This window comes from Haliotis asinina, chromosome 9, assembly GCF_037392515.1.
Source record: "Haliotis asinina isolate JCU_RB_2024 chromosome 9, JCU_Hal_asi_v2, whole genome shotgun sequence".
Taxonomy (NCBI): domain Eukaryota; kingdom Metazoa; phylum Mollusca; class Gastropoda; order Lepetellida; family Haliotidae; genus Haliotis; species Haliotis asinina.
Window position 1 is genome coordinate 5328667 of NC_090288.1, and position 102011 is coordinate 5430677.

General features: G+C 40.0%; 5 protein-coding genes across 7 annotated transcripts; 3 read left to right on the forward strand and 2 right to left on the reverse strand.

Annotated features, from left to right (window-relative positions):
• Window positions 1–658: 658 nt before the first annotated feature.
• LOC137295806 (sodium- and chloride-dependent GABA transporter 1-like) lies at window positions 659–40888 on the forward strand. The gene is made up of 13 exons (XM_067827360.1): window positions 659–1284; window positions 27298–27429; window positions 28078–28405; window positions 29172–29304; window positions 30226–30360; window positions 31107–31210; window positions 31851–31975; window positions 32246–32358; window positions 32867–32998; window positions 33551–33653; window positions 34108–34208; window positions 36467–36634; window positions 37640–40888. Exons 1-13 carry the CDS (start codon window positions 1029–1031, stop codon window positions 37745–37747), a joined length of 1938 nt encoding a protein of 645 aa, XP_067683461.1. The 5' UTR covers window positions 659–1028; the 3' UTR covers window positions 37748–40888.
• Window positions 40889–41963: 1075 nt separating this feature from the next.
• Window positions 41964–58018, reverse strand: LOC137296608 (vacuolar fusion protein MON1 homolog A-like). Its single transcript, XM_067828419.1, has 7 exons — window positions 57745–58018; window positions 57072–57241; window positions 54617–55055; window positions 53329–53504; window positions 52504–52624; window positions 50791–51072; window positions 41964–50352 (listed from the first exon to the last, which is right to left on the reverse strand). Exons 1-7 carry the CDS (start codon window positions 58012–58014, stop codon window positions 50212–50214), a joined length of 1599 nt encoding a protein of 532 aa, XP_067684520.1. The 5' UTR covers window positions 58015–58018; the 3' UTR covers window positions 41964–50211.
• A 4451-nt stretch (window positions 58019–62469) lies between these two features.
• On the forward strand, window positions 62470–65561 carry LOC137296518 (uncharacterized). Its single transcript, XM_067828319.1, has 9 exons — window positions 62470–62681; window positions 62907–63034; window positions 63186–63318; window positions 63440–63557; window positions 63684–63920; window positions 64237–64352; window positions 64614–64960; window positions 65107–65205; window positions 65431–65561. The coding sequence occupies exons 1-9, from the start codon at window positions 62629–62631 to the stop codon at window positions 65559–65561; spliced, it is 1362 nt and encodes a 453-aa protein (XP_067684420.1). The 5' UTR covers window positions 62470–62628.
• A 3167-nt stretch (window positions 65562–68728) lies between these two features.
• Window positions 68729–76072, reverse strand: LOC137295829 (26S proteasome non-ATPase regulatory subunit 10-like). Of its 3 annotated transcripts, none has more exons than XM_067827383.1 (6): window positions 75971–76072; window positions 75028–75142; window positions 74567–74670; window positions 72681–72789; window positions 71096–71218; window positions 68729–69691 (listed from the first exon to the last, which is right to left on the reverse strand). In XM_067827383.1, exons 2-6 carry the CDS (start codon window positions 75098–75100, stop codon window positions 69216–69218), a joined length of 885 nt encoding a protein of 294 aa, XP_067683484.1. In that variant the 5' UTR covers window positions 75101–75142; window positions 75971–76072; the 3' UTR covers window positions 68729–69215. The 3 variants fall into 3 exon arrangements, with proteins under 3 accessions (XP_067683484.1, XP_067683485.1, XP_067683486.1); XM_067827384.1 differs by having other exon boundaries at window positions 69066–69691; window positions 75028–75137; window positions 75971–76008; XM_067827385.1 differs by lacking the exon at window positions 75971–76072 and having other exon boundaries at window positions 69066–69691; window positions 75028–75177.
• A 277-nt stretch (window positions 76073–76349) lies between these two features.
• Window positions 76350–99300, forward strand: LOC137295864 (optineurin-like). Its single transcript, XM_067827421.1, has 12 exons — window positions 76350–76485; window positions 80420–80709; window positions 83247–83446; window positions 84230–84364; window positions 85576–86046; window positions 87667–87819; window positions 88739–88869; window positions 89374–89526; window positions 89761–89854; window positions 90100–90291; window positions 92398–92724; window positions 93687–99300. The coding sequence occupies exons 2-12, from the start codon at window positions 80460–80462 to the stop codon at window positions 93840–93842; spliced, it is 2262 nt and encodes a 753-aa protein (XP_067683522.1). The 5' UTR covers window positions 76350–76485; window positions 80420–80459; the 3' UTR covers window positions 93843–99300.
• The last annotated feature ends 2711 nt before the right edge of the window (window positions 99301–102011 follow it).

The window sequence follows — 102011 nt, forward strand, 5'->3', positions numbered from 1 at the left end:
GCTGATGTAAAATATCACGGTGGTGACAATTTAAAAACGCAGTCTCTCGCTTCATCGTTTCACAGTACCCAGAACAATTCGTCAGCTTACTTTATCGACGAGCAGTTTATTTTTTTAGCGATTTGGGCTCGGGCTCAGTCCAACCCGACCGAGCTCACTGGATACAGGGATCATGCAGGACCGTGTCTCCCATTGACATTAATAAGGGGATAAATGATAGGTTTCCAACTCATCGACTTCCGATTGCAATCCCCTAGCCGTTACAGCGCTTGGGTCAATTTTTCAATAATCTAAGGCCGATGGCCCCTTATATTGCGAAAAAGCATCCCCACCGTCGCACGTGAGCTCGATCGACCCAAAGACTCCGTTGAACTTTCTGTCAAATGTGAATTTCCCGAAGGCTCATTTCAGCGTCGTCATGCGGTTTGGTGGCTCATTCTATTTCATTTTGACAGAATAACTGTTTCTTGATAAGCGTCCACTTGGCGTGATACACCGACAGGGAGGCACATGCGTTGTTCCTGTTGGAGACGTGCTTAAAGCTGAAGTGGGCTCACGCAGTTAGCAGTCAACGTCGGAACTGTCGTCAAATCGGAACCCGCGGTGTTAAGAGTTACCGAGCTGTCCCTGTTTGGAGTATTCAATGCGACTCATTACTGAAATGAAAGGTCACGTGAGACAATGGGTACACACGCTATGTTAGCTATACCAGCAGGGACTCTTTTTTAAATCTCATGACAGTTTGTCATAGCGAAGATTGCCAGTAATTTCTGAATGGTCATTCGGGAACATTCAGGAAACGTTCGGATTTTAATTCCCGAGTCTCTCCGAAGGATGGCAACTCGGTGGGTCGTGTGAATCTGTTCTGGTCATCAGCGGTCACTGGAATTCGTTTTTGGACATCTACCTGTTTGCAACACAGGAACTTCGCAAGATGGACTATTCATGCTCCTAAGGTTGAGACCCAAGGAATATTCAAACCACATATCTTAGCAGCAGGAAATATTTAAGAGAACTGGCTTTGTTTTATGTGGATCTGGTCCACGACCATGGAGAAACCGCTTAAAGAATCTATGGAGCTCAATGACTTCAGAGGTCCTGCCCGGCCGAACTGCGGGGGTGAGCCTGTCCCGACCCCCCGGGCTGTGGAGGCGAAACTGGACGCTGTCCCTGAGCGGGAATATTGGAGTGGAAAGATAGAGTTTGTGTTGTCATGTGTGGGACAGTGCGTGGGCCTCGGAAACGTATGGAGGTTTCCCTACCTTTGTTACCGGAACGGCGGAGGTAAGTTAAAAATTATAGATAAAAAATATTCTTTAAAAAATACAGCTGCGCCCATTTTCAAAATACATTTACATGAACAAATATCGCATCTACAAAAACCGCTTGGAAGAAAACATTTAAGAGAATTTAATTTGGTTTCGATACAATGTACACAGAAATAACTAAAAATACATCGTTTTACATAAATGAAAATTACGCCGATATTTACAGAATGTAGTTAGTAAGAGATATTGATATAAGTACATTCTTTTTTTCATTTCATTTAAAGTTATACGGTGACTAAGCAAATTTTCAAAATCAACTATAGCAATGTCATACGTTCAGAAAAAGATTGAATTGAGTTGGTTTCTGTTATTGTGAAGTAGAAAAGAAATTCCTTCCAAAGTTGCGTCCTGCAATAGAGCTATATAAAGAACTCATCCCACTCGGCTGCAGCCGGTACACTATAAGAACAATATCGTCCATTTACACTATCCGCATTTATTACTTTGGCTGTCGTGGGAAAGATGGTCGTTATTAGAGCATACTGGTATTAACTTCCCTCCAACCCCTGCCCCTGACTTTTGGGGTCATTTACACTGTGATCACATAATGCTGGGGGCCACTTCTACAGCCATCATTTCTTGGGAAAAGGATTTCATATTGCCAGAATTTAACTTGTTCCACGTTGAGGAAGTCAATGCGGCTTGCTTGGTTATATAAGAGTTATGGCATGATATAACGGATATCTATAATTACATTTCTGTCACCTTATACATGTTATGGCTGTTGTTCATAAGTTCATGTGAAGGTGTCCTCCCATTTGTGAGAACTCCCACTTGTGAGACACATTAATTAATGGTTCGGTGCACATAGGTAGTGCTGCCACATCCCTACAATGAAAGTGGAAACAGCCCAGTTGCAGAAGAAAACCCACAACAGACACAGTTCATTAATAACTAAACTTAACGCAGAAGACATTGTTCGTTAAAGAGCTTTTATTGTTTTCAATAGAGAACATCGATAGATACAGAAATAACGAAATAGATTATCAAAGGTATGGAGCGAACAAGCCGACATCGGTACTTGCGGAAGGTCTGGAATAAAATGGTGATCGAAAAGAGCAGTCTACTGTTAATAAATATATTATATTAATTATAATTAAAACAATCACTCATATTTAATGATTTACGTCGAATTAGGTAGATACCCCATCAGAATATCCATAACCATAGGACTTATACTAAATTGGACAAAAAGTATGTTATGTTGTAATGGCAAATTTAATACCATTTTTTTATAATGTTATGCACAATACATATTCTTTAAAGGCTCATTTTTAGAACCTTATTGGTTACTATTACGTTAATACTATAAGCTCCGGTTAACTAAATTTAGAACTTCAAACCACTGGTTGTCCATTGAAACATGACATTGTCATGGCATTAAAATATGTAAAAGAATCCGCCAATTTTATACATCATCTGTCAGAGATGAACTCCACATTATATTTTACTGTCCAGCACTAAATGACATGAGACAACAATTTCTTTCCAAATATTTTAATATGTATCAATATGCTTTATATTCTCTGTGTCACTATATTTGATTTTTATAGAATAAAATGTGTGTTTTGTTCTGTTCACAAAGTTCAGTTACATAGCTTATTAGCTACAGTTAACCCATTCTATCACATAGGAAGTGTGGTGTTTTCCTTGTTAATTTCCTACACCACAGTCTCACAACTGGGAGTTCTCACAAATGGGATTAGACCCATGTGAACACCATGATAATTCGATCAATTATGGTTCACAATTATCATTTTTTATGGAGGTTCAGAATTTTTAAAAAAGTCATTTGCAAATGTACTTATATATGAGACGTGTAACTGTTTTCATTCTTGGAAAAACGGCGAGCCGAAGAAATTAGTTTTCCAATGCAGGTTATGGAAGAATATAGAATTTATTCTATTCTAATTCATTTTTATAAACCATTATCACACACCTTTTCCGTATCAACATGCATATTATAGTCGACTATACAGAATATTTAGTGCACGCCAAGAACTGAAAATAACCAGTGTCCGTTATCTACTGAACGTATCACCGAAAGCAAACGCTAACACCGGGTGGTCGTGTAAAGTTTAAACATGTCTACACATCGGTGGTCATGTAAAGCCTTAGCATGTCCTGACAGCGGGTGGTCATGTAAGTCTAAGCATGTCCTGACACCGGGTGGCCATGAAGAGTCTAGGCACGTGCTGCCCTATTGGCAGTAGGACGCTGTCTACGGAATCGCCGCCGGTTCAGACAATCCGGTGATAGTACCTTGGCGAAGCTAGGGACACGACAACGCTTTTATGCATTTCGCTGAAATCTGTTCATATTTATTAACGCTAATGAAATACTTAACAGCGAGGGTGTGTTTGCATGACATATTTTCATGTAACATATGTTTAATGCCTGATATTTGATGATTTAATTATTAATATTATTATCAAGATCAAGTTTATTTCTTTATTTTAAGTATTAACTAACTAGTGAACTAACTCCTTTATGCTTGTACTCGATGCCATGATGCACGTTGCTTAGTTGCATTTAACAGTAACATTTTTCTGTGTTCCAAATGTTTCTAGTTGATTTGCAAGTGCGTGACTCCTTACGTAAAGTATGAATGAATTTAAAATAATACCTCGCTGAGCTGGAATTGCTTTCAATATAGTTGTACGTTTCTTAATTTCTTTAACTTTGTTCATAAAATTCTAAAATGCCAGACACACACATACATGTCAGTCTGTGGCGCACCATGTTGCTTGGCAACACTCATTTTCACGTTTCAATTCTATGTTGAAGAGAAACTTTTGTGTTTCACTCTAAAACTTAAAATATGAGGTTATACATGGGAGACAGCCTTCGGAACGACACTGTCCACGTCTACATGGAGATTTAATAAGCTAAAAAAAAAATTTCCTACTACAACTGAAAGTCTGACTTCTCACAAGTTCTATCTACACCATCTGGGCTGATGTACGTTTGAACAGGACCCCATACCAGTATATATCCGTGCATTTTAAGAACAAATCGGTGCCGATGACCGCAGCTATGCCCTGTCTGTCTGGTGAATACTATAATTTTCTTAGACGCTGCGAATTGTGATAAGCTCCTTTCCTTTTTAAGAGAGTAATTCCTTAGAGAGAAAACAGTTTTCAAAATTTGCCAATCCAAATGCACTGAAATTTTTAATCAATATTTTGACTACCGAAATTGATAGGCTGAAAACAAAGCGAAGTGTCAGTTTGAATGAGCGTAGAAAAAAGCATTTTAATTTGATTCAGTACTTTTTCTTTCTTTAGTTCAGAGAATAAGGTCAAACGTACAAACAGTTCGAAAGCATCCGGAAGTTTGAAATAAAAATATTTCAATTATCCCAGGAATTGGTTAAAACGTGACAGGATGAGGAAAGAAATAAACAGTAAAAAGGGGGAACCTCATTTATGTCAATACTGGCATTGTAGGATCTGTTGAAGGAAAATATTCGCTTGAATAAAGGTTCCAAATCCGATGGAAATAACAAAAAGGCACAGCTAATTAGGGCTTAACTTTGTGTGAAGTCATCGATCATAATACGGGGAACTTTCTCTGCCATTAATGGTACTAATTCTCTGAGAGGCATGTCGCCGATGCCAGCCATGGAACTCAGACAATTGTCGAGGACAGCCGACAGGCGAATATTTTCGCCGCATGGCTGAATATATTTCAATATGGCAATATGGCAATCTCATCGCTAAATATTGGTCCTGATTAACTTGGATCTTATTTAGTGTCTTCGTGTAATCACAGCGACAAGCTGTTCACACATCTAGGGAGTCCCATCAATATACTCGGAGAAAATCACCCTCCCATAATCCAACTAAACTGTCACGTGACCACAAATTAGAAAACTCCGTTAAGCGAGATTGCATCTGAAGAGGAAACATGGCGATAAAAGGAGGGAAAATACGAAGCAATGAGTTATAAATCTACCATACCAAATCTGACACAGCTTGAACTTTCCGAACTTCAAAGATTCTCAAAGTGGAATGCATTGGTCACCATCTTTCCTCCATCAGCAACATTAAGCTTATGTCAAAAATGCTAAAAAAAAGCATTCATTTGTCAACTTATGTTACAGTAATTCTACCTGAGAAAACCTTATAGGTTGGTGACTGTTACTTGGGGCTAATTTCCTGGGGAAGGCTTCAGAACATGAGACAACGCATGCGTATTTCATCAGTTCCTGTTTTATCGTGGTCGGGGTAGCCGGAAGTGACACTGCAGTATTTACTAGTCATCCGTCTTCCCATACTGGCATTCGCAATGGGACACGCTAATTGTACAGCTACTCCCAAGCAATTAAAACGGGAAACTGGCGTAATTTGAATTGTCTGAAATCGTACTCTTCCAGAGCTTTAATGTAAACATGTTTCAGAACAAGAAAGCCACCGTGTTCATGTTTCCAGGAATAATTGAACATTTAGAAACGGCTTCCGTTGATTTATCGTATTAAAATGAACATCAATGACAGACCAAGCTATTCCTAGTATTTCAGGAATTCTCTGTTGCATTTGGGATCTGCGAATGCCTCCGAGCTGGTGATTAATATATCTACTGAGAACACAATCGGGTAATACAATTTTTAAAGACAGTTGAAATTCCTTGCGAGTATATATACTGGAAATTTGTTGTGAAAAACAATCCCCTGTATACTGGAACCTCGCTATAACAAACTCTTTTCCATATACTCAAACATCGCTATTACAAACACTCCCCATATACTGGAACCTCGTTAAGGCAAACGCTCCACGTATACTGGAACCTCGCTAAGGCAAACGCTCCACGTATACTGGAACTTCGCTAAGGCAAACGCTCCACGTTCCACGTATACTGGAACCTAGCTATGACACTTTCCGCAAACTGGAATCTGTGACAAGCACCCCCAGAAGAATTAAGCTGACTGACTTATATTCCCCAAATATACTCACAATACACTCATCAGATACACAAGAGCAAATATGTGGCATAATGTTTCTGTACCATATATTTAAGTTAGGAATTCTATTCAAAAATATTTTGTTCGGGTCAGTTTTGTGTTATCCAGAGTTAGATGGGTTTGAGGAAAGCTCCGTGAGGCCAGAATGGTTATCATGCGCATCAATCTACGTGTTTGAGAGACGATGACATGTGTCAGCCAAGTCAGCGAGCCAGACAACCAGACGTCATGCGCATCGTATGGGTTGCTGAAAACCAGTTCTAACCCGAATATTCGCGGGTGTAATCTCAGGTAGCGGGGTACACTGAACATATTAGAAGAGCGCTCAGTCAATCAGAAAGCAATATTTTGTGTGAGGTAAGATAATTGGCAGCGTTTCTCGATCCATCACACAAACGTGTGCATGTTTCTGAATTATTAAGATAGAACGAATGCAGAACAGTAAGATGATCAATGATAGCACCTGTCAAATACACTACAGGCTCCTCTCCATCACGACCCTATAGTAGTACGTCATGGTTGTACTTGAAGCATTAACCCTTCTCAGATACCCCATCATTTAGGTGATGAACCATTTATACCGAATACTAGTCCTATATAAAGTCATCGTTCTTCATATTTAGCTGGGGAAAGTTACGAACACACGCGTGCCCCACTTTGCTTTAATTACATGGGCGAGAGGGAGGCTTGAAAGACGGTGATGGTTATATGACGGGGAATAGTAGTTGCCGTATCGTGCCCGTTATTATAAACTGTGGAATGGTCAGTTCTGGGGTCAAGCAGAGAACAGTACAAGAAAGTGACCAACTGCGATACGAAATGTACAATGAGTAAATCCGGTAGTGCGTAAAGCATGCTGAATCCAAAACACTGAATCCGGGGCACACCGGAATGGACCTGACACATTGTACACATGTTGGGAATTCTCCCGGAGTGACGAGTGAACGCTTTAACCACAAGGCAGCCAAACCTCCACTTGCAACAGTTTAATAATATAGAGATATATCGATATTCAGGCACAAGTGTTATGATATGAGCACAAATATGATATTCTGTTCATACCGAAGTTTTCAAACTGAGGAAAATAAACCCAAATCTACTTTCAAACATAGGTTGGCTACCCGCAGTCTCCGCAAGAAAAATGCAACGGCAAATAACAAATGTGACGTCATAGCATTGTTTATGTCACGTCTACAATGACATGGACGATATGATGTGAGCGTCCATGTCATTAACAGAGGATACTAATCGACCTTCCGTGTAATACCATTTTTATTAAACGAGTTAATGATTTGGTATCAAACGAGCGAAAGTTTGATACCAAATCTTTAACGAGATTAATAGAAATGATATTTCACGGAAGCGAGTTTAGTATTCTGTTTATTACTCGCCAACATAAATTGATAGAAACTGCCGCGAAATTCTCTGCAGTGTGAGGACTCTCAGCTTTCCGCGAGTCAAGCAAGGTCTAGTAAAATTGCGACATCGGCATTAGCATTGTGACGTCACAACTTCGAACCATTTTGACGTCATACGTTAAGCGGTATTACATTAGCGCAATATTGCCGTAAAAATATTGCACTGCAGTATCTTCAACGGGCTTGAATGCCTAAATGTTGGTATTTCCCGAGCAAGCTCGAGAGATATACCGATATTTAGGCACAAGTGTCGTAAACATTGTATGATATGGACAGTCACGAATATAATATTCTGTTTATTACGCAAATCATCAAATTGAGGAAAATTTACCTAACTCTTCTTTCAAACAAATGCTGGCTACCCACCTCATGTATAACGCAACGTCACAGAAAAAACGCGACGTCATAGCATTGTTTATGGCGTCACGTCACCATGACAAAGTGGTATTTTGCCTTATCATCGTATGAAAATGATTAAGTCCTTTATGTTCGCCCCCGTAGGTAATAAATAGTGATATTTTGTCCTGGGGCGTCGTATGAAAAATATGAACCACAGTATGCTCACCCTCTTCAGTAATAAATGAAAGTATACACTTGAAAACGTGATTTCATTTAAAGAGTTGCGAAAGTTATGAAAACGTTACAAGGATATAAACGACGACACAAAGAGTCCACACTCTGCCTCTGTTTTATGCACAGGGCTTACAGGCACCCCATCCCTCTGTTTTAGATGTGTTGGTACAGCAAATGTACCTCATTGGGTAGTGACCTTCTCGCACCAACACGTTCATATGGCCCGTACATCACACATTTATAATACGGTTAACCACTATATTCTTATATGAACGTGAGGTGAAGTGAGGTTAAATGAAGGGAGGTGAGATGAGGTCATGTGAGATGAAACGGGGTTTAACTTCGCGTTCATTTCATTCATATCGCGCTGTCTGACATATGGAGACAGATGTGGGATTTATTCATTGGCTTTTTATTCATACTAACCTAGATAATCTTGAATCAAATGTCAGCACGGTGCATAATGTTGCAGTTTCCATTGACTGGGGTCGAGGCTTGGAGCAGTACGTCTCGGTGCGTGTGTTTGGAAGCAACCTTTTGATTCCTTGTTCAGAGCGGTGGTGGGTTTTTCATAAATAGGTCAGGGTTTAGCAATAAAACCTAATTGAAACGTCTCCCACTGAAGGAAAAAAGCGATGTGCCATTTTTTTCACGCGGTGTACCAAGAATTATATCAACGTGTAAAAAATACTTACCGTTGTTCCATGTCTATTAAAGTGCTCTTTAAGGTCACACCAAGTTGCATTTACCTACCTTTGAGTATAAATGACCCCATCACTATTAGATTTGTATATGACTTTCAAATTTTAGAGTGTTTCCCTACTTTTTGTGTGTAGTGTTTATATAAAAACACACAATGAAAAATAAGTTGCCATGACCTTTAATGATATAGTCTGGTTCATAATTATTGAGAATTTTTCTTCTTACTTTGAGCTATCCTAACACCTCAACTGATTCACTGATACTTAAAACTAAGTAATGGTATAAGGGAGGTAACTCATCTTGGCCTACTGAGTATAGTACAATTAGAGTTACCTCCCCTGAATTTGTAGCAGACGTCATTTTCCTCAGCACTGTCAACAATGTCTGCTGAAGATAAAAGAAGGTTGATTTTTGAGTTGTGTAATCAAGGAATTGATGATGTAAATACATTGGCAGAGAGAACAGGAACTCCTCTTTCTACTGTGTATAGGATTAGGAAGAATTTTAAAGAGGGAAAGGATTTTGGACACCAGAAAGGAGCAGGGAGACCCAGAAAATTGGACTTCTCAGATCGCGTCCGGCTGGGAATTTTAGCGTCTAAAAAGCAAAGGGCAAGCATCTCCAACATCAGGTATGAAATGATAGAAAGGGGATCAACAGTTGTATCAAAATCTACAGTTAGAAGAAATTTGATTGATCTTGGATGGGAGAAAAAGACTGGAATTCCTTCTCCTCCCATGAAACAAGAACATAAAGACAGGCGTGTTGAGTGGTGTTTGGCACATGAAAACTTTGACTGGAAAAATGTGATTTTTACTGATGAAAGCTCAATATGGGTATATCCCAATAATGTGAAAATATGGACAAAGTCTGCGTCAGCACCGTTGTATCGACGACCTAAATACAGCCCAAAGTTTCATGTATGGGGAGGGATATCCTTATTAGGAACGACCCCGCTGTGTGTGTTTGAGGGAAATCTGACAAGTCAACGCTACACTAACATATTAGATAATTTTCTCCTTCCAAGTGCACATGTGTTTTATGGAAATGACTGGATTTTGCAGCAAGATAATGATCCTAAACACACCGCAAAACATGCCAAGCAGTGGTTTCAGGAGAAAAATGTGACTGCATTACCATTTCCTGCATATAGTCCTGACTTAAATCGCATTGAGAACATTTGGGGGATGATGAAGGAATGTGTGAATCAAAAGGGGTTGACAAAAATTGAAGACATGAAGAGAGAAGTGGTCCGATACTGGGACAGCATAACTCACGAGACACTAACCTCTCTGATAGGAAGTATGCCTACCCGTCTTAGACTGTGCCGTGAAGCTCAAGGAGACTTGATAAAATATTAAATTGTTACCTACACAACATGAAAAGGTCAGTTCACTTTCACAATACATTCAATTTTATCTGATTTGTTCTCGTTTAATAATATGAAATGCTTTAGCTATTCTCAATAATTTTGAACCATACTGTATTTCTATGTATTGTGGTTAAGCAGTCATACGTCTCAATTACCGACTCAGTTTTCTGTTTTGTACACTAAATCCTTCTCTTTCACTGTACTAATTGGGGTAATTGTGAAACTAATTATGATGTATGTAACACTATTAGTGTGTAAACATATCTTATGGCGCGAACATGTGGTTAGTGGCCTTAGCCTATCTGAATATTACTTAACCGTTTTCACTGATTACCGTTGTACATATTAAAGCGCTGTCTTGTGTCAGCGAACAGCTGAAACTACGGTCTAGCCGTCTGTGGTTTGTACTTTGTACACCACCGGCCATTACGTACTTTGGACACCACAGGCTGTTACATACCTTGAACACAATCGGCTATTGCGTTCCTTGAACATTCAAGGCAATACATAAATTTGTACGAGTTGCGTATAAGTGATATGACGTCCTTCCAGGAGTGTAATAATTTTCCCATTATCTCTTTTATCGTCATGTACATTTGTGCAGTTAAACACGGCAAGCGAGAGTGGATTTCCTTTTCGTTAAATTCAAGTTCCGTCGTTTCTGTCGTTCACAAACGACCAAATATAGAAATAATGGTAGATTGTGAGTGCAATACTTTCGGGGAGCTATATAATCAGGTATCAGTGTGGTTTTGAGACTGGTGTTGAGAATATATTTTTCCTTTCATTCCGTTACTAAAAATCTACATGGATGCAGTATGCACGTAAACATATGATCTGAATAGGATTCCAGTGAGTGCCCATGTACAAATATCGGTGTCAAGTCACGGCCGTAAAGGTCTTGGTTAGAATATTGGCCTCCAGTTACCCGTGCTTGTCGAAAGAGGCGACTAACGGGATCGGGTGGTCAGGCCCGTTGACTTGGTTGCCACATGTCATCGGGTCCCAGTTGTGCAGATCGATGCTCGTGACAATGGATTGTCTCGACCAGATTCGATCACTTACAGGCCACCGCCATATAGCTGGAATATTGCTAAGTGCATCTGTCTGAGGTTTGGTACCACCATAAAACCGACATTACTGGGATCATTAAAGACAGGTTCTCTCAACATTATCTTTATTTCCCATCACCTGCCCGTTAAGCAAAGTGTCCGGATTACTCAGGATACAGCTGTTAGTCGTCATAACAAGAAACATTTATATCCTAGGCTGTCGAGAAAGGTCAAGCGTCAGGACAGTTGATTACAAAGATTCATTAACAAGACTGTCCGTATCACCAAGGTCCACAGATTGTTCATCAACCGCCGAACTTTATACATATTACCGAACAGTTCCACCAACTCCACCTCGATCCAAAACGCAGACTGCATTGACTGCCGTGACGGAGACAGCGCCTAATCTCCCTGTAACTTGGCCCATGATCAGAAACCGTCGCTGACAATCTTTGTGGACGGAGGGACAGATCTGGCAGCTCTGCTGTCGACTGAAGCCTCCCGTGATCGAGTTACCATGTCGAAGTCTGGGTTGCTTGGATCCCCTTTACTTGCAATAAAGCACGTACAGAGGGCTGGGCGACTGGGTGTTAAATAGAAATCAAAACGAAATCATGTCACCCTGATGACCTTCTGAACATAATCTTCTCCAGTAATGAATGCGAGTCACAGTTCGCGAGGACAGGTCGGCGAGGCCGAAGCGCCGCCATTCTGAAGGATATAAAGGGGACATTTTTCTCCGATATTGTCTTTATTTAAACACTGTGTGGATGTAAAAGTGCAATTCTTCATCGCATTTTATCTCGCTGCGAGTTAATGCCGTTTCGACAACATTATATACTTTGGTGTTAAAATGAAACACGGCTCCTATAAGAAGGGGAGTATTTAGAATCGAGAATGGTTAGCTTGAGTTAGTATGGTGGAGCGATTTACAAAATATAGCAGTAGTTTTAGAATTATAAGGTAAAATTTATTCATAGTATTGATTTCTCAATACTTAGCAGTATTTTATCTGCGTGACATCAGAATGCAATGGGAATGATGGGAATCGAACACAACAACCAATATGGCGAGTGAACGCTTTAACCACTGGGCTATCCAGCGTCCGTTTTTTTTTTCATATTCATTGAAAACCCTTTATTCGGGACGGACACTCTCACAGTGAACTGACAAGATAAACATCCAGAAGAACGTAATTTACTGTGAATGGACGGGCGCGTGACAGTGTGGTATCTACCTCACCCATATGTAGTGGTATTCTTCATTTTTCCTCATATATTACATGTACGTGAGTGAGTGAGTTTAGTTTTGCGCCGCAAGCAGCAATATTCCAGTTTTATTGCGGCGGTCTGTACATAATCGAGTCTGGGCCAGACAATCCAGTAACCAACAACATGAGCATCGATCTGCGCAATTGGGAACCGATGACATGTGTCAACCAAGTCAGCGAGCCTGACCACCCGATCCCGTTAGTCGCCTCTTACGACAAGCATAGTCACCTTTTATAGCAAGCATGAGTTGCTGAAGGCCTATGCTACCCCGGACCTGCGGGGGTCATTTACCATTGTTAAGCATCAGCCCTGTGTACGGAACCAAGTGTGCATCAGTGTCATTTACCAATCAACTTCCAAAAGTGCTTAACATATTTTGCAGTGTTTACGAATGGTGTTTCAAAGTAACAGGACATGGAGTCCTGTAAGTTTCAGATGTCTGACACACTGAAAATTCACAGGACCCACAGAATAAAATTAAACACACATTTCAGATTTAACATTTCTCATAATGGGCATTGAAATTATTAACATTATGTAATGACAAACATTGTAAACATAAATTTATAAAGAGTGAACAAGTGTGACATGCCACAAATATCAAGTTCAGACAAAGTCAGTGTAATATATTCAGTCAGACACTGGGGCCAGCAGGTTGGGGACGTCTGTCCTGACCATTGGCAAATCTGCCAGATTTGTCAGAGGGTCAGACACTATTCGTGAACACTGTATTTTGACACTTTGATTCTCCCCACATGGCCATTGTGGTGTATGTTAATGTGGTGTACGATTATCATATTGTCTTGGGGAAACATCGATTTATCCCATACTTTTAACTGAAATCTCATGAACTCACGATACAGGCCTTTTATTCTGTAGAAAAATCAGCACGTTTACTTTTATGCCCCAAAGAGGCTAAGTGTGTTCGAGATTGTGTGATATATTAACAGCATGTAATGTGGGGCATCGTATGAAAAATATGAAACTCAATATGTTTGCTTTCGTTGTATTAAACTCCATCATGGCCCATTTGGCATTTTGTAGGTGATGAAAATCACAGATATTTTATTGACTGTTGCATCAGGCGTACGTGTAATGTTTAAAAATCGTATTCTTTCTAATTGTTCGGGACACCAGCAGGTCGATTGTAGACAGGTGGACCGGTGTTATAAAATATGCGTTTTCAAGTTTTAAAAATCGGAAAAATACTTTATGAAATAATGATAAATAACAACTCCAGGTCTAACCGAGTTTTCTGGACTGGTGGAGCTAACATCACCACCGACCGTACCTACTAACAGTCTCGTCGTTGGCTGAACAGTGCGTACCTACGTACTGCGCGATTACACTTGAATTATGGAACACCCGCCATGCTAAAGAACCCTATGGACACCTGCAGGTCGCCTTGCCGCTTCTAACGTGCACCTCCAGCTGTCGTGTGACCTTGTTCCTAAGTAGTTATGGCATTAACAGTATATCAGACCGTACCAGACCGCCAGAGTATTCTAGCGGCAGAGCCTCGTTTTGAGATTTCCACTATTTCCAGAGGCGTTTTCAGAACCGCGAGCGCTCGCATGGTTCCTGAACGGATGCGAGCGCTTGCTTACATCAAACCATTTCATTCGTAACTACTCGTGTCATTCCGCCAAGCCGGATGGCGTCTCGTACCCCTCTCGTGGCCATATTTACGACTGGGTCCTGTCTAAGCGCAAACGGGCATGAAGATGAAAATAGCCTAGTACTATTATCAACGAAAGCTAACTTTGAATTTCCAAATATGGCTCTTAGAATATCTACATCCCGTGGGCAAAACAGCAATACGGTCATTCCCTTTGCAAATATGTTTCAGTGTTGAAAGTTGTTCATCTTTTAGCTCAAAGTTTAAGTTTAAATTGTGCTTTGTATAACGTAGCGAAGTTTCATGTTTTGAAATGCGTTTTACTACGTGCGATTTGATTGGTTTGCCACGATTCTTGGCAATAATGGCGTACGAGAAGGGTACGAGTCTTCTTGTAGATCACAGAAAGAGTAGTTACGAATGCAAACCATCTTCTTGTTGGAGGTAACGTAAAGGGGCGAGTGGTGAGGAATGGCATTAAACATGTATAAGACAAAATGATATGGATGTCAACTTCTTCCGTATGCTTTACACAACGTGTCTTGGCTATTCCTTCCCCATTCGTCAGGTGGATGCTAACTAATGACAATGATTTGAATGGGTTTTTTTCTATTTACCATGGTCGCTATCTTTGTTCGTCGCTTGGCGAGGCAGCTGGAGGGATAGTTCGCGGGCGCTCGTCCGGGCACAGACGTTCAGGATCGGGCGCTCGCGATTGTGAACACACCTCAGGTTTCCGTTTGTTAGAACTCGTTGTACGCAAGGCTCTTTGAAAGGATGAGAAGGAGCGTAGTGTTCGAATATACCAGTCCATAGACGTATCACGTCATACCGATTATTATTTATGTAACCACTTAAATGAGTGGACTGGTTATCGCACTAAATTGCGGAACCCAGCAGAGAGGAAATGAGACTGTTCTGTAATGAATGTTGTGACTTGGTATATGTTCGGCATAAGTGGCCTAATTTATCGCCTCCATGTGTTTCTGTTCAAATAATGTAGAACCTGTGCAAAAAGTGGGGTTGCTATTACATCTCTCCGCCCGGTACAGAGAATCAAACCGAAATATTTCGACTTTAACCGCTAGGCTACTGGATTCAGTTTCTGTCTCTAACCCACTCCATTATAACAACAGTTCAGAGGAAAACCCGAGCAAACCAGCTGGGAGACGCTAACGCATCGACGGGAACACAAACGGCTCCAGCTGAATCCGTATTTAATTTTTACAGGAAGTTCAAAGCCCCCGTGGTCCCCTCATCCTCCCTGTCCCCTTCCCCGACCCCAACAAGTAACGTAACACCATGTTTACATGAATTTTATATCCCAACAGTGGAAACATCAAACGGGTCAGGGCGTTTAGCTGTGTAAAACGGTCCAATTTCTTCTTATTATAGTGATCCATTTAAGTTCCGTTCTGTCATGAATTTTAACGCGCATCAGATGAGGGAAGTGACTCGGTGCGCGGGATATATATATACATACATATACTAGTTTGTGACGGTCTGATTCCAGGGAACCACAGATGTTCACCTTAGGCCAGGACAAATCTGACATTTATCAAAAACCGTTTTCACCCCAATAAATATGCGAAATAAAGGATTCATGTTTTTGTCTTGAAATGAGGATCAGACACTCCCACAAGTATCTCTCAACAAGAGCATCTTAGCGCTAGGACCATCTGAAGACTATATCAAGGTATGGGAACTTCCATCTCTTATCACTAAGATCCCTTTATGGAAAGATTTGAATCGATTCTACTTTTTAAAAAAATATTTCTGAAATTGTATGCATTAGGGGAATCGAACCCGTGTATTGGGTGAAAGGAGCGAACGCTTTAACCACTATGCCACCCAACCGTCTCATAACAGGAACCATACGTCAACAGGAACCATACTTCAACAGGAACCGTGCGTCAACAGAAACCATACTTCGATTGGAACCGTGCGTCAACAGGAACCATACGTCAACAGGAACCATACTTCAACAGGAACCGTGGGTCAACAGGAACCATACGTCAACAGAAACCATACTTCAACAGGATCCATACGTCAACAGGAACCATACGTCAACAGAAACCATACTTCAACAGGAACCATACGTCAACAGGAAGCATACGTCAACAGAGTCCATCCTTCAGCAGGAACCATACGTCAACAGGATCCATCCTTCAACAGGAACCATACGTGAACAGGAACCATACGTCAACAGGAACCATACGTCAACAGAAACCATACTTCAATAGGAACCGTGCGTCAATAGGAACCATACGTCAACAGGAACAACACGTCAACAGAAACCATACTTCAACAGGAACCGTGCGTCAACAGGAACCATACGTCAACAGAAACCATACAACAGGAACCATACGTCAACAGGATCCATCCTTCAACAGGAACCATACATCAACAGGAACCGTGCGTCAACAGAAACCATACGTCAACAGAAACCATACGTCAACAGGAACCATACGTCAACAGAAACCATACTTCAACAGGAACCATACGTCAACAGGAACCATACGTCAACAGGATCCATCCTTCAACAGGAACCATACGTGAACAGGAACCATACGTCAACAGGATCCATACGTCAACAGGAACCGTGCGTCAACAGAAACCATACTTCAATTGGAACCGTCCGTCAACAGGAACCATACGTCAACAGGAACCATACTTCAACAGGAACCGTGCGTCAACAGGAACCATACGTCAACAGAAACCATACTTCAACAGGAACCATACGTCAACAGAAACCATACTTCAACAGGAACCATACGTCAACAGGAACCATACGTCAACAGAGTCCATCCTTCAACAGGAACCATACGTCAACAGGATCCATCCTTCAACAGGAACCATACGTCAACAGGATCCATACGTCAAAAGGAACCATACGTCAACAGAAACCATACTTCAATAGGAACCGTGCGTCAACAGGAACCATACGTCAACAAAAACCATACAACAGGAACCATACGTCAACAGGATCCATCCTTCAACAGGAACCATACGTCAACAGGAACCATACGTCAACAGGATCCATACGTCAACAGGAACCATACTTCAACAGGAACCGCGCGTCAACAGGAACCATACGTCAACAGAAACCATACTTCAACAGGAGCCATACGTCAACAGGAACCATACGTCAACAGAAACCTTACTTCAACAGGAACCATACGTCAACAGGAACCATACGTCAACAGGATCCATCCTTCAACAGGAACCATACGTGAACAGGAACCAAACGTCAACAGGATCCATACGTCAACAGGAACCATACGTCAACAGGAACCGTGTGTCAAGAGGAACTGTGCGTCAACAGGAACCATACGTCAACAGGAACCATACGTCAACAGGAGCCACACGTCAACAGGAACCATACGTCAACAGGATCCATCCTTCAACAGGAACCACACGTCAACAGGAACCATACGTCAACAGGAACCATACGTCAACAGGAACCGTGTGTCAAGAGGAACTGTGCGTCAACAGGAACCATACGTCAACAGGAACCACACGTCAACAGGAGCCACACGTCAACAGGAGCCACACGTCAACAGGAGCCACACGTCAAACAGATGTATGATATAAAACAACATTTAACTATTTTTGTACAGTCAGCTGCGGGAAAGTAACGCCAGTCTGTTTGAGGGATATTTTTATCTTTTAGAAGTTATCATTTAAACTGTAAAGTTATTGAGGGATATTTTTATTTCTTAGAAACGATCATTTGAACTCCGTTGAAAGGAGAGGTGCGCGAACGAAACTGCATTAATTTTCTTTACGATCGAAACAAACTGTTTGCCATCAGATTACATTTTAAAAATATTAATGGGACATTCTTATTTTCGACAAAAACAAAAAGATGTACTGTAGGTAACCGAATCATTTAGCCTTTTCAATAAAAATTTGAAGCTCTGATCAAAATACGATCTGTCTTAATTAAAGTCGCGCCTGTCACACCCGGGCTGGTGCATCTGTACCAGTCGAGTCAAGTCAGTTCACAGGATCATGCTTTGAATGGCACACTGTGTGTCGGCACGACTGTAGTGATTGCACGCGCTGCACGAAATCAACGTTCAAACTTGGCAGGACTCGCATGGAGAAACAGTTTGGCAGCGCTATTGTGTATGTCTGTGACAGACATCCCGGTAGTAGAAATATTTACTATTACAGTGCTAACATCGATTCCTGGATTTGTTTCTGACATTTCAGTGTACAGCGTAGAGCGAAAACATTCCATGTCGTCAATTATTGGAAAGTTATTGTTTACTGATAAGTCTGTCAGGGGCGTCGCAAGCTGCATTTACAATGTGAAGGATGTACATATAAAAAGTTTGAAACAAGAACATCACACGGGTACGATAAAACAACTGTCAATAATTGTCTTAAGCACATTGTGTAATACTTCTCCCAGACACGAGAATACAGTGAACTGACCTTGCGGCGAGGACCTTCCATCAGTTCCCCGGATGTCCAGCTGGGGTCAAAGGTTACGACAGAACCATGTACTCTGAATGGCATAGTAGATGCCAAGTTATTTTCCTGACTCACATTTTAGTAAGATCTGAAAAAAATGTACACACACGTCGAATAATAGATTTACTATTCGATGGTGCAAACTCAAGTGCTAAAGTACTGTCGGAAATAGAAAAAAACGGTTTATTTGTACAATGTATGTAGGTGATATCCTAAAGTGTGAAATATCTGATAAAATAAGTTCGACTTAACTACAGTTCCAGTGGTACGGAGACAGTAAATGTGAAAAAAGGACTTAACTGAGGCGATATTAGTGCGGAATGCGGATTTTTATTAAGTCCAAAGCGAGTTATCTGGAACAGACCATGGCTTTATGCAAATTGGTGTGCAATGATATTTTATTACAAAGGGCAATTCTAAATGCCCATTTAAAAATTAGACTTAGCTTTTTTTTTATAAACGATAGATGAAGTCAAAAGTAATAACTTTTATGTTGAAACTATTAAAGATGTAGGTAGCTACCGCGGAGTGTCACTATCACTGTAAAAAGAAACCGGTAGGAGGGGCAAGCATGGGTTGCTGAAGGCCTATTCTACCCCGGGACCTTCACGGGTCTGATATCAGCTAAGATATGATAACCCCACAGTGGAATTAAAGTAGTGAAGCACACAGCATGTCCTAACATATATAACAATATCTAGTCTTGTCGGTTATGGAGTGGTCATGGCAACCTATGTACTCTGAGACATTTAATGCAATGTTTTTCTGTAGATACAAGGTATCATACTCTTTTACATATATTAACATAAACTTCATGAAAGAAAGGCACGAAAGATGTTTATCAATAAATGACACATATTCAACTCACACGAAGAAGCACAAAATATCTTGAGGTGACCCCTTGCGTCATACCTTGCTACCCGAACAAACTGCCACCAATAGTCTGATCTATTGTTTTCAGCACCTAGTCACATTTTTCTGTTTTGCCCGAGTTTACAAGTAAACATGTTTCTCTGGATATCCCCTTACGCAATTCGCGTAAGAGTTAGGCCGAAGTGAGTTATTTCGACATATCCTATTTGCAGTTGTGTATATTTGAGGAATTCAGACTAATTTTCTATTTCCGACAGCACTTTACTACTAAGACACGTTGAAAACTAGACGCAGATGAGTCCCACAGATATAAATATGAAGGGCCATAACTCCGCTATGTTTGACACGGGGAAATTTAACTCCGGTCACTTTGAATGCTATATTTTCGTAAAGTTCTGTTCACGGTGAACCAAACTTTTCCAATACAAAGATCCCTACTGTGACCGCATTCGTTTAGGTAGTATAACAATTTATAAGAAATGATCACATAGTCCTACATGAGAAAGCACGTAATAATTGGATATTCAAATATATATCGTAATGATTCAAAACATTGCAACATTTATGGTGTCTAAGACCATAGACCAGTCTAAAACGTAAGTTTCATCTTTCTACTGACAGTAGGTTTATAATATAATAATGGATGGTACCGAAATTTTTTTGAAATTATCGTGCAGTGGTAAACGTTTCGAATTTTATTGGACTTCAAAGTGAGGGTTGAGGAGGAAAAATATATACGTGTTTCTGGTATCAAGGGAAATAATATGTATCCCGGATGTCGATATTTTAATGTTGAAATGTATTTTTGGTCTGGCAAGAGTGGGAAATCAATCAAATACATAACCCTAAGCTAATAAACACACATGGTAAAACATTCTACACGAACATCACAGTCAAATTTTCTATTTGTTTAAGAGTCACTTAAAAATACTAAACGGTTTTTGGGAAGTAATGAAAAAAATTAAAATCCAACTTTATAGAAAATAAAGTCAAGTCATGAGTGGTACGATCACTTCAAAAGTTCATTTAATGTTTGAGACCCTGAGAAGCAAGATAAGGGTAACACGTTCAGGCCTTTCCTTGTATTATGAACGGTCATGTTGAAGATGAAATAACAACTGATGTTCTAGATGCACCAATTTCAGAGTTTGATGTAAGTGAATGTACAAGGCATCTGAAGAATGACAAATCTGTAGGATTAGATCATAGTGTGAGCGAGTTCTTCAAGAACGCGGATGAAGTGCCTACGCCTTACCTAGTACATGAAATAAATATAACAATATGCTCGAACATTCAGCCTTCCCAGAAGCATGGGATACCGGTATTATCATTCCACTGCCAAAGTGTAGGGATCCAAAATTAGCAAATAATTACCGCGGTATTACATTACTTTGCATTTTTAGTAACGTTCCCTTGCCTATCATCAGTAAAAGACTCGTTTCCTGGGCTGATTCGAAAGATATAATTCATAAATCCCAGGGGGCATTTAGAGACTTTTACTCCACCACTGATATGTTAATTCTCACAGGTCTTGTACAGCGTTATATCTCCCGTAAAGGTGGTAGATTTTACGTTTTATTTATAGATTTTGCCAAGATATTCAATCAGTTGATAGGAACAAATTATGGAAACTACTCACCCAGCACGGCTTGAGTAGCAAAATGGGAAAACTATATGTACTGGTGTTATGTTATCAACATTCGATTTCAATGTCGGTGTACGGCAAGGCTGTATACTATACCCATATCTGTTCATTTTCTTCATGAATGGATTAGTGTCCGTTGTGTATCATAATTGTAGAGGTGGTATTCACTTGCAACCGGATATTGTTAAGGTATTTTTGTGAAAGTTTGCTGATGATGTCATCATGTCCTCAAGTAAGTGAAGAGTCTACAAAAACAAATTACCTTTTTTAAAAGCCGTTGCCTGCAATTCAATCTTAATGTTAATGCAGGATGTTCATTTTGTCAATACGTTATCATGGTATCAGTGTAGAAAAGGTGCCGCGTCACAGGGACGAAATGTTTTTATGGGCATTTACAGTAATTTAAGGAAATTGGGCAATGAAAATTTCAAAACATATTTCAAAATATTTGATACAAAAAAATTTTAAAAAATTGTTATACGTTGCAGAGGTTTGGGGATTTTCTCGTCCGGAAGCATTGGGAGTCTGAGGAGTTAACTTGAATACCTGAAACGTGATGATCTATGGTGAATGCGATCACTTACCACTTAATTTAGAGGCACAGATAAAGGCTAATAAACAATGGGTAAAGCTCTTGAATATGTCTGTATCAAGATTTCCCATGAGATGTTATAACATGATATATTTATTTGACACTAACGGTAAATCAAATTGGGTAACGAATTTTTAAAATTTACTAAATCATTGTGGCTTTAGTGATGCATTTTTGTCACAAAAGATTGCCTGCATCATTAACACTGCAAAACCACTTATTTACAGTACTTTTAAATCTGCCTTAACTACAGAGCAATACCTCCACAATATTTATCTCAGAAACTTCCTCTGAAACTGCAATGTATTGTGGATGAGTTTCACTTGTTGCTGGTATGTCCTTTCTACACTGATTTAAGGACAAACTATCTACCGCAATAATTTGCTAATGAACTCCAGTAATACAAGTTATATTGGCAAACTTGGCGTGTATATCCACAATGCTTTTGGACACAGAGAACAACCTTTGCAAACATTGTGATTGTATGCCATAATTGTTATCCTACTTTTCACTATAGGCCCGTGGCCTCTTCAGCACTGGAATAAAGAGAGATTGATTCTCTGGACCTAATCCTAAAAGGGAATTACTCCAAGGCCCCGAAAAGTTCCCCAAGTGTGCAAAAACTAACCCCCAGGCTACGACCCCTGTAGGTCCACAATCCCAGGTGTTGGGTTATGGTAGACCTTCTACCTCCCTATATAGTAATCGCGATCAAAGTTCAGAGCTATTCTCATCCTCGACCAAGCAGCACCGTGACTCATGTTTTGCATCCCCAACCCTGAACCACTTGACGATAACCCCTCCCGACGACAAGACTCCATGGCATATGGTGAAAATTGATATGGCGATGAAAAATTGGCGAAATGAGTGTGATTAAGTACTGGTAGCTTTAGGCTATACCGCTAAGTTAATCGATAGATGTATTGAGTTTACTGTCAAGGGAAGGGGATACGATGTTTGATAGGAAAATTAGCCAAATATTTGAAAACCTCAGTTATATTGATATTTGATGACATCCTCTCTCATCGTTTGTCTGGACTTGGCCACAAATTAGCTTTGGGGGGATGTTGAGGTTCTGCAACAGTGGGTCTGTTGTTAAAGATCACCAACAAACAAGTCCCCGAGCTCGCCATGTCGATTTCAATGCTCCCTCATTGAGATACATTCATGTTATCTATTACAGCTTGTCGATTGCTCTCGTGTCATGCCTGTCACTTGGAGTAATTAATTTGGGGAGGTCTAGACGAGGATTCATGTTTTTTGTTTTGGAAGTTAAGAAAATGAAATTTTAAATATTCCTGGTCGTGAGTGATCGGATGAATCTGAGCTAAAAACAGATTGTATGCATTCTTTAATTATAACTTTAATTCTTACAAATGACATCGGATATGTTTCTCCGTAAACAGACACCTCGTAGATGGTGGTCAGTAAGTGGGAGAGTGGGTGACATCGCCAACACTATCGAGGTAGATAACATGGTTTCACTTTTCCAGGTCTCAATACCCATGAAGATCTGGGTTGGGAGTGATCTTCAGCAATCCATGCGCCTCTTAAAAGGCGACGGAAGGGATCGGGTGGGAAGGTTCGTTTCGGTTGATACATGCCATCGTATCCTAGTTGAGTAGAACGATGCAATCACTGGATTGCCTGGTCCAGACTCAGTTGCTTACAAAACGCCACCGTATACTTGGAAACCTGCCAAGTGCGACCTTAAACAACAGACAAAAGTGTTAATGGGGAATCGAACCCGGAACACACGAGGCTATACAACTACTCAATAAGATTGTTTGGAAAGGGTTTCGAGTTACTGAGCAGGGCGGGATCGGAAAGGCCTTCAAAGAAGTAACGGAAAAATAGCATCAGACCCGTTCAGATATTTGATAATTATAGTTATTCTTTCTAAATCTTTTGATTTGTACTTCCTGTCACAATCTGTAGTAAAGGAAGGGTTGCGGTGATAACAAGGGTATTTTTTCAAACTTCAACTGAACACCTATTTTGCATATGCAAGTCCATGGATCCTGGTGCTGGTTCTTTCATGTACACAGTCGTTATCGGTATGTCCTCGCAAAATGGTTTTGTAATTAGTCATATCTTTAGAAAACGCTCATTGAAATCCTCCAAAATGATATATAACGCCCATACTATAATTGCTTAAATGTCTTTCTAACATCCTTTAGACTATTTACTTTGGTGGCATAAAGGCAACATTTTCATAAACCTGTGAGTTAAATGTATACTGGTTCAGACTCGCATTAATATTGCTTTGTGAAGGGTTGAGCAACTGACGAAGTCTTACATTTTGTACAAATTGTGTTGTGCTGTTGATATGCGTTCTTACACTTCTGCGAACACCTGGTGTCATAGGTATTTTTCAGGGATCTACTGATCACGAACGATCCCGTTCGTCAGATAATCGAGACTTTCGAGATAATCGAGATAAATGGTTACTTTCCGGCTTTGACTTGTATTTACTAACTCTACTAATGGTTCTTGATGTGCTTGCTATGCAAGTGGGAAATATGAAGACACACAAACAGTGTCGGCATCAGGCTATGTCCTGCAAGAGGGGCTACTTTAATAATAACTATAATTTAATGATCTGTTTGACTGGCATTTTAGAAGTTGATGAATACATAATCAAGACGTTGCCATCCACAAAGTATACCTTCCTTATAATTTATTGATGTACTAGATCAACACTTCAGTGAACATAGTTATTATTGTTATCAGTATTGTTATTTGCTGCAAGCCGTGAAAATCTGGGTCAGAACTGATTTTCTGTTAGGCAACAAACAGGATCGGGTTGTCAGACTCGCTGGCTTGGTTGACATGGCGTGCCAGTTGAGCAGATCGACGCTCATGCTGTTGATCAGTGGATTGTCTGGGCCAGGCTCGATGCATTTATAGACCGCCATATAACTGGAATATGGCTGAGTGCGGCGTAAGCTAAACACCCTCACTGACTCATTCTTAGCAGCAGTAGTGGCAGTGATAGTATTCAGCTCAGATCCTCCGGGACATGCCAGAGGACATGGTACTGACACCTAACGCAGGAGGTGTTATCCAGGCGATAAGCCAGTCCGATACGTAGGCTGTGGTACCACGAGCCCATAAATATGTAGATGGGTCCATCAGAAACTACTTCAGTAAGTTGCATAAATCGATCCGATACCGACTCGATAAAAAAACCTTAGCTTAACTATATACCAAACAGTACAGAGGTTTCTTTGTGTGAGTGCTTATAACAAATATCTCTACAATGTATTTGCAGATATGTAATACAGTTGCAGTGTGTAGTATAAGTATTCATACTCAATTTCTAGTGTGAATTAGTGAGTGAAATTATGTCTTCAGTTTGTGATGGCATTATTTGACAAAGAGATTTTTACCCTGTGATTTTTCGATAAGGTACTAGCGTTAGGACAGCTGTACAAGCGATCCCACGTCACACCGAAGACACGGGTTTGATTCCCCACATGGATACAATATGTGATGACCATTTCTGTCCCCCGCCGTGATATTGCTGGAATATTGTTAAAAGTGGCATAAAACCATACTCACTACCCCCACGTGGTAAATATCATATATCACTTTTTCCCGGAAAACAGGGCTGTCATTTATTGAAAACCTAACTTCTCACACCAGTAGTCTGGGATTTCCTCAGGCTAGTGGTAGAAATCTGTCTGCTGGCGACAAAGTTAAGACGAAATCTGATTTAACAAAACCATGAATTGCTTTTGGCTCACTTAGCATCAGAGTAGGTGAACTGTTTGAGGTAGTTCCCTCAGTGAACAAGGTGATGAAAGAGCAGGCCCTAACCATGGATTCAAAAACTCCTCATAAACCCTATTGTTGTAAATTGCATCTATCCCCGTAAAGAGAATATAAAATTAGCCAAAACGGATTTTAAATCCCATAAAATAACCACGGCGGATTTGTGGAACAACTGTTTCCTGGAGTGTAAAATATCTCTTGTTGTAATAACGGGATAATATATCGGGGTCCTGGTGCTTGACAGCCGAGATTGAAAGGTCCCCTCTTCTAAGGTGATGGCGTTATAATGGTATAATCGAACTATTAACCCAATCAGCGGGTTCTAATTTTCACAGCACTTAACATCTATTGACTTTTCAATCATAACACACCTTAATGAAGTAAAACCTCAGTCAATTAACCCCAAATCAATCGATTCAGGACACGGGCTTGGTGGGAGATATGAATATGGAGGCTATCTAAAATCTGGGGCACTTAAGTGTGCTGTCATCGTGCGAATGGAGTTCAGATTTGAAGGAGAAAAAAGGAGGATTCGATTAGATATTTGAATTAACGAAGTCTGCCATCTCCAGTGGTTACTGCCTGGTATCGTATCCCCCGGGGGCAAGTAGTGTTATGGTACTTAATATTGTCATCAGTTAAGGACCTGTCTAGAAAGATGTTGCAGGTTATGAGACGGAGGAGGCCGGCTGTGGCTTACACATTTAACTGGTATGAGATACATGTATTCGGTTCAGACTATACGTGCTGTTCTGCATATAAGTCTGTTTTTCTTGTTCACATCGTTTGTAATATCTCCCTTTGTATCAAAATGCTACTAACATATGGTTTATGACTAACTGAATCTTTCACTTTGCTGTAATCGTTGAAATAAAAAATACTGATAGTGTTAAATAAGTATATTCAAGCTTTTGCCTTCATTGGACATTAGGGGCTGCGGGGTAGCCAAGTGGATAAAGCGTCACGTCGACGGCCCTGGTTCAATTCCCCACATGGGTACAATGTGTGAAGCACATTTCTGGCATCCTCAAGCATGATACTGCTGGAATATTGCTAAACGATTCGTTAAAGCATGCTTACTCACTGTGCGTATTTGGTCAGAAGAGATAACAAGCAGTATTTCACTTCATTGTGCACAAGATGTTTGGTGAGAAAAGGTGGCATGTCTTGTTTAGTACATTGTACACAACAGGTTTCCTGAGAAAAGGTGACAAGCCATATTTTTTTCAGTACAGCAAGACATACCTTCTTTGTTCAGAGCAGTGTGCTTAACATATTTCGTGTGTAAGGTTGACAGACTAGCAACAATCATAAGGTGAACTGTGTGCAGCCTCTGGACATACTCATGGAAACATACTCATGGAAACATACTCATGGAAACATACTCATGGAAACAATGTTGCTTTCGCGAGGCCCTTACGGCAGTTTGATTTGTTTATTTCCTATGACATTAAAACCGTGACCTTTGACATGACCTTGTCAACTGTTTAAGCTGACATCTGACATGACCTTGATAGTCGTGTCTCCTATTTGACCTTTCGCATGGCCTTGATTCCGCGTATTCTCCATGATGTGACCTTTGACATACTCTTTGCTCTCACCTTTGACATGGCCTCGGTACTTCGTTTCAGGGGCCTTTTTCATTCCTTTCTTCCTGACGGCGTTCTTGGCTGGTATCCCTATGTACTTCATGGAACTTGCCCTGGGTCAGTACTTCAGTGTCGGGGGACTGGGCATCTGGAAGATCAGTCCAATATTCAAAGGTGAGATACTGACAATGACCTTGTCGCGATTGTGTCAGTAGACTGTCACTGAATGAACTGGTGATAGTAACAGTGGACTTAACCTGATTATAATGATCGTCAGTGTGGATCATATTGTGGAAATCAAAATAACCTTCGCGACGGGATCTAAATTCACTTCCTTATAAGATATCCTCGTTATCCGGCCACTCACTCACCCCAGCACTCACTCAGTTACTGGGACACTCACTCATCCAGCCACTGCGACGTCACTGGGACACTCACTCATCCAGTCACTGGGTCACATACTCATCCAGTCACCAGGTCACTCACTCATCCAATCACCGGCTCACTCACTCATCCGATCACCGAGTCACGCACTCATCCAATCACCGGGTCTCTCACTCATCCAGTCACCAGGTAAGTCACTCATCCAGACACCAGGTAACTCACTCATCCAGACACCGGGTCACTCACTCATCAAGTCACCGGGTCTCTCTCTCATCCAGTCACCAGGTAACTCACCCATCCAGTCACCCATCCAGTCACCAGGTCACTCACTCATCCAGACACCGGGTAACTCACTCATCCAAGCACTAAGTGTTTCGATCACACACCAATTCCAAAACACCAAAATACGACCAAGTTACAGACTGCTGCCCTTTGCAGGTGTGGGATACGCGGCGGCCGTCATGGCGGCGTGGCTGAACGCCTACTACATCGTCATCCTTGCGTGGGGCCTGTTCTACCTGTGTTGTTCCTTCACGTCCCAGCTGTACTGGTCACACTGTGGAAACTGGTGGAACACCCAACAGTGTCTGTCAGAGTACGACTTCCACAAACTCCCCTTCAACTGCACAAACGAGACAACCTGGTTTGAGGTCAACATAACGTCAACTCTCAACTCCTCCACAGTCATCAGCATGTACTCCGACTACAACTGCACACAGACGTACGACGCGGATCGTTTCAACTCGCCGGTGGAAGAGTTCTGGTTGTGAGTAGTAAATAGATGACCAGCTAAGTACTCATACCTACAGGCGGATACTAATCATGCAAGATGGTATTGATACCTATATGTGAAGTCAGTCGGGTGAGATGGTATTGATACCTACAGACAGGTATAATCGAGCGACCCGTGAAGATCAGGGTTAGAATTGATCTTCAGTGACTTGTTGTAAGAGACGAATCCCGAGATGGGGAGGTCAGACGCGTTGACACATTCCATTGGTTCTCAGTGCGTAGATAGATGCTCATGCTGTTAACCACCATATTGTCTGGTCCAGACTTGATCATTTACAAACCGCTGCCATATAGCTGGAATACTACAGAGTGTAGCGTAAAACTAAAGGTGCTGGTTCCAATCATTTCACTTGGTATTAATATCTACAGGTGAATCTAATCGTCCGAGATGGCATTGCTATCAACAAGTTGGTCTACGCGTTCGGTTTTAAATCAGTTTTGGAGCTATTATAATTTCGTTATATATCTCTGATTTTCCAACACATTACGTTCTACCATTCTACCATAACGGCATTATTCAGAGCTTAAATAAATACATTATGTGCTGGAAAATCAAAGGTATATAACGTGATTCTATACCTCTGAATGACTTTCATTAACCAATCACAATCCTGTATTTACTGAAGTCGTGCCAGAATGACGAAAGGTAGATAAGTTATCACGAACTGATGAACAACAGGTATTTATCACTATTCCTCTTCCGATGATTCTACGTGATATCATTTGTCATACTGTTCCAGTCGGTACGCTCTGCAGATTACAGATGGCATATCGTCTCCCGGTCGGCTGAGATGGCAACTGGCTTTGACTCTGCTGACGATGTGGGTGCTCTGCTACTTCTGTATATGGAAAGGGGTCAAGTGGACAGGCAAGGTAAGCCAATAACATTCACAATGAGCATTCACTGCGGGACTTCAATAGTACTTTCAGCCAATGAGATATGTTCGACATCTTCACTGCGAACACATATGATTGCACCAACGGAGTTAATTTCCGCAGTCTTTTCATTGGCTTGTTCTTTGAGGAGATCATTAAAGTTAATTACAATACGCGCGTGTGTGCCTTGGTCCTGGGGTACACACTGATGGTAATCACAATAAACCACGAGGTGCAAACATTGCATTCTGTATCAGGCAATAGAATTCCGATTTACTGTCATTATTGATAGTTAAATCGTTGAAATATTTTTAAGCACAGCTGCACGGTACAGATGCTAATACCTTGGCCACGGAAAGCGATGGGCCATTTTCGTTGTTTACTGTAAACATAACGTGGAGTCAACGGCCAACCGAGTGCTAATATTCAATTCAGCTGTTCCATATATAGGTTTGGCTTGGTATTTTCCATCCTAACCCGTGAAGAATTGGAATCGGTCTTCGGGGAAATGGATGGCCATGTGGTTAAAGTGTCTACTCACTCGTGGACGTGGTTCGATTCTCCATATGGGTACAATGTTTGAAGCCCATTCATGGTGCCCCCCGCCGTGAATCTGCTGGGATATTGCTAAGCTAAAAACTTAACTCACTAGAATCAGTCAGACTCTTGGCTGACGTGGTTGACTCATATCATCGTATCCCAGTTACGTAGATCGATGCTCTAGGTGTCAGTCACCGGATTGTTGGGTCCAGATTCTGTTGTTACAGACCTGTCATGTAGTTGGAATGTCGAATACGGCGTTAAATATCAAGCATACAAACAAAATCCTTGCGACACACACTTATCCCATCGACCACACTGATCTACCCACCCACTTTCCCGACCTCCCACCCAGCCACTCACCGCCTGCTGTTTCAGGTGGTGTACTTCACAGCGTTGTTCCCGTACATTGTACTGTTCAGTCTCCTCATCCGGGGGCTCACCCTGCCCGGCGCCATGGATGGGATCAGGTTCTACATCTTCCCGGACATGGCCAGACTTCAGGAGTCGCAGGTAGGTCACCTTGTGGCAGCAGCAGCACAATCATCACCATCATCATCATCATCATCATCATCATCATCATCGTTAGATTTGTTTGGATATCACGAAAATGGGAAGTTTTAAATACTTATATAACAGAGCTTTTTCCGGCATGTGGGCTGGTTGGGGTAGCCTAGTGTGAAAGCGTTCGCTCATCACGCTGAAGATCTGGTTTCGATTCCCCATATAGGCATGTATGGATCTGGTGATAAAGACCCGCTCACTTAATTGACACATGTCAGCGTATCCCAGTTGCGTAGATGCCCATGGTGTTGATCACTAGACTGTCTGGACCAGATTCTATTATTTACAGACCACCGCCATGTAGGTAGAAAATATTGTTACACAACAATCAAAAACAGGCAAAATCAGGAGGAGCAACAGTAGTAACAGCTGAACAAGCTGAGAAATGAGAGAGATAACAGAACCCAGTGTCAGGATACACAGAATCTTGGTTCGAATCCCCCACGTATCACCATTATGGATATAACGAACCCTTCATAACTTGTCCGGGTCACCTGCTTTGTATTTAAGTCGAATGCAAACAACTTCGGTTATAACGAACTAAAATCAGTTGCCTTTGAGATTACTGCAACCGTCATTTACTGTTGAGACGTTGTAGCGAGTGCTGCCTCAGCGGAAGTTTGAACTGGAGTAGCCGCCGCAGCATCATCGTCAGCAAGTGACGTCAGCCATTACTACTGTACTCGATGTTACAGGTGTGGATAGATGCGGCGTCCCAGATCCTCTTCTCCTACGGTCTGGGACTTGGCACCATGATAGCCCTTGGGAGCTACAACAAATTCCACAACAACGTGTACAAGTAAGTACAACTTAGCGTACAGGTCAGTACAGCATAGTGTTCATGTAAGTACTATATAGTATACAAATAAGTAAAACTTGCTGTGTAAGTAAGTACAACAACTTGTACAAGTCAGTACAAGAACTTGTTCAAATAAACACAGCATATTGTACAAGTAGGTACAACAAAGTGTACAAGTAAATTCAATACTGTGTACAAGTAAGCACAACAGTGTAAAAGTAAGTACAGCATATTGTACAAGTAGGTACAACAAAGTGTGCAAGTAAACACAACACTGTGTACAAGTAAGCAGTGTAAAAGTAAGTACAACTTGGCGTACAAGTAAGAAGAACATTGTGGACAGGTAAGTACAAATTAGTGTTCAAGTAAGTACAACTTAATGTACGATTAAGTACAACACATACACGTAAGCACAATAACGTGTTGACTTAAATACAATAACTTGTTCTTATGAGTACAAAGTGTACAAGTCAGTACAGCCGGACCATGGAATTACAGGAACGTTAATCACTGCCCTTCAAAGAACCCATCGATTCCAGAATGTTCAGTACAGCGAATACGTTAACACATGAAAAACGCACGTTGAATATAATATGCATCATGGGAAGCGCGGAACGCACCGTGTCTACTTCCTCTTCAGGGACGCGGTGCTCATCTCCTGCCTCAACAGCTCCACCAGCGTCTTCGCCGGCTTCGTCATCTTCTCTGTCGTCGGTTTCATGGCGCATGAGCAGAAAAAGCCCGTCAGCAAAGTGGCCGCCGGAGGTAAAATACGTGCTTGTGTCGTGACAACTAATGACGGTGATCCCAAAATTATAATGAACATAACCAAAAGCAAACACAAAACAACAATCTGCATTACCATAAGAATTGACATTGTAACGACAGCCCATAGTACTACTACTGCTGCTACTACTACTACTACTACTAACAGTACTACTACTATGGCTACTACTCCTCCTGCTTCTACTACTCTTACTGCTGCGGTTGCTGCTGCTACTACTGCTACTGCTAATGTCGATGATATTTGCCTAGGTCCAGGTCTGGCGTTCCTTGCCTACCCATCAGCGGTGACTCAGCTCCCCATCTCGCCACTCTGGTCCATCCTGTTCTTCTCTATGTTGATCATGCTGGGCATGGACAGTCAGGTCAGTTGACAATGTCAGTCGATGTATACTCCTCGGGGAGTTGAGATTGACATTAGAGAACTCATTGATCCATATACCTCGGCTATATCAGTGTCGGCTGGACAACATTCATTGGTCCTTGGTATCGACCGAAACAAATAGCAGACTATATGATCTTTCTTTATGAAACAAAATAAACATCACCAATGTAGTATAATATAATATGTATCGCCCCAAACAACCTGTCGAGGTTATCTACCCATCAGTTAAATATGGAAGCGAAAAAAATAGACTAGATATGGTACTGTCCTGTACTAAGCTTAGGCTTACATTTCCGTCCCAGTAGGAATCTATATTTAGTGTAAAAATAACTACAATATCCTCTATTTCGTTTGTATACAGTGTTTTGGAACATGACACGTGATTCCTGTGTTACTAGGAATCAACCGACAACCGACAACCGACGGCATCATAGAACCTGTATTGTCACAAGCCTAAATAAACTCGGGCTAATGTTTCTACATTTCAGTTCTGTACCATGGAAGGGTTCTTCACGGCTCTGATTGACGAGTTCCCTCACAAGCTACGCAAACACCGAGAGCTATTTATAGGATCCGTGTGCTTTGCGTCGTATTTAATTGGACTTTCTATGGTGACGGAGGTTCGTAATATGTTTATGTTTATATGCCTTTATACTGTGACATGGTTCGTGCACCGCGCAGTTAAAATGTGAGTAATACTGAGTGAAGGGAGCCACGAGGGGAGGCAACTCTCGGTAGCACCTGCTTGTCGCGTGTCACTGGAGGAAAGTGGATCGCAGACTCGAACACTGGTTTATGTGGTCCAGGTTCGGATGACTAGCACAGCATCATGGACGGTTAATCGTAGACGGATCTCATGAATAGTCCCTCTGTATAGCATGGTGCAGGATGCGATACCTGTCGTGAAGATCGGGTCTATAGTGTGTCACTCGTCGCGCCGAAAGTCCGGGTTCAACTCCCCACCTGGGTACAATGTCTGAAGCCCATTTCTGGTGCTCCCCGCCATGACATTGCTGATATATTGCAAAGAAACGGCAGAAAACAATACTCACTCGCTGAAAATCTGAGGACGCCCTGTTCTTTCTATATGAGGGTGGGATGTACGTGGGTATAGGTTCTATTGGTCGTCAGTATACTACTGTCTTCATGGTTCTACTGCATGTCTGTTTCAGGGAGGCATGTACGTGTTTACAATCTTCGATACCTACGCTGCCAGCGGGATGGGGCTCCTCATCCTGATATTCTTCGAGTGTATAGCTGTGTCGTGGGCCTACGGTATAGTATATTGTCTTCAGACTGCCAGCAATGCACAGGAAGCACGGAGTAGAATACTGACTAACTCTTTCGCTGTAGTTTGAGTTTCTAAACGGTATAACGTCAGTAGCCTCTTCTGGTTTCCCAGGAATCCTGCCGGAAAGGGCGAGAAAAAGTTATGATTTGTCCTAGTTGGTAAAAACGTATACCAATATTCGTTACATTGCAAAATTTTGATCATTCGCAGACTTGGGCCACTTCCTTGTTACCAGTCAGTGATGTAAACAACCAAGTGTCACGCCTCGGCGATCTCGGCGGAAAACGTATTTACCGCGAGAATAGGAGACGGTCCTTTACTAAAAGCAGCACAAAATAACACTCATTTATTTAAGAGTAAGAGTTTGGATTGGGCGACCAGCGATCATGTTTTGTTTTGATTTGATGTTGATTGCGTTCGTTAATGGCTGTCTTCCAGGTATAAACAACTTCTACGAGAATCTGAGAGAAATGCTGGGATTCTACCCCAGCGTGTTTTGGAAGGTGGCTTGGTGTGTTACCACTCCCGCCATTACGTTGGTGAGTCGCCCCAACCCGCCATTCCATTGGCTAGTTGTACACTCTTTCCCCAGCCGGTCCTATTCGTAGGTCCCGCATCGTGTCTGGATACTGAATAACTATCCCCTCACTCAAAACACACATACGCCAAAACTGTGTGTCGCCCTCTTCCACCCTATATATACATATGGAAATTAATTAAGCAACACCAAATTCAAAGACACATAAAAACTTAACAAAGTTTAACGAAGTAATTTTGATGATTGATTATTCAATTTTGATGTATTGACATACAGCATGAGCTTTTCATGGGTTGATATGACGCGCGTGAAGCTTGCACAGCGCACGTGCATTGCTTTAACCTCAACTTTCGAAAAATGCACTTTTTCCCTGGGGTGTTTACAAGCGCAGGTTGTCGATTGCATTCGGTTTTTCATTCATTTCAATGTCATGGCACGTAGGAAATTATCAGAGGCCACTCGTTGGCAAATAATCGGCATGAGGAATGCTGGTATGTCTCTAAGACAAATCGGGACTCAAATCGGACGACATCATTCCATAATTTCAAAACTTTTGAAAAAATACCGGGCCACTAATGAAGTTAAAGACCTGCCTAGACCAGGAAGACCCAGGAAGACCACAGTCCGGGAGGACAGAGCTTTACTGAGACTTGTACGGCGCAGGTCCTTCGACTCGAGCTCTCGGTTGAGACAGGAGTGGCTTCCAGGGAGACCCATCTCGAACAGGACTGTTCGGAATCGTCTGAAAGCTGCAGGATACCGGGCAAGGAGGCCAATCAAGCGACCCAGACTGTCTCCAGCCCATAAGGCAGCCCGACTGGCCTGGTGTAATGACCGTTTGCACTGGAACATTGCCTCTTGGAGGAAGGTCCATTTCTCAGATGAGAGCCGGTTCTTGCTGCACATGGTGGACGGTCGTACTCGGGTCTGGAGGCAGAGGAACACAGCAATGGCTCCACGGAACATCCAGGAGACTGTGGCCTTTGGGGGAGGTTCCGTTATGGTATGGGGGTGCATTTCCATGAACTGCAAGTTGGATATCATTACCATCCGTGGCAACCTTAACGGTGTTCGTTACCAACAGGAGGTTCTTGACAGGGTTGTGGTACCTCATTTTGAGAACCATCCTCTGGCAACGAGACCCATATTTATGGACGACAATGCTAGACCTCACAGGGCGCATGCTGTAAATGATTTTTTGCGGCAAAATGCAATTGACAGAATTCCATGGCCTGCCATGAGCCCTGACCTCAACCCCATTGAACATTTGTGGGACTTTATTGGCCGTCGTGTGAGGCAGAGAGACCCACCAGTCCATAATCTCAACGAATTGACGGCTGCCCTGCATGAGGAGTGGAACAGGATCCCCCAGAATCAGATCCGGAGACTCATCCAAGGAATGAGGAGGCGTCTGGAATCGGTGGTGCGTGCGCAGGGAGGACACACTAGATATTGATGAAAGTCGGTGTGCAGACTCTCAGATGACTGTTCTTTCTTTCCATGTGACATTTGTGTTAATACACCTGACAACAACGTCTGTGGATGAATAGTAAATTGTGTCCATTTTTTCATGAATTTAAGACAGTTTTAAGAATTTGGATTTCGTTGCAATAAAGCAAAGTCTTGATACTTTTTCCCTTTAAGTTGTTTGTCAGAGATCGTCTGTTGAATAAAAAAGTGTCAAACTATATCAACCCGGCATATTTTGATTGTCAGAACACTTCAAAGTTGCTCCAATAGAAAAAATTGGGGTGTTGCTTGATTAATTTCCAGGTGTATATTTGCAAAGTCTCTCCGTTGTCACCCTCCCATTCGTGTGTCGGAAAGCCCACCCTTCTCCTAACGCTATATAAATTTTCAGTATTATTATTATCGTATCCCCCATGCTTTAACAAAGACTTACGATCACCAAATCACCAGGATCGATGGCCCAGGACCCCTTTCCTCTACGCTTTCTCTACGCTAAGGTGATCGTAACTTGCATACTATAAAGTTAGCCTACGATGATCTTAGTCCTTTGTGCAAGTAGGCCCAAGGTTCTGTTCAGCTAAGCAATCTCAGCACTAAAGTGATCGTAATTCTCATACATAAACATTAGTCAACGATAAAAGTAATGCTTAAAATGCCTTGTTGGGAACAAGACCCCGTGTCTCGCGTTACAAAAAGAGAACGGCACCGAATGTTTTAGAACATCCAAAACTGACAACAATACCCTCACGCCTCGTCAATCGTTTAATAACTCTTACTTTTTTTTACCAGGGTGTTACAATATTCACCATGTCATCCTTTAAACCAGTGAAGTACATTGAATACGAATTCCCCACGTGGGCACACGCAATCGGGGCCCTGTTGGCGTTGTCGTCTATAGGAATCATCCCTGTGTATGCCGTGTTTAAGCTCATCGCCACCCCCGGGCCATTACGGCAGGTAAGAACACCATCAATGCACAATAAGAAAAGAATATATGTGAGGATATTTGTGCTGTTATTTACTGAACACTGCGCACACAATTTCATACTCAAAATCCATAATATTCATCATCCTGAACAATTTGTTTTAGTGTATATAGATAAACTCAAACATAATTTAATACTGGATATTCAAGTTTTCTTAAGAATCGGACTTCACTTTGGACAGTTGCTTCCCTTGGCCGCATCAGGATCTGCTGATCGTATGTTCATGTCGATTATGGCATCACGTGGAGGTTGCTTTCCATCAGTACATGGCATGACATTATCACAGACCAAAACGTAAAACTCTTTACGCAATCGAACCACAGACTTTCCGATCTTCAGTCAAATGCTCCGTTTGACGACGCGGTTTTCTTACATTGTGGTTGCCATAGGTAAGGGAGAACCTTGAACAAAGTCAGCTGATAAAGATAATGGTTGTGTGAATCAGTGAGTGAGTGAGTGAGTTGGATTTAACGCCTCTTATAACAGTAGTCCATTTACGTCACGGCAATGTCAGCTTATTGCGTAATGGAGGTAGCAGACAGTTATCACTTTGTTGAAGTCCATAAGCACGGGTAGTTTGCACACATGGAGGAAACCACGGGCTTGTATCGCATGAACACAGTGTTAGAAAGACATGCAGGTGTACAGACCGTATCCAAGTACACGGGCGTGTATCGCTTAGAAACAGTGTTAGAAAGATATACAGGTGTATAGACCCTACCCTAGTAGTACATAGTACTTCTATAAAGTACTAGGGTTGGGTCTGTACACCTTCATGTCCTTCTAACATACTTTCTAAGCGATACAAGCCCCAGCGGAGGGAACCAGGACTCGGACTAACGACCATGTCGTAACAAGGGGCGTAACTCTGAACAGACTAATGCATTCTCCACTGGAATATTTCAGAGGCAGAAAAGAAAATAGTTTAGTGCCTATTGACGCAAACCGTATAACACTTACAACGTAAATGTTTCAGAGACTGAAGAAGCTGTTTCGCCCCGGCATCACCTCGACACGCCCCGACGCCCCTCCCCCGTACTCCTCCATCCCGTTGGGCACAACCGACGGCGTCGCTCGTCTTTGATGAATGGCTAGTGTAGTAAACACTGCATCGATGACGATACATTACGTCACAGGTCACGTGTCTGTATCCACCAATCATGTGTCGTCTGAGAAAGTATGGCCCGGCATGGTCAGTGCTCAAGTCACTTTTTTGCTCGACTAGGGTTTGAAATTATGAAATCGATGGGTTCCAGCGCCGATATTGGCATGTACGGAGAGTCTCGCGTTTGTGTCAAAAGGTTCTTGGATTGTGGATATGCATGAAAACGCAGACAGACGTCAAAAGATGCAGTGTCGTGCCAAATGTCCAGCTTTCTTCAAGCGTCGGGATTCCGTGGATCTGTGGAAATGGGCAAACCTAGTAATTTCTTCCTTTGGTGAACCTAAATGCTCTATGTTGGGGGAGAAAGTCCTATTTCTGTCCACACCGACACAAGGGAGGCATGACGACGTGTTGTCAAGGTCTTGATCTCAAGGTCACATGGAACGCAAGCAATGAAGCCTGTGATTGGTCAACCTCTAGATTAAAGTAGAACCTCATCAGTATAACTACTGTGATTTTGCTGACAAGAGACGAACTGCTTGTAGGCTATATAATTATATATTACGGTAACATGATCTGTTTTCTTCGTAGTTCCCAGCTGTTGACACCAAAGTTGAAAATATCGTCTTTCAAATGAATCTAGAAACTCACGTTTTAGTTTTAGCCCAAGTGACTATGGATTGTTGTGTTTGAAAAGGTAGGACAGACCAATCTGTGTTTACATATTCCGTATAAATTAATTATTCCTTCTATTGATATAGCAATACACGATGCGATATCCAACATGTATTCCATGTCGGAGAGCTAATATGCATCATTGCATATAGCAGTTAGGTTCATGTTTGACACTTCTTGGCGGTTTGTTTACATTTCGAAGATTTTTTTTTTACAATTCCGTTGTGTACTTTTATACCTTGTTGCCTCGTGGTTGTATTATTGTCAACTACGAAATATTCCATGTTTCTATGACAACTCGTTTTTCACTATTGTCAGTGTGATATTGATTTTTATCAACATATTGTGAGAGATAGCCAGATGGCTTTGGATATGTGGTTGTGATGACGCCAAGTGCCCTGTGTAATATGATCGTAGTGGATTTCTAAATGTTTAAATTTAACTAAGTTCTCGATGTATCATGTTGAAAGCCCATGCATTTATTGATTGCAGTCGGGGTATTTTCACATACGAGCGAATTACATGACAGCAGATGCCAATTAGTGGATATTAGTTTTTGATTAGTACGGTACTTTGGACTCCTGCCGGCGTGCAAACTTCTTCCACTTCGGTGGTTACGTGATGCACGTAGTCATGTGATCTATCATGTGATTGCTAACGTTATATTATAGCATTCTTTCTCCTTTTAAGGTTGTCGACTGAATGAAAGTTGTTACAATTTTTTTATTCAATCTTCATGAATCCTTTAGAATGATCAGACAAAATCTTCAAATATAATGATGATGACAATATTAATATACCAGGATCACACATCCTGTTGCATTTTATTATAATCCGCAAAAGATAATGATAATCATAATGAATATTAAATATTGATAATAAATGACATATTAATAACAGTGCATCTTTTTAATCTTTACTTGTAATGTTGACAGTAGGTATAAAAGAAACAGAAAGACGTACAGATACGTTAGTAGTTTTATGACGTGTAACACCTTTCCTTAGCGGAGGGATAGCCCAATGGTTAAAGAGTTCCCTTGTCACTTCGATGGTCCTGGTTTGATTCCCCACATATTTACAACGTTGACATGTTAGGTCTATTTCTGGTGTTTTCATTACGTTCCCTAAAAATTGCAACATGTGGCGTTAGACTACCTTCATTTACTTCTTTCAACACATGCCATCTTTCAGCCGTACCTGTTGGTAGACGTGATGTACAACAAATCGGGATGCATTTCCAACTAAACGACATGGTAAATAATAGCATCGATAACCCTCGAACGAGAACCTCTGCGTGCAACTGATCATACCACGCGCTACATTTTATTGTTTCGTATTCCTCGGTATTTTGGAATATTGTGCTCCTAGCACTGAAAAGCCACATCACCCATGACTGGACGGTGAAATCTGTTTATTCATATTTTGGTAAGAACATTGTACGTCAGAAGACCATTTTGACGAGATATTTCAATAATTTTGAATTAATGATACATAATCTGCTTTATAAATGTGGGGAAGTACGTGAAGGTTGTTTTGAAGAGGTCCTATCATGGTCACTGAACGACGTTTTCTGGGTTTCATGAAAGTAGTGATACATATATTTGCAGTAGATCGCCGGAAGCCCCTCACTATATGCGCGAAAACTATAAACGCGAGGTAGATATATAACAAACCCTTCCAGTGGTTTATATCACGAGAACACATGTGTAGATTATTACGCCAGGACGAGTTTTTTTTATATCTTTGAGAAAGACATCAGTGTCGTGTCACATGACAGAAATAGTTCCAACATCTGGTAGCTTTTCGAAAACACCGTGTTCGTAAAATAAAGCCATGTTGTATTTCCGGGGAATGGACCGTATACTCAACAGTCAGTTTAACTATTGGCAGATCATTTTGATACAGTTCATCAGTTTGAATGTAACTGGCGGCGTAAAACAACACTCATTCACATGGAACGAATTGTTTTTTTCAGGATGGTTCTGATTGTTGACATGACACTGTCGAGATACTAATTATTAATATTTTAGGCCACAACATTGTGAGTATTTGTTCGTCGGTGGTATTTTAAGAGTAATATTACAAGATGTCTATCACATATGCCCAAGTGCGTTAAAGGCAACAATTCGAGAACCCGTTTGGTTATTCAATGTAATGCACTGAAAAATACACAATATGTATACTGTACGCAATGTATTGGCTGAACTTTTCGCCAACAGATCCTCACTTCGGACAAACAAGTACTCCGTGTCGTGAGTCTCACCATCTGCTCGTTTTGCACTGATGTTATGATAATGTTTCTAGAGTACACATTAGCCTGTTGGCGTTCAGTGTTGTGATAATCATATACAGACGGTACGTGTAGCAAGGATATTAGGTTTGAATTCCCAACACCAATAAAGGGACGTAGAATTTAAACATTCGTAATAAAATATTCAAAATTCAGATTCTTTTGTTTTGTCTTAAATCCACATAGCCTACACTTCGTTGTGCCTACAACGAAACAACCACCTCGCTCGCGGGACAGAAGCTCACATATATTCAGCGCATTTAAATAATCGAATCTGGACCAGATAACCCAGTGATCAACAACATGAGCATCGACCTGCGGAACTTGGAACTAATAACATGTGTACCAGGTCAGAGAGCCTAACCTCCCGATCTTCTTAATCGCCTGTTAGAAGTTTGGGTTACTGAATGTCAATTCTAAACCGCATCTTCATGGGTTTTCAACCATTTAACATTTAACTTGAAAGGATGTGACGAGCATTCCATGTTGAAATGACTTGCCGTTATCTGGACAGATACGCATTTTTAAAACAGATATTGTAAGTCTTTAGCAGAGGTTATGAGACCGGTTTTGAACGGCTTCATGTTTTTGTTTTCCGCCAGGTGACATTCCAAACATGTCTTGAAATGTACCGACCCGTCTTGTTCCGAATGCCTTGGAACTATACCAGCTACAGCTGTCAACAAGACATTGGTATATCTTGGACGGAAAGTCTGTAGTCGCTTTGATTCGTCTCAGAGATTGTTGATGCAAATACGCGATGGAATATTAGTTTTCGGGAGTGTGTTTTGTATGCTTGTGAAATGTTCTTCACATTGTATTAGATACAGACCACGATTACTGGAAAGGTTGCCTGGGTGAAGAATATGGCACCATGCGTTGCTTTAAATTAGGCAATGTGGTATTTCTTTTTTATTTCTGCTCCGTTCATCCGGAAGCTGGCAGGGGTAATGGAGGCGAAGAACGAGTGGCGCTCAAAATGTTAAATAAAACATTCTTCACGTGAATAATTATTAAACATGGGGTAGGTGATCGAAGAGTACGACCAAGTAGGAAATAGGAGTGTATTTTTGATGATGGCGATGTTTTATTTTGACATGAAAAAAATCTTTCGAACCGAAGCGAGGGAAGAACATTGCCAACTTTTGCACATTCTCTATGCTGCGCAACCCTATTTGCGCTACATTTTACCTGTGGTTCGTCATAAACAAAATCACAGAAACCTGAAACATTTAGATTTTATTTCAATTTCGTGTAGATATTTTTAAAAACAATTTACAAATAATTCCCATTTGTTTATTTATATATATACACAGAGAGGTTTCTGAATACACAACTCCAGTCAAAACACTATCCAATGAATGAAGCAGCTGAATGCACACAATCAACTAATCACAAGAAAAGTATGTTCAAATAGTGTACGTTTAAATCTACCATACTCTGAACCACTGACAGTCACATTTAGCATATCAATCTGGACTGACTGAAAACAAGAGTATGTTTTGTCATGTGTATTTTGCATAACATATTTGTTGCACTTCCATTTTAAGAAAAGCAGTAACTTCAAATGACACATCTCAATTTCCCCTGTTTTGTCTTAAGTCCTCAAACATATAAACTTTACACTGTTGGTAAAATATTCTCTTTATCACACAAGGTTTATACTGTGGATGTTTAGTAGGTATCAGCAAGGTCTTTATTGCTTTACATTACCTGGCTTGTTGGAAGACATTCAAAACTGGACTCTGAGGCTAAGAGGGGTTTCCAGCAAGTAACACCACAGACATTTCTTATTATGATCAGTATCTCACAGGATTTGTTACACATGAGACACCACAAACTTGTATGATATTAAATACCGAATGGCAGTGTACAAGGATTAGCTTTATGTTCCACATGGGTGCAATAGCCCAGTTTTGACTCGCTTGTGATACAGCTTGACAGTCTAAGCAAACTTAGGCTCAATATTATTCATCACATTGCTTAGCTGGGTTAACTCTATAAGCCAGGTCAAACCAAGCCACTTTTCAATGAGGGCAATTCTGAATTAATCAATGCAAAGATTTTAGATTTCTTCTGGATCTGTTCATATCCAGCAAAATCACAACATACAAAAATTGTTTTCGGTCACCCCATTTGCTGTAAGTAACTCTTATGACAAGTAGGGGTGCATACAATCTGTTTTAACCTAGCATCAGGAAGAAGCAGCCGGGTGTTTGGTTTCAGCAAGAGACAATTGCACATGCAACATCTTTGTGCATTGGTTACAGGGATGCAGCTACCATTGTTTCTACAAAGGTTCAGCAAGAGTCCAATACAATCTAAGTACAGTTTTGCAACCTACTGAGCTTAGATGAAAAAATAAATGCCTATCTTGCTACATACATGGCTGAGTTAGGAAGAATACCATGCTGTTCAGGCCTTTGAGATTAGCTTACTGGATTGTGCCATTTAGATTGTGGGAAAACAGGTTAGTTACCTGCCTTTGATTACAAAACCAGAAAAATTTATATTAATTCCAAAGCTGCTGGGAACAAAAGAACACAATTGCTTTACTAAGACTTGATACCATGTGCAACTGAACCGATGCACTGCTAAAATTCTTTACAAAATAAATTATTGTCATACAATAGCAGCATCATACAATTTCCACACTTTACAATCTAAACTTCTGCACTTGCTACAACGGTTTCAGTACTGTTAAAACAGTTCTGAGGAGAAATTTTTCTGTCATTTCGCAGAACATGACACATACAACCAGAAAACAAATCCAAGAATAATGAAACGAAATCCACCAAAATTCCAGACAAATATACTACAACTGAAAAATGTCAATGAGTGGGCGAATGATTGTTTCACAGTCAACAATATTTAAGCTATTAGAGCAGACAGACTACAGGCTAGTCTCACGTTGTGGTTGATCTGACAGGAACGTGGACAGTAGTCTTCTTCAAAAGCAAAATTATTCATCTCATGAATAAAAAGACAACTCTGGATACTAACACCTAATTAATTCATGCTTAACTGTACAAAAAAATGACTATGGTATTTAATTGTTTAACTAAAAAACTTACTGTCATGGATAATTCTTCCTGTCATATAATATTGCAATGTTCACATATATTCAGATGAAAATGTGAAGCAAACCAATTTCAAAACTATACAGCTCACAAATTCTCCGGAGTATGCACTGCACAAACTGGTCAAGTTGATTACCCTACGGTCAATGCGATCCTGGGTCTAGATTTTCTAGGTTCTCTTAGTGCTAAGATAATCATAAGTGCCATAGACTAACATTAACTTATGACTATCCCAGTGCTAAAGAGCTTTGAATATTTCGGCCCAGTCTATTACTCTGCTCTCTATAATGCAGACTGCTGTACACAATACATCTTGATGCATAGCATCAGAGTCCAGTACAGAAGTAATTCATTTTCCCAAAGGCACTCACACTTACAATGTATGATGATTATTCTGCCTTTGTTTGGATGAGCACTGCTTGATATAGATATATACTCACATATATAGCCATCTAACTATATACTATACAACAGAGGTGTTATACAAGGATTTCACACATGACAATATTGTATTATAACAAACCAAATATATCACAAGTTTCCATGCAACCAACACAGATCATCTCCAAATATTACACCTTTATTTTATTTGAACCTCTAGCTTAGCATAAACAGGTAACTGATACAAAAATTGGATTCCAAAGTGGTTTCAAGCTTCAATAAACTGTTACATTTTGTAAAATGTGCAGAAAAAGATTACAGAAGTTTTTAAATGGTCCCTGTGGTCACATGGTATCATCACAGAAAGTCAAGACTTAAACATAAACTACACTGGTGGTGGTCGTACATAAAGCTTGATACATGTTTTTATTCAATAACAGGTAATGGACTTAAAGAAGACTGTATAATAAATAGTTTTACCATTACCAAGCCAGGTGTAAGGTCAGACTGATGTCATACTTCAATCAAAACTGATGCACATGATGTCACACTTCCCTAACAACTGATGAATCAACAAGGTGGACTTCATAAAATACAGTAACTGCTTAGACCTTATACATTAATATCATAAAGCATTTTTAAACAGACATAGAATATGAACTTCCAGCTGAGTTCTGATCTGGAAAAACAAATTCTGCAAGCACAATATAGTCATACACCGATTCTCAACAATGATAAATAGTAGACAACTCATTGTGATGACAAACGAGATAATATTTCATGCCAAGAGACAAGTTTGTCACTATGTAGTGAATATCATACACTACATAGAAAAAGCCTAATTTCACTGCAAGTAATTTTCAGAAATTAAATATTCTCCAGTTCCATGAGGATATCAATACCTAAAGCGGGGTCTGAAATGGAGCATATTTCGTCATCACTGTTGCGAGATCTATGCTCATGTCGTTGATCACTGGCCTGTGTAGTCTAGCATAATTACAGAGCACCATTATATAGCTGGAAAAATGCAGTGATACATAACAAACAATCAAACAAATTTGGTTTATGACATCTGAATAGGGGTGAGTGAGTGAGTAAATTTTACAGTGCTTTTTAGTAATATTCCAGCAATATCACGTCAGTGGACATAGGAAATGGGCGTCACACATTATAACTACCGCCTGACCCCTGAATAGGATGCATTTATACCATGCTGCATCCATCAGAGGAAATGTAAGTAGTGTCTGCGGTGCTCAATGTTGTTAAAGATATAAATGGATAATAACATGATCAGGTATACGATTCCGACAAACCTATGATCAAGATCGGGGTTACCTGGGATTTGAACCATGATCAAGAGTTCCTGGGAGATTACAAGACCAAACACCACTTGGCCACATGTGGCCCGTGACGGAATAGGAGTGAGTGAAAGAGTTGGGTTTTATGCCCTTTAGTAATATTCCTGCAGTATCACTACAGATGGGTATCACACGTGGTACCCATGTGAAGAATCTAAGCCAGGTCTTTGGCGTGACGAGTGAACACTTTGGCCGTAGGCTATCCGACTGCTCCAAATAGGCTAGGAAGAGACAGGATGCTTGCTTCTTCAGAGAATGTGGAAGATCACAGTCTCAAGATCCATTGGTACATAAATTCACATGAGGGCCCTAAATCATTATTCTACATGCCTTGTACACCATGCCTGAACCTGAAAACATCAGGATTAGGAATGGTCTTTAATAACCCACATGACTAAATGGTGTCATGCTCTTTGGCAAAGAATAGACAGCAGAACTTCACAATGGAGGACAAAACTATGTCTGTTATGTACAAATGTTACATTGTAAATTTGAACCTGCACTTGTCAATATCCCGAAACAAAAACACGACAATGTACCATCAGTCTTCATCTCTTGGTATTCAACTTTGACAAAAAGGAGGGTCACCTCAACAACAATGTTTTGACGAGATTGGGCCAAAGGGTCTGAAAAAAGTCGCAACACAAAAGCTCAACCAGTAAACCATGCATGTGACATGTCACAGATCCAGATTTCCATGACTGTTAGATATATTCAAAACTGATCACTGTCTAATATACTACCCATCAGACGTTTAGACTCACATGTGTAATTACAGCCACCTACTTCAGTCAACTAGATTTTGCAAAATAATCCATACTGTTTACACATGAACTGATGTATTGTACAAGAAATTCATAATGTTGAAAGGATTATTGTCATGCATTCAATCAATCATGAAACTCTGTGAAAAATGGTGAATTCTTATCAAAACTTTACACCAAAACGCATCTCTTCAGATGCATGATGTTTGCACATGCTTTTCAGCAAATTTGATGAATGATCCTTGTGCAATTAATCTGCATACGGCTTGCAGTTGTTTCCCCCAAGTTAGTGGAGAAATTCATCTTCATAACAACCATCCATACTTACATTACACATAGTTCTAACTGAGCCTATACTTTTGATGGGCAGCAGAAATTGCAACAACCAAGTCCAATACAATACATCAATGTGCATTTTTTAACACTGCACTAGAACATTTAAACTCAGGTTCTGCAGGATTAGGTTATAATCAGATTGCTTCGGCTAACTAAACGTAGTTCCATCAGATTTATGCAGGTTCAGGATCTAAATACAATGAAAAATATTACTTCCACTCTGCAATATGTTTATGCTTACTTCACATACACAAGAGATCACCAGTCTTTGAATCAAGTGATGCAGGCAGTTTTGAACTATGCCCAGTGGAGAGAAACATCTGATAGTGCACCCTGTTCATACAATACAAACTATGTGAAAACCCACAACCCATGCCTGTCCCCTGAGATTTACAATTACTACAATGTGCAGGTTCATCGAAGACACGATTTTTATAAAAGAGCAATAGTGTATGAAAGTAAAAAACGCATGATCCGTGCATACATCTAAATAAATACACAGAGTACATCAGAATGTCAGTAGGGGCATGGTGGGTAAGCTGGCTAATGCACCAGGCTAGTGATCCAACGAAGTTGAGAAGACAGGATTGAGCCCACCTGTGACCAGGTGTAAAAACCTTTGAGTTAACATTGTGTGCAGACTGTTTCAGTGTTGTCACAATCCCTATTTCTCAGTACACAACCCTGTGCACTTAAAGAACCCATGAATCCATTGGTATATGCCCAGATGGTGGTCACATGAATACGTGTAACTCCTAGTTGCAGGTACAGCAACATAAACTTGGACAAAGCACTGTGACTATGTGTCCCAGTGAGTTGTATGGTCCCCATGGAGTTGAGATTGATAATACACTGTGACAATGAGACTGACATCTAATGATTGATGGAAACATATACCTGCGCCTTGAGCAAGCACTAATTGCATGGATATGTGCGCTATATAAATATCCTATATATAATATCAATTATATGAATGACTTTATTACTGTTGATGTTCAAGGAATATCAGTTTTCATACAACTACAATCAATATCAGAGGTTACCCCCCAACAAACAAACTATGACTCTTCCAGGTGTTGATTGGAATGTGAAAAAAGCACTAGGAACATAATCCCACAAGTTAACTATTAAAGTTTACTTAATATATTGTTGATCTTCACTCTACCTGAGGGAACAAAAACAATTTGTTTTAAATACATTATTATGAATTTTAATAAATCCAGATAACAATCTTAACCTCTAACTTGTTACTCACAACTTCATATTACGCACTGACAGCCTTCTTTGGCAGGTAACTTCTAAGTGTTTGGGGTATTTAATTCTAAAGCAAATCTGCACAGGTTGCAGGTAACATCCAATGTGTTCATGTGCCACTAAGAGTGGGACATGCTTGTTCTACATCCGCTTTCACATCTATAAAAATCTTCCCTTTATCATAATTATGTGTATCACATCTAAATGACATTCAAAGACTACAGGTTACAGTTAATGGATGCTGGACTCCAGCATTTGATTAAAGAGCAGAGACCTTTCATAGAAATACTGCTATCACGGGTAATGGTATTGGATTTAAAATCTTTTCATACATGTTTGCATACAACCTACAAACCACCACTGACATGATCACATACAGACCTGATCTGGTAATCTGTAATTAAATCTTAAGCTGACTATGTAAATGTAATTTCAGATAGAACAAATTACAAAAGACATTTGGGTTTGAGATCAGCACAATTAGGATCACAATTATTTTCCATGGAAACAGCTGCTCAACTTTCAAGCAAATAAGACAAATAAATCGTACATTTTACACTTGCTAACAAGAAAAAGGCAAATTATTTTTCACCTACAATGTCAGGTATATGAGACGCCTCCCACAACATCCAACCCAAACTGAATTGTTGTCCCATCATGTGGTTTAGAGGTGCAGTCAAAGAATGGCTGGTACACTGAAGGAAGGAGGGTGTAAGTCTTTGGGTTGACACAACTTGGCATCATACCCCTAGTTTAGTCATCAGAAAGTACAATCACTTAAAGTAAGAGTAGTCTCCCTTGAGACCAGCTACAGCTTTCCAACATGGTGTCACGTAAGACATGTACAAAGACCCATTTCACACAGCGATTGTAGCACTACTTCTACATTTTAACAGAGACTTAAGACAGTCGTAGTGCTACGACTAAACTGTAAACCAGAGTTGGTGTTAGTGTTCGCATGGGTTCAAAAATATGTTGAAAAGTCACTTGCCAGAGGGCTATTGACTGCAAGAAAGAAGCTTGTCCTGACTAATTTTCCTCTTGCTCTGATTTTATGACACAATGCCTGATGTTAATGTTTACTGGACTATTTATCGAAGAGAGATAATTTCACTCTCTGGTAGCTCTACTTTATTATTATCGCAAACTTTAATAGCTTCATTGTGAGCAGATATGAAAGTAAATCCAAGATTATTCGCAGTTTGAAATCATAAGTGGAAATAACCTAGTCGTAAACGGACAAGAAAGATACCTTTTACTTGATTGCCCAATATGAAAACTGACTTGTCCTGGACATCGAGCTATGGGATTTTTTAACCCCTGGTTAGATATGCTAATAATGCTTATTTTACAAAAATGGAGTTACGACTGATGGCTTTAAGAAACCTTTCCACCGTCAAGTTTTCACTAATGAACACAAACAGACAATGCAAAAGAATATAGGTCACTAAGGCTTATAAGACTATATCGAGAATGTCACCCAAGTGTCCACTGGCATCAAATATATCAACTCAAGTTGTTAAAGTAACAAATAGCCAAGGCTTCCTGAGGATATTTTTACCTTTATCAACGAGAGTTGGTATAACTGATATCAGTAGACATGAGGGGGAGATTGTATTTATCATCCAAAATCATTCCTTAGTTTTCAACAAAAAATGTACATCTCTGAACACAGCACTGCCATTAGATTCGCAGCACAGCCATGTCATAGCATTGTGACATCATCAATTTCATGATGTCAGCAGTGTCAGGGTATTGTTCAAAATCTACTGTCAAAACGATATCTCCTAGCGCATATCATCTGATCTCACACAAGTGATATCTCCTGTGGAACACAGTTTTGGATGATAAATGTCATGGCATGACAAATCAACTGAGGTCATGTGAATAAATACCAAGTATTTTTCAACTTATAGGAGTAGAATATTTCAGAAGTTGTGTCCGCATACAAAGTACCATCCTTGAACAAGGCGAAGTTAAAATTAAAATTTAAAAACCGATCTGCATACATAGTTTTGTTGTCCCCCCAGCCATCATGGCAGAAAGAAAAACACAGGACAAAATGACAGTCATGAAGGAATCCATCACTGATTTGAATTCTGGGAATATAATCAAATCAACACTGCCAGTAGAGCTGTAAAAAAATGAAGGAAAATAATTTTCAACATATACACTGACACTCATGTATTCCAGTAAGTCTTACAAGGTACATGTTATTGTTAGAATTTGGGGGTTCAGAATTTTCTGCCTGTTTATCGCCAACCACATTTGAAGGAACCTGGCACATCTGATGTCCCTTTGTAGGTCAGAATGAGACTGAGTTCAGGATGAAGAGTCTATCCTCCTCCCTCTTGATCCAGCGTAGTAACTTGTTCACAGCATGTATTGCTCCAGTCTTCGTCACCAAGGGACCAAACACAGCGTACAGCTCAAACCCTTGTGTCACCTGGTGGAAAGACAAAATACTCCATAGACACCACAACTGAAAACAAATCTGTAAGGATTCAAGATTTGGAGGTGTTCATGATCTGGAGAGGGTTCAAAATCTTTAGGGGTTCATGATCTGGAAGGGGGCACATGCTCTAGAGGTCATGTTCTAGCAATACAACAGCAGAATACGCCAGGAACAGGCTTCACAATTTGTAATCATGTGGGGAATCAAAGCTAGTTCAGAGCCATTGATAAATGACATCACGAGTACCGAACTACTCAACTGGGACACAATGACATGCACCAGTCAAATCAGTGATCTTCATCTAACCCTATTCGTTGTCTCTTCTGATCAAGTAAAGAGCTGAGTTTACTGACATCACATGACCATCAAAAGCATCCTGTTGTCTTGATATCATCATTAACTGACCCATGCCTTGAACAAAATACCTACCCATCCTAGCAACGTTTCGTATCTGCCTACATGGAAGAGTATTTTTAGCGGGCGGCCTGACGTGTGGATTCGATGATGAAGGTACTGATAGAGACCAAACAAACGTTCCTGCTCTGATTGGTTGAGATATGGTGCCTCTAGCTCGGGACTCGTGTATTGTGCTGTGCTGCGGGACTTGTACAGGAAGTGACGCAAGTCATGGATGCCACACTGCTGGATGCTGTAGCTAGTCTTACGTAAAGCGTCGCCTATGGCACGCAGAGCGTTATATTTCAGTAATCTCTGAAAAAATAAATTGAAATGACATCAGATAAGTTCACTGATACTTGACACCTTCAGTTCAATGAAAAAACATAACAAATCTGTTTATCAATATCCCAAATAATCAAATGGCACCAGTTCACCAATTGACTGAACTGTATAGCACGTTTCATCAAGAAATATTCTATGTTCTTAAAGTTCTGCTCCTGACACAAGCTCTACCCACATTTACTGATTTATGTAAAAATCCCAGAATGACGGCAGTGATAATGTTTCTATGGTTAGAATAATATTGTGAATACCATTATCTTAATCTAGTAAATAATGAACTTTCATTCTTAAGGGAACGGTGTCTTGGACTCTATAGTCAGGTGTTAGACTAATATCTAGTCAATAAAATTAAAAATTTTCATATAAACAAACAATTTCATGAAAATGAAAAACTATCCATAATCAGATGGGAGATTCTTTGGTTTTACGCTGCTTCTAGCAATATTCCAGCAACAAGGGGCATAACTACCGTTATGGAATAAAGCCTGAGCTTACACATGATTGTTGCTAAAAAGGTTGGGCAAGCCCTCAATACTATCTAAATATAAAGCTTTGCAACATACACGAAATAAGTGGCTTGCTACGCATTTGGCAACATCATGCCACAAGTCACCAGAATCGGGGCGCACATACTGTTTACAGCTATAGAGTTACAGTAACGATTCGACAGAAGAAAACATGGTTAACACAGTCTAAGTAAACTCATCCTCAGTACTTTTCCTTACACTCCACCACTGAGTCTAACAAAACCTTATGGGATGTCACGTTAGGTAACCTTTGAGATTGACCAATCAGAAAAAACAAATCGCTAAAGTGCAGATTCGCACATACCTTTTGAACTTTTTATCTCGAAAAGGTTCATACCCGAACTATTCCGAATGCTATTGAGCATACGATCGCATCCGGGTGATGCACACGGCATACGTACAGCCATGACAATGGTGAGTAAACAGTCACTGAAAATAGTGTTTTTGACAATATTCAAGGATGTTATCTTGCGGAAATATTAGCTAATGGTAACCATGCCAACAGAAACCCGAAAGCGTATATACTGCAGGTCAAATAACTCTGTTATATACTGATTTGTGTTTGTGGAGAGATCTGTGTGGGTGACCTGAATATTTTGAAAGTCCCCCCAATCCCTAAATAGTAGCCGTTGTCTGATTGGTTAAATCTATTTAACCGTCTTGCATTTGATTGGACGGTCATTGGTTTCTCAAAGGTTACCTGACGCGACCTTCTACTAGGTTTTATTAGACTCAGTGGTGGAGTGAAACGAAATACACTGAGACTAAGTTTACTTAGACTGTGGTTAACAAGTCAAGTTCCTGAATCATATAATCATATTAAGACATATCTGTAGCCTTCAGCAAGTAGCAGCTGTAATAATTCAGCTCCCACCTCCTTAATCTTGTTCTTGCACTCTGAGAGAGTGAAAAAGCTGTCTCGATCCACGGACAGCAACAGCATACATGTCTGACTGTTGTCATCAAGGTAAGACACATGGGCTTGTAAAAATCCACTGTAACACACGATATTATACCAATGTTAGTACATTGTCCATCGATACAAACAGGATATTTGAGCATCTCATCTCCAAAACATTTGAACTGTACCTTTGATTTCAACATTTCTTGTTACCATAATATCCATTTATCTTCACATCATGTCTGACCACTGAATTGGTCCACACCACATCAACGTCCTTAATATTTGTTTACTGTCCATCAAGAAGATATTGATTTGTGAACATTTTACCTTTCTAACATGGCACATGACCAAACAAAATCCTTCATTTCAACCATTCTGTTCACAAATAATCTGAAACACTCTTTACTGAACAGGAATTTCTTTCAAACAGAATATTTTCTGCTGTTCTATCGACTTAATATGAAGACTATCCTCTCTCCATAAAAGCTGTTTCCATCCAAAATGTCTACAAATCCACGGTTCCCCTAACTCCCCAAAATGGCTGACTAGATCACATATGAAGCTCCTAGATTTTATGATTTCAGTATCAATGAAGATTGAAGGACCTAAATGTTTTATCAGTCACATTCTTGCCATCAAAAATGTCCTTCAGCAAACTGAGTTGAAACGATAGTCTGAAATTGAATATAAAATCCTGACTCCACACAAGGGTTGATGCTTCCCCATTAATTCTCCCAAGGACGTTGCTGCCCTCCACTTCCCAGGCTGTCTGTGACAGCTGATCGGTGTGAGCACCTGTTATCAAACTTGGGGAGACAGATTGGAGTCCAGGACTCGGCAGCTTTGAAAGACTCAGAGGCGTTGACGAGGTTGATGATTAGATGCAGGTCCATGGGATGGAGGTAGTATTTCTTCATTCTTACTAATGTCACCAACTGATTGTTAGCAATGATCAGGGCGAATACAAGATCCTGAAACACAGACAAGAAGTCTGAGATAACATCGTGACATGAGTACCATCCGTCAGCAATATTCAAGCTACCATGGTCACATCACTTTGTCCAGTAAATAGTTGACTGGGAGCAACGAACAAATGGTTAATACCATGAACAAACAAACATACATACATGCATGCATACATGCATATAGATAGTTCCACTGCTCAAAAGCACCTTGTTTTCCCTTGATCATTGGATTTCCATGACCATGATCACAACGGCATGATGTATTCTCAATCTCAACTCACTGGGAAGTATACACCTCTTACTGCCTACTAGGTACACTGAGTTAATGTAGACTCCCATCCTTACAAGGTGCCCATTCTCAGCTGGATGGACTGGGACACCTACTATGACATAGTCAAGGTACTTTGTCCAAGTTTACTGCAATCATTGTACAAGCAGCTAGGTGTTTACACATATTCATGAGACCACCATCTGGACATATACCAATGGATTAATGGGTTCTTGTAAGTGCATAGGGTTGTGTACTGCACACTAGGGGTTGTGACAACAAAGAGACAGCACACATAGCTGACTCCAAGACTTTTACACTTGGTCAGAGGTGGTCTCTACCCTGGCACCTCCAAGATCGCTGGATTACTAGCCGGGTGCCTTAGACAGCTTGCCCACCCCGTCCCAAAAAGTACTACAAAACCCTCCCAGACTCATCCCAACGTCTTAATCTCTATCGAAACATGAGGCACCTGGGACTACTCTGCCATGACCTCAGACAGGATATGCCTTTGTTTATAACATAATGATAATGAAATTAAATATATAGCCAAATATCATAATAAGACTTTTTTAGTAAGAAAATCATTAGACATGTACATAAGGTGGGCTAAGGTGTTTTCGCTTTAAATCATCTGAGAGAATCTTTCAAATGGTTGTATCAGCCCTCTCTTATTGGGCAGGTCAGGGCACAGAAACTTCACAGAGATTTATGGAAATTATAAGAAATAGGCCACCTTTTCATATACACACATAATCTGGCAATATGACAATGTATGACAGTCTAGAACCAAGCTAGACATCAACCCATACAACATTCATGTGATGTAATTCTATGAATGTGGACTCACCTTGACTTTTGCATGTTGCACTATACTTTGAGCAATTATTTCTCGTACTCCACTATCCAAAGGTAAGCATCGCACAGCGCCTAGTAAGAAACCATATTCATTGTCTATTAAGTTCAACAAATTGTCAAAAAATTTCTCAGCACCACTTAAAAGTCTTCGGAGATCGTAATTTCTCCGCTGTTTGAATATTTTGGAAAGTGTGCTATAGGTGAGCACACTAAGCACTTGGTTGTAAACATATGATAGCTGCAACAACATCTGCTGAGTAGAGTCTGTTCCTCGTGTCACACCAACCATCAACAGATGGTCCCGGATCAAAAACACAAACTTGTGGTCCCCTGCATTAATGCAGCGAATCTGGTCCTTGTTGTCCTGCACAAAGGACACTAATGCCTGCATCACGCCCATGATGGTCACCAACTTGTCCTCACTGCCGTACCTGGAGATGAGCAACATCAAGGATCAGCAATTAAAATGGCTGCCTACTTGCCGATCTGTGGCTAGTAGTTTCCTAGGAGGCCAATGGTCTCTATAACCAAATATCTTACCTTTCTACTAAATGTTTTGAGTAAGTCTTGTTTTGTGCCACTTTTAGTACTGCTGAAATGGCATACCACAGTATTTTGTTTTCGGTTTGCTATCCCAAAATCACTTTGATAATATGGAATGTTTGGTTTTTGTGCCAAAAACATCATCTTACTCACCCTATGCATATTACTTTTGGAATGTCTTCACAAACATTCCATGTTATTCAGTCCTAGATGACATCCTCCACTGTTTCTGACATTTCTGTGTCGCTATTATCAACAACTCATGCTAATTCCAATGGATGAACTAGATGGTGTAAAGGAACTTTCCTTGGGGTTTCAATTCCACAAAGATCTCTTCTCAAAATTTTAACCAAAGCCTTTCAACCAAAATGTTTATCCCATCAAATTTTACAGTTAATGAACTGAACAGAGAGCTGTGTACCGAGATACATACGACACCCCAAACTTTTAGTACTACCCAGCTGGAGGGGGCACCAAAAATGGGTTTCACACATTGTACCCAAAAGGTGAATACTCAGGTCTTGTAGCTTTGAGTGATGCTGGTGCTTTTACTGCTAAGATGTTTGAACAAACAATGAAAGGCATATATTACCAGGGATACTACAATCATCAAATATTATCATTGGTATTCACTCTTGAAATGTTTCTATGGGAACCTTCAATCACATTAACCAGTGTGTCTCCTAAGTGCTGAAGGTTTATACTAAATTTACGTCACAGAATTCAAGATTCTTCCAAAGCAATCAGTGCCTAAACATCATGCCAGATGTACATGGGATGCCTAAACCCAGTAACCGCAGTTGCTCATCATTTGAAGGGAGATAACTTAACAGTTACTGACTTTTGATTGTTATATTTATAGTTTTCTGCAACGCTTTTATAAACGTCAGTATGTTTGACTCTAAAAGATTATTTTCAACATGATTTTTAAGGAAAAATGAACCCTACCCAAGTTCTCTGAAATAACTTTAGATGTTTACAGGACAACTCCAAAGGGTTCTGTGGAGCATCCAGATTTCTTTGGAATGGATTTCATTCATGTTTTGGCAGATAGAAAAAGACATTGTATAAGGAAAAAGGAGAACGAAACAAGAACAGGTACTGCACTACAGGCATTCCCACTGCACCTACTTCCAACAGTTACCCTGGTTACATGCTGATACATGCATGACTTGTGTGTGTCAGACAAACCTTCAATGTCGGTAATTATTCATGCTACTGGCAGACAAAGTAGTAGTCAGTCTCAGATGTAATGCCTAGAAATACCCTTTGGGCACTTGACAGAAAATTTAGGTGTGCCTTTGTGAAAATACGAGCACATCACATCAATGATGTCATTTCAATGTATTGCTCAGATGTTTAGTAAGATCATGTGAACCTGTATATTTGAGAACCGGATTTCCTGAACACTTTCATGACTGTCAAGAATAGTTCAGCTTCATTTGTCATGAACACATAAACTCACTCTAAACTACATTACCATTCAAGAAATTATTTCCTGTACCGAGCACTGGCATTTTAAGTGGCCACACCCATGTTATGCTGTGAGCTTACACTGTCATCGACAAACGCAAAAAAATTAATTAATTCAGTCAGTGAATACTATTCCACTATCAAAGGTTGCAATTTGTCAAAGTTTTCTATACTACCTTTTGGAAGAATGCAAAATGGCTTCATACTATCCATGGCATTATAGAAAATGGTTTCATATGAATGTCTATTGCCAATCAAAAGTCTTCTAATTAATCTCATGGGTAATAAATCACAATGTAAATTGTAACACAGATGCCTATATCACAACATAATGCAAGACAATTTCTCAAACACACATCCCAAATATTTAGCATTTTCTGAATGATACATATCATATCAGACATCATCATTTGAAAGTCTAGTTCATGCACCTGGAATAGACTGGCTTTCCAGACTCGCTGAGTATAAAGATGTGTTTCCTCTGACATTTCCAGTGTAAGGTGTTCACATCATCATCATTCAGTTCTTCCACTTGCGCCTCTTCAGCTGACACCTTCCCCTCCACACTCAGCTTGTCAACAGCATTGGATAAATCTTTGGTCTGAAAGAACAGAATTATTCTGGTTTGGCATTTACAAGTTATGTGGTGAGGGAAAATGGGATTAAGTGTCAAGGTTACTGCACTTCTATACTTTGTCTGTATCAACAGGTATGCTTTAGTTGTTTCCCCTTTTGCTGCCAAGCTCAAAGCTGGGTAAGAAAAAGTACCATCTTTTAATATTTTTTGATAATGATATGACATGGCTTGTTTAAGCGTCGGATAATGCAACAGAACCTTTTCCCGTCCATAAATGTCAAAGAATGAATCCCGGTATTGATTTAAACATGTAAATATGGAATTCCGAATGTGTGCTGATCATGATCATGTATGCACACCTGTGACAGGTCTTTCATGCAGTAGGATATGTCAAGTGGCTACACCTGTCACGCACATTTTCAAACATAACCATGTTTCTAATGAAACTGTCATTCAATTTAACACAACGCATTTGAAAGAAATATACCTTCTGAATACACCCCAAATATAAAATACAAGATTCACACCTCAGTTTGGTCCGATTCCTCGCCGGTGGAGATTTCATTCGAGTCAGCCTGATCATCTGACTGGGAATTCTGTCGCACAATTGAATGGATTGGACCAGAGGCTGACTTGGGAAATGGTGCTTCTGCGAGGTTTTCATAATTCAAACTTTCGTACGAATCGCTTGCAATGAACATAACATTTCCACTGGTCCCAGGTGCTTCGGACTCTAGAAATTCCCCTTGATCCGACTCTGAAGTACTTTGCTGTTCCGCCTCTTTAGAGTCGGCCATCTTGTATCACACTTTACGTGCTCTTCAGGAGCTGAGAGTTAGTCGCTGCTGCCACTGGTTGGATTGCCTCCCTTTACGCAGGTACGCACATTATTAACGGTAAATAACGTATTCTATCTGAAGCTTCAGCAATTCTTTTACAGTATCGCTAGGAGAATACGTGGAACAGGACGTATAACTAGCTTCCTTCATTGTCGTGAAATATCTTTAGAATTTAATACATCGATCAGTAGTTGAATCCCAATGTAAGAACTATATATGTATATATGTTGATTCCTTGTTAAACCAGGGATACTCTACTCTACATAAGCTCCGTGCTTGTTTTTGTCTGTTTTCCAACGTGCGGTGGCGTTTTAAAATAACTTCACTTTCAGTTTTCACAATCTATTTAATCAGGGATAATCTACATGTTAAAGTCTCCCAGATTTAATAAACAATATAAAATTCGCAAGTTTCGGAATCAAATGAAGTCTGGCTATCCTTCAGTCGAACTGCATACATGTGCTTCGAGAATATTACTGTCAATGTAGGCAAATTGTTAATCAGTAAATAGTTATAAACATGAGAATGTCTTGCACGGAATAAATATGTAAAAGCTCTGACAGGAAGCACATATTTTGGCGTCTTTAATCCCTCAGATCCTTTTTCCGTTTAAATGGGGTTTTTCGTTTCTGCCGGAATTATATATTTCTTTAGACTAAGCGTTACTCTTCCTGTAGGTTTTGACACCAGCGTATTAATGATCAGTAAGTTTCCGTCTTTAAATCGAAAAAACCCCAAATCATTTACTCTTTTCAGCTATGCACGTGAATTTTGCGAAATGGTCTGTATTAATTGAAACAAAACACTTCTGGCCCCAGCACGAAGATAGTCGTAAGTGCCATTGATATACGACTATCTTAGCGCTGAGAGCTTCTGTTGTTGTTTTTGTTGTTGTTGTTAGTTTTTTTTGTTTTGGGTGGTTTTTTGGGTTGTTTTTTTTTGTTTGTTTGGTGTCTGGGTGAAATAAAGATAATCTATTCATACAAACACTAGGGTCTCTAGATTAGACCAATCTAGTCTAATCTTTGTGATATTTATCCAAACGTAATAGACACAAATTGGTACCTGTATCTGATCAGGAACTTGTTCGGCATTCTTATGTCAAAATCATCCCCATACATCGGTTAATATCAGTCTTTTGTGAATAGGGGAAAGGCATATGGCCCGAAACCATGGATTGATGTTCGTACTCCTTTAAATCAAATCTATATTTGTATGTGTAAATCCTGTTTGTCATGAGTCACTGACTGAACAACATCACCGTGCGGGGATTCTGACCTAACAGAGATGGTCCTGCTCGTAAATCCGTGACGATCCGGGTTAGAATTGATCTTCAGTAAACCATGCTTGTCGTAAGAGGTGACTATCGGCGTCGGGTGGTCAGGCTTGGTTGACAGTTATGTCATCGTATCCAAAAAGACTATATCCATACTCATGCTGTTGACCACTGGATTGTTTGACCCAGACTTGATTATTTAAAGACCGTCTTATAGATGGAATATTGCCGAGTGCGGTGCAAAACTAAACCCACTCAATGGTAAGAGGCGGTGAAAGGATTGGCTGGTCAGGATCGGCGACTCAGCAGGGCGCTCAATATATCAGTCACTAGATTGCTTGTTTCAGATTCAGTTATTTATACGTCGCGGTCATGTTGCTGTGTTGGGCGTTAAACAACAAACAGCTGAATAACTCCACAATGAACATGTAGTATTATAGTTACATGATTTCCTCAAGTCACATCCTGTTTTAGAATGTTCTCAAGTGTTAAGCCTTGTTCCTAGTTTATAACCAGAATGTGATTTAGTTTATAATTTTATATTTAGCAAAGAAAAAAGAACATGGATATTTCCGTTTCACTTGTGTGAAAAAAAATCAAAATGATTACACGCTGTCTACTTTTAGTCACAAGTACAAAATTAGGAGATAAACATCATGTGTTGGTCAATTTCCGGGTGTTATTGAGTATTTGGCGCACTGGAATACATTTGGAAACGAAGGCGTCTAAACCGGACCTTCACGGGTCCTAGAATCTTGAATGGAAGCAGAAGTGGGGGGTGTTCAAATCATACAAACAGGTGAGAATTCAGGGATATCACATTGAACCAAGCAATCTGAACGACTTAACGTTTATGAGTGAATGAGTGAGTGAGTTTAGTTTTACGTCGCACTTAGCAATATTCCAGCTATATGGCGACGGTCTGTAAATAATCGAGTCTGGACCAGACTATACAGTGATCAACAACATGAGCATCGATCTGCGCAATTGGGAACCGATGACATGTGTCAACCAAGTCAGCTAGTCTGACCACCCGATCCCGTTAGTCGCCTTTTACGACAAGCACAGTCACTTCCTATGGCAAGCATGGGTTGCTGAGGGCCTGTGCTACCCCGGGACCTTCACGGGTCCTTAACGTTTATGTGGGTAGTGGGCGACTTAACCCTGCGTTCCACCTTATCTCAGGTTTCAATCGGCGAATTTGATGTGTAATTGTTTAGGGGTAGCTAGTGGAGTAGCCAAATGGTTAAAGCGTTAGCTCGTCGCGCCGAAGACCCTTTTTCGATTCCTCACATGGGTACAATGTGTGAAACCAATTTCTGGTGTCCCTCGCCGTGATATTGCTGGAATATCCTCACATGGAATCCGAATTAGTAATGATAAATATCAGCAATGGCCACACTGACAAAGTTGAAAATGGAGTTGCTGGTCTGTGTCTTGACTCATGGTTTGTGTCCTAGTTTTTATATCAAGACACTTGACAAATAATAATCATCTTTGATTGTCTTTCAGAACAATACAAATGTCATTTTGAAAACGGATTACCCAAAATTAACAAACCACCAATCTAACAAAAATATAATATAATGCAACTAAAAGACAGTAAAAAAGATATTTTGGGCTGCCATGGACACAATTATATACAACAGCGAGAAAAATAGTTTCCTTCTTTCACCAACCTCAATATGTGGCAAACAGTTCATCTTTTTTCGCTCTTCCAGAGATGAACACAAATCCTTGACTCTTCTTCTTTAGGCTACTGTAACAGGCGCGTCCACATATCCATCACCACTGTATCATGTAACATTTAAAGTACAACAATAAATAACTTATTACCACATCCATGGTTCCAAGCTGGTTCGATGTCCACAGAGGGAAGTGTGATCTGTACAGGAAGAGCCAGTGTGGCTACACAGCATACAGAAATTGGAGGAGGTGGTGGCTAGTCTTTGATAATCGTCTTTTTTCCTATGATTTGACATTTATATTGTCAAGTGCTCTTTTAGTGGAGAAATGTTTATATATCCAAAGCAGTATCCAAGCTGACATAATGGACATGGCAAAGGGAGTGATGTAACTATTCTCACTGATGAAACCTAAAAACGTTTCTGATATATTTGACATCGCTTTTACGCTGTAAGTTGTTATGCTATGCATATAAACAATCCTTATTTCATATGCTTTCTCTGCAGTCTACATCTTCAAAACGAAGGGAAAACATATTATGATATTTCTTTTTAAATTGCGAATGAGAACTCTAACATTTCTGCCTGAGGGAAGAAACACACCATTTCTATTACCATATTTCTTCCAAGGAAACATGTTTGTATATTTTTTAATTCAAATTTTGAACTTTACTCAAAAAGTTAAGCAACATAAATTTCTAGTCCTAAAGACTGTTTATAGACTTAAATGTCATCAGAAGCATGTACCCGTGAAGCAGTCGTGCAAAATATGCTGAACTGACGGAACAAATTCTCAACATTAAGGTTCAAGTCAGTTTTGGACAGTGAAGCAGTGTTCAGTAACATATATGGCCACCGTGGGCACATGTGCAAGCCTCAACACTTTTTGGCATTGACTAAATGGCATGTGAAGCTACTGTTGTGAAGTGTTCTGCCATTCTCTCTGTACAGCCTGCTCAAGGTCATCAAGGTTGTCCGAATACTAAAATCGGTAGACCTAAAGACTTTTAGTATCCCTGGTCCCATTGCTCCCAGAAACCATATTTTTCTGCAATTGTAATTTTGCCATAAATTTGATAATGTGAGATTTTGAATGATATATGGCACAATATATCGACAAAAAGGCACGTGAATAATATATTCTTGAACCTGTCAGTCCTGGAGACTTGTACCCTTGATTTTGGACTCACAGTCGGCAAAACTGGCGAATTGCGACTTTCAGTATCTCTCGTCTCCCTCCTTGCAAAGACGATATTTATTTGTCATTTCAATGTTTCGTAGACAAGAGAATTGCGACAAGTTTGACTAACTTCGGCAACGGCCAAACACCAACACATTCATGGACATCTGTCAATGTCCAGAGTGCCATCTTAATGCAAGTCGTTCTCAGACTGCAATAAGCTGGGTCCCGAACTGCATGTCGCTCGCTGGCGCGCGTCAAGGGAGCCGGGAACCAGCTAAAACCTTCATTGACGGACTTTAACGAGGTATGACGGAATTGTTTCTGTGACGTCATAATCGCAAGGCCGCCATTGCCCGAGTAGCAACCAGATTTACATCCATTGACTGTATACGCTCTGTCCAAATTGTCTTTTCTCTGCGTTTCCAAGTATGAACGAGATCCATCTACCCGATTTTCATCATCTCCAGAACGACGGGGAACTGTAAGCAGCTTTCTTTCGTTCCATTCTTCACTCAGTGTGGTGGAATCTCCAAATTAAATGTAACGGACGTTCTCGTCGCTATGTCCAAGTTAGACGCCATTTTGTACATAACTTCAAGAAGGTCTTCCCACAGCCATGGAATAATTTCAGCAATCATTCTACTTTAAATGCCTCAAATAGCTCTTCTTTACACATTAGATGGAGTGAAATCTTATCTGTTTACAGCTTGAACCCTTCTCGTTTCTGGGTAGAAATAATGAAATCCCGGGTAGGCATCAACAATTTATACGCTGAGAAGCTGCTCGACTGGTGTCAGGGCTGCAGGACTATGCTTGACACTCTCAGTCAAGATGGTAAGTATGCGATTAATTAGTTAGTTATTCACTTACTATTCACATTAACGTTTTGACAAATGTTCCTGTTATGTTGCTTCGAAAACCCGTTTCTATAGGTTGTTTTGCTTAATTGCCAATCCCCCCAATGCTCTCTTTATTCCGTTTTCAGCTTGTTCCGAGAGTCAAAAGATTCGTCATCTTCTGGTTTGCTACCTGAGATCGTCTGAACAGGAGGCTAATCACATTCTCACTGTGTCACGTGATATGACGAACCAGGATGGACCTATCCATTCTCTAAAAAGGTAAGGATATTTGATGTTTGTTAGTGTTGTTCGCGTATGACTATATCCACGTGTTGTTTTGATTGTGTGATTGAAATCATGACCAGAGTGGCATTCATATTAGTGGTTGACATGTTTTCAGACTGGTCACTGCTAACAGGAGAGGCGTGTTGTCTGAGCACAAGGCTTTGAGCCGGGAACTTGTGTCCCTGACTGAGAGACACATGGTGTGCCTCAAACATCTTCAGGAGGTGAAGGAGGTGAGTTGTTCTGGTGACTGCCTTTGGGATGTAACACTTGAATTTAGTTTATTTCCTATTCTGAATACTACTGTACACGCGCGTTTGCTTCAAGTAGAATATTACAGGTGAATGTCTCCTTGACAGAGCGGAATAATGGCCATGGCTGCATCTCGTAATTATGAAACGAGAATAAGCGAGCTGAAGGCTGAGCTGGAGAAATTGGGGGAAAAGTCCAAGAGGTCTCAGGAAAGCCGACTGGAGAAGAAAGTCCGGACTTTGGAGTCAAAGCTGGTTAAACACAATCAGAAAGAGAAGACTCACAAAGCCCATTATGAGTGCCTGCTGAAAGAGGAGAAAGAGCTTGTGAATAGACTGAGAAAGGTGAACATTGAAAATATGGCTTCCGATATCTGTTTCCAGTCATTCCTTCACATTCTTTGAAGGATTCCTTTGTTATAGAACTGTTTGTCTTAATCCCTTTTAATCCGCTTTCTCTGTGTGAGTAAATGATCCACGTCCTGAAACCCATAAGTGCACAATATCATGCAAACTCCCAACAATAATTCACGTCTGTCTCTCGACCTTTTCTTCATCTTTTTGTTTGTTTTTTTCTGTCTTTTTCTTTGTTACTTTTTGTTTGCTTTCCTTTCTTTATCTCTTCCCTGTTCTGTTTGTCCCCCTCTCTCCACCCACCCAGACCTCTGACCATGCATGTCAAGAAGTATGTGACCTGCAGAAGAGTCAGTTGGAGTCCTTGATCTCCAGTCTCAGAGACTTTGTTGTCAAGACATGCTCGCCTGACAATGTGGGCAGGTACAGCAATAGGGCTGGCTTATCTTTGCTTCAGTGTATTCATCCTAGGTTTTGGTGCTATTTATTTCTCTGTGTGTTTCTCTCCCAGTGTTGAAAAATCAGGATCAGTCACAAGAGATCTATGATCATTGTATCTGTGTGCAGCACTTTTGTCCCAATTAATTACTTTTAGAGTTAATCTTCTGGTTGTCTGTATTTTCTTTGCCTAGCTTTGATAAATTAGTTATCTTGTACTTATGAAGGTATTGTCTGTTGCTTCAGGAGCTGTTTCCTGAAGGCGGCCATTGATGATATAGCTGTCGATGACATCATCAATGCCACCTGTGATGTGACCTCACAGAAGTATATCTTCCCAGATGTTCAGGCCTGGCATCGGAAATTTGGCTTTTTGGAGAAAATTCCAACCCCGTTTGTCCGAGCATCCAATGTGGCCATCAGACGTGATCCAAAGAAAGGCTTGACTGAGGAGAACCTCTTGGCGCAAGAAATCATGTCAGCCATTGGCCAGCCTGTTCACAGTCGTAGACGCTGGGTCTCTAAGTCTAATACCAAGAAAGGAGACAACTATGACTTTAACAACAATGAATCCGTTACTGTTACCTCAAAAGGTAAATGGAGTCATTTTTATGTATACACATATATGTACGTCTCTTTCTCTCACTGAGAACACTGTGTATTGTTTTGAACTGAACTTTACTAGAAAGACTATGTTGTAAGAGGCAGATCTTCACTGAATTCTTGTGTCTTCCCCCAGCTGTAGTGGAGGAGGACGTGAAGTATCTGGAAGACGTGTATGTGCGCGTCATCCGGCCCTTCAAGCCCACCCACCCTGAGCACCTCCAGTTGAAACTGGGTGAGTGTTCCCAAGGAGCATATCTATAACGCTCATGTATAGGATGTACGAGTGGACATTGTAGCGTCCATAGATGACCGTGTAAGGATGTAACGTGTATGAGGTTAAGTTTGAGTTGTCCTTCTGTTGGGAGTGGAAGTGAAGCACATGATTACTACACCTGTGCCTGGTATGTGTCTCTTTACTGATTATTTGTATGGCTCTTGTTACATCTGTTTCTTGCAGGCATGCGGATCAAACAAAAGTTCCCCATGGATGTACAGGGGATGTCCTTTGGATGGTGTCGGCGTGGGCTTGGGGGTCGGAAGAAGCGGCATGGATTTTACCCTGCTGATCATGTGATCTTGGAGAACTAGACTTTATTTTCCTTTCAGTTGTACATGTTGTAATAACCGTATTTTGTACTGTGAATATACATTGGTGGAGGTGTACACATTTGTCTGTTTTCATTACTCTGTGCCTTCCTCGGATCTGACAAAGACAAAGGGCCAGCATCAGGACTGCAGAGGGAGGCTGCTGTAGGGGCAGGCCCGCAGTGGTTTTAGGAACTAATCTTAGTTGCATGCAATTACACCCTAGAAACAACTTTTAGAATAACTACAAACTACAGGTGAAACTTCAAAACAATCTCAGAGAGACTGATGTTGAGAGTAGCACAGGGAAGCGGCAGTAAAATGCACGTAGACGTAGTGGGGTCTGAAGTGGGGTCAAGCTGGTAGGGCGGGTTCATGTACCTTTGATTCAGTCCCATTCTGACGCGAAAATGGGGACTCCGGCTGTGGCGGGTAGATGAAGTAGAAGGTGGAGAGGGTCAGGTACAGCAGTTCATTGGCACAATAATGAGACATGGCTCCCTCGATCAAGGGATTATATCAGTTGTGGACGCTACCAGGCCCATCGTATCCTTTAGCGTGTCGCTGTTCAGATTCCACTACACTAACTCAGAATCACTTGCTCCCTGGGCGAGTACCGTATGGGAAGATGTGAGGAGATAGAGGCAGCTGTGATTGGATAAAAGAGTCTAGGGTTTTATGTTTATTTAAAGCACATTTATCCAGTAATTAAACCTGATCACAATTTTAAGCATTTAGTGCTGTCATTCTTATCGCCATGACTTATGCTTCTTGTGTGTACAGATATTTCCCAGTGGGTGGCATTTGGTGCAGAACTCGGAAAATTAGCAGGATAAGTCAACCTGAATTTGTGTTTTTATTGTAGTTTAGAGATAAGATACAGCTGTAGGAATCGAATATACAAAAAGAACATGCGAGTCACTCGAATGTCTTCCAATGCATTGCATATACCAGGAGGTATAATTTACACTATCCAACTTACACAGGGCAAGCTGGCTTCGTTTCACAAGGGAAATCGGAAAATCAGAAGGTGAACCTACATATACAGGCGTGAAAACAAATACACATGATTTGATTATACACACAGTTTGTTAAAAGCATGAAGTTGAACGTGACACCCCTCACTCCCACAGTTGACACCCAAGCAAAGCTATCTATTTACAGCATACGTTTCCTGAGGAGACACTAGACGTGGGTAGTATGGGTGTCTAGCTGTCAACCACTAAGAATTGAGACTTTCATTATCTCTAGTCTCATTGCTCTCAGAAACAATATTATTTTATGTTCCTAACTTCGTCGTATGCTGGCGGATATAATCTTTGTAACTATCACACTATTTCATCCATGTAATAGTGTAGACGTGATAAATTCCTGAATTTATGATGTGCTAATACTAAAATCGGTAAACCTAAAGAATTGCGACTTTTGGAATCTCTGGTCTCATTGCTCTTAGAAACAATATTTTTCTGTGACTGTAATTTTGTCATATACCTGAGGATATGAGGTTTATAATGATATATGGCACCGTATAAGGTACACGTGGAGAATATCGGATACCTACCAGCGAAACCTTACCCTTACCCTAACCCAAAGTACACTGCTTTGATGGCGGAAGGTATCCGATTGTCTTACCAATCATTTATCTAGCCATTTGTAAAATATCTGAACCACACTGGACAACACATTTAAAGGATCCCATCCCATATCTGACAACAATATTATAAACATACACTTTATTTAGTGTTATTGAGCGCTGAACCAAAATTAATATAACCCACTACAATGCGAAATCTGTTTGTCGCAGTTTTGATCACTTGTTTCCAGAATAAGTGCAGAACTAGCGATTACCGAGGTTTCATCATACTGTGACAACATTAGCTAAATGTCTAATAAATTAATGTCTTGAGTTATATTTATTAAAATGTTAACAGACGTTCAATGCTGTTTTGAACAGTCATGAAATGCTCTGAAACGGTTGTCTGAAAGCTGTGTCAGTTTCCAGACAGTGGTCGTATGATGCTTTTCGAGTGCTTCGCTATGCTGGTTAATGGGGCGGGCAACCACCTGATTTATGTAGGCGCCTATAAACAAAATACTATTCTTGGTTCAGAATAACGATCAATGTTACTAGTGAAAGTATTTTTATAAAACAAAGTATTCTTGACGGACCATGTGTTTAATATCCAAAGAAGTCTCAGTATCAATAATATCACATTGTGCTTGTATTATATTGTTACATCTCACTGTCACTTGCCAAAAAAGTAGGTTTTCCAATATATGAGCATGTTATGATTTTGTTAGAAGGATTAATGTATGAATTTGAACAAGCCTAAACCTGGATTTTAGGAGTCCAAAAGCCGTCTCCACAGTATTGCAAGTTCTGTAGTGAACAGTGCTTAGTGTTACAGGTATGCATGGATTCACTTTTGGTGTAAGCAGCCTTGGTCAACTAAAGGGTGAAATAAAATTTCATTTCACTGATTGATTTAAATACTGTTGTTTTCAATTTAGTTTCAGATTTTCAATCTTCGTTTATTTATTTATTTATTTATTTATTTATTTATTTATTTATTTATTTATTTATTTATTTATTTATTTATTTATTTATTTATTTATTTATTTGGATTAAAATTATAAGTATTTCATCCACCATGCATTTGTTACTGTAATATTAGTATGACAGGAGTGCTTGAAGTTGAAAATGATTTATCACTGGAGTCCGAATCGTACTCAAATGGACGCCCAGACTGAGTACTGCAGTATGGTGTTTCAACTTGGTTTTCTCAATGGTGTGAGATGTATCAGTTTAGCCGCGAAAGCGTGACAAGAGTTATACAAACGGGAGTTTAAAAAGCCAAATGCACGTGAGCTGGCAGTAGGGGTTGATCCAGGATTTTGGAGAAAGTTGCCTGGTTCTGGGTGGAGGTCACTTACTTTGTACATATATTTTAAGGGGGATCATTCACAATGTATATGCTTCTCCATACAAATCATCATCACCCATTCACAGGCAAAATGTAGCGCAATTGGCGCAACATAGAGAATATGACCAGTCTTCTTATATTCGCGCGAAGCATATAAGAAGACTGGTCATATTCTCTATGTTGCGCAACCCCAACTGCGCTACAGTTTGCCTGTGTCCCATCATAACCTGGAAACAAACACTACTGTCCTTTTGAACAAGTTCATCTCTTTATTATGAAGAAACAAATTCTTAAAATGTTTCATAAATCTGTAACTAACAGATGGCAACAGATACAGCCTCATGCAGACTGATCTGTTATAGGAATTTCATTTTTTTTCAGAAAAAAATCCAAATCACTACATACTTTGACATAACAGCGCTTGATGTTGAATTTAAATACAACTGGCATGACACAAAGAATCTGGATTCTGGCGAAAAAAAGGCAAGCAACTGTTATCAACTAGTATTATTATATACACTTACATGCAAATTCCTTGATACAATACTAACTTTCACACGGAATCCAATAATGAAGGAAAAAGTAAACATTTTGTTTTCATTTTATTCCAGAACATTGTATTATACCTATTACAAATTATGACCTTCCACTAAAACATGGAGGCAGTGTACATTTCTGCCACAACCTACTTCAGCATTTATTAACATGTCATCAACAATAAATCCCGAGAACATCATGTATCACAGAGAGAGATATACCGTCTTAATTTATCTGGAACATCAAGCCCATCAATCATGGAGTCCAAAGACTGACGAGTCACACATCTTTTTGACTGTAGTGTCCTGCGGATACACGTTCTACACAAGTTGGTCAAACTATGAGGATTCTGGGCCATTCTCATCAGCATCCTGAAGGCCTCCTCTTCCATCGCTAGAATGTGCTTCTTCTGAAACATCTCTTGCATGTATGAATATTTCATAGTATACCCGCTGTCATGAAGCAGTTTGATGTTACCAAGGTCGTTGTTCACCAACAATGAAAACACAATGTGGTTTGCATAGTGATCTGGGTAGTAGATGAGTCCATCGGATTTGTCAATAGCGCATCCTGCCTTGATGAGAAGGGAGATAATCTCCTTTCTGTTGAAGAGAAGAGCTTGATCTAGAGGAGTTATGAGCTCTTCATTCAAAGTGTCAAGGTCACAACCCGCTGCGGAGAAAGAAGAATTTTCTCTTTTAAATGCACATTACAATTTAAAATATGGTCCACTGTATAAATTCAAGAATAACTGTCAGTAGGGTGAATGTTTTACAACATAGTCTCTCACAACCAAACTCCATTTCTGTAGCCTGTAAATATCAAATATGCCTCCGGCAAACCAATGACTGAATGCGTGAGTATTATTATAAGAAGTCTTATGCTGCTTTCAGCAATATTCCAGCAATATCACAGCAGGGTACACCACATTGTACCCATGAGGGGATGAAACCAGCGTCTGTGATGACAAGCAAACGCTTAAACCACTAGGCTTTCCCACTGCCCTGTGATAAACTGAAAGTATGAACAACCATTCACAAGTAGTATGCCAAATAGTTTCCACATTTTAGTATCCACTTGGACTAGCTATGCCTGAAGGCTACTAGCCCACAAAATAATTCACCAGCCCGAACTTTGAATGTGGACATGGGTTTCATCAGTAAACTGCTTAAATGAACATTTTCATCACAATTTTGCATGATTTAAAAGTGTATTATAACTTAACAAATCGAAGAGAGTGATATATTTCCAAATTGGCCCCTTGAAAATTCACCAACCAGTCTCCATGTGGAGAGTTACTGGCCAGACTGGATTTTTTCAAGCCATGGGCTATTGGACCAGTAGTTGGGGTATTTTCGGACACTGTTCACAGGTCAATGCATGATGACAATCCGTCAGGTCACACACAGTCCAGTATGAATAGCCAATACAAGTTATGGGGACCCATCCTGGAGTCCCAACAGTTTCAACATTCAGGAATCAGCTTGATGACTATGTAAACTCTATGTCATCAATCCTAGACACTGCTGAATGTTACTCATTAATATCAATCACAGTAAATATAAATAGTGCTTCATTCAAAAATAGGACTCAGAATGACTGAGTACTTGTTCACCTTTAGTACACACAGTATTGACTGAAGTGTCAGTATTTCCAACAATCAGGGATGGAAATTAACTCAAAAAACAAACAAGACCAAAGAGCTGGTGCAAAACTTTTCTATCCCTACATGAAAACAGGCTCTGCATCTTTATCATGAAAACTGTAGGAAAAGATATATTTGTCAGTTTTCAGACATACATCAAGGAGACAGGGCAGCAATGCATGATCCACATGTGAAACAGGTCTCTCACGAGTCTCTAATTTTGTTCCGAATATAACTGAGAGACAGTTTACATACAGAATACTTTTAACATTTAAGTGAAAAACAGCATCTTTTGCTGTTGTGACAACACCAAAGAGCATAATCACGGTAAAGTCAAAAACAGATTGACGTTGAAAAACCATGTGGCACGTTGAGAGACCTTGCTAAGGGACACAACTCTGTGCTGTGTTGTGTGGTTTTGAAATGCTAACCTTCAATGAGGAGTCGGACCATGTTAACCTGGTTATTGTCAACGGAGTGGAAGAGTGGCGTACACTCCCCACAGTCCTTGTAGTCGATCTCCGCACCGTGCTCCAACAGCTTTCTGGCAACATCTGCAACATACAAGATTGACAGGAATGTAGGACAATACATGGGACAAGATTGACAGGAACATAGGGCAGAACACATATCATGATTCTCAGGAACATAGGACAATACTGGGGTCAAGATTGACAGGAATGTAGGACAATACATTAGTCATGATTGGCAGGAACATAAGACAATAAATGGGTCATGATTGCCAGGAACATAAGACAATACATGGGTCATGATTGACACAAATGTAGAACAATACATGGGTTATGATTGACTGGAACATAGGACAAAACAGGTCATGATTGACAGGAACGTAGGACAATACACAGGTCATGATTGACAGGAACGTAGGACAATAGACGGGTCATGATTGACAGGAACGTAGAACTATACATGGGTCATGATTGACAAGAACGTAGGACAATACACAGGTCATGACTGACAGAAGCATAGGACAATACACGGGTAATGATTGACAGGAAGGTTGGACAAGAATGACAAATTCTATTTAACTACTTCTGAGTGAAAGAAAATCAGTCAAGTTGATAACACTGCTAGTACCTACACCAAAACCTCCCATTCATTGCAATAAAGGTGACTATAAATGGAATTTGTTTTTCTGTTTCATACACCTTCTAATATGCCTCTCAAAGAAGCATGTCTGAGTGTTGAGAGGGAGAGTTTTGTTTCATTTCAGTCAGCAATTCGGCTTCAGCATGGAAAAAATCATACACTTTAATCATCAACTGTTTCACATCAGCATTCAGCTTCATTTTTCATCAGGCATGTGTATCCCGTGCACGACAAGATAGTGGCTGTTCCATTTCTGCAGTTTCACCCAACCGCAACAGACAACAACTTTTGCATTTTCAGTGATGCTAGTTTCTTAAACAACCTTTTCGTTGTAGTCCGGAAAATGTTCAAATATCAGAAAGCTGTTGGGTATTAGTAGACGATAAACGTGTGTACTATTCATATTTATGTGGAAATTTTGTACAATGATCACATTTGCAATTCATCGGTCCGTTTCTGACTCAAACAGACTGTAATGCCACAAACACTTTTTCCTTGAACAATGATCACCAATGAACCCGCCAGTCTACTAGAAACATGGGTAACTCGGATACCTGGGACTGGTGGGTAATGAGTTGGAACCAATCAATAATACCCAGACCTGTTCTGATCATGTGACTCATAGATTAAACAATATAATATGTTATTCTTACACCATTAAAAGTTTGTTTTTTCTTTGAAGACATGGACATAATTACACAGAAATTCTTTTGAATAATATACATAGTTAAGATATTAAGGAAACTTGATATTTTAGTCCTTGAGCTGGAGAATATATTGCCATTTCTTACAAAATTGATGTGAGGAATACACAAAATGGTAACAGAGTAGGGTAATAAAGGGTGGTGTACCCGGGAAGAAAATTTGGACCCGTCCCAGTCCTACAGGTGGGGCATCTGTACTCACCTAGTCTGCCGCTGCGACAAGCTAAGTGTAGTGGAGTTTTCCCGTATATGTTGGTGGCCATGATGAAATTGGTATTAGCCAACAACACGTCCACCATTTCTTCACTGTCCTGTTGAATGGCATGATGTCAGTATTACTGAATATATCATCATAATCATCATATTCATCATATCCATCGCAATGGGACAATATGTCAGTTCTTCTACCACAAAAACAGCTTTGTTTTTCTTTAACCCCTCAACAACCAGGTGCTATTATGTCACAATCCTGAAATACTAAAGCATGACTGTTTGACATGAACAAGTTTTTGCTTCTCTTTTGCAAAATAATCCCCCAAAATTACGTAAAATATGTTATGTGGGTACACATGTACAATCAAAATATGACAACAATATTGATAGCATATACATTTTAGAGTTATCTCAATAGTTTATCTGCATTATCTCCCTTCTTGGCCCCCATGGTGGACAATTACTCCTTTGTATGCCAGGTCATCAGAGACTGTATGTAGGAACACTGCTGAATACATAGTCCCCCATTTACATTGTGGCAGGTGACAAACATAAAATATTCACCAGTCTAGGTACATTTCCATAATCAAAGCTGTAATGATGCATTGAACTATCTATGAATTGCAATTTGGTAGAAACAAAAAAACTACTGATGCATCAATAGTATGTATGGCTATCTATATAGTTTAGTAATTAACTTCTGGTAAGACTTTCGCCCGTATACCCCCTTAATTAAAACGCCGAGGAAGTATATCTTTGATTATCTAGCCTCATGTAAGAATGTCGAGTCTTGATTGGTCCACGTGACTCTGATAAAATACCATGTACATCCATCATGATCCGCCAGCGGGAGATACGGCTTTTATACTCCCACTGCGACAGTCATATCACTCCGCTACGCCTCGGTGATGACGCGAGAAGTGAGAAAAGCGTGCATGAACTAGCCTTTAGTAACGTGGTCAAAGGATCAGCTGGTGTCAACATGGCAGCAAGTCGATTCCATACATGTTGTTTTGTTTTGATTTAGTGAAAACATTCAGCTAGATAAATGCGTTATCACATCGTGTCGAGGGAATACGGGGTTTTATCAGTCCCGAATAAGGTTGTATTCCCCGAGCCGGAGAGGGGAATACAACCTTACTCGGGACTGATAAAACCCCGTATTTCCCTTGACACAATGTGATAACTTATAGTGGCAGGTTTAGAAGTTGGATATGCCTTTCAGTGTGTTCAGATACAATGACAGAAACATGTTAAAACTAATCCTTATCAGATGAGAAATATATACTCCAGTGACATATGATTTGGCAGGAATGAAGTTTAAGGGGGGATACAGACAGAAGTCTTTTCTTACTTCCATCAATAAATGAGTGTCTCAAAATACAAGAAGTACTCACTCATTCACTTTGATTTAGAGTTATACACTCCTGTTACCTCTTTAACACACTTGATCTGGATTTCATGTTTTGTGTCAGTTATTAACAGGAACTGAAACTACTTCAGCTTGTGTTCATTTCATATAAACTAAACAATCATTCGTGAAATGACTTAAAATGAGACAATTCAAGGATAAAAAAACTACTGCAACAGTTGGTTGGATTAGATTGACTATAGCTATCACTACAGTTGTTTCACCCTCTATAGTCACCCATGTCAGTAATACTCTGACAACACTGTTTCTTCTATAAATACACCTGATGCCAGTTTCTGCCCTTTAATTCTGTTGAAAATGTGAAAGTTTTTCAAAATCAGGGTTTTTTTTCATATTACTCGTGACTAATACTTCTCCCCTTTATCCCTGATACTCACCCCCATGGGCAATGATACTCACCTCTGCTATTCTTCACATTCACCCCTAGAATGTCACCTACTCACCCCCAGTACAGCTATGTGTAGTGGACTCTCTGTGGCCTCAGTGGCGGTGGTTATCTCAGTAGGGAGACCTGCCTCTATACAAGCCTTCACTTGCTCTACTCTACCTGGGAGGAAACAGATCATTACACAAGTGTGTTTTTTTTCACAGTAAGCTGGTATAATTTAACAAACAAATAAATCACATCATAAACATAAGTTTATGATTAATTAAACATGCACATGAGCTCATCTTGCATGTAATGAAGTCCCCACACATCAATGTGACGGCTTGCTGCTGGAACTAGTTTTGATGGAACCTGTTGGTGTAACAATGAAAATGGCAATGGGCTACCCTACTGATGATCAAGTGATTAAAAACTGCAATCATGAACTTGCATTTACTTGTAAGTGTTATTTGCTTAGTAACTGTACAGAAATATAAACACACCAAATGCTCTTTTATGAAAAGATAGACCACCCACCTTCAGCAACATAAGTATTAAATGTTTCTTTGTCAATGCAACATTTCTGCTGGCTTGTATCTTCCTCGAACATGGTTTACTTGTTACCTTTGTTTACTTGTTACTTCTCCCTGACCTTCAGAATAAAAAGTTGCAATATCATGCATAGTGTGGATTCGCATCCCTCTCTTTGTCGAAGGGTGTATTTTGGTTCTTGCTGCCTTTAATCATGCCTCAAAAATATTTAGAAATAACTACATATCAAATCAAACACGAAACAGTCTTTTTTTTATCTATTTCCCTGTGCATTTAATGTATATGTATCTGTTTATGTAGTCGAAATATATCCTCGTACTATGTGTTTGGAATAACACTTGGAATTGTTTCTAAGATCACATGAACTGTATAACAGCTCACTGACATATAAAAAGACAACATTTTCTTAAACACAAGCAAACACCAGAGCATTTAATAATGTCGCATTTCATTTATATCAAGAGTAAACACTTCCGTCCGAAACTTTTTCATAACATAATCCAAAGATATCAAATGTGGTGTTAGTTCGATTCATTAAAAACGTCCTCTGGTGTGGTTAATGGGAGACTTGTTTCAGGCACATATGTAGTTCAGCTAGCTAAACGTCGTTTAGCTAGCTGAACTAGCACATATGATGTTGACAGAATTACAAACAATTAAACTTAAATTAAACTTTATCTACCGGAGATAAGTAAAGATATATACTAAACGTTCGTGAGTTTTACTGAAGCAGTAACTGTCACTTGTGTCATAAGAAAAATCAACACCCGGAAAATCTGATGATGGTACATGTGTCTACAAAACAAAGCTTTGTCTATTTTAAGTTCAACCCAGATCAACATTTACACCTAAAAATATATCGTTCAACCAGTGCCTTCAGTGTCAAATGATAACTTTTTTAATCAACTGATAATAGTCAGAGTTTTACATTATCTCAACATCCGCGTCGTCGACAATGGGATTTCCCTAAAGCTCTTAGCACTGCCAAGAAAAGACAGAACATCGCTTGCGACACATTGGTTTGTTCGATGAGACAAGCTAAGTTAGAGGCGTTCCCTTTCAGAATAAATCATGTCAAATGAAAAGTGTCGCTTAAACAAAAACGAAATATCAACGTAACATACTTGCCCCAATATCTTATGGTGCTTAGAACGATAACAGAGGCGAATATTTAAATGTTCATATATCTTTCACAAATCTTTCAGTCTCGCTTCATGTATTAGGAAAGGTGGATCAAGCTTACCCAACGGAAAAAGCCCACAGTTAGTCGCTGTAATGAGTGGACAAATCAACCAATCAGAGTGCTTATTTCAGTACAAGGTCAAGGACCATCTGCGGGAATTCCCAAATATATGGACATTTACGACATCACGAGTATCCAAAGAGAAGAAATTATTACCGAGAAGAAAACAGCGTCTTACCCTGGATATTACAGTTACTGAAGTATGTAGAATTCATTGTCATTAACTGTCACAAAGTCGTTTTCTTGATCTGGTTTGAATGGAAGGTATAAACGGAGTGAGAATATTTGTCAACTATCGGATATACATCCCTCGTTTCCTGTTTCTTATCGAAAGTAAAACTCTAATTGTATTGTACATGCTGGTAGTCATTCTTCATAACACCTTGTGACTTGTTAACATGTTTAGTTTTATGTAGGACGGAAAAAAGATATGAACCTAAGCTGCTGAAACCTTCTTGAACCTTGAAGGGCTTTATACCATTTTGTTGACACTAACTGTAAAAGAAATTGGGTGCCAACCACACACCCAATGATGGGCTCATAAATATAAAATCGCAGCTATTTTTTCATGTTTGTTATGGATCTAACCAGCACACAAACAAACAATTTTTAGTTTTCACCTGCTGCTTCTTACATTGTATGGAATCTGGTGTTGCAAAGATTTTGTCCACCTACACTTTAAAGGGGCACTGATGCGGAGCGAATAATGTTTCTCACCAACGGTCTAATTACGAAACCAAGCTGCACACTGGTCAGCACCCACTCCCTCGACCATGACGGATAAAGGGACTGGGCTCCTGTCCACATCAGCAGAATTTCTTCACCCTAAAAAGTGAGCAGGCCGGATGCCCATTACATGCCGTTATTTAAAAATATCCATGGTATTCCTTATCTGATTGTAACAAAATATCCCAGCAGTGTAGTTTTTTTCTGATGCCTGGATGGTATAGTGACTGATCCAATTTGATCCTATTTCTGTGTTTTTCACCACGATATCTATTTACATGTCATGTGAAAATATGATGTCTACATACACGCAGCAAGCCATTTGTTTCATAAAAGTCCGAAAGATTGCAAAGCTTTATATTCAGATAGTTTTGAGGGATGGTTCAGCTGTCATAGCAAACATCATGCGTAAATTTTGGTAGCTACGACCCTGGTTTATTATCTATGATAATAAAAAACACAAAGTTGATTCATCTGAATTCGTAAACTAATAACAACAACTTTGCCATTGGCAGAGAAATCTGAAAATATTCTCACGTAAAAAACCCCTGATTATACCCATTTACCCAAGTACACAGCAAATACGTGCAGAAATATGTGCATTTCGTATGTAACAACGAAGTTCCGTAGGTATCCTCAAAACAGTTTCGGCCCAAAAATGTTTTCGGGCTGCATGCGACACAGAGATTACATCTTCCTCACTGTAACTCGCGTTTGATGTTATAAACCTACACATGTTATTTGTCATCATCCACTTGATGGTCAGTTAGTGAATTTATAACCGGTATAAATAGTGGTAACACCACTAAAATTACTCGACATAGGTTCCCATTTGGCATTTCTCCTGTCTGGAATAAGTACTCAACATTATAAAGTAAGGTCTGTAGTTGGAAATGTATTGCATGTTATGTAATATGTGCATGTTAGTGATGCAAGAGGGTTTATCAGCTGAATTACATAAACGAACATCGATCAAAGGATTAACTGATCACACACTGACTGATTAATTACTTCCACAGCATATTTGTCAAAAAGGCAGTGTTTATGGGTGTAGATTTATGTAATCTATACTGAATACACCCTGTCGTAAAGTACGAGTGTAAAAACATCATCCTTCCTACAAAGAATTAACCGCCACTTCCTTGATTGATTGTTGCTCATTATTGGCTAACTAATGGCGGACAACATACAGTTAGTTGCCAGGTGTGCTGTCCTGGGTGACCAGTGAGATTATGTATACACCAAGCACTGTGATCTGTGATTAAATGTTTATGAACTTCAAAACATTGGATCATAAGCAAAAAGAGATGCAAAGGTGTTGGATGTTTGACTCTCTTTATTGTTGTACTTTTGAACTTATCTTTGTCTAATGATACAATGAGAAATTAATGTATAAAACTTGTTATATGTGTGTTTGTACTCTCTGTATTTTTGTACTTTTGTACAAAATTGAAACTGAATTAAATAAAATGCATTCATAAGGAGAAATGCATTCAAGGATATATCCATATCTGCACTCAATAAAATGAAACATTATTTTATCAGTCTAAGTAAACTTATCCTCAGTACTTTTCGTTACACTCCACCACTGAGTCTAACAAAACTTTATGGGAGGTTGCTTCAGGTAACCTTTGAGATTGACCAATCAGAACACAGCTTACCAAATCGCGAAAGTGCACATTCGCACATCCCTTATGAAATTTTTATCTCGAAAAGGTTCGTACCCGAACTATATGTAGCGTATGATCTCTTCCGGATGATGCACACGGCGTATGTACTGCCATGACAACGGTGAGTAAACAGTCGCTAAAAATAGTGTTTTTGACAATATTCAAGGATGTTAATTTGCGGAAATATTAGCTAATGGTAACCATGTCAACAGAAACCCCAAAGTGTATATACTGCAGGTCAATTAGCTGTGTTATATGCAGATTTTTGTTTGTGGAGAGATCTGTGTCAGTGACCTGAATATTTTGAAAGTCCTCCGATCCCTAAATAGTAGCCATTGTCTGATTGGTTAAATCTATTTAACCGTCTTGCATTTGATTGGACCATCATTGGTTGCTCAAAGGTTACCTGACGCGACCTTCTACTAGGTTTTGTTAGACTCAGTGGTGGAGTGTAACGAAATACACTGAGACGAAGTTTACTTATACTGATTATTTTATTGACATATTTTCAGTTTGTTAATTTACCAGTTGATTGTCTGTTGTAAGCTTTTGACGCTATGGTTATCCCAATACTGTTGTATGGTTGTAAGGAATGGGGGTCATGAAAATCTTGCTAAAGATTTTAAAACTGGCGAGTGGTCTCAAGACCTACTACTTCATTCATGCTTTACAGTGAATTTGGAAGATGTTCATTGAGCATTGCTATTTTTAGGAGAGTTATTTCCTTCTGGCATAAAATTGAAAGCAGTATGCAGTCGCATAAATTTCCCCATTTTCTTTATTCTTTCATGTCCATAAATATTGAAGGTGCTGTAGAAAATAATACATGGTTTATCAAGTCTGTTCTCAAGAAATGTCGCCTCTCATATGTTTGAAAACCCATCAATCTGCTCAACATTATGACTTACACTACAGACTTTCAAAGAAAAAGCCAACTTCTGAAAACTGCCTGCACCTTCCTAGATCAATTCATACACCAAGTACCTGAACAGCCGCATTTGCCATATTGCTGACATGTATTTATGTATGAAGAGACACTTTAGATCAATATCAAGTTGTACAAGTACCTTTACTCACAGTTTTATAATTAATTAATACCACAAAAAGATGACAGTTCATTGCAAACATCCAGTTCCTCATCTGAGAATCCTTTACTATTTAAGAAAACATATTGTCTAATCCAATACAAGCCAACCACTTAGTTAATGAACTTAGACTGTCCTCGTATGTTAACACAGATTGAAATTTGACTGATTAGCACAGAACCACTCAAGCATGATTCAGCAGATAGGCACAGCTGACTGTTCAAATTTTGACGGATGAGGCAGATTTGTCATGACTGAAAACACTGAAAAAAAAAGTTGAAGGATCAGTAATGACAGGATAACAATATAAACATATTAACAGTCTGGGATGATTTACTGATTCCACGTGATATTGCATCCTATATGCATTCAAGCTGAAAGTGACAAAAGAGTTAATTGCTAGTACAGGTACAAGAAAACAGATGTTTAAATCATAAAAAGAACCGGACTTGAATTTCCCTCCTGTAACTCCCTTTGGAGAATTTTTCTGAGTTTGATGTGGTGAAGAGTCATATCTGAGTGCATCAACAAAATGATCTGATTATTGATGAGCTTGAGATATAGTTGAAATACAGTTAGCAGTGTTGTTTCTTCTTGCAAAACCAAAGTTATTCACCTAAAGTTTTAAAATATTCTTATTTACACAAAACCAGGCTTGTGCAGAAGATGCTGTAGACCGAACCAACCAGAATTATGTCAAGGAATGGTGTGCAGGAGACGGGAGGGATGAGCCGAAGCAGCACGGGGCTCAGTAACGGCCACTCCCCTGACTTCGAAATCCTCTCCCATCCCCATTCCTCTACGGGCTCCCAGCCTCCAGTTAGCCTCAGTCAGATTAACCCCCTGGCGATGTCGCAGACCCCCAGCTCTCTGACTGATGTCACCCTGGAGCAAGCTCTGATGAGAGTGCATGATCTGTCTCGAGAAAATAGTGACTTAAGAGGTATTGTATTTTAGTATTTTCAAGTTCTCTTTCAGTATGTGATGGCTTAAGATCAGATATTATTGTTACCATATTAATTTTGTGTTTTGTGGGCTTTGTTTGATTCACATGTAGTGTTGGGAATCGGAAACAAAATCCACTATTGATTATCAAAGGACTTGTGGTGAATGATTATCAATTATAATAATTACAGTGGAAGCTGTCAAAACCTGCATCTGTCCAATCCGGCAAGTTGTCAACACTGGCATAAAATCTCAGTCCCATTCATGACTTGTACATCTATCATCAGCTCTACAATCCGGCGCCTTGCTTAAACCAGATTATTTCTTCAGTTCCAATGAGTGCCGGGTTTAGACAGCTTACTTTATATACATTTTTAATTTAATCACCAATTTTAACAGTTTTTCACCATTTTTTTCTTCTAATGAATGTTTTTTAAAACTAATGCTATCATGCAATGAAATGCATAAATGTAAGAAAGACACTGAAACTGTAATTAAAAAATAAGATTTTAAATGTGCATGGCTTTATGCATTTTGTCTGTGAACACTTGCCAAATTTAATAGTTTACTTCCTTCAAGTGTGTTATACTAAAACAACAAAATTCTTATCAAAAATATGTTTTTTACAATTGATAATAATTTTTAATCTTTCTTTCAATCAATTTTCAAATATTTTCTATCACTGGAACACCACTACTCATTAGTAATACTGGAGTTCTAATACCCATACCATGGTCCTGTGAATGAAACTGACAGTAAGTGGGAATTAGTACAGACCAGTGCTCCGTTGCTCAAAACAACCTTATCTCTTAAAGGAGAATACTAACGTAAAGCTATTTTTTGGTATATGGAAAAGGGCATCCTAAAGATTACTTTCCGTATCAAAATGTCTCAAAAAGTTTGTAAAATTGCAATAAAAACGTGAAAAACAACCTTGGATTTCCGCTTATTACGGAAAAACCTGTCAGTTAATGAGCAGAGGTGGTGTCACATGACATGACGTCAAATGTGACTATAGCCGCTGGCATCCTCTTTGGCTGTGTACCAAATACCAGCTGATTTTACATCGTGCAGCAGAAACTTCCAAAGAAGATGAAGAAGAAGAATCCATCGAAGGCACCAATTTGATTCATTTCAATTCAGTTTACTTCTTCGGTAGTTTGGCCATGTGACCCAAAGTAAAATTGATTGTGATGACATAGCCATAGCACGTGACAGGTAGAACATATGTACTTATTTATGAAAAGAAAAACACATGTTTCATGAAAATAGCAACAGAAGTTATGGTTTGGGTATTTTATGTACCGAGAACAGACTTTTGAAATTGATACTGTGTAATTATTTTGTTCCGAGATGCGGATACCTTTCACATACAAATAATACATGATACTCATCTTCGAGAACTCCTAGATTATTACAACATACATACATACATAGTGCATACAGGAATGCTTTCATTAATACAATGTTCTCAATAAATTTACTTAAACCTAAGGCAATGCAATATGTAATTAACAGAAAGCACAAATTAAGTTGTTGTCACTTAGTACTGTAAGGTTATATTTCAGGCTGTAATTCTAAAGTGGAGTAATTCCTTAAAATTGTGGATGTACAAAGAGAGTCATACCAAATCTGGGAATATATATCACAGATTCTTCATGCAAAAGTGCTGTTACACATTTGTATTTTTCTTGCTCTACCCTAACATATGAAACACCAGTTGTGAAAAATATGTTGTGGATATCTGAAACCCATGTATGCTTAGAATTTTGATCAAGCTTTTATAGGAATATATAACACTGGTGAGGAAGGCAGCATGATTGCATTCTTAATATTTCAAACCAAAACTTTATAACACAGTTTTGAGTAGAAACATGCGTGTGTCTTCAACACCAGCCCAACATGGCCTCATTTGACTGGGTTTACATTCAACTGTGAAGGAAATATGCTTAATAATCTATACAATTGATCAAATTACTTACAATTTTAACATTTTGACCACTTGATGTCAACATCGGAAACCTCGGGAACACAGACTAGTAAGTTCGTAAGATTGTGTTTATTTCGTAAGGGGGGCACACGCCGGTGACACAGCTACCATAGCACAGATATTTGTAGTCTGTCGTACAGACCCTGAAGTATGTGTATCCAAGAAAGCCCACGCAAGTCTAGAAAATGTGGCAAGTCTAGATTTCCTTAGCTTCTGAAAATGAAGAAAGTCTCAGGGCTCCATTTCATTATATTTTTTTTTTCACTATGAATGTTTTTTCAGTAAAATATGTTCATTTCAGAAACTAGCCGTTAGTCTAAGATATTTGTTGAGTACAGAGAGCTTGAAATGGTAGCTAACAATTATAATAAATGTATTTATACAAGAATAACCTCTTTTACAAGATAAATGCATTAGAAATGTTTATCAAAGAGAGGGCCATCTTTGAATAACATTTCTGTGATTTAGCTTCAGTTGCTTGATGTGTTTTTAGAATATTCCAAAAAATGATGTTGTCTTTTAATCAATGACACATTTGATGTCAGATTATCTGAAGGACAACAATGAGATGATGAAGAAGCAGTATGAGGCGCTTGCTGAGTGGAAGAAGAAAGTCCATGATGCCAATGTAGCTAATCGTGACAAGTTTGACCAGACAAAGGCGCTGATCGTGGGACTGCGGAAAGACAATGAGGAGTTGTTGGAGAAGGTCCGTGAGCTGGAGACAAGCAAGGAGGAGAAGATGGTACAGTAATATTTCCTGGAGAGAGAGAAAGTTGCAGAAGTTATTCACTTGTCAACATTGTATGTTACCAGGCTGCTTCATAGGAAGTGTATTTTGATATAGCATTTTCGGTTTGTTTTATACCACATTTGGTGCTATACCAGCTTTATGACAGCATTCCATGAATAATGAAGTTTGGACCAGGCAATCCAGTGAGCAAAAACAAATATAGACTACATAACTGGGACATCGGCTTAATGCTTAATTTTTACACTGAATTCATTTTTATAATACCCCAAAATTGAAGAAAATTTGAATTAAATTCATTTTTATGTGAAAATAATTTCCTTGAAGTTCTGCTTCTTAGGGAACTTTGGAATGCTAGTGATATGCCTTGTGTAAATGCATGAGTGTGAGTGAGTGAGTGAGTTTAGTTTTATGCCAAACTCAGCAATATTCTAGCTATATGACAAGGGTCTGTAAATGATGGAGTGTGGACCAGCCAACAGCTGGAGCAAGTGCAATTGTGCTACAATGGCATGTGTCAACCAAGTCAGTGAGTCAAACCAGCAAATCCCGTTAGTTAGTAAGGTTTGTGATATATTTTTGTCATTTAAGCTACTGTAATCCCTCATCTTTCTGTTTAACCCGTTGCCTTGCAGTTTTTCCAATCATATTCACCTTTGTTTTTTGATAAACATGATCATATGATCATATCTCTTTTAGGAATGCATAGAACAATGAGGAAAATAAGTGTTTCTTGATCACTGTACTAATGTTCCATGTTCCATATTCTTGCACCAGAATGAGTTGCTGGGTAAGATCCATGCCCTGGAGTCTGCACGGCTGAAGAGTGAGCAGCTGGCAACCCAAGTCTGTACCAAGGCGGAGGAACAAGGCATGTCCATGGACGACCTTGACCTTAATCTTAATGAAACGGTAGGTCACAAGGTCATATCATCAATTATTTTAACAGCATTGCTGACATCAAGTTTTGTTAATAAGTGTCTGCTTTGACATTTGTTTTGTTGACATTATTTTCAGAAGTTACATTATATTTTAAGGTATGTTTTGAAAATAAGTTTTTGGAATTTCACATGACCTTTAATGCTTGATTCATTTTAAAGAACAGCTGAACCTTGAGAACGTTTAGTTTTCCAGCACTCAAAATTTGTTTTGTTTTAAGTCATTTACGACTATCACAAACTTAATCCCCCTTTTTCATGAAAAAATGACAGATTTTTCTCTCGTCTTGTGAAATATGTCTGTAATATTTTCCAACTTGATGAAAAATATTTGTATGAATTGTATGTATTCAAATAGTCTTTTTCTGTGTCGTCAGGTAACCCTTGAGTGACCTATGACTGTCCAATTAAATGCGAGAAGGCCAAACGGATTTAACCAATCAGAAAACAGCTACTGTTTAGTATTTGGTGGGACTTAAAAAATTCACTAGTCACTGCCACTGATCCCTCGATAAAAAATGAAAATCTGCATAAAACACAGGTATTTGACCTGCAGTATATATGCTTACAGCTTTTTGATGACATAGTACCATTAGCTAACTGACAAGCAAGCTGACATCCTGGAATATTGACAAAAACGCTATTTTCAGCAACTGTTTACTCACTGTTGACAGTATTGTAGTGTGCCTCATATGTATTACCCTGTAGCGCTCATATGGAAAATAGCATTCGGGTACAAATGTTTCCGAGGTAAAAGGTCCAAATGTATGTGTGAATGTCCACTTTCACGATTTGGTAAGCTGTGTTCTGATTGGTCAGTCTCAAAGGTTACCTGATGCAACCTCTCATAAGGTTTTGTTAGATTCAGTACTGGAGTGCTAAATGCACTGAGACTAAGTTTACTTGGATTGCTCATAAAAATGTACATAGTCACCATGATTAAATTTTACTGATGACAGGACGTAGAAAGAGGAAGTGGTCTTGCTGCTTGGTTTTACAAAATTGAATTGAAAACAGTTTCTAAATAATACGTTGAGATGTCTGGGAATATCAGGAAATGAAAACATACAAAAAAAACCACTCTTTGTCACAAGTTCAAGACATTTTTCTCAATATGCCTGATAGGAGTGACAGTTGGAATCTTAGATAACTCCCTGTGAACAAAATGATCCAATATCGCTGCAGGTTGTGGTCAGTGTCAGTGCTGAAACAGAGGAAAGAATCAGTCAGCTTGAAAGTGAGCTTGAGGAGAAGAATGGAGAAATAAAGAGATTGACAGAAGAAAAAAATAAACTGAGTTCCCAGGTGGGACAGTTCCGCGATAGCGCTGACCAGCTTCTGAAAGATCTGGAGTGCCAGCAAAAGTTGAAGGAGGATCTCCAGAGGGAAAACCAGGAACTCCTCGAGAAGAACCTTGACCTTAACCTTCAGCTGCAAGGTCTTCTGTCAGACACTCGCATTTCTTTACAGTTGGTGGAAAAAGCAGGGTTTAGTTCAAAATCACAAAGTGGTATGTCTGATGTAGTTGATGTTGGCAAGCTGGAAACAGAGTCTCAGGAGGTAGCACGTTTAATGGAACAACTCCAGAAGAACGAGGAAAAGTTTAAGACTGACATGGCAACAGTGAGGTCACATTTACAAGGAGAGAAAAATAAGGTAAAATGTTTTCTTAATTTTAACCCCAGTTTACCATTTTGACTTGTGAAGATTAGTGACGTGAAATTAATATTTTCATTGTACAATTCACTGACTTCATATGAAGTCTGCATGTCTTAAAGAAGCCAGTCACACCTTTTCTGTCTCTGCCCCAACCCTCTGAGACTCGTGAAGGTCCGGGGTAAAATAGGTCACCCACGCTTGCTTGTTGTAAGAGGCAACTAATGGGATCGGGTGGTCAGACTCACTGACTTGATTGACACATGTCATCTGTTCACAACTGTGCAGATCAATGTTCAACACTGTTTAACACTGGATTGTCTGGTCCAGAATATTTACAGACTGCCACTATATTGCTGAAATATTGCTGAGTGCGGCGTAAAACTAAACTCACTCACTAACCCAATCCTCAGAGGATCCATCCTCCTGAAGATGTTCAGAAACAGCTGATTACTTCCGCAGACAGCTGACGACCTTTGTCTTCTCAGAAGCCCATCCGTCCATCCTTTCTTGACTTTGTGATGCACCATTGAATGTCTTTGAGTTGAACTATGGTTGTAAAGAACTAAAATGTATGGTCCCTTGAGCTCAGTAAAACCATAGTTTGCTGTGCTAGTTGTTGGAGTGTGGACAGACTGAGTGACTTGTTTGTTAGTATTTGGATTCTACATTCAGCAGTATTCCAGGTTTATGGTGGCAGTCTGTAAATTATCGGACCAGACAAAATAGTGATCTACACAAGCCTGCGAGTTTGACCACCAGATCTCGTTGGTCACCTCTTACCTCTTCAAGCATAGGCTGCTGAAGACCAATCCAAATGGTCAGCTTGGGGCACTTGTTTTATAGTGTGTCATCATGTACCACTACCAGTGACATTGGCCATTGTTCATGATATTGATCACTTGTTTGTATTGTCCAGACTGAATTATTCATAGGATTCAATGGGGTAGCCTAACGTTTAAAAAGCATTGGTTCTTTACACTCAAAAAAGGGGTTTGATTCCCCAAGTGGGTACAAGGTGTGAAGATCATTTCTGGTGTAGCCTACTGTGATATTGCTTGAATATTCTGAAAACAGCGTAAAATCATACTCACTCGCTTACAGAACTATTCATAACTATTTGCTGTATCTGTAGGCTTACTTAATGCATCATTTTCAGTCAACTCATAGAAGCTGTTTCCCCGTCAACTGTTTGTCCAGCCAGACATTATAAACCATTGTTTATATATGGAATATATGGAATATTTCTCAAAGTTTGATTTACATACTTTCTTGATGTATAATACAGTTTTCAGTCCAAACAACATGATGCGATTGTCTGAGTGTCTTCCACACGTTCAAGGGTGGTTGGCTTGACCAGTGGTAAAGGCATTGGCTTGTTAGTTATGCCAAAGAATCCAGGTTCGATTCCTGACATTGGTACAGTGAGTGAGGCCCCTTCCTCATGTCCCCCACCATGATATTGCTGAAATATTGCTAAAAGTGGTATAAAATTAAACTCACTCACTTACTTACTCACCCTTTTCAACACTTCGTGTGACCTCAGATACTCAAGGATGCTCAAGGTTTTTGATGTGTATGTAGCAATGCTTATGTGTACCACATCCTGTTTTTGTGCAGAATCAGCAGCTCCAAGCCCGCCTGACAGAGAACAGCCAGAAGATGTCAGCCATGGTACAACAGCACGAACAGAAAGTGGCTGTGTTGAGGAAGGAGCATGAGCAGAAGCTGATGGAGTTGGCACGACAACAGGTCACGGAGAGGGAACAGCAAGTACGTTGTCACTACATCACACTAGAAGGTCTCTCATTTAAAATAAGGGAAATGCTATTTCTCATGAGTCCTGATTCCTGCTATTTGTAAATGCCATATGATACAAGAAAATATTGACATAAATGGTAAAATGCTGAGTCACACGTTACAATACTTGGAAAAACTGTACAATGCACTGTCAAATCCTGGGACTTATATATCAACTCAAATCCAGTCACCCCATAACGCCCTGGGATAGAAGTAACCTTTAACAACCTATGCTGATTGTAAGAAGTTCTCATCAGTGCCATTCTAGACCACTAACATTGTCAATGAGTGAGTGAGTGAGTGAGTGAGTGAGTGAATATTGGTTAGCACCAAATCAGCAGTTGCTGCAGCTTTTTGCTGTAAGGACAAAAGCGAATGTGATGAAATGCTGTTTCTTCTTATTTCTTCTAAACTTCCAAAGTTTGCTTCTCTGGACATTTTGTATGTAACATCAAGAAGCATTGCCATTACTGCCACAGAGAAAACCCTCTGAAGCTTGTTGAAGTAGCAGGACAAATCAGTTGAATATTCATTTAAATATATTTAAGCAGTATGGAATGAAATGATACATATGATCAGCGTTCAAAATATATGCCCGGGACGAGTTATTTTCAACACAGACTGCCAGATTCTCAAATTAACCTGCCTATGGTCGGGGTAATTATACTGAGAAGATTAGTATTTTTTGTGGGCAGGTCAGTGTTGGTCAGGTCTGACATGTTCTGCATCTATCCAGCTCTGTGGTCTGGTTGAAATCTTTCCGAATTTCATACCCTTACGTGATTAATGCAATTTATTGATTTATTGAATTTCATAAAAATACTGTAACGAGTATGGATGAAATATAGTAAAACTAAGCATACCATCTAGCTTAGTATGTTTTTCACTTCAGCTGCAGTCTGCAACATACGACACAGACGTCCAGTCTCTGCGGTCCCAGGTGCTGACGCTCATCAGCGAGGTCCATGAGACACAGACCAAGTTGGCTGCCGCTACAGATGCACACGAGAATAAGGACAGAAGGTGAATCTAAGAGACTTGACATTTTCAGTCTCCTTTTTCAGCAAACCTTATCAGTTCAAAGTAGACCCAGGACCAGAACAACCCTTGTAGACCTTCTCAGGCATGAACAGACCCTGGTAGACCATCACAGGCCCAAACAGACCCTAGCAGACCTCCTCAGGCCCAAAAATGTCCCAACCAGATCTGAGTAGACCTTCCCAGGCCCAAACAATCCCTAGTAGACCTCAGGCCCAAATAGACTGTATTAGACCTTCACTATCAGACCCTAGTAGACCATCACAGACTCCAAAAGACCCTTGTAGACCTTCTCAGTTCCAATCAGAACCTTGTAGACCTTCTCAGACATGAACAGACCCTGGTAGACCTTCACAGATCCAAACAGATCCTAGCTGACCTTCTCATGCCAAGATAGACTCTAGCAGACCTTTTCTGGCCCAAACAAGTCTGATCCTAGGTGACCACCATAGGTGTCCTATCGTTACGGTTGTGATTGCCCTGCTTCAGACTGAAGGACCTGGAGGAGAGGAACAAGCGGTACCAGATGGACCTGAACCAGACCCGTCATGAGACGCAGGGCCTGATCCAGTCCCTCCAACAGCGCTGTGGTCTGTCAGAGAACGCCTGTGAACAGGAGCGGCACAGCCATGAAGTCACAAAGTATGTCCGTTACCAAGTCGTGTTATGTCTTCGTCAGGCTTTCAGCACGGTAGATACAGAATCTTTTGCTGTGATGTGCATGTATGTGTTTACCATTCATACTCCTATTTCTGAGGACAGGAAAATGCAGTGTGAAGAAGTGGGTTGTTTTATAGACAACTTTAATAATGTCAGTTGTAGGATATGGATATACCCTTCATGGATTTCATAAACTGTTGTTATCTTTGAATTCAGACGCAATATGAATGAACTGCGGGCATCATTTGAGCAGCTGGTCAATGATTACAAGGAACTACTGGACACATTTGACCAGTACAAGCTGCAGCAGGTGGGTGTACATTCATGGGAGACAACTCTGCAATGACAGTTGCAGTGTGGGTGGTGTCTGAAGGCTTCATGCTAAGGGAAAAATAGTAGAGATAAATAGTAACAATAGTGAAAATAGCAAGAAGTGCATCGGTGATAATGTATGTGAAATACACTTCTCTCCAATATGGCATGCCAAAGATAAATCTCATTTCTTGCTTCTAGTCTGAATATTATGCTCAGCATCAGTCTGTCCATTCCCTCCAGGAGAGGCAGACCCAAGGCTCCATACCCCAGAACCATCGTGCCATGTTGGAGCAGATAAACCACCTGACGGCTCAGGTGATGGCGGCAGAGGAGGCCATCACAATCCGTGATGAGCAGATCCAGTCGTTGAAGGCTGAGCTCACAAACAAGAAGCGAGAGTATGAGGACATGGCTGCTGTTTTCAAAGCTCAGGTAGGATGATCTGTTTATGCCTGCTGCTCAGCAGGCAAGGAAATTTGCTTCAAACTAAAGCATGATCAATACATCTAGATATATAATGAGTGAGTGAGTTAGTGTTTAAGCTGCTTTTAACAGTATCAGAATGGGAGACACCAGAAATGGGCTGGGTCTTTAGAATTATGAGCGAACACCTTAACCACTAGGCTGCACTGTTGCCCCTTAACAGAAACATATAACTAATATACTAGTCTCAGCTCCTTACCCTGATGAGGGAAAGGTTGTGGGTTCGATCCTCGTCTGCATCATACCATAAAGGTGGTGCTTGTTGGTCCCTGCATGGCGGTCAGTATTAATGGTTACAAGGACTGGTCCACTCAGAGTCAGTATGTTGTGTCTGGCAAGGGTATTCATGCTTATCTGCAGCATGGTATCTCAATGAGCTGGTACTGTAAAACCAGGTATAGACTGGGCTAGTAAAAGCAGCCACACATACACATGCATGCACATCATCACATAAGCAGAATATCCTTAAGTACAACATTAAATCTGCTTCACCTCACCTCACCTCACCTCACCTCACCTCACCTCACCTCACCTCAGGCTTTTCTGAGGGATGAGACATAATGAACTACATTTTAACTGATTATAATTAGTTGGCACTTTAATTTTATTGCAGTTGTAATATACTGTATTAGATTATGCTTGTGAAGAGATCTGAAATCAGCTGTTGATGTGCATGTTGTATATTTTTCCATCTTGCCTGACATGTCTGATAATTTTCTTCACATTTATTATAGCTTTCAAAGTTTTTTGTAAAATCAAACATGACATTTTACTTGAACAAAGGTATTATGTCCTATGCATGAACTCGCTGAAATGAAATCATGTTTCCATCACCCGTTCTCCAGGGACCGAAATTTGTATTGATTGTATGTAAACTATGATTACACATGTTTCTTTGCTGGTAAGAAATGCACGCAAAGTTCAGAGTGTCAGTTGTCAAGCTTCTTGTTGAATGCAGTTGACACTGAATTCTAAATTCAATATTGAGGTTTGAATTAAGGTTTAGAATTGCCAGCAGGAGATACAAGAAATGATCTTCACATATTGTTTCCATGGGGAGAGTTGAATCCAGATCTCCGGCGTGCATAGAGGACAAAAAGGAGCCAAATTATTAGCTACATTTATTTATACACCAATGCATTGATCTGCTACCAATCCCCTAAGTTGATTCCTACAACAAGCATAAGAAGCTGAAGACCAATTCTAACCCAGATCTTCACAGGTCTGCTTAGCAGGTCTAAAAAGGCACCTTATAATACCATGTGCATAAACATTTGTATCTTCATCAGATACTTATTACTTTATCATATTCGGATGTATATGAAACCTTTGGATAGGATTATATTGTGGGTATTCTGTTACCAAACCAAGGCTCAAAATAAACACTGACCCAGTGGCCCAGCAACGGTTGTTATTGTATCAGCCTGGCATTTTCAAATATTTGCAGACCCTTGTGGCCTTCAGTAAATTATCTGTCAGGGATTTTTAGTCGACTGGAATCTTTCCCACATTACTTTATTTTTGTTAATATTCGAGAATCCATGATCCATCATGTTAAAATAACTCACAGTTTCACTTCTTGGTATTTCAGCGCTTTGCACGTAGGAATGTCAACACGAGTCTTTAAGACATAAAAACTTCTCTGTGTGCCTTAGACTTTGCTATTTGGTTTTGTAGAAACAGTGTGAGACTGTGTGCAATATAGTCTGTTTTATTTTGTTGGTTTGACTTTAGCAAAATGGACTTGCTGATTTCATTCAGAGCCTCTAAATTTTAAAGCCTGCATGTAGCAGCAGGCCCTGATGGCCAACTGCCAATTTAAAGTATGTCAAACACTACACCAAACTGTTTTTTTGAGTACCAATAGCTATACCACAGCCCCCCAATAATTGACTAGATTTGCCTAATTACCATGGAATATTCTTGGTACTAACAAGATTGGCATATTTGTGTTGTTTTGGTCCGATCTTTATGGACTGTGGTATTTTGAAAGGTCTGATATCACTGTTGTTTTATCGTTCTTCATGTTTTATCCTGTATTGTATTCCATTCCAGGCAGATGTTTACAAGGCTGACTTTGATGCTGAGCGGTTGGCTCGGGAACAGCAAGTTTCAGAGAAGGAGCGGATCTTGGCAGAAATGGGCGACCTCCAGGTGCAGAACCAACAGCTCATTGATGACCTCGAGGCATACTCCCGGCGTCAGATGAGTGAGATGCAGCGTCGGGTAGCACCGTCACCCCATTCGTACCTCCAGTGTGTCGGCCCAGGGGGTCCCTACGGCCCCCCGCAGCCCACCTTTAACTACCAAGGAGGGATTCCGGACAACCAACCTGACGTCAGCTACACTGAAACTGTCAACCTTAACCAGCAGCCCAACCAAGTAGGTGTCACCAGGGATGGTTCTTGTGGTGGTTCTTATGCTGGTTCCCTATTTGTTCTTGGGATGGACCCGAGTGTGGTCCCTGGTGGTAAAGTTTGGGGGTGGACCCTTGTTTGGATCCTTGCAGTAGACCCTACAGAATTATCTCTGGGTTGCCTCCTGGGATGGTCTCCAGGGTTCCTGGGGTGGTACCTGTGGTGATCCTTGGCAATGTTCTTTGGGTGGCCACTGGAGACAGGCCCTTTGGTGGTTCCTGGGGCAGTCCCCTGGGCATTCCCTGGTGTACCTGACATTTGATTCCTGGGGTAGTCCCTGGTCATTGTCCCAAATGGGAGACCTGGTGGTGGTTCTTGAGGTGGTCCATGGCTGTGGTCGCAGGGTGCAGGGATGATGAGTTCCTCCACTGAATGTTATATGCTGCAGGCCACAATCATCTGTAGGCTGATGTGTGATGAAGTAGTGATGTCAATCACTGGCTCGTGTGACTCACTGACTGGGATTATGTACAGGCAATGTGAGATAAGAACTCAAATTACTTCTTAAAAACATGTTGTACCCGTGAAGATCCAGGCAAGCATTGATCTTCAGTAACCCATACTTGTTGTAAGAGGCGACTAACAGGATTGGGTGGTCAGGCTTGCTGACTTGGTTGACATATGTTATTGGATCCCAATTGCTCAGATCAATGCTCATGCTGTTGATCACTGGATTGTCTTGTCCAGACTCGATTTATTACAGACCGCCACCATATGGCTGGAATATAGTAAAACTAAACTCACGGTGTAAAACTAAACTCACTCACTCACTCACTCACTCACTCACTCACTCACTCACTCACTCACTCACTCACTCACTCACTCACTCACTCTCACTCACTCACTCACTCACTCACTCACTCACTCACTCACCTTAAAAATATGTTGACTGTACCAAGATAGGTAAAGATCTCTGTTGTTCTTCAGGGCCCTCCTCAGGCAGACCCAGGGCAGCATGAGGACGATGAAGCACCCCTTGTTTGTCCCCAGTGCAATCTAACATGCCCGGACATGGACACCCTACAGATCCATGTGATAGAGTGTCTGGACCAAGATGACCAACGAAGAGCCAGTCGTCAGTAACTCCTCTCAAGGTCTGAGCAGCCTGTGATTTTAGTTGTATGGTTTGACAGTTTGAATGGATGAGGGCAATGTTTGATGATGGTACAGCTCTGTACATGCAGAAGCTGTTCATACTTTGTTATACCACATTGTAGGTAATTAATATTCAAATCAGAAATCATTTGGTCAGCTAATGGAATTGGTCTGACGACTGTCCCTTCTCTCCCCACCATCTTGTGTGCTTCCCAACTGATATAATCTTTATTTAAACCCTTTTTGGAAGAATTTGTTGGCAATTCAAATTTGATACGGTAAGTATGAATAATTTGCATATTTTATGCAAATAACCCAACTTATCTTGAGCTCTGTGGACATCATGTGACATCACCATTTTATCAAGTCTCAGTCTGTTGTTTTCACACTAGGGAGAGAAACGTGGTATATGCAGTATTGTTAAACAGGATTTTTCAGCTGAAGGTTATGGTGCACACTTGACCACTGAACAGTACTGTTACTTAACCCTTGAATTCATAAAACAAATCTGCCAATAGCTGGAATATTGCTGAGTGCGGCATAAATCTAAACTTACTAAGACGCATAAGAAAATATATAATTTGCTATGATTTTCATAATCTATTCATCTGAAATAGATTGATTCATGTCTGACCTATAATTTATTACAACTTCAGGAGACTGGGGCCTAGCAAATCTTGTTACAATTTATAATATCAATGTACCACTTCTTGATTTCTTTCAAGAACTGATTGCTTTGACATCACAATATGGCACTAACTGGAGAACTGTGTGATATAAAACTTAATTAAAACGGTTGTAAATAGTTATTATATGTGCGAGTTTTCAAAACTAGAATAAGTTGAAAAGTTGATGCAGAAATTAATAGGTGATCCAGAGATTCAAAATTCAGATCATGTAGACTATTTTTCAGAGATTGTGCAAATTACTTCTTACACATTCTCCACTGAGAAATGTAAACTTTCAGTCTGTCTGTGAGTTGAAATGTTTGAGGCAGTGGAGTAGCCCAGTGGTCAGTGCATTCTCTCTTCCTGATTCAAGACTGGGTTCAAGTCCACACAGTTTTACTATACTTGGGAGAGCTCTTTTGCTGTATCTTTTATGTATTCATATGTTCATTGGGTGTCCAGTTGGATTTGGTCAGCAAAGTGCGCTTATGTACAGACCAGTGATATGTAGATAGACATTGCTGATTGTGGTATTGACAAACACGCAAACATGTTTGTTTTGATGAGGAGTGCACTGAGTTCAAATGAAAGTGTCAAGGACCAAATGAGAATTTGCAAGAGGCATACAAGTAGGAAAATTTATCTAGCTGACTGGACTGACCCAGTCCTTCACACATCTGTGTTTTTAGCAGACCCACAAGTTCCGTAGTCACACCATGATGTTGCTTCAGTTGGATTAGCCCAGCTTTCATGGCTGTAGCACAAATTGAAACGCAGTGCTTCTTAATGTGCATGGTTACCTCCCCTTGTCATGCCAGGATCTGCTGGTAACAGATCTATGTTACCTGTTTTCCATGTTTATGATGCTTAGACTGACAGCCTTGTATTTCCGTCACTGTTCTCTTGACATGATAAACATCCTGCACTTGTTTGTGGCTTAAACCTCCTCACTCTCTCATGCAAGGATGGGCAGTAGCCTAGTAGTTACAGTGTTTGCTTGTCATGCTGAAGACCTGGGTTCGATTTCCCACATGGGTACAGTATGTAAAGCCCATTTCTTGTGTCCTGCACCGTGATATTCCTAAAAGCAACGTTAAGCCATACTCACTCAAGAACAAGAACAGTGGTACCACATGTATCATGGTTGTCAGTAAATCAACCAAAGTGACACATTATCATGTGCTTTTGTTTGTAATATAATTGGACTATGTATATGATATATCCCTTGATGTATATTTGTTGGGGTGTTAGTATGTTGTGATATGGCTCTGTGATTTATGGAGGGTTAGTATGTGTGACTGTATAGCTTAAAACCCTCATTACATAACAGTGACCATGCATGTTTACAAAAGGATTGACAATGATTAAGAACAGCTCAAGTTAACAAAATGATGCACAAAGATTATCATGTAGACATCACCTGGCCCAGGGACCTGATACAAGAAGCAATCTTTGCAACTGATTGTACCTCCCATATATTTACATAGGTTTAAGATCAGTATTGCACAGAGATGGCTTGGAATGGGACCTTAAACAAGAAGCTGTCATTGTGCTATAGATATGACAATGAGAAAACAATATTTGAATTCAAATCATCTTAGAATTTAAGTCACGTTGAGGACCAGACCTCCTGAGTAGTGAAGTTGATGCTGAGAGATCTGACTCAGCTAAGGCTTAAGTATCCAGTAAGTAATAGCGGCCTTGAGTGTGTGGTTCATTATGACAATTAGGTATGTTTAAAATAAATACATGGTAGTCGGATCAGTCTTGATAAATAAAACTTAGGTTATTTGAGTTCAGAAAGCAGTAAAATCAGTTCTACCACCATGGCAACCTTTTTCATTGAGATACGGTGGAACTTACATAGGGTGCTTTTGTCACATCACGAAAAGGATAAAAAGACAAACTGTACAAATCAAATTTGAGATTACTCTTGAGGCATAGAATGCATGCTGCCATAAAAATTACAATAACAATTAAATAACATCAATGAAAATTTAGTACAATAAATAATGCCCTATTGAGGAGGTCTTTTTAGAAGAGAGTGTTATAATGAGGTACCACCCGATGAAAGGGAACTAACTGTACAGGGTAGTGTAGAGTAGATCCTTGTTTTTAAGTGTGTGTGTCTGTGCCTGTGTGTGTGACTGTATGTGTCTGTGACTGTCTATGACTGTCACTTTGACTGTGATGCTTTAAATTTCGGCTTAGATTTTGTGAGTTTAGACCATGTTGATTTGATTTAGAGGAAGAGAAAAATTGTCTTTCCACATTATTTTACTGTACATAGTGCATATAAAATCTTTCTGCTATCACCAGAAAAAACAGCAACACTGTCATGATCTGACACCTATTGATACAATATTTACAATACATTTTCTTAGTGTGATTGTTAATCACAAGCCACTGGAGGATGGTGTCTGTTTTTGTTTTTGTTTTTCATTTCACCTATAATTCATTCTTGCCTTGTCATTTTGCAAAAGATAATTAGTTTGTTTTTAATTTCATTTGGCTTTAAGTCCGTTTGTTTTGCAAGCTAACAAAATTCGATATAAAGTGTTTCAGATACTGGTTGTTGTAGCTGCATAAAACTGAGTGTAAAGGGACACAACTGCAATGTTCTCTCCATTAGAGTTAGCGCCCTTTACATTTGCTTACAGCCTTCGCACTAGGAAGTAACGTGAATGATTATGTTTAATCACCACATGTTGTTTGTACTATCAGGATATGGGGTTTATTATTCAATGAGAAAAAAAATATAGTGCAAGATCTGTTATTTGAGATATTTTCAGTGTAAGAGGACAAGGTATGATAGAGGCCCTATTGGCCCACATGTCATGATTATCTAAATTTTACAACATGATAATTTTAGCATAAAAAGGGCTAAATTAATTGTTAAAGTTACCTCCAATTGCCTTTTTATGTGTTCAGTGGTAATCTATGTTACAACACTGGTGAAACAAGCTTTAAATAAAATCATGTAAATCCTTTCTTAAGCCTAACGACACTAACCTTTCAACTTTTCAAGTCAGTCTCTTTGCCTTTGTTCCCAATATTTTAAAATTCATATTTTATATATTTTGATCTTCTTTAGGTTTATGGACTCTTCAATGCTACAGTTCTTGACAGTGAATCAGAAACTGAGATTGATGTCTTTGTGAATGAAGAGTAATAGTAAAAGTTTTATATCTTTAAGGTGGATAAGTTGTGAATAATAACTCTGTGAAGTCTTTTGAATACTGACTTTAACACTTGCATGGTGTTAATATGAACCTGTGCCGACAATGTAATTTCACCCAAAATGGGCCCCTTTGAGGTCTAGACCTGTGATTTTTAGTGCAACATAATTGGTTATTGTAATAACATATGATGATTTAGATGTTAACTGCATATTTGCTAAAACTGGTTGTAAATACTGACTTATAACACTTACTAGTTAAGATGAAATGTAGTTTTACCCAAAACAGGGCCCTGTGATTTTTAGTACATGATTAGTTATCATGTTTACATGTTGTAAAATTGACCCATGGATTACATTTGCAAAGAATGTTGTGAATAATGAGTGGGTTTTGGGGACCCAAAATTGGCAAGTGATTGAATTAACATTGTTTTGCAATCGTAATTGGACCCTTTGAGTTTGAAACATTGTGATTGATATTGTACCTGCTGTAATTTGCATGTAAATAAAACAACAGTCGTAAATAAGTCATTATGGCACATTGATTTCAGATTTCTTGTTATTTTTCATGGGAACTGATAGAACCCATTTGGGCCCCTCTGCAGTGAAATTACACCTCGGATTATATAATATATAGCATTTTTCTGCAAAGCTAACTTGTCTCTAAGCATATAACATGTTTTCAGCCAATTATGTTAGTGGGCCAAAACCACCCTTATCATTCCTTGTCCTTTGGAAGAGGTTGAACATGTTACAGTTCTAAATTCTTGAGGTTAGGCTGCTCCACCTTGTCACCATCCTCCATATCGCCAGGGTATACGTTCCGGTACGTCTCCACTATAGGAGAGACTTGTCGGAAGGTATACCCTGGAGACATCGAGGATGCCTTGTCACCATCCTTCATATCGCCAGGGTATACGTTCCGGTACGTCTCCACTATAGGAGAGACTTGTCGGAAGGTATACCCTGGAGACATCGAGGATGCCTTGTCACCATCCTTCATATCGCCAGGGTATACGTTCCGGTACGTCTCCACTATAGGAGAGACTTGTCGGAAGGTATACCCTGGAGACATCGAGGATGCCTTGTCACCATCCTCCATATCGCCAGGCTATACGTTCCGGTACGTCTCCACTATAGGAGAGACTTGTCGGAAGGTATACCCTGGAGACATCGAGGATGCCTTGTCACCATCCCCCATATCGCCAGGGTATACGTTCCGGTACGTCTCCACTATAGGAGAGACTTGTCGGAAGGTATACCCTGGAGACATCGAGGATGCCTTGTCACCATCCCCCATATCGCCAGGGTATACGTTCCGGTACGTCTCCACTATAGGAGAGACTTGTCGGAAGGTATACCCTGGAGATATCGAGGATGCCTTGTCACTAAACGTGTTTGTACAGGATTCATATATGTACAGGGTTTTATGTATTGAAGAAATATACACTGATCAGCAGAGTTGCACTTTCACTTATGTAACCACTAATCCTATGTACAATGTGTCTGGTGATGCATTGGTTGATTTTGTTGATCATTTTACAGTTTCCATGATGATTTTAAATTGACTTGGGAAGCAATAAAATGATTGCTTATAAAAGTGTTGGTTCGATTGTGTTTCAACTCACCTTGGTGAAGATGTGTGAGTGAGTATACTAGTAGTATTACGCCGCAGTCATCAATATTCAAACTATATACGACGGTCTGTAAATAATCGAGTCTGAACCAGATTATCCAGTGATCAGCAGCATGGAGTTGTGAACCGATGACATGTGTCAACCAAGTCAGCGAGTCTGACCTCCCGATCCATTTAATCGCCTCTTACGACAAGCACAGTTCTCGTCGGATCTTCACGGGCGCGTGTGTTAGGACTCGTATTACTTTGTACTTCTGTGGTTTTCGGACATTGCTAGTCCAGTGAAACACAACACTGCAGTATCTGCGACTACGACTCACTCAGACACATTCCCGTGACACGTTATCCCGTGACACGTTATCCCGCCACGCAGGGTAACACAATTAGCTCCGGCATCTTCACGTGTGAGACGGCGGAGGACCAGCCCCTCGCTCAGATCCGACCTCCCGATCGTTCATTTGATGAGTGACGTCCCTTGTTCCACCTTTACCTATCATTTTGACCAGGTATGTTAAAGCCCCAAATGAAGCTAGTATAGATTTCCCCAGGTTCTGAATCGCCCTTATCGCTGGGACTCCCCTCAGTTCCAATAACGTTTTTCTTTCATAATTTTCATAATCTAAACGTTACTCTACAATAATAACTATATGGGGTTAGTCTTGAATCCTTTGAGCACGGAATGTCCTTCATTAAATAAGGACATATTGTGGTGTTTATGGCTGGTTTATGAGTCTTGGGGCTTATAAAACTGTTTAGTATTTCAGCTCATCCCTCAAAAGGGCACATAGTTAGGTATTCTTGTTTTGTTTTCGTCATGTTTTCGTTAAAGAAACAGCGATAAGCAGTATTTGCACTGACGACACTACTATGGTTAATTAAGCAATAATTCCACCCGTGAAAAGAAATTGGTTTAGGGTCTCCAGATATGGGTTTGCTGGAATAAGGAAACTTTACTAGAGCCATGTGCATATTTGACTGGGCTATCATTAATGAACAGGTACAACTGGGCCTGATAGTAATGTAATGTAATGTTTGCGCATCTTACGAATAGGATCTCTCCGTTGTGACCAGACGTTGACAACAGATGCCTGCTTCTGCCGGTGATAGTATAAGTGGAGTGGTAGCATTAAGTAGCACTGGTAGTGCATTTTAGCCTTTGCGTGTGTTTGTGATGTATGCTGCTTGTAGGTCAAGCCACGCCTACGTATTAGCGAGTTGTTGGTGTCATGACAATTAGGTAATGATTCATTACTACGGATTCACGATACAGCGGTAATCGAACAGCGGTTCCTGCTTTTGGCATTTGTTTATGGAAATGATGTGCCAGTTATTTAGTGTCAGAGTCAGTGACTTTAATGTGTCTCGCTTTTTACCGATACTGTTCTTAACTTAAGGAACCGCTCGTGTCCAAACACTGTAGAATAACACTTGTTGCTGAAAATTCGACATCGAAGGTTCAACTCCGAGATTCGCTTGGTAATGACCCGTGTTAGTATCGCGTTAGTGAGAAATCTATAGTCATGCCGGTCTGAGGTTTGCTTCAGAAGGGAAAAGACGGTCAACGCTTTAAATCCGCAATACGCTTGAGAGTTGCCTCCCTTAGGCGTATTATGATCCACGTGTTTGCGTTCGAATCCAGATTCTACCATATTACTTCATGTGTCAGGAACACACAGACATTAGTCTCCAAGAGACAATGTCTCCCTCGTCTCGTCGTCTTCAGCTCAAACCAGCCGATTTTTGTTTTCAAAAAGGGTGCAAATATGCACAAAAGGTATCCCAACACTTATGACGTTTAACCCCTATGCAGGCATTTAGATTCCTGTCAGATTATTGTTTGTATGCTTATTTTGACCTTTCGGACGCACCATACATTGAATTCAGAAATGCACGTCTCACGATGAACGTCGATCAAGTGCAATGTGTGTACACGCCTTTAAGCAAATATAAAGTTTCAGCAAACTGTTCTCACATCTCGATAACATAGAAAATCCATTTATTTTGTTCTTGATAAGCAAATATGAGGCCAAACATGGCAAGTTATTGATATGCATATAGCCGGCATGTCCTTGAAGGCTACTGCAAGAGATACTATCTGTGAAATCACCAGAAAACATCAACATACCACTTACATTAAGTATTCAGCCCTTCTCAGATTCATAAGATTTCATCCGCTCTTGTCAGGTGGCATATTAAGTGTCTTCCACATCGCCGTTTTTTTTTCATCAAACCTGGCCCAAATAGCCTAAAATCGGCCGGGAAGGGAGGCAGGCAGGGTTGTTGTACAATGATCATCCTCTGAACGCAAGGCCATTCATCACATCGGGAACTTGCCATTGGTGATTCCTTGGGTCAAGGAGTCCAGTTTTCCAACCTATAGAGCATGTTTGAGATTTCAGTACCAAGTCTTCCTGCCTCCAACAAGGATGGAAAGCAATACCACGAAGTCAACGTCTGATACAGTCAGGAGAAATGAATGATTGAGATAATATTCAATATTCAGCAATATTCCAGCTATGTGACGCGGTCTGCAAGTAACCAAATCTGGACCAGATAATCTAGTGATCAGCAACATGAGCGTGAATCTACGCAGTTGGAATACCGTGACATATGTCAGCCAAGTCAGCGAGTCTGACCACCCTACAACGTTTCGTCCTTGTGCGTATATGAATGCC

Excerpts from the sequence above, each read along its gene's own strand:
- LOC137295806 (XM_067827360.1), top strand. The coding sequence starts at position 1,029 with ATGTGGATCTGGTCCACGACCATGGAGAAACCGCTTAAAGAATCTATG. Across the intron at positions 28,406-29,171 it reads CCGGTGGAAGAGTTCTGGTT|TCGGTACGCTCTGCAGATTA; the intron begins GTGAGTAGTAAA and ends ATACTGTTCCAG. Across the intron at positions 32,999-33,550 it reads GACTTTCTATGGTGACGGAG|GGAGGCATGTACGTGTTTAC; the intron begins GTTCGTAATATG and ends TGTCTGTTTCAG.
- LOC137296608 (XM_067828419.1), bottom strand. The coding sequence starts at position 58,014 with ATGGCCGACTCTAAAGAGGCGGAACAGCAAAGTACTTCAGAGTCGGAT. Across the intron at positions 52,625-53,328 it reads CTCCCCAAGTTTGATAACAG|TGGATTTTTACAAGCCCATG; the intron begins GTGCTCACACCG and ends CGTGTGTTACAG. Across the intron at positions 51,073-52,503 it reads GCAAGAACAAGATTAAGGAG|AGATTACTGAAATATAACGC; the intron begins GTGGGAGCTGAA and ends TTATTTTTTCAG.
- LOC137296518 (XM_067828319.1), top strand. The coding sequence starts at position 62,629 with ATGAACGAGATCCATCTACCCGATTTTCATCATCTCCAGAACGACGGG. Across the intron at positions 62,682-62,906 it reads CTCCAGAACGACGGGGAACT|CTTGAACCCTTCTCGTTTCT; the intron begins GTAAGCAGCTTT and ends ATCTGTTTACAG. Across the intron at positions 64,961-65,106 it reads CGTTACTGTTACCTCAAAAG|CTGTAGTGGAGGAGGACGTG; the intron begins GTAAATGGAGTC and ends GTCTTCCCCCAG.
- LOC137295829 (XM_067827383.1), bottom strand. The coding sequence starts at position 75,100 with ATGTTCGAGGAAGATACAAGCCAGCAGAAATGTTGCATTGACAAAGAA. Across the intron at positions 72,790-74,566 it reads TACACATAGCTGTACTGGGG|GACAGTGAAGAAATGGTGGA; the intron begins GTGAGTAGGTGA and ends GCCATTCAACAG. Across the intron at positions 71,219-72,680 it reads TTGTCGCAGCGGCAGACTAG|ATGTTGCCAGAAAGCTGTTG; the intron begins GTGAGTACAGAT and ends TGTATGTTGCAG.
- LOC137295864 (XM_067827421.1), top strand. The coding sequence starts at position 80,460 with ATGTCAAGGAATGGTGTGCAGGAGACGGGAGGGATGAGCCGAAGCAGC. Across the intron at positions 87,820-88,738 it reads TCACGGAGAGGGAACAGCAA|CTGCAGTCTGCAACATACGA; the intron begins GTACGTTGTCAC and ends TTTTCACTTCAG. Across the intron at positions 88,870-89,373 it reads CACGAGAATAAGGACAGAAG|ACTGAAGGACCTGGAGGAGA; the intron begins GTGAATCTAAGA and ends GCCCTGCTTCAG.